The 136,569-nt window shown below is 32.2% G+C and overlaps 6 protein-coding genes and 5 long non-coding RNA genes across 12 annotated transcripts; 4 read left to right on the forward strand and 7 right to left on the reverse strand.

Annotated features, from left to right (window-relative positions):
- Positions 1 to 28,132: 28,132 nt before the first annotated feature.
- LOC126673722 (putative pentatricopeptide repeat-containing protein At1g12700, mitochondrial) lies at positions 28,133 to 30,267 on the forward strand. Of its 2 annotated transcripts, XM_050367964.1 has the most exons (2): positions 28,133 to 28,411; positions 28,697 to 30,267. In XM_050367964.1, exons 1-2 carry the CDS (start codon positions 28,330 to 28,332, stop codon positions 30,079 to 30,081), a joined length of 1,467 nt encoding a protein of 488 aa, XP_050223921.1. In that variant the 5' UTR covers positions 28,133 to 28,329; the 3' UTR covers positions 30,082 to 30,267. The 2 variants fall into 2 exon arrangements, with proteins under 2 accessions (XP_050223921.1, XP_050223920.1); XM_050367963.1 differs by having other exon boundaries at positions 28,133 to 30,267.
- A 29,445-nt stretch (positions 30,268 to 59,712) lies between these two features.
- LOC126671557 (uncharacterized) lies at positions 59,713 to 62,354 on the reverse strand. Its single transcript, XR_007639046.2, has 4 exons — positions 61,900 to 62,354; positions 61,728 to 61,814; positions 61,046 to 61,133; positions 59,713 to 60,099 (listed from the first exon to the last, which is right to left on the reverse strand). It is a non-coding gene; the product is annotated as an uncharacterized LOC126671557 (long non-coding RNA).
- Positions 62,355 to 67,098: 4,744 nt separating this feature from the next.
- LOC130015216 (uncharacterized) lies at positions 67,099 to 69,714 on the reverse strand. Its single transcript, XR_008790279.1, has 4 exons — positions 69,155 to 69,714; positions 68,983 to 69,069; positions 68,301 to 68,388; positions 67,099 to 67,324 (listed from the first exon to the last, which is right to left on the reverse strand). It is a non-coding gene; the product is annotated as an uncharacterized LOC130015216 (long non-coding RNA).
- Positions 69,715 to 71,521: 1,807 nt separating this feature from the next.
- On the forward strand, positions 71,522 to 75,225 carry LOC126671596 (uncharacterized). Its single transcript, XM_050365379.2, has 10 exons — positions 71,522 to 71,629; positions 71,779 to 71,832; positions 72,687 to 72,953; positions 73,091 to 73,332; positions 73,447 to 73,650; positions 73,731 to 73,823; positions 73,918 to 74,019; positions 74,156 to 74,551; positions 74,645 to 74,717; positions 75,013 to 75,225. The coding sequence occupies exons 6-9, from the start codon at positions 73,812 to 73,814 to the stop codon at positions 74,693 to 74,695; spliced, it is 561 nt and encodes a 186-aa protein (XP_050221336.1). The 5' UTR covers positions 71,522 to 71,629; positions 71,779 to 71,832; positions 72,687 to 72,953; positions 73,091 to 73,332; positions 73,447 to 73,650; positions 73,731 to 73,811; the 3' UTR covers positions 74,696 to 74,717; positions 75,013 to 75,225.
- Positions 75,226 to 84,538: 9,313 nt separating this feature from the next.
- On the forward strand, positions 84,539 to 85,693 carry LOC126674700 (uncharacterized). The gene is made up of 2 exons (XM_050369189.2): positions 84,539 to 84,876; positions 85,015 to 85,693. Exons 1-2 carry the CDS (start codon positions 84,839 to 84,841, stop codon positions 85,385 to 85,387), a joined length of 411 nt encoding a protein of 136 aa, XP_050225146.1. The 5' UTR covers positions 84,539 to 84,838; the 3' UTR covers positions 85,388 to 85,693.
- Positions 85,694 to 92,956: 7,263 nt separating this feature from the next.
- LOC126672298 (uncharacterized) lies at positions 92,957 to 94,354 on the reverse strand. The gene has a single exon (XM_050366246.1). It carries the CDS (start codon positions 94,352 to 94,354, stop codon positions 92,957 to 92,959), a length of 1,398 nt encoding a protein of 465 aa, XP_050222203.1.
- A 4,383-nt stretch (positions 94,355 to 98,737) lies between these two features.
- Positions 98,738 to 100,050, reverse strand: LOC130015192 (uncharacterized). Its single transcript, XR_008790244.1, has 2 exons — positions 99,719 to 100,050; positions 98,738 to 99,017 (listed from the first exon to the last, which is right to left on the reverse strand). It is a non-coding gene; the product is annotated as an uncharacterized LOC130015192 (long non-coding RNA).
- Positions 100,051 to 102,273: 2,223 nt separating this feature from the next.
- LOC126672299 (uncharacterized) lies at positions 102,274 to 107,659 on the forward strand. The gene is made up of 8 exons (XM_056105014.1): positions 102,274 to 102,301; positions 102,380 to 102,451; positions 102,565 to 102,713; positions 103,345 to 103,366; positions 104,602 to 104,775; positions 105,163 to 106,203; positions 106,281 to 106,990; positions 107,085 to 107,659. Exons 1-8 carry the CDS (start codon positions 102,274 to 102,276, stop codon positions 107,514 to 107,516), a joined length of 2,628 nt encoding a protein of 875 aa, XP_055960989.1. The 3' UTR covers positions 107,517 to 107,659.
- Positions 107,660 to 107,895: 236 nt separating this feature from the next.
- On the reverse strand, positions 107,896 to 108,806 carry LOC126675405 (uncharacterized). The gene is made up of 2 exons (XR_007639743.2): positions 108,389 to 108,806; positions 107,896 to 108,241 (listed from the first exon to the last, which is right to left on the reverse strand). It is a non-coding gene; the product is annotated as an uncharacterized LOC126675405 (long non-coding RNA).
- A 1,186-nt stretch (positions 108,807 to 109,992) lies between these two features.
- Positions 109,993 to 112,002, reverse strand: LOC126674511 (uncharacterized). Its single transcript, XR_007639552.2, has 3 exons — positions 111,926 to 112,002; positions 110,626 to 110,698; positions 109,993 to 110,222 (listed from the first exon to the last, which is right to left on the reverse strand). It is a non-coding gene; the product is annotated as an uncharacterized LOC126674511 (long non-coding RNA).
- Positions 112,003 to 113,230: 1,228 nt separating this feature from the next.
- LOC126672300 (uncharacterized) lies at positions 113,231 to 115,113 on the reverse strand. Its single transcript, XM_050366248.2, has 3 exons — positions 113,958 to 115,113; positions 113,500 to 113,859; positions 113,231 to 113,392 (listed from the first exon to the last, which is right to left on the reverse strand). Exons 1-3 carry the CDS (start codon positions 114,744 to 114,746, stop codon positions 113,237 to 113,239), a joined length of 1,305 nt encoding a protein of 434 aa, XP_050222205.2. The 5' UTR covers positions 114,747 to 115,113; the 3' UTR covers positions 113,231 to 113,236.
- Positions 115,114 to 136,569: the final 21,456 nt, after the last annotated feature.

Genomic DNA, 136,569 nt, shown 5'->3' on the forward strand with positions numbered 1-136,569 from the left:
GCAAGCTCTCGTTCATACTTTTCCATCAGGTGATCCTTCTGCTGGCGCAGAAAGGAGACGCCTTGAACCACCTAAATAAATAATAGGTAAGTCACGATAGCAGAACAAACAAAGTAGAGTAAGAAATTAAGGAAAGAGATACTTACATGCAGCAAGGAAGCATCAAATTTATCAAAAATGTCATCAACGGGCACCTGCCTCCACGCATCCATATCTCCACTCAACTGAAGAAACTGGGAGTACAGACCAGACACATCCGCGTCATGAATGGACGCAGATCCGAAGTGCTCTTCAATCCAGGCACGGGGATCAGGACACAAATCCAAGTCAAGCTTCCGGCGTTTCGCAGACGCCTGTTTCAATCGGGTAGAAGGCTCAGGCACCTTTCTGGAGGAAGAATCCCCTTTCTTCATAGGAGGTTTGTTCAACGCAGACCGCGTCGCAGGCATTGTCTGAGAGCCCCCAGACGCAGTTGGAGTAGAGGAAGCAAGAGCAGACGCAGAAGGTGTCACACCAGGCAACTCCTCCACAACAATCTTGATGTCATCTAGGTAGTTCATTTCTGAAGACACAGCAAAAGCAGATCAATACACATAACAAAAATTACAACAAAGGAGAGATTAGCATACCCTTTTCAGAAGAACTTAGATCCATAAGTGACGCAGATTCGGTAGGTTCGTGAGAAAGAGATTGGCTACCCGCACTAGGATCTGGGGATCCACCAGAATCGTCCACAAGGGGAGCATACTCAGGAAACAAGCGGGCCAAGTAATTGTTAACAAGGTCAGGAGCACTGAAACATTTGAGGCGCGCAGCACCAATAAGCTGTTCCAGAAGAAGCAGATCCTTCTTCGGAGGTTTAGTAACAGAGATTGGCAAAGGTTTGTCCAACCAAATAAGGGGAAAGGAAGCAAATGCATTTTGATGACCAACACAGAAGAACAAATTTTGCCAACCCTTATTGAGTTTAGGAAGACCAGCAAGCAGACGCTTGCCACGAACAAAAGGAAGATAAAGGTAAAACTCGTTGGCTCGCTGGGAAACATTGAACACTTCGGCCACTAAACCTAAGGTGGGAATTAGACCTTTCTGGTGAACCAGTTCAGCAAACGCACACAGCAACCGGATTGCATTTGGATGAATTTGTCCTAGAGGTATTTTGTGGGTAAGAACGAAACCGTGAAGGAAAGGAGTGAGGGGAAAACGAAGACCACCTCGAAACTGTTCTTTGTAAACAACAATACGATCGGCGTCAGGGCGATAGTTGGCACTAAAGGAAGGATCACAGGAATGCAAGTTGTAATCAAAAGGAATGTCGTATGTCTCGCGTATACCAGTAAGCATACTGTCATCAATCTTAGAGGTAAACTCAATTAAATCCCTACGGTAATCTACAGTGGTCCCAGAAGAAGGAGTGGCAACACTAGAACGGGTGCGAGTCATGATGCGAAGAAAATAAAAATAAAAAGGAGAAAGAAAATACCTGGTAAAAGTGGAGAGGACGATCGCCAAAAAAAGAAAGAAGAAAAGTAGAAATTTGCAAGAAAGAAGGAAGAAAACAGAAACTCGTTGGAATGAAAGAAGTAATGGGAGAGAGAAGAAAGAGAAGCAGTTATAAGGGAAGGTAAAATAGGACACGTGGAGATGGGAGAAAGAATAAGGAACGGAACGGACGGGTATTATTTTGATTTTCAAAATTTTGAAATTTCAAAAAGTGAGCCACGCGGCATGAGGAAAGAATGATTACTTCGTAAATAAGGTTACCCTGCATTTAAATTATCCGGGTAGTGCTTCAAAACAACCATAAATAGTTGCGCTACGGAATAGAGAGGGGAGGGGCTAATGATGGATACACAGTTGACCCCAGTACATATAATCAAATAAGTATAGTAGACAGCAGATACCAAACAGCTGTCATTAGTCAGTAGACGCAGATCCTAACTGATATGATCTTTGGAATCCGGAAAGATTGGGATTGATTTAAATCCCTATTTTCCAGCATGAGTCCGAATTAAACACAATCACAAGAAGATGACCTCGAGTCAATTACTGAGAAAGGATTCTATATAAATAATCCGAAGACCAAAGGTAAACCCTAATTCATTCTCTAAAACTACGTCATTTATCCTTAAACCTTACAAGGTATCTGACTTAGGCATCGGAGTGTGGTCGGACACAGCGTCCGACTCATTCTAACCTGTGTTCGTGATCTCAGGTTGACAAGAGAAGATCCTAAGAGAAGATCCTACCATTCGCAGAACCATCAGATAATAAACGATTAAGTAAACATAAACAATTATGACGTAAATTAATAGTTTCCAATATCGGATCCGTTTGAAACCCTAAACCCAAATGCTATGGACTTACTGGATACAATCGATAATAACTGTTTTTCGATCATATTATCCAAGTGGTCGGGTCACGAGATAGTTCGACCGAGTTACCCGCAACCATCTCTTAATCCCAAGTTGTGGGTGAGATAGTTCGACCGAGTTACCCACTAGACACGGGTCCCAAGATAATTTCACCGAGTTAAATCTTGTGTCCATCACATTTCTTTTTATCCTCATTTTCCTTAACCGATCGATATTCATAATTTATCATTGCAAATAATTGGATACAGACGCCCAGACTCATATCAGTACTGGTGATCACGCAGCCTATTGACGCCCAATAGGTAGCTCGTTTCCCGGATCACATACTGGGTTTAATAAAATTTCATGCAATAAACATACATTTAATAAAAACTATTAAAATAACGAGTACTTTATTAAAACGTTATAAACTTCTATATCAAACATATAAGCCTTAAGCTTTTAGAATAAAGGCTTAACTCATTTAGAGGCCCTTATATTATATCACTTTTGTTCAAAAAGCCTTGTACTTTTTTTTTATTCTTCAGGTCCCTCTACTTACATAATTTTTTATTTTCATGTCCTTTTTTAGTTTTTTCCAGTCCCTCTACTTACAATTGTTTTGTTCCTCCAGTCCCTCAAAAGGACCTGAAAATCGGAATTTTGCCAAGTACAGGGACTTGAAGAACAAAAAAATAGTACAAGGGCTTTTTGAATAAAAATGATATAGTACAAGGGCCTCTAGATGGGTTTAGCCTAGAATAAACAAACATCTTTATTAAACACTTCGTGCTATTTAAAATGATACACATTATTTCAATGGCGTTTCTACGATATGACAATAATTATTTTTACCTCACGATGCTTTTAATAAAATCAACGAACATTATAATTTGATGATATAACAAAATGTAAAATTCTATAATTTAACTTTATTCGTATGCGACCTTTAATAAAATATAACTTATTTTAATCGTTTATAGCATAAAATAGATTATTAATAAAAGATATAACTCATATTTTTAAATTACTTTAATGGAGTTTTAATAACACTAGAATTAGTTTTATAAACCACACCTGTTAAAATATATAAACCACCCTGTATAAAATATCAATTAACAATATATTGAATTTCTGGATAATTCACTTTCCTAAAATACATCATTAAGTCAGCGCATAAAATAAACATAAATCAATTGCTACTGGCTAGGTCTACTATCAGGACTACTACAGCTCTAAGAAGAATAGAACTTTTCATGTCTGAGACTTCCGGAACAATGAATGGAAGCTCGATCACCTCATCACATGTTAGGCCTGAAAGAAAACACTATTGGGGGGGGGGGGGTCAGACAACGATAAATGAGTTCACGATTTGCTAACGGTATTATAATAAAAATAAGGTCGCATTCACGATAAAACATACTTTACTATATATTCAAACAATAAACTTATTATTCCAACATATTTTGATAATGAACGATTAAGTAACATAAACAATTATAACGTAAATTAATAGTTTCAAATATCGGATCCGTTCGAAACCCTGAACCCAAATGCTATGGACTTATTAGACACAATCGACAATAACTGTTTTTCGATCATATCATCAAGTGGTCAGGTCCCGAGATAGTTCGACCGAGTTAACCGCAACCATCTCTTAATCCCAAGTTGTGGGTCCCGAGTGTAATACCCCAAAATATTTAATTATCCAATTGGACCACGTGTCCAGTTTAGATTCGCTGGAGTGGCGAAATCGGAAGGATTTTGATAAAATTTTTGAGATAAATGAATTTTAGTAGGTCGATTTTAAGGAACAAAATTAAGCGGAAACTAAGGTTATATTTCAATTCTAAAATTAGAATTGGAATTAAAAGGAAAAATGTCAAGAAAAGTCCAAAATAAGATATAGGGACCAAAGTGGTAATTTAGCCACTTTGTGTCGAAAATGGAAATTTTAGATTTTGACGGGAAAGTATTAATATTGAGTTTCGTATTATTTATCGGGGATAAATAATACGTATAAGTCATAATAAAAGAAGTTAACGATTTAGCTATGGACTAAATCGTGCGAAATAAAAGTTTGAAAGATAAATTGTAACAAGTAAAGAAAGAATGGATCAAAGTGGGATCTTTACCTTAATATATAAGGTTTTGATTATGAAACATAATCAGAAGAAGAAGAATCGAGAGAAAGCGAGAATCATCGAGAGATACCGTCGTTTCGCCGCCGTTTCTCCGTTCGACGTCCGATTCGAGCGATTCAAGCGGCAATCTCTTCAGAATCGAGAGCTCCATCAATCTCAAGCTTCGTTTCAAGAATTGGTGTCAAAATTGGTATAAAGAGGGCTGTTTTGATTAGGATTGAGTTTAGGTTGAAATTTGACGTTTTCGAGGTTATTATGGCGTTTTTGAAGAAACCGAGATATGGGTATTGACTAGGGAAATGTTTAGCACGTCAGAATGGTGGTAGAACCCCGGAAATCGACTTCTGGGGGGCTGTGCACGTGGTGCACGAAGGTGCACCTAGCAAGGTGCACGAAGGTGCACCTGAAGTGCACGAACGTGCACTCTTCATGGTGCACGAACGTGCACTAGAGGTGCACGAACGTGTACCCCTGAGGTGCACGAACGTGCACTTGGTTGCACGATCGTGCACCCACCGTAGGGCACGCCCGTGCACCCCGACTCATCCCCACGCATATGTGAACTGTATTCGACCTAGGTATTCGACGTTTTTGAGTATTTGACTCTAAAGGACAAGTTTCGGACTTTGAGAATCATTAATCTCGAGATTAGCTCGGCGTTTTAGGTAATTAATAATAATAGAAAACGTCAAGGATGTTAAGCGATTCTCAATTATGAGAAATGGCATTCGCTAAGTCGTTTATACGACTAAAGATATCAAATACGTAAATAAGTATCGAATGAAACTAAACCTTAAAACTTAGAAGTATTATACGTATAAACACTTGATTTACGTCTGACTATTAAACGTTAATTAATATGTAGCAGACGTACGACCGAGCAGTGAGGGCACTAGAGGTTTACTAGTACGAGCATATTACCACATCGATCTTGTTGTAGAGTGGATAGCGGTCACTGTGAGTTGCAATTTACTTTCATGTATTATATATATAAAGTTATTTTAAATAGATATACACTGTTTATACGCATCGCATGTTATATGATTTGATCAAATATTATATGTTTCTATCAAATGTATATACGAGAACTAGTATGCGATCTGAAGAAACTAGCTACCTATTGGGTGTCAATAGGCTGTGTGATCACCAGTATTGAGTCAGTCTAGTGTGTTTGCATTGAGAAATGATTGGATACGTATGATATGAAATTTACGTGGCTGGGCCACCAGCGAGTTGGACTCGCAATTGATATTTACGATTGGGTATATGATTTGATACGAGTGAGTAATCGGCTACGGTGTAGTCCGGAGTCCCCATATCTAGTGGCTGGGCCACCAGCGAGTTGGACTCACGATTGATAATTACGATTGGGTTGAATGATAATGATTTTCGAGAAATGTGTCGCATGCTAGGATATTAGTTTCGTACGGATCAAATACATGTTTATATGTTTCATATTATTGTTTTCTTGAGATGCGATGCTATATTTCTATATTAATACTGTTAGTAAATGTCAACTCACTCAGTATTTCTCCAAATACTGACCCCTCACCTTTGATGTCTTTCAGGTGCTTAGTATGTGGACCTAGCTAGAGGCCAATTTTGAAGTCCAGAAGTCAGTTGTAAATGTATAGTATCCGACTTCTGTGAATGCTGCAGTAGTGGTCCCGTGTGACAGAGTCGTAGCCTAGGCAGCAGTACATTTTGATTGTACATATTACTTGATGTCCTGTTTATATGTTTTTGTAGGCTACGTGTTTTATATGTTGTGCACGGCACCAGATGCTGGTGATATGTTGGATACACTAACTGATGGATATAGTACCACGAGGCCAGTTCGTACAAGGTACGGTAACTAGAGCCCGCGAGGTTTTTGAACAGTTAGTGTAAATATTGGTTTATGTGTTATATATGTATATTTGCTTCCGTTGTTTATTGTGATTTGTTTATTATAAAATAAAAAATTAATTGTGATTTAAGGCTTGCTACGGGTTCCGGAGCTACCACTCTCGTTCCCTAGCGCCGGTTGCGGCTCAATATTTTGAGTCGTGACACCGAGATAGTTGGACCGAGTTACCCACTAGACACGGGTCTCGAGATAGTTCCACCGAGTTAAACCTCGTGTCTATCACATTTCTTTTTATCCTCCTTTTCCTTAACCGATCGATATTCATAATTTATCATTGTAAATCATTGGACACAGACGCCTAGACTCATATTAGTACTGGTGATCACGCAGCCTATTGACGTACAATAGGTAGCTCATATCCCCCGGATCACATACTGGGTTTAATAAAATTTCATGTAATAAATACATTTAATAAAAACTATTAAAGTAACGAGTACTTTATTAAACGTTATAAACTTCTATATCAAACATATAAGCCTTAAACTTTTAGAATAAACAAATATCTTTATTAAACACTTCGTGCTATTTAAAATGATACATATCATTTCGATGGCGTTTCTACGATATGGCAATAATTATTTTTACCTCACGATGCTTTTAATAAAATCAACAAACAGTATAATTTGATGATATAACAAAATGTAAAATTCTATAATTTAACTTTATTCGTATGCAACCTTTAATAAAATATAACTTATTTTAATCGTTTATAGCATAAAGTAGATTATTAATAAAAGATATAACTCATATTTTTAAATTACTTTAATGGAGTTTTAATAACACTAGAATTAGTTTTATAAGTAAATATATAAGTTCTTGAACTAAAGTATTCAATCAACTACATGTAGCTATATATATAAAAATAATAATAACGAAAGTAAATCGCGAACTCACCTCGACCGCTTAATTTAAATTTTAAAAGCGAAATATAATAGCCCGTTGTTAATTCCCCCAAATCTTCTATTTCTCCAATCCAATAGCGCGTAAGATCTATAATATAAATAAGGTTAAACTCATCCTAAGGTCCCTTTACTCTTCACTTTTTTTTCATTGGATCCCTTTACTTCATTTTTTCCTTCTCGAGTCCCTTTACTTTCGTTTTCGTTGTTTATATACCCCTAGACGTATGAGATGTGGAGAGTGTGCTACACTCTCCGTTAAATATTAAACTTCTGTTAAATAATGATATGTCAAAATATAAAAATATAAAAAAATAATATGGCTAAAATACAAGGATCAAATAACACTTTTTTCTATAAAAAAAAACAGAGTCTCTTTTTCTTTCCTCCATTAATGGAGGAAACGCAGGTTTCCTCCAAATGGAGGAACCCTCCAAAGACTTCCTCCATTTGGAGGAAACCTGCTTGTTTCCTCCATAACGGAGGAAACATTTGGAGGAAACAAAACAGGTCTCGTTTCCTCCATATTGGAGGAAACGAGATCTGTTTCCTCCCACGGAGGAAACGAGATTCACCTGCTCGTTTCCTCCATGGAGGAAACGAGCAGGTTTCCTCCATTAATGGAGGAAAAAAAGGCCACCACTTTTCAGTGGTGGCCGGCATAATTTTTTTTTGGTATTGATATTTTTTTAAAAAAATAAATTGAAATTTAATTTAATTAAATAAAATTTATATGAGGATAACGAGACTAAATTTTATTTCGGAAAAAAATCAAATCTCGAGTTAATTATTTTATTAATTTAATTTAAAGTTTGGGTTTGATTTTGTTTTGTATGATAAGTACAAGGGTTTTATTGTATTATAGGCTAAATACAATAGGTTTAATGTAATTTTATTTTATTTTTAAGGTTAAAATGTCATTTTTATTTTTTGCCACTCTCAGTAGCGGAGAGCGTGTTGCACTCTCTGAATTCCATCCATAAAAGGGTGTAATAACAACGAAAACGAAAGTAAAGGGACTCGATAAGGAAAAAATAAAGTAAAGGGACTCAATGAAAAAAAAGTGAAGAGTAGAGGGACCTGAAGATGGGTTTGGCCTATAAATAAACACTAAATTAACATTTTAATTCATAAACTACTTCACTTTCAAAATTCCGCATTTATTTTCAAGCATTCAAGCTTGAATTGATTCTAAATCCTTTTCTTTTACTCTTGCCTTCCTAATAACTCATTTAATCGATTCAACTGATCACTTATCAAATCCTACAATCAACCATTTTAAACTCCTAAATTTTAAATATCTAGACTAAATCTCAAACTTATTTTAAGCTATATCTTTAAATGTATTATATCAATTTTTAATTCACTTTAAACATACTTTAAATGTTACATTCAAGCACTTAGGCTTGAATTTGATTTATACCATAATCCATATAAATTCCCAAATTCTGAAATTATTCTTTAAACCTTCTTTAAAACTATTTTCAGTTTTTTCTTTGCTTAAGAATCAATTTATTTATTTTTTTGAAAATAAAACTGATCTCATTCAGAAAAAATACGAAACAGTTACAGGCGTAAGAAAACGGGGAAGTTAGAAAACCAATCCCGATGACCTGACAAGAAACAAGCATCACGCGCTAACAAATGTGCGGATTGAAGAATCAATGTATTTAAAACTTTGAAAACGCCAAAACCGACGAAACCCATCGGCCGCGAGGGATCAGGGCAGTCGGCTGCCCCTTCTCCGGCCATTCGTTGGCCGAAGGGTCTGCCTCCATGAGCAGACCCCTTAGTCTGCTCATAGGGCCGACAACCTTCCTCGTTGAGCAAGCCATAGAGCAAGCAAATTCTGCTCGTTAGAGCAGATTACTGCTAATCTGCTCTAACGAGCAGCGACTGCTGCTCCCAACAGTAGGCCGAGATCAGGCCATCTCTTGGCTCCTTTAACCCTTCAAATTCAGCAACAATCAGCCCCAAATTATACTTCACACACAACACTTTACTTCCTATGCAAACTCATCTTAAAACCCATGAAAAATTACACTAAAGCTGAGTTTAACACACCCATTTGAACTTGTTCTTAAACAATTTTTAAACCTTAACATTAAGTTATTAAAATCAGCCATTAATTTGAGTAATAACATCAAACACTTTAAATTACCCATGATAAATCAATTTAAACTCTATACAACCACTTAGAGACTAAAGATGAACCTCCAATTTCACTAACTTTCAGACCTTATAAAAACCCTACACAACAAATCAATTTTCAACTTTAGAGGTTTAGCTTCTCACCTCAATTTTTGCTTCCAAGTTGATAATAGATGAAGGGTGTCACTTAATTGAGAGAAACCTTGACGAATTTGAGCTTAAAAATGAAGAAACTCCATCCTCCATGAATCTCCAATGATGAAGAAGAAGAAGAGTTTGATGGTGGTGAGAATGAGAATTAAATTCTCTTGATGTTTCTTTCTCTTATGTCTAGGCTTAATAAAATAGTGTGGGCTTCTCAAATGGGCTCAATTAATCAAATCCTCAAATTTAACCCAATTTAATTAAACTCTTCTTTTTACTTATCTTCAATTTAAAATTCAAAATAATTCATATCATCGATTAATCACGTCGTTATTATGTCGAGCTTCAATCCATTTTTTCAAACGATTATAAATTATACGAAATCCTTTTTAACTAATCCAAAATATCAATTGTTGCCTTATCCTTAAAATTTATTATTTATCCGTATAACTTATTTATCGCACTTAAACCCATATTAAAATCTAATACTCTAATTATTTTTGAATTTTCTTAAAATAAATCCCAATTAACCAAAATTTAAGGATATTATTTTAAATATCCATCTTAAGGTCATAAATTTGATTTAATGGAATTTTCTTAAATTTTCCATTAAATCCCGACATGCTTATCTCGATATTCAAATACGAGATAAATTTTAATTCCGATTAATTTAATCTAATAACATAATCCAACTTTATTAAAATTCATTTCTCGTCAAAATTCTATTTTCCGTCTCATTTACGAAAATTCCTTTATTTTTAGCTCTAATTGGCTAAAATAATATAATTAATCCAATAAATATTTTTACCAAAAACACGAGGTATTAAATACGGGTGAACTTCGAGATCAGGGAGGACATGAAATGACGATTACTTCCCTTTTTCAGATCATCAATAGGAACCTCCCATATGACATTATACTGGGACGGCTGTTCCTCTACGAGTCAGGAGCAGTCATCGACATGAAGAATAGGAGAATAATGATTCTAGTCGAAGGAGGAATAATGACGATCGAAGGAAGTTGAGAAGAGAAAGCCCGCCACTTCTTGTCCATGGCCGAGCTGCTCCATATAGACGAGATACTGGACTATCATATGAGGAATCAACAGCCGAACCGGTCGGAGAGACGAAGCCTTGGGAAATTCACGTCGGAAAAAGCGTAAAAATGGACACTGGTATGAAAGAATCGACAGAAATGGAAATTAAGGAAGCGCTTCAGGAATTCCAAGGAGCTTTTGCCATAGAAGCCTTAGAAATCAAAGGAGTAAATCCAGGAGTAGCATGTCACGAATTGAACGTCAACACAACCATTATAATCCATGGGCGTGCAAAATTTAATACCGTTGGTAAGAAACCGTCCATGAAAATGTTAAGTTAATTATTACTACATGCCAGCTAAGACTTTTGCTTTGCATATTTTGATACAACGGGCACGTGATGTTATTTACCACTAACTGTGCTAAACACTGTTACCACACCGTTATCTTTCTGTTAATATTGATGCAGCAACTTCGTAAGTAAGTTTCTACTGTTTAAGTAGCTTATGTGGAAACTTCATGTCCATATATTTTTTCCTTGCTCTTATCGTCTTTACCCTTGCAGTAAATGCTACTTCCTCCGTCCCAAAACAATAGTCCACTTTTTTTATTTCTTTTGTCCCAAAACAATAGTCCACTTTCCTTGTAAATCACAATTTAAAGTGTTTATTTTCTATATTGCCCTTATTTAAAGTTTATCATTTATTGCTATTAGCCTATAATAACATTTAATAAGGGTATTGATAGGAAAAATAAAGATAAATTTGTGAAAAGTTAGAACATTAATTATATTTCTTAAACTGTGTGAAAAGATGAAAGTGGACTACCAGAGGAAGTATATAAATTACTACAAATATAAAGTACTGCTACTATATGTAATTCATCTCTTTGCCAATACTTATTCTTACAAAATAAGAAGTTAAGAAACTGTGATTAACTGAATCCATAAAAGAACTTTGACTCTATGGCTTCTAATTTGTTTCATGTCTATGAATCCATGAAGTTGCCTCTTTGTCAAAATAGTAACCTAGAAATGGCTTCCCATAGTAAGCCATCTTCATCTTTTTTCACTGCTTTCGCTTTCAACGAACTAGCAAACTACTCTCGGGATGACGGTGAGATTGTAATTGTTTTGAACCCGTTCATAACTGCAGCCATGGCTGTTAAGTTTCATTTGAGTTAATGGCTGTTGCGAGGAAGAATGTCCTTTTTGAAATCAACTACTGTTCGGTATTTGTGTGTTTAGATCGAATGGTTAATTGTTTGTGTTGGGATGAACGGCTTCGATTGCTGATCTTTATAGCAACGATTGAAATTTGTTAGTATAAAATTATTATTTGCACGTGCATGACAAGAAGTGAATGCCTTGCAGAGTGCAAATGAAGTATGTGTGATCTGTATTTTTTTTTTTATCGCTGTGTGATCTGTATTTTGAAGTGCTACAAATGGAGTTAATTTTTTTTTTTTTATATATCTATACTATCTATATCTATATCTATATCTATATCTATAATCTATACTATATATAAAAGCACGGATGGGGGGGACAGGCAAATTTACTGAATAATCCTTTTTAATTTACTACTAAATAAAGGTTTTATAGTCATTAACTAATTAGTTATTTAATTAATCACAATTGTAATTAAAGTCCTAATTAGACTAAGTAGCTAAATTATCTCCAATTTAATTTTTATTATGTAAAAAATAACTAAATTGTCTCCAAGGACAAGCACATTTACCTAATAGCCCTTTTAATTTATAGCTAATTGATCACTTTTTTTTTTGAATTCATCGGATCTCATTAAATTGAATATGAAACAGTTACATTTGTAAGAAACTCGGGATAATTTGAAAATTAAACCCGATGACCTGACATGGAACAGACAACATGCTGCCTGATTCGCAGACCTTACTTACGAAAATAAAAATAAATTACTAACTGTTTCGCGAATTAAGTGCAGTCTTCAATCACTATTCGTTCGAACTTCTCCAAACACCCACAAACTCACAGCATCCGATTCAATTAACACTTGATATAACTCCTTTTAAAAAAGAGACAACAACTCCTTCTAAAAAGGAGACAACAAACCTTTCACATAGAAAGGACAACAAACTTTTCATAAAAAAGACAAAATAATACATTCAAAAAAAAGAAAAACAATAAAAAATGAATAAAACTAGTATAGCTCATAGACGAATCCATTTTGTTACTGAAAGATCTTCAATCTATCGTCGATTCTTGATAATTGAATTGCGCTTCGTGATAAATTTTAATCCGTCAGAAAAATAAAACCCTAGCCGTCTTCTCTTCTCTTTTCTCTCTAATAAACCCTAGCCGCCTAGAAGTTTTTTCTTATTTTTTTCTTCGGCAGCCGTCAATGGCTTAATTTTTCTATTAACGGTAGCCACCCCTTTTGTTTATGTTATTTGAATTTCATAAAATATAATAAATAGCTAATTGATCACTTAAATAAAGGTTTTATAGTAATTGATTAATTATAATAATAAAATATTAATATTAGCTACTCCTAATTTATTTAGAATTTCAATTCAAGTTAAATTACTTCTAAAGTTAAACTACTCCTAATATTAGTATTTATAGTTAATTTAAAATATAATTATATCCGAACCATATTTTGAAAATGCCCTAACTCAATAAAGCTATTAGGGATATAAGACTTTTTTTATTGATTGCAGCATTATAGCATGAGAAAACATACTAAATCTTTGAATGTTAGAACATCATTTTAATTAAAGCTAAATTTGTGAATTTCTTTGCTTGAGAAAAAACAAGTAAATCAGTTAAACAAAAAAAGTGTACTCCACACATCCTAACATAACAACAATAGTAACCTAAATTAGGATTCCTAATGTAATTAGGTATACCCCAAAGACTACTTAAAAATAGTACATCAATCTTATTTAATTTTTATTTTTCTGATAAGTTATGGTCTTCATGGTCATAAGGATGAGATAAGTGAATTTGTTAGCTTTACGGCATATACGTATGATGTTTATATGATTTGTTAATTTCATCAAATCCTTTTGAATTTTAACTCAAGTCTTAGATATCTAAGTCTAAATAATATCTAAACTATAAATAATTTATATAATGTATATTTTTCAATAAAATTAAATATTTTTAATTTATGATTTATGATTTATGATTTTCTTGTTTCATAGAATTCTACTTTTAGAATAATGATTATAAGTAAAATATAAGAATATGATTATAATACATTCAATTGAACTCATAAAATCTTCCTTAATCCAATAGAAAGTTTATTATATTGATTATAAATAAAACACGATAATATAATTATAATTTAATTTAATTCAATTAATATAATAAATTTAATCAAATTCATAAGATATTTCATAATCCGACAAAAACTCTAACTAATTTAAAATTAATAATAATTTTAAAATATATTAATATAATTATAACAAATTGTTAATTAACATAATATTACACTTACTACTACTTTAGTTATCAGTTTAACTAATATAAATCATAACTAATTTAATATTAATTATACATAAAATACAATTATATAATTATAATTAATTTACTTAATTTAAAAAATTACAGTAAATAAATATTATTGACGTCATTATTATGTTTATTTTTTTACGAAAACTAACTAATTCAAAATTAATTTTAAATAAAAAAATTGACAAAATTAAAATAAAATTAATTAATATATAAAATAACGAGTCATATTACGAGCCACGTGCGTAGCACGTAATGCGAAACTAGTTATAATAAATTTACTAATATGTAATTGACGAGTTACGTTACGAGCTACATAATTTGACAAGTCACACTACAAGCCACGTGTGAAACACGTAAAGCAAAACTAGTATATATAAAAGCACGGATGGGGGGGGGGGAACAGGCAAATTTACTAAATAATCCTTTTCAGTTCACTACTAAATAAAGGTTTTATAGTCATTAACTAATTAGTTATTTTTATCCTAATTAGAATAGGTAGCTAAATTATCTCCAATTTAGTTTTTAGTATGTAAAAAATAGCTAAATTATCTCCAAATTAGTAGGAATACCTATCTTTTAGTTTGATTGAACTACAAAATAAAAATACTTTATTTGGTCAATATAATATTATTTAAATTTCTATTTTATTATTTTTAAAAATATTATTAATAAATTTAAATTAATTATTTAATACTAAAAGAAGAATAAATTCAGTATGGAAAAAAATTTAATAACCGAATTATTATATTTATTTTTACAAAAATTCTTAACTAATTAAATATTAATTATAAATTAAAAAATTGATATAATTATAATAAATTTATTAATATGTTCATTGACGAGTTACGTTACGAGCCACGTGCATAGCACGTAATGCTAAACTAGTATATATAAAAGCGTGGATGAGGAGAGGGGACATACATATTTATGCTAATGTCCCTTTTATTTTATAGAATAAAATTATTAATTAAAAAACTATTGAGATAATTATCATAGTTAATTAGAGTTAGATTACTAATTAAAATAAACAACCTATAATACTATGCCAAAATAAATCTCTACATTACTAACTAAAATAAAATACCTTAATATTTAATAGTTGTTATTTTAATTATTATTTCATTTAGAATTCTAATTAAAATAAATTACTTCTAATAAATTATTATTTGATATCTGCTATTTAAATTCTCTATAAATAAGATAAACTACTTCTAATTAAATATTATTTTAATAATTATTTGATATTTGATATTTAAATATAATTTATAATTATAAAAATATTTATTAATTAAATATAAATATAATATTTGACGAGTCACACTACGAGGCACGTGCGAAACACGTATATATATGTGTGTGTGTGTGTGTGTGTGTGTGTGTGTGTGTGTGTGTGTGTGTGTGTGTGTGTGTGTGTGTGTGTGTGTGTGTGTGTGTGTGTGTGTGTGTGTGTGTGTGTGTGTGTGTGTGTGTGTGTGTGTGTGTGTATCTATACTATATATAAAAACACGGATGGGGAAGGGGGGGACAGACAAATTTACTGAATAATTCTTTTCAGTTTATTACTAAATAATGGTTTTATAGTCATTAACTAATTAGTTATTTAATTAATCACTAAACATATATTGTAATTAAAGTCATAATTAGAATAGATAGCTAAATTATCTACAATTTAGTTTTTACTATGTAAAAAATAACTAAATTTTCTCCAAATTGGTAGGAGCATCTATCTTTTAGTTTGATTGAATTACAAAATTAAAATACTGCATTTGGTCAATATATTATTATTTTAATTTCAATCTTATTATTTTTAAAGATATTATTAATAAAATTAAGTTAATTATTTTATTATGGTTATTGTAAATCTAAAAAAAGAATAAATTCATTATAGAAAAAAATTAATAACTGAATATATTATATTTACTTTTACAAAAATTCTTAACTAATTTAATATTGATTATAAATAAAAAAATTGATATAATTATAATAAATTTACTAATATGTACATTGACAAATTACGTTTCGAGCCACGTGCATATCACGTAATGCGAAACTAGTATGTATATCTGCATATATATACAAAGATATTTAAATATAAAAAATTAATAAAATATATATATCTGTTGTACTAAGTTAGATGCGGATGACTTATCTGTTTAAATATTTTGATTTTAAATTAAGCTTTATTTTATTTTGTACATGGATCAGTTTTATTAAGATACATGTCCATTTGTATGAAATTTGAATATTATATTATTGTACAATTTAATCAGCTATTATAAGTATTTAACCTGACTAAATATATAATATATTTATCTATAATTAAAAAGTCAAGAAGTAGTGGTTTTTAAAAACATACTAATTAATTATAAAATTTAAAATATTATTTTATGTAAAGGTAATTATGTTATTAACTGTTAAAAATAATATATTATATATAAAAGTTTCATGTAATAACACAATACATTTTTAGTAGTTAAATAATGTTGAATTTTATTAATAATTAATTACTCACTATTCTAGTACTTTAAGAAATTACCTTTCTGTTACATGTATATTTCCAATAAATTGTACATTGTATATAGAAATCTGATTATTGTTATGTACTTTTAATAAATTTTATACCCTATTTTGTAAAATAAGTAAAATTAATTATACTACAATTCATATTAATAAATAATTATTAACTATTTTAGTTTTACAGTAGTACTAATTTTCTATTGCATCCACAGTTTCTATCAAATTGTATTATGTACTTCTGATAAATTTTATTAAATTACGTTTAATCTGTATTGTACTATAGTTAAATTTTGATTATGTACATTTTGTAAAAACAATATTTAAATTTTATTCCATGTTGTTGTCTGACTTAATGATATATTTACATTTAGACATAATTTTTTCGCAAGGTTTCATACTATTTATATATAAAAGATTATGCATATAGATTATTTTCATCACTAAATATTAGTTGGGTGCAAATTTTGTATTAAATCAATATAATTTTATAAAATTTAGGGTTAATTACATATAAAATCACCACCTTTACATGAAATTGCAGAAATAACACGACCTTTTAAAATGTGGCAATTTAGAGCACCACCTTTCATTTTTTTCAAAAACAACATGAACGCATTTTTAGTGGCGTTTTTGCTGACGTGGCATGACACGTGGCGCTCTCATTGGGTGTCCAAGTCAGCAAAATTTTATCTAAAAACGTACCCATTTTGTTTTTGAAAAAAAAATAAAAGGTGATGCCCTGAATTAACACGTTTTAAAGGTCGTGTTATTTTTTAGAATTCGTGTAAAGGTGGTGATTTTATATGTAATTACCCCTAAAATTTATTACATCAGATAATAACATTGTTTAAACTTTTAATATTTTTAATATAATATAGTAGATCATCGATCACTTTACTTATTAATTTAGACAAGCTTTAATTATTTTGATTAAAGTATATCATAAATAATTTAAGTAATATTCTTATTTTGACTTTATATAATTAACTTCACTGTTTTTTTATCTAACAAAATTCAAAATAATTAATGGTTATACAACAATAATAAAACGTCTATACAATTTATTCCATTATTTCATAAATTTTCTAAGTCTTCAAAGAAACAATTCAAAAATAAAATTAGTTTTAGTTTTAATTATTATAATGACAATACTATTGATCATTAGTATGTTTAATCAATCATCAGAAGACTTTTATTTCTTTTTAGTTTTTTTTTGTATTTTATATTCTATCTTTATTAGCTTTTGCAATATTTATAGATTACGGATTATAAATATGAAAATTAATAATAAATTTTTATTTTTTTATTATATAATTAACACGTTTATCACTTTATTTATTTATTAAATATTCCATTATATTTTTTTGAACCACTTTATAACAAGTGATTAGGATAGAATCAACGCTTCTTTCACATTCAGAAACAGAAACGCCGCATCCAAATTGCTATAGTTTAACTTTATAATAACGCAATCTCATCTATTTAAAAATTTCAGAAATTAGTAAAACAAAACACTCTAAGTCAATTTCATTTGCAACTTTGAAAGTTTTTTAATTGTAGCCGGCTTCTATCAGCAACACCTTATGGAATCCGTTAATCTCTTCAACTCACTGGTAATGGATCTCTTTTGAAAGTAGCATCTAGTTTGAAGTATTTGTGAATATTCTAATGAAAATAAGATGAGCTAAACATGTATATCAGTCGAATGTTTCAAACTTTAATTGTAATTGTAATAAATTTATTTAAAATATTTGTGTTTTCGATATTTGAAAACTATGTAAATAATTACTTTAGTATTTGAGTTGTCTTTAAATAATAACAAATGGTTTTGCCCGAAGCAACGCGAGAGTTTTGTACTAGTTTATGACTATAAAGAAGGTGATTACCACTATTAGATATATTTAATATATTGGTTAGCTATCCTATTAAATATAGTAATTCAAAGAAAATTAAATTAATAAAAAAATGAAGAAATATTGATATCTATAAGTCTAAAGAAGGTGCATTACTTAGAGATAGTAGTAAATTTTAAACGTTTTACATATATTCGTTATCACTTAAATATGTTTTTTTATATTTATTTTATTTTAATATAATTTTATATTTAAATATTCAATAATTTTAATTTGAAATTCTATTTAATTTTTTATACAATAGATAAAGAAAAAATGATTAAATTATAATTTAATCAGTTAATGGTCAAATTCCTTGTAAGCCTAATAAAGAAAGATTAATAGTTATTCCTAATGTTTATAACAGTTAAAAAGAGAAACTGTGATGGTGATATTAGCATTTATAGCTTTAAATTTAAAAGACAAAAATTAATTTCTTCCTTAACGGTAAATTAGCATTTATTTCGAAGATAAACAGTTTTTCTTTTCATTCTACTGTTTTTTTTATTAAAGCCCGTTTGGTTCAGCTGTTTCTTGTAACTGCTAGCTGTTAGCTGTTGCTGGAAGGTGTTAGTTGAGAGCTGATAGCTGATAGACTATACGTGTCTGGTGAGAATTGATTAGCTGTTGTTGTTTATATGCAAAATGACTTTAAATGGTATGACTTTTTATTATTTTTATTAGCTTATAAATATATTTTATTATATAATATTTAATAAAAATAATAACTATTTGTTATAAAAAACAAAATTTATTTTAAACTTATTTAGATATTTTTTTAATAAATTAATGATTTATTTAAAAAAATTATTGAATTATAGTTGTTCTAATATAAATAAAATAATTTTATATAATTTGTAAAGGATTAGAGTATTTAAAAATAATTTAAATAATTTTATATATTAAAAAAAAAATATTTAATTAGTATTTTAAAAACCGGACCGGACCGGACGGTCGGACCGCGAACCGGCCAGTGGTCCGGTCTGAAACTGCAAAAAACCGAATCTTTTGGTTGGACCGAGTTGGACCGATTGAACCGATAAAAAACCGGATGTTGAACCGGATCGGACCTGATTGAACCGGTAAAAAATCGGTGAATCAGAATTTTTTTAAATTTTTTTAAATTCATCAAACCGGTTGAACCAGTCATTAAACCGGTTCAACCGGTTGAACCGGAAACCGATGGCCTCACCGGTTCAGCCACCGGTTCGGTTTTTAAAATACTGTATTTAATAGGGATAATTTTGTCTGAATAATTATATTATATTGTAAATATCTAATCACTATATCATCATAAGCATCTTATTTTATGAATATTTAAAGGGTTAATTACATATAAAATCACCACCTTTATACGAATTTTCAAAAATAACACGACCTTTAAAACGTGTCAATTCAGGACATCACCTTTCATTTCTTTTCAAAAACAACATAGACACGTTTTTAGATAAAATTTTACTGACTTGGACACCCAATGAGAGTGCCACGTGTCATGCCACGTCAGCAAAAATACCACTAAAAATGTGCTCATGTTGTTTTTGAAAAGAAATGAAAGGTGGTGCCCTGAATTGCCACGTTCTAAAGGTCGTGTTATTTTTGCAATTTCGTGTAAAGGTGGTGATTTTATATGTAATTAACCCATATTTAAACTCTATACCATTATAAGGTAAAATATTTACAAACATGCTACCTTATACTTTCTCTTTGTAAGAGTGTTTTTCATATTTCCAAATATATCACTTTATCTCTTTAATTAACAAATATATCATTTTCCTATTTTTCTTCATCTACTCCATCCAAACCCTAATTTATTTTCTCTCTTCTTCATTAATATTACAACCAAATTTCATCTTCAAACCACACCACCACTATACTTCTTCTGTCACCGCCGCTCCCTCCTCACGCCGCCGCTGCCGCCCTCCCTCACGCACTCGCCGCCACCCTCTCTCGTTGCATGCACTCGCCGCCGCCCTCCCTCGCCGCCGCCTGTTAGATCCTCCAAGTTGCCGTTGCCGCTGATCTTCCACGGGACCGCCGCCTGTCAGATCCTCCAAGTTGCCGCTGCCGCCGATCTTCCACGGGACCGACGCCTGTCAGATCCTCCAAGTTGCCGCTGCCGCCGATCTTCCACGGGACCGCCGCCTGTCAGATCCTCCAAGTTGCCGCTGCCGCCGATCTTCCACGGGACCGACGCCTGTCAGATCCTCCAAGTTGCCGCTGCCGCCGATCTTCCACGGGACCGCCGCCTGTCAGATCCTCCAAGTTGCCGCTTCCGCCGATCTTCCACGGGACCGCCGCCTGTCAGATCCTCCAAGTTGCCGCTGCCGCCGATCTTCCACGGGACCGCCGCCTGTCAGATCCTCCAAGTTGCCGCTGCCGCCGATCTTCCACGGGACCGCCGCCTGTCAGATCCTCCAAGTTGCCGCTGCCGCCGATCTTCCACGGGACCGCCGCCACTTGCCATTTCTTCATGTCGTTGCCGCTCGATAGCCTACACAGCGCGACGTTTATCAGATCTGAATTTTCAGATCTGATATTATTCAGATATGAATTTGTTCTTTTTTAATTGTATACAATATGTATTATATACAGATTATATACAAAATTTGGCCTCATCTTCATCTTCTCCATTTTTCAGATTTGATATTCTCATTCTCAGATCTGATTTTTTTTTGAAAAAACGTATATAATTCATATTATATACGAATTATATACGGATTATATACAAAATTTGGCTTCATCTTATTGTATACAAAATTTTATATAAAAACTGTATTCTTGTAATTATTTTTTGAAAAATTGTACTTTTGTAATTATTTTTTGTATAGTTGTTAAAAAAAATGCACGTAGTATCTTTGTAAATATTTTTATTTTTTCCGGTATTTGTAAAAAAATCGCCTTATTTTAATCATAATTTACTTCTTCAAAAAGTATATTAATATTATAATAACACCTAAAAAAATATAATTATAATAACTCCTACAAAGAGTCTATTAATATTAATTATAGATAAAATATAATATTATAATTGTAATAAATTTAATTAATATAACTTTTAACTCATAAGATATTTTTAATTCAATAAAAACTCTAACTAATTAACATTAATTATAATTTTAAAGTATAAAATATGATTATAACAAATTTAAATAATATAATATTACACTTACCGCTAAATTACTTATTAGTATAGTTAATCAATATGATTACTAATCTTATCCAACTTATAAAGATAATTCATACGAATATTTGCTAATTTAATATTAATTGTACCTAAATTACATTAGCATAATAATTATAATAAATTATAAATAAAGGTTATTGGCGTCGATTAAATTAAAATATTGTATTTATTTTTAGTAATTTTTTTACTAATTTAATATTGATTATAAAAAAATTATTTAATTATAATAAATCGAACTAATATATAAATTGGCGAATCTCATTACGAGCAACGTGCATAACACGTAATGCAAAACTAATTATATATAAAAACATGGATGAGGGTAGGGAAGGACATGGGGGCAGCTACATTTACATAATGTCTTTAATACTATTTAAATTTCTACCTAAATATTAGCTAATTTAAACTACTTTCAATACAATTAAAATACTCACCTATTTTATAAAATGTTTTTTTGAAAGGCCATTTTATAGTATTTTATATCATATCTATCACTACAAGTTTTTGAGTTATTAAAATTTTCTTTAATTTTTTTTACAACTCAAACACTTTATAAAATGAAAGAGATTTGGCAATAATATCAAATATCTCTTGATGTTGGCAACAATACAAAAAAATAAATATTTAAAATATGTAAAGTATAGACAATATTAATTAATGTAATTAAGAAAAGCTTATTCTCTAAAACAATCCCCCACCGTTTAGCTCCAATTTGTTTGCACCTTTACGTTATAAAACCACTAAATATACTTAAATTATAGGCTTAATTACATAAAAAAAACCTCCACCTTATAATATTTTTTCGTTTATACCATGACCTAGGAAAAAGTTCATTTGTACCCTTTTTTTGATTTTTTATTTTCAACTCTACCCTAAAGCACTAAATTGAATTTTTTTTATCTAGAAAAAACTTTCCTTCATTTTTTAACTTATTTATATTTTTTCAAATAGAAAAAAGATGATATAACCCTTCTATTTAATTATTTTTAATATTTTCATCCTATAATTAATTAAATTGTCAAAAAATAAAATTTTGGGGTACAATTGAAAACGAAAAATCAAAAAAAGGGCACAAATGAACTTTTTCCTAGGTTAGGGTATAAACGAAAAATTATTTCAAGGTGGGAGTTTTTTAAGTAATAAGGCATAAATTATAACCTATCGATTTTAATTGCACATTCAAACATTAAAATTCACACTTTTTGGTTTCAATTACACCCTTAAGCATCAAATTGACTTTTTTTTAATACTTCAAATTTTAATAAATATTTTGAATGATCCTCATATTTATAATTAAAACAAAAAAAACCATCTTCCTTAAATTTTCAAAAATTAATAATAATTTTTTATTAAATATAAATTGATAAAATATATTAATAAATAAATAATTTAAATATTTTTTTTAGATATAAAACAACTTTTAAATATTTTTTTAAATAGGATCCGGTGAACAAACCCACAAGTGTGAGTGTGTTCTCCAGTGAACAGACCCATGCTAGTAGATCTATTCACTAGATCCGATTTAAAAAAATAAATATTTGTTTAATTTTTTGAGATTTATAAAATAATAATTTATTTAATTTTTTAACATTGAAAAATAATTATTTATTTAATTTTTGGACGAAGATGATGGATTGGTCTCGAGAAAGATGATCGGGCTTTCAATTTTTAATTTAAAAAAAATAAAAATTATTTTTTATTTAGAAAAATTATTGATAATAAATTTTTTTAGCGGGTCGGATAGTGGCGAAAAAATTATTCAAATATCAAAAAATCGTCAATTAATCTTATAGAGCCGGGGCGGTGTGGTTGTGGATATGAATTTTTATAAAAAAAATATATTTATTTATATAAAATTAAAAGTTATTGTTAAGTTTTATAATTTTTTTAAAAAATAGTTTTATTTTTATTTTAAATATCATATTAAATTTTATTTAGAATATATGTTAAAATAGAAAATATTAATTTGAGCTTTTTTAAAATAAAAACGATCAATTTGATGTTTGAGGTTGCAATTGAAAGTGAAAGGTCGTAATTTAGATATATTTGATAATTTTATAATATGTGAGTGCAAACGAATTGGGGTCTAAAGTGTGAGTTGTTTTAAAGAATAAGCCATTTAAAAATAGGGAAAAGGGGCAAATATGTCCTTATCATTTAGGGTATGGAAGAAGTAGGCCATTTTTGAATTTCAAATCTTAATTAAGCCCCCAACATTTTAAAAGCAGATCATATAAGCCCCTTTAGCGTTAACGAAACGCTAGTTTCCGCCTACGTGGAATGTCCATGTCATATTCCACGTGGCCAAAAAGGGACAAAATATGCCCTTATGCTTTAAGGTGGGAGCAAATATGCTCTTATGGTTTAAGGCGAGAGCAAATATGCCTTTATGGTTTAGGATGAGAGCAAATAGACCCTTTGTGTATTTTTGATCTCAATTAAACCACTAAAGTTTCAAAATCAACACATTCAAATTCCTTTGTCTAACATCGTTAACAAAGCACTATGTGTTTGTAATACCCCAAAATATTTAATTGTTTAATTGGACCACATGTCCAGTTTAGAGTCGCAGAAGTGACAATATTGCAAAGTTTTCCGATAAATAAGTTTTAGTAGGTCGGTTTTAGAAAAGATTATTACGGAGAAAATTTATATTATATTTCAATTCTAAAGTTAGAATTGGAATTAAGTGGAAAAATGGCGAGAAAAGTCTAAAATAAGGTATAGGGACCAAAGTGGTAATTTAGCCACTTTGTGTCGAAAATAGAAATATTGGATTTTGACGGGAAAGTGTTAATATCGAGTTTCTTATGATTTATCGGGTAAAAATAATACGTATAAGTCGTAATAAAAGAGGTTATCGATTTAGTTATGGACTAAATCGTATGAAAGAAAAGTTTAAAGGATAAATGATAAGAAACAAAAAGAACAAGGACCAAAGTGAACCTTTAGCCAAGAAATATAAGAAACCAAATTCAAAGGAAGAAGATCAGAGAAGGATCGAGAGAAAACAGAAAGCTATCGCCGATTTCCGTCGTTTCGCCGTCGTTTCTCCGTTTGACGTCCGATTCGAGCGATATAAGCGGCGATTTCTTCAGAATTGAAAGCTCCATCATCTCCGGCCATTAAATTAAGGTAAGAGGTCGGGTTTTGGCATGAAAATGATGAGTTTGTTGGCTGTTTTGATTAGGATTGACTTTAGGTTGAAATTTGACGTTTTTGAGTTTATTATGGCGTTTTTGAAGAAACCGAGATATGGGTATTGACTAGGGAAGTGTTTAGCACGTCAGAATGGGGGTAAAACCCCGGAAGTCAACTTCCGGGGAGCTGTGCACGTGGTGCACGACCGTGCACCACGGGTGCACGAACGTGCACTGGAAGTACACGAACGTGCACCTAGCAAGGTACACGATCGTGTACCTGAAGTACACGAACGTGCACTTTTCATGGTGCACGAATGTGTACTGGAAGTACACGAACGTGCACCAGTGAGGTGCACGAACGTGCACTTGGTTGCACGAACGTGTACCCACCGTAGGGCACGCCCGTGCACCCTGACTCGCCTCCACGCGTATGCAAACTGTAATTGACCTAGATGTTTGACGTTTTGAGTAATTTGACTCTAAAGGACGGGTTTCGGACTTTGAGAATCATTAATCTCGAGATTAGCTCGACGTTTTAGATAAATAATAATAATGGAAAACGTCAAGGACGTTAAGCGATTCTCAATTATGAGATATGGTATTCTCTAAGTCATCTCTACGACTAGAGATATCGAATACGTAAATAAGTATAAGATGAAACCAAACCCTAAAACATAGAAGTATTATAGATATAAAAGTATAAGATTCACGTCTAACTATTAACGATTTATCAGACGTGTCAGCGAGTAGTGGAGTCAGTAGAAGCGGACTAGCGAGAGCGTACTATCAGATCGATCATATCATTTCTTGGATTGCGGTCACTGTGAGTTGTACTTTTACTTTCATGTATTATATATTAAATTTATTTTATGTAAATATATATACTGTTTTCACGCATCGCATTATATATAGTTGATTGAATGTTATATGTTTATTTAATTTCTATATACGAGAACTAGTATGCGATCCGAAGAAACTAGCTACCTATTGGGTGTCAATAGGCTGTGTGATCACCAGTATCGAGTCAGTCTAGTATGTTTGCATTTGAGAAATGACTTGACACAGCTGGGAGCTGATAATGATTATGAAATTTACATGGCTGGGCCACCAGCGAGTTGGACTCGCAATTGACATTTACGATTGGGTATATAATTTGATACGAGAGAGTACTCGGCTACGGTGTAGTCCGGAGTCCCCGTATCTAGTGGCTGGGCCATCAGCGAGTTGGACTCGCGATTGATATTCACGATCGGGTTGAATGATAATGATTATTCGAGAAATGTGTCGCATGTTAGGATATTAGTTTCGTACGGTCAAATACATGTTTATATATTTGATATTATTATTTTCTTGAGATGCGATGCTATGTTTCTATACTAATACTGTTAGTAAATGTCAACTCACTCAGTATTTCCCTAAATACTGACCCCTCACCTTTGATGTCTTTCAGCTAAGTTTGTGGACCTAGCTAGAAGCCAATTTTGAAGTCCAGAAGTCAGCTGTGTATTTATAGTTCTGACTTCTGTGAATGCTGCAGTATTGGTCCTGTGTCGACAGAATAGTAGCCTAGTCAGCAGTTCACTTTGATTGTATATATTAACTGCTGTCATTGTTTTATATGCTTTTTGATAGGCTACGCGCTTTTTATATGATCCACGGCCCCAGATGCCGGTGAGATTTTTGAAACACTAACTGATGTATATAGTACCGCGAGGCCAGTTCGTACAGGGTACGGTAACTAGAGCCCGCGAGGTTTTGAAACAGTTAGTGTATATGTTTGATTATATGATATATATAAATGTGTTGCTTCCGTTGTTTAATGTATTCATTTATTATTTGCGAAAAATTAATTGTGATTTTAGGCTTGCTACGGGTTCCGGAGCTACCACTCCCGTTCCCTAGCGCCGGTTGCGGCTCAATATTTTGGGTCGTGACAGTGTTATTACTCCATGCCTACGTGGAATGTGCATATCATTTAATGTCTCAGATAAAAAAAATAATGTAACTTACTCAATTTTAAAGTTTAAAAATTATAGACCTTTTTAGCCCTTTTTTATATTATACCTTTCCTCTTTGACTTTTCTCCTTTTCTTCTGTTGGTTGTCCATCAAATTTACCACGTTTTTTTATCTCTGTCACATCATTTTACAACCACCCCTATTCGTTGCTTCGAACATAGTTAGATTCAAACTAACAACACCATACGTATATGTTCAAATCCATCTAGGTTCAAACAGACGACAAACATATATGATGTTTATAAGAAAGAACTTGTACACCATTTGGCTGAAATCCCTACATGGAAAAAGTTGGAAAAGATCCTTAAAATTTTATTTAAAAAATAAAATGTTTTTAAACTTAAAAATGAGTTGGACACGTGGAAAATTTTATCTGAGATATTAAATAATATGTACATTCCACGTAGGCATAAAAGTAACATCATAGAGCGTTTCGTTAACGATGTTAGACAAAGGAGTTTGGATGTGCTAAAAATACATAAAGGGCCTATTTGCTCTCACCTTAAACCATATGGGCATATTTGCTCTTGCCTTAAACCATAAAGGCATATTTTCCCTCTTTTAACCACGTGGAATATGACATGTACATTTCACGTAAGTGGAAACCAACATTTCGGTAACGCTGTTAAACAGAGGAGCTTATATGGTTTGCTTTTGAAACATTAAAAGCTTAATTGAGATCTATCTATATCTATACTATATATAAAAGCACAGAGGGAGGAGGTGGGACATGCAAATTTACTGAATAATCTTTTTCAGTTTACTACTAAATAAAAGTATTATAGTCATTAACTAATTAGTTATTTAATTAAACACTATTATAATTAAAGTTCTAATTAGAATAGGTAGCTAAATTATCTCCAATTTAATTTTTAATATGTAAAAAATAACTAAATTGTCTCCAAATTAGAAGGAATACCTATTTTTTTAGTTTGATTGAATTACAAAATTAAAATACTGTATTTGGTCGGTATATTATAATTGAAATTTCTATATTATTATTTTTAAAGATATTATTAATAAAATAAAATTAATTATTTAATTATGGTTATTATAAAACCAAAAGAATAATAAATTCAGTATGGAAAAAAATTTAATAACAGAATATATTATATTACGTTACGAGCCACGTGCATAGCACGTAATGCGAAACTAGTATTTTAAAAAGAGCATACTTGCTCTATACCCTAAAACGATAGGGACATATTTGCCTCTTTTCCCTTAAAAATATAAGTTGTTTTTTTCCAATGAAATTCATAAACTCATGTCTCAAATTTCAATTGTTACGAACCACGTGAAAAAAATCTCCACCATTATTTTCGGCTCCGTCGCTATAAAAATTGGAGCCGCTGCTCAAATGTGAAATCTATATCATCTCTCACCGTCACTCCGACCACCGTCAGACCACCACCTGAGTATTAACAACAATCCGTTTGAGCTGAATGAGGCTCTCTAGAACCCTAAAACCCATTCGCGTACTCGCAGCGGCACCGTTTAATAGCTTTGGGATTTGTCGGAAAATTGGTACGCTTTGTTCCTTATTCCATCTTCATACTTATAGCCGCATTAGAAAAGTTGATGATGCCCTAATTTCATTCAATCACATGCTCGACATGAATCCGTTACCTTCTATAGTTGAATTTAATAAATTGTTATCTGCACTTGTCAAAATGAAACATTTCGAAACTGTGCTTTCTCTGTGTAAGCAATTGGAATTGGCTGGACTTCCATTTAATGTTTACACTATTAACATAGTGATGAATTGCTTCTGCCGTTTGGATCATGTCGATTTCGGATTTTCTATGCTAGGAAAAATCTTCAAATTCGGATTTCGGCTTGATGTGATTATGTTTAATCCGTTGCTAAATGGCCTTTGTTCACAAGGTAAAATTGCTCAAGCTGTTGAATTGTTTGATGATTTAGAAGCAAAGGGTTATCAACTTGATGTTTATACCTATACTTCTATTGCTGATGCCTTATGTAAAATTGGAAAATCCAGTGATGCTATTTTTTTACTTCAAACAATGACAAAAAAAGGCTGTCAACCAAATGTTGTAACCTATAATACAATTATCAACGGTCTCTGCAGGGAGGGTCTTGTTACCGTGGCTAGAGACCTTGTCTTAGAGATGAAGAGCAAAAATATCTTGCCTGATGTTGTAACTTACAGCTCTTTAATTCGTTGTCTTTTCAAGTTAGGCCAATGGAAGAATGCTTTAGCTTTACATAATCAAATATTTGATTGGAAAATCAAACCGGATGTTGTCACCTTCAATGTATTGGTTGATGGTCTTTGTAAACAAGGCATGATTTTAGAGGCTCGTGATATAGTTGAAACAATGACGCAAAAGGAGATAGAGCCGAATGTAGTCACTTATAATTCATTAATAGGTGGATATTGTCAGCAAAATAAATTAAGTGAGGTTCGAAAAGTATTTGACATGATGGTAAGCAAGGGATGCACTCCTAATGCTGTGACCTTCAACATCTTGATTAAAAGAATAAATGATGTAAAACAATTTTTTAGTGAAATAACACCTTCAATTGTTGCTTATAATTCTATGATACATGGCTTATGCCAAGTGGGAAGGCTTTTGGATGGACAAGAGCTCTTTGATAACATGCGCCGTTCAGGCCCTTCTCCGGATATAGCAACTTATGCAAGTTTGATAAATGGCCTTTGCAAACATGGTGATTTTGATTCCGCGGTGGCTCTATTTCATGAAATGGAAAAGAGTATGTTGAAGTCTGATTGTGCTATCTACAGCGGTCTAATTGACAGTTTGTGCAAAGCTGGAAAACTTAAAGATGTTAAGGATCTGTTTTCTAGACTTTCCATTCAAGGATTGCAACATAATGTCCGAACATATACTATACTAATTAATGGGATTTGTAGAGAAGGATTATTAGATGAAGCATACCAGGTCTTCAGAAAAATGACAGAGGATGGATGCTTTCCAGATAGTTGCACATATAATGTGATTATCCAGGGATTTCTCAGGCACAACAATAAAGTGGGAGCAAAACAACTTATCGAAGAAATGCTTGATAAGGGGTTTTGTGCAGATGCCACCACATTATCCTTGGTAGTAGATGTATTGTCCAGTGATGATGGTACAATGAGAAAGCTACAGGGGTTAGGGATGTCAATGGGGCGGGGTAGGGATGAGGAAAGCCATCCCCATCCCCGCTGAAATGGGGAATTCCCATCCCCGTCCCCCTTTTGTGTAGTTGATGTAATCTTTATTTCTAATTTCTTATAAACATATTGCAGAAAACCACATTATGCATAGTGATTTCTTTTTCGTTTTTTCTTAATCAGTGGCAGTGACATTATGTTTGATATAAGAATAATAAGTTTGAATTTCTTTTAATTTTAATATTATTAGTATACTTGGATGATTTATTTTGAAGTTGAGATTATATTTACATTTCATAGTTTGTAATTGCATTAACTTTTTCAGCTGTTGTGCTGTTGGTTTATAGGCTTAACCAAAGTAAAAAAGTTGATGGTACTAGCTAAGATTTGGCACCAATGAGCTTGGGTTTATCTCATGGTCCGTCTAGGTAAACTGAAGTTCAGCCCTAACAAGGCATTCTCATCAAAGCGCTTTGCGATTGCCATAGTTAATATCATAATATGTTTTCTTGTTGGGATCACATCTTTGTGCTATTATATACTGTTTTGAAGTTCCTCTGCTGCCTAGTGTTTCAACTTTCAACTGTTAACTACAAGCCTTACAAGAAATTTATTATTGAATCATGCAAAGTTAACTTGTACCTCTGCTTGATAGTACTTATACTATACATAATCCATATCCTTCTGACCTGCAACCGTTATGCCATTGTTGTGCGATTAATTTTTCTATTAGCTAGTGTAAAAGGTTCTTGACGTTCTGTTGCGGAATTTCATCCTATGGACTAAGTGTGGAGTGTTTTTCAAAAAAGCTAAATATGGAGGATGGGTCTCATATATATGTTTGTTATTTATGTTTCAAGAACATTAAATTGGCTGGTAAACTATTTGAAATTAAATGATTCCAGGCTGTCGGGAATCTTTGAATATACCTTCTCCAGACAAAATGTTATAAATTTTATTTGGCGAAAGGCATCCGAAGGATATGTAGTTTGTTATTACTTCAGTCTGTCATTCCATTTACTTCTATTTATTCGGGGTGACACAATGATTATTCAAGCTATTGGTTTGCTTGGTGATCTTGATAAGGCGCCTAACACATATGCAATGAGTTAGGGATTGGTACGGTTGGCATTTTCCTGAACTTGCCAAGATTGTACAAGACAACATCCAGTATGCCAAAGCGGTGAAGCTGATGGGTAGCCATGATAATTCAGCCAATCTCGATTTCTCTGAGGTATAGATCTTGACTTGGTTATGTCATTTTTGTGGCATGTGTTAACGTGCCCTTAGGGCTATGCCATTTCCTGGCTAGTGGCTCCACCTAAATGATATTTTTATACATATCAAGTAATTGAAGTACACAGTCCTCAGCCATCACTTTATTTAGACATGCAAAATACGCATGTAAAATTATACTTGTGTGTTTAAAATTTCATAGATACTCTCAGAAGAGATTGAGACTGAACTGAAAGAAGCAGCTTTGGTATCCATGGGAACTAAAGTTAGTAAAGTTGATTTGACGAACAGCAGAGAACTTTGCGACCAGGTTTTATCTCTATCTGGATACAGAGCTTAGCTGTATGATTATCTAAAAAGCAGGATGAACAGCATCGCACCGAATTTGACTACTCTCGTTGGAGAGCTTGTTGGTCCTCGTCTAATTGCTCATTGGTGCAGCTTGATAAATCTGGCGAAGCAGCCTGGGAGCACAGTTAAGGAGTCTTGAAGGGAGAGAATTGAGTCGTTCCACTGGATCCACAAAAGACAAACAAATAGAAGCTTATGACAAGGACCGAAAGAAGGAAGCTGGCGGATTGATAACTCCTGTCAAGGTCCATCTTTCTTCTCATTTTTATTTTATTTTCTAGGCTTTCCTAGCATCTTTGCAATATAACTCTTTTACGCTTTTTGCAGACTTATAACCCCTCTACCAATCCTATACTTAAACAAACATCAAACTCCATGGCTGGTAATGGGGATGAATTTGTCCCATAGAAGAGAGACTGATGGTGTAGCAAAGGAGGGTCCAACAACTGGTGAGCGGAAGAAAAGAAAACTGATCATGAAGAGACTGGTGCCATATGGTAGCAAAAAAAACCCGTAAAGCTGGCAAAAATGCTGCGGAAAATGCTGACGCGGGAGAAAAGAAGGCGGTGAAGAAGAAAAAAACGACAATAAAAAGAAGAATAGAGAAAGTGAGGTATAAGAACATGTGGTATGAGGTTTCGGGAATTAGGCAGTAAGTCCATACAGCTCTATTGCGTAATTTTTTTTCTATTTTTTTGTGTAGTTGATGAATCCTTCTTTCTAATTTTTTATAAACATATTGCAGAAAACTACATTAGACCATTTATTTGCATACTAATGATTTCTTTTTTATTTTTTCATAATTAGTGGCAGTGACATTATGTTTGATATAAGAATAATAAGTTTGAATTTCTTTTAATTTTAATATTATTGGTATACTTGGTTGATTTATTTTGAAGTTGAGATTATATTTCCATTTCATAGTTTGTAACTGCGTAAACTTTTTAGCTGCTGTGCTGTTGGTTTATAGGCTTAAACAAAGTAAAACAATTGATGGAACTAGCTAATATATTTATTTCTTAATTAGTGGCATTGTTGATTATGTTTGAGAAACCATATGGGTTCACAGGATTATTTACTGACATTATAGTGTGCTTTTTTCGATTTTTATGCTTTATAATACGTTTGATAGCTTTGTTTTGCTGATAACTTGATAAAAGTATTGAACTTTTCATTAATGGCATAAATAGTAAAAATCTATCTATAATTAGGGGTGTAAACGACCTGAGTCCAAATTAGGCCAAACTCGAGCTCGACTTGATTTTAATAGAAATAAAAATTATTAATAAAAAATAATCAAATTTGAGACACTGGCTTCGCCCTCCTTAAAGTTCTGGGTGAAGGGAAACTATCATAATAAATTATTGCCATAAAAGAAACAACATCATATTCAGTTATACAAACCGACCTCCTCGGACAATACCCGAGGCAAACACAACAGACAAATAAATAAAAACTAACTACTGCAGTTCTAGAGTTTGAAAGTTTTACAACATTATTTAAAACGCTTCCGAGAATTCGAAACATTGAAAGTACTACGCCAAAACGAAAAACCCCTGCAAATGTTTAAATTCATAGGTCACATAAAAATCTGAATGAGTTCATACAAATATATTTAAATTTCAAGTAAAATGAGAGAATATTTGATAAACTTTTTTTTTGATAAATATTTAATATCATTGTTATGTTACCAAATGTAATCCTAAACCTCAAATCGTGATATTCCATAATATCCAAATCCAGCGATCGTGACTTTCGAGAAATCAATCCACTGAGATGCATTACCGATCAATCTCTTAATCCACAATATCAACTCATAATATCAACAAGTCGTGACTCCCGAAAAATTAATATAACGAGTTAATCACCGACTTCACTTTAACCACAAGATGCGACTGCCGAGAAATAAATCCACCGAGTTAGTCACTAGCGCATACTCCAAGAACTTAATCCACCGAGAACTATCACTATCACATATATCCACAAAATATGTGTATATCAAATCAATTCCAGATCGATCAAACCGGTGCGCACGTAGTCCTATCGCCGCCCATTATGAAAGCACGTCCTAACTTCCCATAATTAGGGGAGAGCATAAACCGAATTGTCCGAATTGACCAGACCGAACCGAAATTGAAGTTTTGATTTGGTCAATTTGGCAAAACGGTGTAGTTTGGGTGTAGGTTAGGGGATTATGTGATATTTGAGGAATGGTTCGGAATCTGGGTTCGGTTGACCGATTTAACCGAAATAACGATGCTGCAAAACGACGTCGTTTTACTCAGAATTCACACGTGTGGGAAGCTTCTAGAGGCTGGGGCATGTGTGAGTTCAGATACACAAAACGCAGCGTTTTGTGTTGGTTTATAAACTAATTTTCAGAAATCCTAATCTATTCTCTCAAACTCTCGCCTCTCTCTAAAACTGAAACCCTAAAATTCTCTCAACTCTCTACTCTTGCCTCTCTCAGTCCCTCATCTTATACTCTCAGAGCACCTTTCTTCTTCGCATAAATCCCAAATTAATGGCTACTCCTCTTCTCTGATGCAATGGTTCCTCTGATTTTGTGCTTCCTTTAAGCTACACGGTTGCTGTTTGGTTTTGTTCTGGTTCTGTTCTTTTTTCCTTTCAGTCTCTCTGTCTCTAATGCACGTAAATCTTGTTAACCACCCGTTAATAATGATTAAAGGCAAGTAAAGAGAACTGATGATGGTGAATCGGTGATTGATGAGTTCTTAAAATGTATTTTTTTACTTTGATTTTGTTTATTTGGAACCCTTTACCTTTCTGATTCTTCGGTGGTCTTTTAATCTTGATTCTTTTCACTGATTTTTATTCTTTTCACTTGTATATGTCCTCTTAAATGAATGGATATGTTAATTGGACAAAAGCTTCACTGTGAATCACAATAAAAAAGGTAAATTTGTAGTCCTTTTTATTTTTTATGATTTTATTTTAAAATTATGTTTTGTGATTTAGTACTGAGTTTTACTAACCCTTTGCTTGTTTTGTGAGGAGCTTAAAATGGTGGAAGCTAGTCGGTCTCTCTCTGAGTTTGTGACTCTGTTCTCTTCTCTCTGTGTGCTGTGATTCTGTGATTTGGTGGAAGCTTAAAAGTCCCTATTCATTCATTATCAAATCAGATGGAACCAGATTGTAATACCCCAAACAATTAAGTCGTGCCACGTGTCGGAAAATTCCGATAAATTAAGTTAAGAAGAATTTAATTTAATTATATCGGGAAATTGGAATAATTTTATTAAGTCAAGTAGCGGAATTTAAGGATTTGATTTCGAAAATTAATATAAAATAAATTATAAATCCCGTAACAGAAATTATTTCGCCAAGGTCCGCGAAATGTTTGTAGTATATGTGGTAAAAGTTTCGGGTCAATCGGAGACCTTTTAAAATTTGGACGCGGATACATTTTGGACTAAATTGCAACTTTTGAGAAGTTTCAAGGGCTAAAGTGTAAATTAGCCAATTAAGCCTCGGGAATAGTAGTTAAAAGATTATTGACGAAAATAATAATTTTGGGATAGTATTATTTATTTGGATGTAAATAATACGTACGGAATTGAGTTAAAAAGGATAATTTAACCGTTAGGTTAAATTAGAAAGTTTAAAAGAGAAATGGTTTAAGTTATAGAAATGAAGGATTAAAGTGGTACATTTGCCAATCATATGTATAAGGAAATGAATGATCCAGAAGCGATCAAATCATCATTTTCATTTCTTTCGTTTCATCGCCGCTCTCACCGTTTTCATCGTACGATCTCCGTTTCTCGTTCGTTTTCGACGTTCTATAGCTCGAATCGATCGTATTTCAACGGGTAAGCACGTTGTTTTGCCGTTTATTTTATTTTATTGGATGAGTTTTTGATTTGAAAATTAGGTTACGGCAAAACCGTATCGCGATTACGTATTCGATTCGTTTTATACGTTTTTATTGTGTTTTTGGATAGATTAGGATGCTATATGGATGTTGGATGAGTTCGGGATTGATTTAGCACGTCGGAATGACCGTTTTTAGCGGTCGGAGTCGTGCCCACGAAGGTGCACGACGTGCTCAAGGTTAGAGCACGTCGTGCAGGGGCACGACGTGCCCTAAGGAGGTGCACGATGTGCACCTCCCAAATTTGAAGGTGCACGACGTGCACTAGGGGGGGTGCACGACGTGCACCACCCTTCTCTTGAAGGGGAATGACTCCAAAAACCTAATTTTACGATCACCTAACCCGATATCGACTTCCGGACTCCGAAAATGCAAAATTCGGACGTTAAACGAGTAAAATATGACTAGTTGTTTGGAATGAGATAGTTTATGGATATTAATTGGTTTTATTAAGAAAACCTATATTTTCTATTGAGGATTGAACCGAGAAGTATTAAGACACGAAGGAAGTATGATTCGTTTATCGGAAAAGAGTACGTTAGAAGCACGGCGGTTAAAGAGTGTGGCGTGTCGTGTTTCGAGTCTAGAATCAATCCTAGAATAGGATTCTGATATGAGTTAAATGATTTGAAATTGTTTTAGATCCGGCGAGGCAAGAGGCAACTGGACAAAGAGCTCGGGAAGCTTGACGTTTCTAAGCCCCGAAGTGTTTTTGGATAAGCGTGTTCTGTGAGTACACTTTAATTACTTGCTAATATTCATAAAGTCGTGTATCTTCATATACGGACGACTATATGAATACTTATATGTTTAAAACTATGTTTGAAAAAGTATATGTACGTATGTTTGAAATATTTGTATTATGTTACTTTAAATAACATAATTATATGAAATGAATACGAATACTTAAAGAACCGGGGAAGGGTAAAAGCAATATGTTATGAACTCAACGGTTTGGTAATATACATGTATCGAGTAAGATACGTATATAAGCATATAGTACATCCCTATATGTACTATATACACAAAGATCGAATAATATACGAGTATCGAACCAAATATGCACGAGAAAAGTATAGTACATTAATCCTACATGTACTGTTATTCAATATGTATAAAGAAACATAGTACGTTTCCATACGTACTTTTAATTATAATAAATACCCATATGTGCGTGTGTTATAAATGTATGTTTGTAGATTGTAATGTGCATGTCATGATCCATAAAGGATCAATACAACAGAACGAGAATTGTACTATGGTATATCAAAATATAAGAACTGAGATGCAAAGTTGAACTTGATAAAATTATCCTGAGACCTGTATCTTACCCATTCTCGATAATAATCCTTGGGACTCATATGAAGATAAAATTAAGCATACTATATCGAGAATCAATTTGAGATAAGAGCAATAACTAAGATATGATATAAGACACATCGGTTGGCGTGGCTATCGATGTCAGGTGATCAGGTATACATCGGTTGGCTTTGCTATTGATGTCAGATATGTGAAATACATCGGTTGGCTTTGCTATCGATGTCAGATATGCATAACACATCGGTTGGCTTTGCTATCGATGTCAGACAGGTGAAACACATCGGTTTTCTTTGCTATCGATGTCAGAAAGATAAAGTCAGAGAAATTTAAAGAGAAGAACAAAGACAATTAAAATTATAACAGTAAACAAAACATGTCAACTATGTACGTAGTGTAAACGTACATGAGATATAAGAATGAAGCATAGGTGTCAAGTACGTTTATAACATAAACGCTTAGTTTATGATACGTACATGACCTATGAGAATATGAATGAACATACGAAGTATGTTTGGAAGTAATACCGTATGGAGTATGATCCAAAAAGAATATTTTCTACATAAAGAGGTTTTTAAACGTTTTCATCCTTTATGTAATATTACTTGTAATTATGTGTATTCACTCAGTTTTATGCTGACCCCGTTGTTACTCCAATTTTTACAGGTTGAGTTAAATACGATTTGAAGAATGAAGCTTCCGAAGTTTTAATTCTCGGAAGTAGTACGAGTCATGAGACCAGGTTCTCATTCTGGCAAGTTCGCAGTAGTTTAGAGTGGACATACTCTATTTTGTAAAATGCTTTAACTCTAATGTATATTTCAAACAGGAGTCGTGCGTATTTTGATATTATTGTGATATATAAAATATGATTTAATTTGCGAAAAATTTATAGTATTTTAGGCTTGCAACGGGTTTTGGAGCTACCACTCCCATTCCCTAGCGCCGGTCGCGGCTTAATAATTTGGGTCGTGACAATGTTGGTATCAGAGCAATGGTTTAGTATTCCTAGGCCATTGTTCTTTTGTGATTGGAGTTTAGGGAAGAGTCAGTCAGTACCTAGGCACTACTGCGGATTATAGGGATTTCCAGTCATGTCTTTTGAACGTTATCATCGATTTCATCGGTTTTTCAAACATTTTATAAAAATGTCCTCCCTTATGTGTGCTAATAGGAGCCGAGTTAGATGTGCGCGCGAGCACAATACATGTTTGTGTTTACTCGAATAAGCAGTACGCTTTTGAGTACCTATAGTCTGTGAAGAGTTATATACTCTCGAGACTCATATTATAAGAATTTCATTAATAATGATGATGAGATTGAAATGATCAGCTGTTATATGATTGATAAGATGAGTTGTGTATTGTTTTGCAAAACGCGATCACTCAGGAGAGTGATATGCTCACAGGTACATAAACCTGTAATTAGTAATACGATATATGAAACGTATGCGTATCTATGATTGATTGCTGTGAATAGAATTGTGCCTTATGATTGAATGCCGTTGGTTTTTGTTGAATCCATATAGGCAACATGATTACAAGATTTAAGATACGCAATTTAGCCAAAGAAAATCTAAGGGACACTGATTTTCTTTGGATTTGATCAACATAGAATGTTTATAGACATGCGTAGCATAGGAATGGAACACGTATGTATGACTATATGTTCTTAATGTTCCACTAAGTCTACAAAGAGCGGAATACTCTCAAAACTATCAAGTTTGTGACGTGGCCAAGTTAGGCCAAAAGGAACTTGTTTGTGATGATTTGTTTATGTTATGTTTTAAGGGACACATCGAGGGTTCTATACGAATAGAATGGCTGAGCAAAGAGCTACACAAGCGCGTGCAGTCGCACAACTTGTAAACGAGGCCCGCGAGGAGGCCAGAGGTAATACGAGCGAATATGACCCGGCCCAATCGGCAGATAGGGGTCGTGGAAAGGACAGAGATCAAGAGGAACCTGGAGTAGGCCAAGCCGGGAACGTGCAGGCACCAGGAGTGCCGCAACCACCTAATGTCGAAGTCAATCGACTGGCCGCAGAAGTAACTGATATGCGGAATTGTATGTTAATGATGGGGCAGTTGATACGACGACAGTATCAACGCGAAGAGAGAAATACGGATAGAGATTTGTTATTGGCTTATACGAAGTTAAACTCAAAGAAGTTTGACGGATCAAGTGATGCACCCGATTTCCTAGAAGAAGTTGAGCAGAATGCTCGTAGACTCCAAGCAGATGAAAGGCAAACAATAATATTGACGGAGATGTCATTGAAAGGTTCAGCCATAGATTGGTTTCGACAAGTAATCAGACCGATAATGGGTCAAATAACATGGGCAGAGTTTGTGACCCGATTTAAAGAATTCTTCCTACCATTTGTTGTGGTTGAAGGCAATAGAGACAAGTTATTATCGTTATCTCGAGGAGATGGATCAGTTCACGATTATGTCGCTGAGTTTAATCGACTGAGCAGATTTGCTCCAGATTTAATGATGGATAGGGTCCAAGTTAATACAAGATTTGTGAATGGATTAGGATCTCAATTTATAGGATTATTGAGTCATACTAATAAAGAATTTGTTCAGCTTGTGGATAGTGCGAAACAAATGGAACGGGCACTTATCCATTTTGACGAAATCTCTGATCCTTCACGCTCAAATCAGACAAGAAGTGAACGTTTGAATTACGGACATCAAACGTCTAGTCAAGTTAGAGAAGAAATTGAACGACGACATGGCCGGACTCATAAAAAGGGCAGGCAAGGAAAAGCAGCCAAAAGGGCTAGAACCATTAATCTAAAGTCTGAGCAAGGAAGTTCAAGCTTTACAAACCCCATATGTCCACAATATGGCAGAAGACACTTAGGTGTCTGTCAGGCTGCAAGAGATGTATGCTTTAAGTGTGGACAACAAGGTCACTACGAGAGCGAATGCCCACTTTCCATATAACGGAGTACAACGAATCATGTGAAATGCCTAACAGTTTTGTCTCTACAATGATGTTTGGTTAAATACTACAAGATAGACCACATAGTAGTTGTGGAAGTTGTGGAATCCAAATACAAAAAGCTCACTAATGATTGGACCTCTTGAGCTAATCTAGTACAGAGGAGAACGTTTAGGACGTGAGTTTAGCACGACGCCTGAAACAGACGAATAGGGTTACATCTTTTCGTATGTAATAGGTATGTTTAGTTTGTGAATGATAGAGCGTTAATCACTATAAATAAAAAGTTTGTACAGAGTCTTATGTCGATAGAAACTTACGTAAATTTCATTTTGTGAAAAGAAATGTATTTGATGAAATGAAATGTTTTGAAAAGACATAATTATGCCCGGACACGAATCATAAAGACATCGCATTGACACGAATAGAAATGCATCACTACATTAATTTTGCATTCACTAGTAGGACATGCATCATATACATTGTGTGTCTGAAAGAAAAGAAAAGTGTCTTTGCAACTCTTGTGATGAGAGAAGTCATCACACCAGCGCACAATTATGACATGATTTGAAAATAAAAAGTATCGTGATTTTAAACGAATGAGTTTTCAAACGTAAGTATGCTCAGACAATGACTCTGTACCTAGAGGCATAGAACAAGACTGATCATCTTGTTAGGCCTACATAAGAATATACGTGTATAGAATAACGAATAGTGTATCGTGAAGTGAGATGTATCGATATTTGAATTGCAAATCTTTAAAGCAGTCTCGTATGCAGAATACAAGTACAATGGCGTTACTTTACACGTTTGCAAAGTGATAGCGACCACGTATAATAAGCTAAAAGCTAGTGTACCTCTAGAATGAGAAAATCGAACATAGAAGTTACATACGTCAGGGGATATGAACCCTACGAACAAACAAACCTTGTTCAAAAAGGTCGAATAAAGAGAATTGATTCATAATGATTATGAATCAAGCAATAGTAAGAAGGTAAGGATTGTTAGCATAGGAAGCTATTCGATAAGTATATCGAGATACTGTCACCGAAGAATAGTAATAGATAAGAAACCGTATGAACCTAACTGCAAAGTCAACAGTTAGTGAATGATTAGTCAGAGTATCGCAGCGGAAGTGTGGAAGAAAAAGAATGATAGGTTATGAACAAGGATTTGTTAAGGCAGATATTATCGTAAACGGTCGACGAAAGAGAATTGATTCATAATAAATATGAATCCAGTACTAAGTAGTAAAAGAAAGAATTTATATATAATTAGTGGAATAACGAGACAAGAGAAGATGGTGGGTAATGAGACTACGTAGATAGTGAAACACGTATAATTTGAGTGTCCATATCACTCAATAAGGAATGATGATAGGAGTAAACGATGTTGAAAAACAAGATCAAGTCGTGACAACGACCAAATAAGGAAGAATAATGGATTGTCTAAACGAGGGAGCCTGGTGACGGAGATTATCGTCCCTAATGATAAAGTATATATGTGAGTACAACTGAACTCACTATCGAGGAAGATCAAAAAGGTAAACTATTATAGCAGTTTGTAAGAATACGATTGAACAAAGTAATAAGGAAGGTATATGAAAATTCGAGGATGAATTTTTATAAGGGGGGAAGAATGTAATACCCCAAATAACTAAGTCGTGCCACGTGTCGGAAAATTACGATAAATTAAGTTAAGAAGAATTTAATTTAATTATATCGGGAAATTGGAATAATTTTATTAAGTCAAGTAGCGCGAATTTAAGGATTTGACTTCGAACATTAATATAAAATAAATTATAAATCCCGCAACAAAAATTATTTCGCCAAGGTCCGCGAAATGTTTTATAGTATATGTGGTAAAAGTTTCGGGTCAATCGGAGACCTTTTAAAATTTGGACGCGGATACATTTTGGACTAAATTGCAACTTTTGAGAAGTTTCAAGGGCCAAAGTGTAAATTAGCCAATTTAGCCTCGGGAATAGTAGTTAAAAGATTATTGACGAAAATAATAATTTTGGGATAGTATTATTTATTTGGATGTAAATAATACGTACAGAATTGAGTTAAAAAGGATAATTTAACCGTTAGGTTAAATTAGAAAGTTTAAAAGAGAAATGGTTTAAGTTAAAGAAATGAAGGATTAAAGTGATACATTTGCCAATCATATGTATAAGGAAATGAATGATCCAGAAGCGATTAGATCATCATTTTCATTTCTTTCGTTTCATCGCCGCTCTCACCGTTTTCATCGAACGATCTCCGTCTCTCGTTCGTTTTCGACATTCTATAGCTCGAATCGATCGTATTTCAACAGGTAATCACGGTAAGCACGTTGTTTTGCCATTTATTTGATTTTATTGGATGATTTTTTGATTTGAAAATTAGGTTATGGCGAAACCGTATCGCGATTACGTATTCGATTCGTTTTATACGTTTTTATTGTGTTTTTGGATAGATTAGGATGCTATATGGATGTTGGATGAGTTCGGGATTGATATAGCACGTCTGAATGGCCGTTTTTAGCGGTCGGAGTCGTGCCCACGAAGGTGCACGACGTGCTCAAGGTTAGAGCACGTCGTGCAGGGGCACGACGTGCCTAAGGAGGTGCACGACGTGCACCTCCCAAATTTGAAGGTGCACGACGTGAACCACCCTTCTCTTGAAGGGGAATGACTCCAAAAACCTAATTTTACGATCCCCTAACCCGATATCGACTTCCGGACTCCGAAAATGCAAAATTCGGACTTTAAACGAGTAAAATATGACTAGTTGTTTGGAATGAGATAGTTTATGGATATTAATTGGTTTTATTAAGAAAACCTATATTTTTTATTGAGGATTGAACCGAGAAGTATTAAGACACGAAGGAAGTATGATTCGTTTATCGGAAAAGAGTACGTTTGAAGCACGACGGTTAAAGAGTGTGGCGTGTCGTGTTTCGAGTCTAGAATCAATCCTAGAATAGGATTCTGATATGAGTTAAATGATTTGAAATTGTTTTAGATCCGGCGAGGCAAGAGGCAACTGGACAAAGAGCTCGGGAAGCTTGACGTTTCTAAGCCCCGAAGTGTTTTTGGATAAGCGTGTTCTGTGAGTACACTTTAATTACTTGCTAATATTCATAAAGTCGTGTATCTTCATATACGGACGACTATATGAATACTTATATGTTTAAAAGTATGTTTGAAAAAGTATATGTACGTATGTTTGAAATATTTGTATTATGTTACTTTAAATAACATAATTATATGAAATGAATACGAATACTTAAAGAACCGGGGAAGGGTAAAAGCAATATGTTATGAACTCAACGGTTTGGTAATATACATGTATCGAGTAAGATACGCATATAAGCATATAGTACATCCCTATATGTACTATATACACAAAGATCGAATAATATACGAGTATTGAACCAAATATGCACGAGAAAAGTATAGTACATTCCTACATGTACTGTTATTCAATATGTATAAAGAAACATAGTACGTTTCCATACGTACTTTTAATTATAATAACTACCCATATGAGCGTGTGTTATAAATGTATGTTTGTAGATTGTGATGTGCATGTGATGGTCCATAAAGGATCAATACAACAGAACGAGAATTGTACTATGGTATAGCAAAATATAAGAACTGAGATGCAAAGTTGAACTTGATAAAATTATCCCGAGACCTGTATCTCACCCATTCTCGATAATAGTTCTTGGGACTCATATGAAGATAAAATTAAGCATACTATATCGAGAATCAATTTGAGATAAGAGCAATAACTAAGATATGATATAAGACACATTGGTTGGCGTGGCTAGGGGTGAGCATTAAACGGTCAAAACCGAATAACCGAACCGAACCGAACCGAATTAATCAAACCGAAATATAATTTGAAAATATGGTTCGGTTACGGTCCGAATTTTTAAAATTTTGACTATTCGGTTCGGTTTACGGTTTTTATAAAAAAATAACCGTAATAACCGAACCGACTGTATTTAAAAATTACGTTATTTTAAACTTTCATATACTCACATTTATATATTAAACTTGTTTAATTTTATAGTTTTATAAAAAAATATGATAAATATAGATTTAATTTAAAGCACATGTACTCTCTAAGTTAAATTTTTCCATTTTTTTTATTTATTTTTTAAAAAACTGTTTTTTTTTCTTTCTAAAAACCATACAAAAAATATTACGGTTTTCGACCGAACCGAACCGAACCGAACCGTAATTTCGGTTTGGTTAATACGGTTTTGATATAATTTGGTTAATACGGTTCGGTGACCGAAATTTTTAAAAAACCGAACGGTTTTGAATTTTTGGGCGGTTCGATGACCGAACCGACCGTTGCTCACCCCTAGGCGTGGCTATCGATGTCAGGTGATCAGGAATACATCGTTTGGCTTTGCTATCGATGTCAGATATGTGAAATACATCGGTTGGCTTTGCTATCGATGTCAGATATGCATAACACATCGGTTGGCTTTGCTATCGATGTCAGGCAGGTGAAACACATCGGTTTGCTTTGCTATCGATGTCAGAAAGATAAAGTCAGAGAAATTTAAAGAGAAGAACAAAGACAATTAAAATTATAACAATAAACAAAACATGTCAACTATGTACGTAGTGTAAACGTACATGAGATATAAGAATGAAGCATAGGTGTCAAGTACGTTTATAACATAAACGCTTAGTTTATGATACGTACATGACCTATGAGAATATGAATGAACATACGAAGTATGTTTGGAAGTAATACCGTATGGAGTATGATCCAAAAAGAATATTTTCTACATAAAGAGGTTTTTAAACGTTTTCATCCTTTATGTAATATTACTTGTAATTATCTGTATTCACTCAGTTTATACTGACCCCGTTGTTACTCCAATTTTTACAGGTAGAGTTAAATACGCTTTGAAGAACGAAGCTTCCGAAGTTTTAATTCTCGGAAGTAGTACGAGTCATGAGACCAGGTTCTCATTCTAGCAAGTTCGCAGTAGTTTAGAGTGGACAAACTCTATTTTGTAAAATGCTTTAACTCTGATGTATATTTCAAACAGGAGTCGTGCGTATTTTGATATTATTGTGGTATATAAAATATGATTTAATTTGCAAAAAATTTATAGTAGTTTTAGGCTTGCTACGGGTTTTGGAGCTACCACTCCCATTCCCTAGCGCCGGTCGCGGCTCAATAATTTGAGCCGTGACACAGATGCAATGGTAAGTGTTCGTTAATGCTTTTCATTCTGTTATTTTTTTTCATTATTCGTATTTATTTGTTTTATGCTTTCTGTTTTGCCTTTGCAAATGTAAACTGACATTTTTCTTTGTTCAATTTGCAGCTGCCAACAAATGATGCAGTTGGGATTGGGGGCAATATTGCTCCCTGTCTTGATGCTCCTGTTAACCCAGATGTAGTTGTTGATGGGCCAACACAGCAGCAATTGCAAGGCCCTCAACCTCAACCTGAGGCAGCTAATGCCAGAAAGAGGAAGCCAATGCATAAAAGGTCTGTTGTCTGGGAATATTATGAGAGTGTGAATGATGATATGCGCAGAGTGGTAAGTGCTAAATGTTTATATTGTGCTAGAGTGTATGAATGTCACAGTAAACGTAATAACACGTCAACTCTTAGAGCACATATGCTTGCTTGTTTGAAAAGTCCCAATTAGGGGTGTGCAGTCGGTTCAAACCGAACCAAACCGAACCGAATTTTGGCCTTTTTAAAAAACCGAACCGAACCGAAATTTTAGGGAAAGAAAAATTCAAACCGAATAAAACCGAACCAGTCGGTTATTTCGGTTCGGTTTACATAGAAATCTGTCTGAATTTTTTTAACTCAAAACCGAGCCGACCAACAAAAATTTCTTTGAAATCTCAAACTGAACCGAACCGAATTTGTCGGTTCGGTTCGGTTTTTCGGTTTTGGTTCGGTTTTGCACACCCCTAGTCCCAATAGTAAACACACTAGACAAGCCTTATTAACTATGCCTAATGTTCAACATGTTAATGATGGGAACTTGGTTAATGGTGGGGTCTGGAAGTTTAGTCAAGAAATTGTTAGAGAGTCTTTAGCTTTCATGATTGATACAAGACAAATGAACCGACCTCAATAAGAGGCACTTCACAACCGAGTGTAAACAGATAACCGAACAGAGATAAGAATATTCTATACCGAGAAAGACACAACCCGACCAAACAACCAAATAAGTCCAAAGTAAGCCAATTCAGATAAAACAACCGAAACCATGGCAAAGCCATCCTCGAATAAAACCGATCAAGACACCCAACTGATCACATCTCGGATTTACCGAAGATAACCAATATGATATCAGAAGACAGCTGAACAGAAAGTACCCTGACATTCTCTGCTATCCCTGCACAGACAAAGAGAAGTATGTTAGACATATCGGCCCAAACAAAGAGAAACAAAGGAACAATATAAAAGGCCTAGAAAAAGTAGTTAAAAAGGTTAATTCTCTTTTTCTCTCAACTCTTAACTCCTTTCACTTCTTATTCTTTCTCTCACTAAAACCCCTATTGACTTGACCGTCAGAGTGGTTTGCCGGAATACACTTCCGGCACCCTTTTAACGGTTGTGTTGTGCTTTCAATTACGAATTTGAAGACACCGCCGGACTGGAGACTCGCCCTCAATCCACAAGTTATCACTTACATGACCCGTTATTTATTTTAAATATTAATGAAATTATTAATTAATATATTTTAACTATAAAGAAATTATTTAAAGTTATATCTATTTAAATTGAAATTATTTTATTAATTTTTATTTTTAAATATGTTCAAACCTTTAGGTCATGACTAATATATATATTAAGAATAATTGTGTAGTTTAGATGGATTTTTTTATTTAGTGTATTGGCTTGGTTTTTGTTTGTTTTAATTAACTCTTTTGTTAATCTTATTTGAATTTTGTTAAATAATTTTAAATTTTAAAAAAGTTAGGTTTGATTATTACTGGAAATATTCAAGAGTTATAATTAAGTGATAGAAATTACTATTAATTGTTAATCAAGTGAAATTAATTAATAATTTTTGTAGGGACATGTTACATGTATCAATTAATTACTTGTCTTGTATCCCTCACCCTCACTTCCTCCACAAATCTTGACCTATGCACTAAACTAGAAAAGCTTACCTTCGTATAATGACTTTTCTTATGGACTAAAAAAATCTAAAAACAAACTAAAGCAAAGAAAATACCATAAAACTGCAATTACACTATGCATGTCTAAACCCATTCGGAGTCTCTTTTGAATTTTGTCTTTTAACCAAATAATCATCATCTCTGAAGGCAATTCTTCTATTCATGCAATAGCTGCAACCATCTGCCAATTTGTTTGCAATTCTTCGTATAATGAAGCCAATTTGTTTACAGTTTTTCGTATAATAAATTAATGTGCTAATTACTGCTTTATAATACTCATAGTTTAGTTAGAAGTTACTGCCCTTTCTAAAATAATATCCAAACTCGAACACTGTTGTGGCTGTTGTGTACTTAGTTTGAATTAAATCAAAAATAATTTTTTAATTTTCAAATAAAATTAGCTAAATTTATAAGAATCTAAAATATCTCGAACCGAACTTAATTAAATTATTCGGTTTGGTATATTTTTTTGGTTCGATTTTTACCAAAATTTTACTAATAATTAAATTTCAAAACCGAATATAACCGAATTTATCAATTATGTTCAATTATTTGCTAGGTAGCAGGGAAACGGAAGCGATATGAAACGGACACGGAGAAACGAAAGATTTCAAAATGAAGGACACGAAACATAGGGGAAACGTATAAATAACAAAAATGTAGGGATATATTTATAAAAATATTATTTAAATATTTATGATAATTAATAAAATAATTCATTTTAATATACTAAATATTTAAAATTTTATAAATATATAAAAAAATATAATATATTTTAACACAAATAAGTATATTTGATGTATTATAGGCAATGCGAATGTAAAATTTATGGGTAACTAGTTAGATTTTTTTATTTGTGGGTAATATTTGGCTTAAAAAAATCTCACCTTGCATTTTTTTTTCGTTTATACCCTGATCTTATAAAAACACCATTTGTACCCAATTTTGAGTTTTTATGTTTCATCTCTACCCAAAAACATTATATTGTACTCTTTTCATTTGAAAAAAGAATTTAAAACAATCCTTTATTTTTAACTTATATACTAATTAGATATTAATCTATAATATATATAAAAGCACGGATGGGGGGGACAGGCACATTTACCTTATAGCCCTTTTAAATTATCATTAAATTGAGGTTTTATAGTAATTGATTAATTAATTATTAAATATTAATATTAACTATTCCTAATTTATTCGTAATAAGAAAAAAAATTCCTAACTTATCTAGAATAGTGACCGAGTTAAACTACTCTAAATATATAATTTTCATTGGTTTGTTAGTTTACGTGCTAAAGTTATATACAAATTCCATTATGAGTTGATCAATTTATGGAGTCCAGATAACAAATCACTTTCAACACTCTTTAAATCTATAATAGGAGTTAATTTAGAATTTGTATTGTAATCTAAATTAACAAATTCTATAATAGTTATTTTATAATATATCATATATGATTTTCTTAAAAGCTATTTTATAGTATTTGGTTGCATAAAATATTTCCTATTTCAATAAAAATCAAATTTATTAAATATAACATTACACTTAGTAATATTTTAATTATTAATATTAAAACTCTAACTAATTTAATACTAAGTGTAATGTTAATTTATTTATTTATCAAATAATGACTTTTTATAATAAATTTTAATAAATATATAAATTAAAAATAAGTAATATTAACGTTAATTAATTTCAAAACTAAAAAAATTGAGAAATTATTTTTGTTTATAATAAAAAATTATGGCTAATTTAAATTTAACAATAAATATTGATATAATTATAATGCATTAAATTAATATATAAATTGATGAGTTACATTATAAGTCACGAGTCATCTTACGAGCCACGTGCGTAGCACGTAATGCGAAACTAGTATTATTAATAGTGCAAAAATACCATCTTATTCAAAAAATTAAAAATAATAATAATTTTTTTTAATTTTTTTAAAAAATGTTTCCGATTTTTTTATAATTTTTTTAAAAAATATTTCCGACAAAAAAAATTAAAAATAATAATAATTTTTTTTAATTTTTTATTATTTTATCAAATTAAAAAAATTAATTAATTATTTGGATGTATTTGATTATTATTTAAGTTTAAGGATTTATTTGTATATTTTAAAATAGAAAAAAGTATGTTTTAAACTTTTTTTTCAAATAAAAAAAGTATAATTTAATGCTTTTGGGTAGGAATGAAACATAAAAATTCAAAATTGAGTACAAATGGTGTTTTTATAAAATCATTGTATAAACGAAGAAAAAATGTAAGGCGGATTTTTTTTAAGGAATTAAGCCTTTTTTAAATTACCAATTGCTTAATGAAACCTATTAGCAAATTTTGCCCCTCCTCCTTTTCCCCACATATAAGATAGTTATAGATAATATAGATAGGTGAGCCACTCTTCTTTGGGCCATGTAATTAAGTATAGAGGAAATTACACCATTTACCAAAAAAATTGAAAATAATTACAAAACTACATGTTAACTTTTTCCATTTACAAAAATATTAATAATATTTACAACAGTACAAAAAAAATAAAAAAAAATATCAAACATACGGTGTATACTGTGGGTATAATGTCAGTATACTAATAAACTAACATTATATCAACATTATACCAAAATTATACCGACATTATACATACTGAGATTTTATTAATATTAAATGAAAATTTACCAAAATTACATCAAATCGTATACTAAAATTTAAATTAATAATATACCAAAATTATACCAACAGTATACCAAAAGTGTACACATCAAAATATACTGAAATTTTATTATTACATCAACATTACACCACATCGCATACTAAATATTAACCTAACAATATACTAAAAGTATACCAACAATATACAAATTCTCTAATTCATTACCAACTATAGTGAAAAGTACATATAAAAAAAATATACATGTTATCAACTAGAAAAAATATATAAAAATTTATAATCGATATACCGAAAATATACTGAAATTATACCAATAATAAACCAAATATTATTTTTAAATTATCTGATTTATAGTTTAAGTATTCTAAAATTATACCATAATTATACCGACATTATACAAATCGTATTTTTGTAATTAATTTTCATTTTTTGGTACTTTTGTAATTAATTTTAAATCAGTCGTATTTTTGTAAATAAAAAAAATTTACTGGTACTTTTGTAAATATTTTTAAAATTTTAGGTAATTTTATCATCGTCCCTTAAGTATATGTGGGTTTCATTCCACCCCACCAAATGAGGCCCAGTTGACTCTTAATAGTCATTGGGCTTGATTTTTAATTTAGTAAAGGAGGAAATGACACTCCTTACGCCTTTTTCTTTCTTTATTGTTAAAATACTCCCCCAAGATTTGTTTCGGCAAGCGTGCGTCATTTAATTTTTTAATTTTCAAAATTACGCTTTTTTCTGAACACAGAATACAGCTCCACTTTTTTGTTTACTATTCGTGAAATGTTACTTTCTTACTGTACTATGCATACACCTTCTTAGATTCATTGTTTCTTGTTACTTTAATTTTGTCCTATTCAAACTAAATTATGTCAAATCAATATTTCTATTTTATTTTTCTCTGTGCTAATCTTTTTATTTATTGCAAATGTTTATAACTTTTACTTATTATATTTATCAATTAATATTATCATTTATTGTATTCATTTTCTCATTATATGCATTTTTGTTTGTTAATAATTCTTTCTAATCTTCTTTATTTTGATCTCTATTTTTCATTTTATTTTACAAAATTAATTTTTATATTTTTTATTAATTTATTATTTTATTATTATTTTATTAACATGATATATATTATAGTGACATTAACAAAAAAACAAAAAGAGTAATAAAAGATAGGAAAATTTATGTTTTAAAATTTAAACTTAATTGATATGTTTATTTTGTTATCAAACATATAGATAAATATTTATATATTTGAATTATGTCAAAATTTTGTTTTTTTCTTTAAATTTTACGTTTATGAATGTTTTCTTTTTTAAAATTAAATACAATAAAGACATGATTTTTTAAAATATATTAATAGTCACTAACTAACTACTAAAAGCATCTTCAATAGACTTTTTAAAATTAACAAACTCTTTAATTTAAAGAGTTTTATCAATAAATTAAAGTTTAATAGACTCTTTAAAATTTAAATTTAAAGAAGAGAGCGAAAATGGCTCTCTAGTCTCTACATATGAAGAGCCATTTTCACTCTTTACTTCATTTTCAAAAAAACAAACTTTCAAATTTTAAAATATGTTGGTTATTTTTCATTTAAAATGTAGTATTTTATATTTTTGAATTTAAAAACAGAATAAATAAATTAATATTATTAATATTTTCTATTTTTAATATTATTTATAAAAATAAAAATAAAATAAAGAGTTAATATTGAAGAGTCTATTGGAGTAAATTTAAATATATTACTCTTTATATTAAAGATACTTTTTATTTCACTAAATATGCTCTTTAAAATAAAAAGAATCATAAGAGATGCTCTAATAAACTATGTAAAAATAACTACATAAATAGACTAAATTAGTATCCAACAAGTTTTATCATGAATGATTGCTTTTTGGTAGTTCTTTTGTTGCTCGTTGGTTACTCGTTGGTTAATCGTTAATTGATTATTGGTTGCTTATTGTATGAAATATTGTTTACTCTATTTTATTGATTACTATTACTAAGTAACAATGTAAACAAATTTGGAGCATAAATTATCTTTATAATTTTTATACTCTTAAAATAAATCAAAATTAAATGAGGCATAAACCTACACAATGTTGATTCTAAAATTACATTTGCATCCATCTTTTTTAATTTATTATTATATAACACACTTATATTCATATATAAAAAGGTCATGCTAAATAAATTATCACAAATTTAATATTAATACGCAAGGTAAATTCGCTATATTCTTGACATTCTTAACTGCAACTTTCTAATAATTAACATCATTAGTTAAACACTTAAAATAGTATAACCTAACTATTAGCGTTAGAAGAAACAAATAAAGAGAGGTATACAAAGATATAAAATATTTTATTCCCTATATTTAAATGATACTTATGATTAAATAATTTTGCTATATGAATTATTGAAAAAAAAATATAGTTATAATAATTTATGGAAAATAAAACGACACGAGCAACCGAAAAACTATCAAAAAGAAACCAAAGAGCAACAAATTAAAAGATAAATAATCATGTCAACGATAATTATTTTTTTTAAAGATCAAAGATAATATAATTCAATTTTTATGCTCCCGTTGCACACATATAGAATAAAAATAAATAGTACATATTTTAAAAATATTATATATTTTTTATTTGATTAAGGATATTAATAAAATAAATGATGTTTAAAAATAAATAAGCTATGTTTTTGATAAGTATATTATTAGATAAGAGGTGTCAATATATGATGACTTTATAAGATAATAAAATATTAATAAAGAGAAAATTAAAAAAAAAGTGACAAATATATTAATATGAAAGACAAAAGTTCAATTTTAAATGTCTTACCATATCACTAAATTTGTTATATATAACTTAAAAATTAAATATTTTCACTCTAATAACAACAATACCAAAAATAATTAAATTTAAAAATATTTTTATAAAAATTAACTTGTTTTATATTTTGAAATTGTTATATTTCATATTTGAAAATTTAATTTTTAATTTTAAAAAATTAATTTTGAGTAGTTGATGTTTAAAAATAGAGAGAAAAGAAAGAATAAAAGAGAGGGCTGGTTATTGATTTGACCAAATGAATAATTAAAAATATTATATATTTGTATTAATAAAACAGTAAGCATTTAATAGAAACACTATATATATTGGTTTGATAAAAGTGAATTGGACAAAACAGATTCAGTGAGTAATGATTAATAAAGAAAAGAAAATTAAAATAGCAACAGGTTGATAAAAAGAGGTACGGATGAAGACATATTTTTTAAAAAGGAGTAAATGTGCTAATGTTTTAGTAGAAGAATATTTTTAAAAAGACCAAACCTAATTCAAGCATTTATGAACAAAGCCCTTAGTAAAGTCCATAAATTAATATTCGGTTGAATTAAATCGGGAATTTTTGGTTTAAATTTTAATTAATATTTAATATTTTAAAAATAATAATTAACTAACTCAAAAAAAATATAAAAATATATATTAAGAATATCAATTCTTTTTTAAGTTGCAATTTTTTATTTATTTATAATTCTATAAAATTTATTTGTATATTCGCAATTTAAGTTTAAATTTAATTTCATTAACATTGTTTAATAATTTCATTTAAAAAGCTATTCTGTAATATTTGAACTACACGGACCTTGATTCCGTCAAGCGGGTACGTAGGCATTTTGGATCTCATCCGAAACCAAGTCCACTTTTCTTTAAAAATATTTTTATCCAAAATACATTTCGTTTAAATTCAATTCATATTTTCAAATTTCAAAATCAAAAATATCTTTTCAAATTTCAGTCGAACTACGCGGACTTTGATCCCGTCAAACGGGTCCGTAGGCTTTTTAGATTAAATCTGAAATCAAGTCCACTTTTTTTTTAAAATCTTATTTGCCCGTTTTATTTAAATCTTACTTTTATTCAAACATTTTTAATTCAATTAATTATTTATTTTTTAAAAATATTAAAACTAAGATCGATTTCATTCATCTCATAAAAACTTTTTTCTTTCAAATTAATCTTTTTAACTTTTAAAAACTAAAATTTATATTTTTAAAGTCCAATCGAACTACGTGCACTTAGATCTCTTTTCACGGGTACATAAGTGTTCGGAATTCTAATTTCCGGTTCAAGTCCAACTTTTCAAAACCTTTTATTTGTATTATCATTCTTTTTGTTTCATTTTTAAGCGCCTTATCGTTATTTTATACATATTATTTACATATAAAGTTTCATAATTTTCATGATTGATTCGTATATCCTATTTCTCTAAAACAAATAAAATAAGGCAGTATTACGCATTCTATTTTCTGTTTAAAAATAAAAAAAAATAAAACTTGTATACACAATAGTACCTTGGATAAAGTACTTTAATAATAACAAATTCAATAATTAATTTATTTATAAAATTAATTTATGTGTTAATTGTCTATTACTCATACATTAAGGGGGTAAATTACTACTTAATTATTTATTCGGGTTGAGCTTATTTCTTAATCTCACAAGCACCTGAAGAATTTTTATTGGGTTTTCTTAAAATATTATTACAATTGTTATGATCATAAATAAACCAAGATGTAGTGAAGAAACAAAAAGGAAATACAGTCGAACCTTTAATAATTAATACACATGGTGAATCGAAAATTTATAAATTATTAGAATTATTAATTTATTGAATTTATATAAAAAAAATTTACAAAAGATATTTTAAAGCATCTACATTAATAGACCTAATATTTATATTATATTATAAAAAAAACTAATTAATTACACTTTACAATCACTCAATTTAAATTATATTCAATTTAAGAAATATCAATTGATATCAAACTAGAAAATAATTATTAAGAAGTTGTATTTATAAAGTAAAATAATTTTTAATATTTTTTATATTAGAGATACTTTACTTATTTTAATTTGTTTATCTAATAACTTGTTTTAAAATTTCTCAAAAGAATAAAAAAGTCATTATTTGATGGTATTTTAACTTTCACTTTATGAATTAAGGTCAGTATTGCCTCAAATAAATCATCAATTGTTTTATACTTTTATTAAAAAAATATCTCTAATAATTAATATTCATATAGATATATTTTAAATCTTATTAATTATTAAATAATAGAATTATTAATTATCCGACGTGGAATGAAGTTAGTTTTCTTAATTTTCTATTAATTATTAGAATTATTAATTTATAAAATATTAACTATTAAAAAGTCGACTGTAGAGAGAGATATAGATGCTAAAATGATTGAACTTTGAAGCGGCAAAGATTCACCGATAAGAAGAGGCAGCAGTTTCATCGGAGAAGGGCTCCCTTAACCGCCACGAGTAACTAAATTTTTGGTATTGTTACTGTAGCAATCATCTATGTCCAATGCACTTCTTCCTTCGTCATCAACAATTATGTTATGCCCATGAGATCAAAAACGGCTATTTTTAATTCTGGTTCGTCTTCTTCTACTAACTGTACATATCTCTTTAACATTTTTTTGTAGCTCTTATGGATACTCTTGCATGCAATCTTCCATTTTTCATATATTTAATTTGAATTTTTTAATCAAATTCTATAAATTTTGTTCTTCCTAACTTTTTGAAAGAAAATGAGTTTCATCTCCTTACTTTTATACTCCATTTTTGCTAATTGAATCAAAACCAATTAAACGGTACAAGCGTTAATTCAATTAGCCAGATTCTAGTTTTTCAAATTCTCTCATGAATTGCTACAATTTTGTTTTTGTTCATGTATTATCCCATCTCCATTTCTCATGGTCATAGTGCAAATAATGATCCCCATAAAATTTCCAAGTAAAGATTTTTCTTCTCAATTTCTTATTTTGATTATAAGTGTTCCTTCGTATCGTCGGCGGTTAATAAATTTGAGGCCATGCTTCAGGTACTGTTTTATTATTTTTATTATAATTTTTCTTTATTTCTTAGATTTTGAATTACTGTTTGATTGATTACTTTATAATGCAATTTTGAACTGAATGTTTGATTAATTACTATGTAAGCTTGATTAATCATAATTTTGGATTATTAAGTGGTAACCGCTGTTGATCAAAGTGGTAACCGCTACTAGTCTTTGTAACATGCCGCTTCACCGCTGCCATCCCCACCGTTATCTATTTTTTAAAATCATTATCTTTTTTCCCTTCAACCTAAAACCATCGTAAAATCACACTCAATAAACTAAGAAAATATATTTTTCTATTTGTGTAAGTTCTTTTCATATATAGTAACTCAAGAATTTGATTATCCTTTCTAATTCTGAAACTTTTTTAATGATATGGTTGTTTCTGCCTATAACTGAACCATTCATTACTTTAATTTATATCTATATCTATATCTATATCTATATCTATCTATACTATATATAAAAGCACGGATGGGGGGGGACAGGCAAATTTACTAAATAATCCTTTTCAGTTTACTAATAAATAAAGGTTTTATAGTCATTAACTAATTAGTTATTTAATTAATCACTATTGTAATCAAAATCCTAATTAGAATAGGTAGCTAAATTATCTCCAATTTAGTTTTTAGTATGTAAAAAATAACCAAATTGTCTCCAAATTAGTAGGAATACCTATCCTTTAGTTTGATTGAACTACAAAATCAAAATATTATATTTGGTCAATATATTATTATTTAAATTTCTATCTTAAATTTTTTAAAGATATTATTAATAAAATTAAATTAATTATTTAATTATGGTTATTATAAAACTAAAAAAAAATTCAGTATGAAAAAAAATTAATAACCGAATATATTAAATTTACTTTTACAAAAATTCTCATTATAAATAAAAAAATTGATATAATTATAATAAATTTACTAACATGTTCATTGACGAGTTACGTTACGAGTCACGTGCATAGCACGTAATGCGAAACTAGTTATATATAAAAGCACGGATGGGGGGCATGCAAAATTACTCAATAATCTTATTTCGTTTACTACTAAATAAAGGTTTTATAGTCATTAACTAATTAATTATTTAATTAATAACTATTGTAATTAAAGTTTTAATTAGAATAGATAGCTAAATTATCTCCAATTTAGTTTTTAGTAATTAAAGTCCTAATTAGAATAGGTAGTTAAATTATCTCCAATTTAGTTTTTAGTATGTAAAAAATAACGAAATTGTCTCCAAATTAGTAGGAATACCTATCTTTTAGTTTGATTAAACTACAAATTAAAATACTGTATTTGGTCAATATAATATTATTTAAATTTCTATCTTATTATTTTAAAAAAATAACATGAAAACCACAATAATGACTCTCGATTTCACATAATGCAATATTAATTAATTTGTTTACTTGATTACAATTTTTCTTTCATAAAATACCAACTTCTATTATACTTTTCAACCAACACCACCTTCCTCCCAAGCCAACATGTGTCCACCAAATCACATATATTTTTCAACCGAAGGGGTCCACAGTTGAGATATGATTCACAGGACTGATGAAACAAAAAGAAAAGAGGGGCCCTTGGTTTCAATTATAGTCGTCAGCATTATGATTTAGAGTACGTCGCATTATGACTTAAGAGTGCCCCATCAATTTTTAAATATCCACTTGCCTGCATTCTCCTTATCAGTTATCACTTTAGGTCCTTTTTCTTTATTTGCGTTATTAGCAAAAATTGGTACACATTCTTTACATCTTATTTTAAAAATGGTACCACAAACTTTAATTTCTATGATTTTTGTATTTTTGTATTATTGTTTATATTTTTATTTTATATTAGTGTTTTTATTTTGTACATTTCCGATACATTTTTGATTCATTTTTTATACATATTTTATTCATCTCTGATACATGTTTGATATATATTCGACCGTTCAAACACTTTTTCTTGTGTTTTATACATATTTGATACGTTTCAAATATATTAGATAATTATTGATTTATAATTTTTAAAGAAAATAGTTAAACGACGCGTATGTAGGTTAATTTCTCTTTTTCAAAATCTTGAATTGAGACAGCCAATGATGGAACAATTCCGTGTTGTTGAGTTTTTGAATTTTTTTGTTGCATGGAAGAAGTGTAAATAGTTTTACAATGCCATCAGATAAGACTTGGAGGAAATTAGGTGATTCTGCCACCAAATAAATCTTCTATGGAGATATTATGGCTATGGAGAATGTGTGGAAAATATAAATAAATGCATTAGTTAGAGAAGAAGTGGAGACATTTTGGGTCTAGAAAATTAGATGTAGTAAAATTAAAGTATAATTAACCAATTTAATTGTTATTTTTTATTTTAGTCTATTTAATTGATTCAATTGTCTAATTTGATCGGTTCGTGTTATATTTATACATCTATGATGTATAATTTATACATGATAGATACATTTTTTAATGTACTTTATAGATACATCGTTGATACATAAATTATACACGATTGATACATTTCAATACATCTTAGATATATTAGATGATTATTGATTTATTATTTAAAAATAAATAGTTAAACGACGTACATATAGGTTTTTTTTGCCAAACGCGTAGGTATTTTAAAATTTACCTTAATAGATACATCGTTGATAAATAATTTATACATGATAAATATATTTTTTAAATATACTTAACATATGCATAATTTATGTATGATAGATACATCGCTGATACATTGTTATTTATCAAAAAAAAAATTAAACATGATAATATATTTTTTAAATGTACTAATAGATACATCGCTGATACATAATTTATACATGAGATATACATTTTTAAAATATATTTAAATAGATACATCGTTGATACATATATACTTTTTAAATATTCGTAATAGATACATCCGTGATACATAATTTCTATGTGATATATATTATTATAAGTTAGGCCCGTGTATCAATAAAATTGAAAAATTATCAAACATATAATTTAATATATCACCGATACATATATGATACATATTTAATACATCGCTGATACATTTCTGATTTGTCAAGTTCTATAGTTTCAAGGACTGACATCGTTGGAGTATTATTTATAGCGTGGATACATATCTGATATATTCAAATAAATCATCGTCAAATTCTATAAAAAAATATATATATAAACATGATAGACACATTTTTTAAATGTATTTAATAGATACATCGCTGATACATAATTTATACACGATAGATATATTTTTAAATGTATTTAAATAGATACATGATAGATACATTTTTATTAAATTTATACATTTTTATTAAATTTACACACTATATATTTTTTACATATATTTGTTTGATACATCATTGATACATAATTATTTATTGTAGTTAATTAAAATAATTTTCTAATTTTTGTAAATCTTACTTTGAATAATTTTGTGGATTTTTTTATATTTATAAATATACAGGAATAATAAAATACGATATATAATCAAAATATATTTTTAAAAGATAAATAAAAAACTGTCAATTTTATTTTTTTGGAGAATGTATCAATGATATCTCGGAGATGTATCAGATGATATTATAAAACTGTGTCTATAATTTGTTGATGCTTGCGTGCTATTGGCTGGCGCTCTGACACGCAAATCACATGTGCTAGCTGTTTTTATTCCTTTTTATTAAGATAATGTCATGTTTGCCATGTGTCACCTTTTTAATGGAATGGTGTTTGTTGTAAACTTTTGTGCTTTTGTGGTAGGAATGATAAATAATGGAGTTAGGTAACAATGTATGAAATGTTGAGCAATTTTTGTGGTATTTTTGTGATATTCTCTATTATTTTTGAAGATATTATTAATAAAATTAAGTTAATTATTTAATTATGGTTATTATAAAATTAAAAGAAGAATAAATTCAGTATGGAAAAAAAATTTAACAACTGAACATATTATATTTACTTTTATAAAAATTCTTAACTAATTTAATATTAATTAATAAATAAAAAAATTGATATAATTATAACACATTTAGTAATATGTTCATTGGCGAGTTACGTTACGAGCCACGTGCATAGCACGTAATGCGAAACTAGTATTTTAAAAAATAACTTTAATTATGACTGTGTTTTTTAATATTTATGATTGATTATCCATGTCACGACCCAAAATCGAGGGCCGTAACCGGCGCTAGGGAATGGGAATTGTAGTTCCGAATCCCGTAGCAAGCCTGAAATTCACTATAAATTTTTTCGCAAAATAACAATTATACATTTTTGAAAATCGGCAATATAACGTTTGAAAACTGTGCTACTGGCACCTGTTAAAAACACAAACCACCCTATTTAAAATACCATGTAATCATATACAAAATTGTTGGATAAACCATTTTCCAAAAAATACATCTTTATGCCAGAGCACATGAAAAACATAAACTGTCTACTATCGACTAAGTCTACTACCATAACTACTGCAGCTCTAAGAAAAGTAGAAACTTTCACAACTGAGACTTCCAGAACAATGGATGGAAGCTCGACCACATCGCCATATAACAAACCTGAAAGGAAACACTATTGGGGGGTCAGCTTAAGCTGAGTGAGATATACTTTACTAACGGTATTACCACAAAAATAACATCGCAATTGAAATTCATTTATTTAAACAAATATAATATTATCACATTACAAACAAGGATTCGATCCGATGGAAACCTTAATCTTAAACTCCTAACTTTTCCTAACATGCATTGTATTCATATCAAATCATTTTGATCCAAGTGGTACGGTCCCGAGATAGTTCAACCGAGTTACTCGTTACCACGTGGCATAGTCCCGAGATAGTTCAACCGAGTTACTTATGCCACTATTTAATCCCAAGGTGTGAGTCCCGAGATAGTTCAACCGAGTTACTCACTAGATACGGGTCCCGAGATAGTTCGACCGAGTTACCTCGTATCTACCAAAATTATAATCCTCCTTTCCGATACCCAAACATATTCCATTTCATAATCATAAATATGATCAACATTTAATGAGCTCATATCAAACATTTCTATATACACGTATCTAGACTCTTATAGACACCGGTGATCACACGGCCTATTGACGCCCAATAGGTAGCTTGTTCCTTCGGATCACATATCATTTTCAAGCATAGAACAAATAGCAACAAAACGATATACAAAATTTCAAACATAGAACAAACAACAATAAAACACTACACAATTTGATCCAACACAAAATATGTAATTCATTCCCAAATATATAATAAATGAATTCACAATTTAATTACCAAACATAAACTATTAGTGTATATATATATATATATATATATACTCATCTATAAATGTATAATAATCCATACTCCGTGTATCTCACGGTAGAATAACCATTTAGTTCATACAATCTCAAATCACAACAAATCATTATATAATGCGATGTGTTTTTATAACTTATAAATAAAATATTTAATAATATACTTATAGCGTAATAATACGCAAAAGTAAAGTATACTCACAAAATTCGCCATCCAATAAGCACGACATTAAAATGATAGCCGAACCCCGTTAAGCTAACTCCGACGATTACGTGCTGCGTCGATGCGTCTGTCAAGAATACAAACTAAATGCGTTTAATTCATAAACGTAAACCATCTATTATAGTCCTAAATTTCAAACTTAGGTCGGCGTATTTTACTCCTACTATATTCTCTAACTTGATCATAATCTTGCCAACTCAACAACTTTACTTTAAACCGATAATGTATTTAACATTTTAAATACGTATCTCTAAACTCCAACCCTTAAATCTTGATATCTCGATGGTTTATTAAAACTAAACATCATTTTTCTATCCATTCCATATAACCATTTCTTTAGTTCAAGCATTGATTTATAAACTATTTTGCGTCAAAATCGTTTCCTAGTTTCATAACATAGCGCTTAACGAAAGTCGACATGTTCATGCTACGGGGGAAGGGTGGCTCAGCCCTCTCCCCTACCACCGTGCCCTCCCAAGAAAGGGGAGGGACTGATTGATCAGCCCTTAGATGATAGATATTTATTTCATCAATCCAACGCCATAAAAATCATTCAAAACCATTATTTACACATCAAATAATCATGATTTTAATCAAACCATTACTTCACCACGAACAGCTCATAAACCCTCAATTTCAGAGACAAAAACTTCATTTTTACCTTGAATTGAAGCTGTATATCAGTAGGTCTTCCTCCCCTCTTTCCGTCGCCGCGAAAATCACTCAATTCCGATGTCTAACGAAGAATCTACAAGCAATACAATCCATTACCCATTCATGAACATAGAACAGCCCCTAATTCCGAAAACCTAACCAAAAATTGTCATCCTTACCTTTAATTGATAGGTTAGATCAGTAGATAATCTTCTCCTCGTTCCGACGCCGCGAAAATCACGTGAATCCGATGTCAAACGAATAAACCCCAAGCCTTAGAAATTTTGAGAACTTTGAAGAAGATGATGGGTTCATCTTCTTTCTCTTTGCTGGAAATCAGTTCTTGAAGGCTTAATATTCATAAGCTAATGGGCTTATAAAGCTTGGCAAAGTGCTCTCTTTAGTCCTTAAGATTGCCACCTCCATTCGCTTTGATTCCTAACATTTCTTTCGTCCAATTTAGCCCAAAAATCACTCAATCGTTAAATCTCGATAAATTTTCGTATTATTTATGTCCAAATAAATAATACTCTTCCGCCCACTTATTATTTAAATTCCGCTAATCGATTTTGTCAAATTTTGGCTAAAACGCTCACTTTTCCAATTTAAGCGAAAACGACTATTTTCGTCACTTTTCCGTCCTTATTTTAATTTGACAAATATCGATATCCAAGTAATCGATATTATTATCTTAAATACCAATTTCCGTCAATAATTTATTTAAATTATATTTTTCGGACAATAAAATTTTATTTTCCAATTTCTTATGGACTTAATCTTATTTTTAATTCCAACTTTTCCTTAATCCCGTTTAATTATTTTAGATGTTACAAATATTGAAATTCCTTCTTTAGATTTCAATATCGACCTATCCTCGTCCTTAATTACGCAATTCCTTCGCTAACTCCCTTTTCTAGTCGCTATGACTACTAATTTAAATTGTGTTGCTCACTTCGGCAACGTCAAACGTACGGGGTATTACATTCTTCCCCCCTTATAAAAATTCGTCCTCGAATTTTCCAATACTTTAAGTACCTTCCTAGGTAAACTTCCTACCATCTTCTTATACGTTTTTCTTCGTGATTTCTGTCACGCGTAGATTTGTCGCTTCTCCGCGGTACTTCAGTCGTCGTATCTCTTTTGTATCGTACTTGATACAACTTTTAAGCGTCCTTATATTTTCCTTTATTTATTAATCAAAATCTTAATTTGATTAATTTAGAACAATTTAATTGAATAACTTAATGTTTTAAGTTATTTTTAACTTATCCAAAATTGCTCTTCTGGTCAACTTTGACCCTTAAAATTTCTTTTGTCGAGTAGCTTGTTTGTTAAACAAAGTTGGCAGTCTTATAGTCCTCAGTGCTATCTTCAACTTTCGTTTGAACATCGAGTTCAAATAATCCTCGACTATGTCGAAGACTTGCGCTGAAATTCCTTCCATGAGGTAGTTTTGGAGCTGCACTTGCAGGTCTTATAGTCATTGTTCAAATCGATGAACCAAGCGTTTAAAATGTCTTAAGCTGAATTTAATTCAGCATTCCCATATTTTATTATCTCGTCCATAACTTTCGTTAAGACTCGACCTACTTCCGAGATTTCCTTGACTTTCAAGAACGTTCTCAAAGTTGACACCATCTCAATACCTTTATCTTTCCCTTAATTTCGTGTTTTTCACTCACTCTTGGGGTTTAAATACAACCAATTTAATTTAACAATGCATTGATTGAATTATCCAAATTCAACCTATGCAATACAATCTATTTATATCCATTAATTTCGATTAGTAATATTCGACTTTTGAGGTCCAAACACAGTTCAAAACGTGGTCTCGTTTGGGCAATTTAGAAACTGCGTCCTTTGGTTATAGTTAACTTCAAGTTATTTTCTTTCAACGACTCTTCTAACATTTATATTTAATATTCACTTATACTCTTCTTGTAGAGTATAAGGTTGATTCTTCACTTTATCTCGAAGTTCATTCTCCTTTTACCTTACTTCAACGAGGTTTCGCATCCCCACTAACTTTTGTACCCAAAAATTGCCTTTTGGTAGCATCGATGCCTACCTTGCAATTGTCTATTCATGTATACTTTTTGATAATCTTTGTTTCCTTTTCGCATCACATAACCTTGAAGTTTATCGAAGTCTAACGTCATCTTTCTTGTTGTTTTCCATCTTACTCGTATCCAATTATGTACATATTTATAAATGACATTCTTATCGATGTCCTATGGTATATAGGAATACATTTCCCTTTATACCAATCACTCTCTTCATGGCCTTCTGGTGTTGAATTTTATGAAGTTGAATGCCTGCTAGGCATTACTTACTTTATGTCGTGTCCTTCTTCACCTTCCGAATCTTTGACGTCAATTACTTATATTAGACTGGTGACGTCTTCACCATCGTTTAATAGAATTTTTTTTCCTCCTTTTAATGTATTTCTCGATCCTCGTATACACCTCATTCTAGTGTTTTTGATCTTATCTCTTGATCTAAGGTCGATAAATTATCCTTCAAATTTTGTCGATGCGAAATACTCTCGGTTAAGTGTAAATCTTTATATCAAACTCTTACTGATACTCGAATTATCAACAAGGTTAACTTTATACTTATATCAAATCCACCCACCTAATTCTTTTTATGAACAACATTACCGAATCTAATTTTCTCTTATGTCTTCACTTTAATCCTCATGTAATGAATTTTTCTAATAGCCTATCATCCCACATTTTACTTCCTTTCTTCGTTTTCTCTAATCGAGTATTAAGCATTAAACGCATATTATCCAATTCTTCTCAATACCACTCATATCCCGCATTCTTTTTGGGTCATTACATTTTATTCTTTTTATTATACGCTTCTTACTTTCACTCCGTCTTACCCTTGTGTATGTACAATCATAGGTGTCTTATCGACACCTCTTACTACTCATCTCGATCGACTCAATAACGTTTTATTATTATTTAGGCTCAATTCTTTTATTGGGGTGAATTTTATCACATACGTTCATATTTTTATTATTGTCGCAGGGTTTTACATCGGAGTTCTCTTACAAAACAAAACAAATTTCCAATCATCTTTGATTGGTTTGGCCGGCCATTTCAAACTTTTCATTTAATTTCAAATTGCTTTGAAAACTCTAGTACAATTGTGGCTCAGAGTGATGACAGCTCTCATCACTAAAGAGTTGCTCGATAAAATCACGTTTTCTTTCATCGTTGTACAAATATGATGCATGACCTATATTTTGAAAAAAACATTTTTCGTACAAAAACTGTATGCATTGCTAACGTGATTATGATTGGCCATATGCAATGTCTGAGCACAATTGCACTGTTAAAAACATAAGATCTTCATATCATTTGCAAAACCGTAAGTCCCTCCAGACTACACACTCTGCGACATTATTGGCTTTTATTATTATTTATTGGAGTTTATTATGATTTTGATATTGAAAGTTTTGTCGTCTGCTAACACTTGCCTAAGTGTTTCACAGCCAAAACTATTCCCCTCCAACACTTCAAATCAAACATCCCACTCTATATCTTCTAATATCCATTTATCTTTATGATTCATCTTTTCGATCACATACTTATATCTTGTGGCCCTTAGGCATACATATCGACTCTTCACAATGAACTTTGTTCTCTAATCACTTACCATCCTTCTCACTAAATAAAACGTAATATTAGGAATTACGTTTGACGATATATATATTTTATGTGTTTTATGTATTTTTCGTTCAATTGTTATACTATAAATTGTGCATAGGATAAAGCCTAATAAACATAGTTTATCATAATCTATTTCTATAGGCAATGCCTACACGAGATACTATTTATCATATGCACGCCATGTCGATCAAACACAATTATGATCAATCATATACCAAAAACAAGGCAATTAACCATATAAAATATGCAACGCACGGTTTATACTATTGACGTGAATACGTGAATCAAATCAATCACATATTAAAGTAAAACAATGCAAACATTTCAATCACATAAAAACGTATGGCACACAACATAGAAATCATTTCGTATATGGGGTGCCTGATTGGACTTACCCCTCTCTCGGGTCACAATGCCACGTTCGCGTTCTCTAGCGCGTCTAGCACTGCCTCTATTTCTATGAACCAATTTAGGGTCATGCCAAATACTAAGAGCAGCACTCCTAAATATAAGAAATATCGATCTCTCACGTCGGAAGAAAAAGGGTGGAAGGAAACCATTGTTCCACTCGAATTCCTAGCTATCTAACAAGCTACGGCAGATAAGGATCCAAAATATTTCGACTCGTAGTCATATGCCTCCACAAAGCCGGGTCCTAATCCCTTAATGTACCTAAGGTTGACTTCATCACTATCTCTGTTAAGCTCAGGCATTGCGTTTACCATACGCATAATGCAGTAGTATATGCCTCAATCATAAGTGTACCCCTAGAAAAGGTTCTATCTGTGCTTGGATACTGTTTGTTCTCGCCTCGGCCTGATTCTCTTTTCAAATTATCTCATTTCTCATGTCACGGTACCTAAATATCTTAGCCCAAAATTGACTATTTCCAAATACTTCAATATCGGGATTCTCTAATGGACCCTCCTTAGATGGGTCTTCTTCATTTTCCTTACTAATTTTCATCCTAGGCGAGATGGTTCTACCCCGAGCTGTAAAAATCTATCACTATCTAACATGTACTCGTTCCCATGGCTCTTAGGTGATCCTGTGACGTTAGTGTGAAAACCATTTTGATGAATTCCTGATCATTTTCCAATATCTACATAAAATTTCACTTGAATAAATAGGAGGCACTTCCTCCTCTTCTGATACAGCATGTAGCTGAGCTCCATTTTACCCAAATATGAACAGAAACAATTCTTAACCATGAGATACTGTCCAAACCACCCTTCCACAATATCCAATAATTTAATATATGATATGCACTATCTAACTTAAAGCTTGACTAACTACCTAAGCATATCACATTCATTTAAACACTTAGCAATCTCATACTCACACGTTCTAATCGGCAATGGATAGCTTATTACATTAAACAAACTCAAGCAAACACATATAGGCAATAAGGCTCGACTCTATACGCTGCAGTAGTTCCTAGGTACTTAAGGTCAAACAGACACTTTTCATAGACTGGCTACCACTGGACCAACTGCTTTGATACCAACTTTGTCACGACCCAAAATCGAGGGCCGTAACCGGCGCTAGGGAATGGGAATTGTAGTTCCGAATCCCGTAGCAAGCCTGAAATTCACTATAAATTTTTTCGCAAAATAACAATTATACATTTTTGAAAATCGGCAATATAACGTTTGAAAAATGTGCTACTGGCACCTGTTAAAAACACAAACCACCCTATTTAAAATACCATGTAATCATATACAAAATTGCTGGATAAACCATTTTCCAAAAAATACATCTTTATGCCAGAGCACATGAAAAACATAAACTGTCTACTATCGACTAAGTCTACTACCATAACTACTGCAGCTCTAAGAAGAGTAGAAACTTTCACAACTGAGACTTCCAGAACAATGGATGGAAGCTCGACCACATCGCCATATAACAAACCTGAAAGGAAACACTATTGGGGGGTCAGCTTAAGCTGAGTGAGATATACTTTACTAACGGTATTACCACAAAAATAACATCGCAATTGAAATTCATTTATTTAAACAAATATAATATTATCACATTACAAACAAGGATTCGATCCGATGGAAACCTTAATCTTAAACTCCTAACTTTTCCTAACATGCATTGTATTCATATCAAATCATTTTGATCCAAGTGGTACGGTCCCGAGATAGTTCAACCGAGTTACTCGTTACCACGTGGCATAGTCCCGAGATAGTTCAACCGAGTTACTTATGCCACTACTTAATCCCAAGGTGTGAGTCCCGAGATAGTTCAACCGAGTTACTCACTAGATACGGGTCCCGAGATAGTTCGACCGAGTTACCTCGTATCTACCAAAATTATAATCCTCCTTTCCGATACCCAAACATATTCCATTTCATAATCATAAATATGATCAACATTTAATGAGCTCATATCAAACATTTCTATATACACGTATCTAGACTCTTATAGACACCGGTGATCACACGGCCTATTGACGCCCAATAGGTAGCTTGTTCCTTCGGATCACATATCATTTTCAAGCATAGAACAAATAGCAACAAAACGATATACAAAATTTCAAACATAGAACAAACAACAATAAAACACTACACAATTTGATCCAACACAAAATATGTAATTCATTCCCAAATATATAATAAATGAATTCACAATTTAATTACCAAACATAAACTATTAGTGTATATATATATATATATATATATATATATATATATATATATATATATATATATACTCATCTATAAATGTATAATAATCCATACTCCGTGTATCTCACGGTAGAATAACCATTTAGTTCATACAATCTCAAATCACAACAAATCATTATATAATGCGATGTGTTTTTATAACTTATAAATAAAATATTTAATAATATACTTATAGCGTAATAATACGCAAAAGTAAAGTATACTCACAAAATTCGCCATCCAATAAGCACGACATTAAAATGATAGCCGAACCCCGTTAAGCTAACTCCGACGATTACGTGCTGCATCGATGCGTCTGTCAAGAATACAAACTAAATGCGTTTAATTCATAAACGTAAACCATCTATTATAGTCCTAAATTTCAAACTTAGGTCGGCGTATTTTACTCCTACTATATTCTCTAACTTGATCATAATCTTGCCAACTCAACAACTTTACTTTAAACCGATAATGTATTTAACATTTTAAATACGTATCTCTAAACTTCAACCCTTAAACCTTGATATCTCGATGGTTTATTAAAACTAAACATCATTTTTCTATCCATTCCATATAACCATTTCTTTAGTTCAAGCATTGATTTATAAACTATTTTGCGTCAAAATCGTTTCCTAGTTTCATAACATAGCGCTTAACGAAAGTCGACATGTTCATGCTACGGGGGAAGGGTGGCTCAGCCCTCTCCCCTACCACCGTGCCCTCCCAAGAAAGGGGAGGGACTGATTGATCAGCCCTTAGATGATAGATATTTATTTCATCAATCCAACGCCATAAAAATCATTCAAAACCATTATTTACACATCAAATAATCATGATTTTAATCAAACCATTACTTCACCACGAACAGCTCATAAACCCTCAATTTCAGAGACAAAAACTTCATTTTTACCTTGAATTGAAGCTGTATATCAGTAGGTCTTCCTCCCCTCTTTCCGTCGCCGCGAAAATCACTCAATTCCGATGTCTAACGAAGAATCTACAAGTAATACAATCCATTACCCATTCATGAACATAGAACAGCCCCTAATTCCGAAAACCTAACCAAAAATTGTCATCCTTACCTTTAATTGATAGGTTAGATCAGTAGATAATCTTCTCCTCGTTCCGACGCCGCGAAAATCACGTGAATCCGATGTCAAACGAATAAACCCCAAGCCTTAGAAATTTTGAGAACTTTGAAGAAGATGATGGGTTCATCTTCTTTCTCTTTGCTGGAAATCAGTTCTTGAAGGCTTAATATTCATAAGCTAATGGGCTTATAAAGCTTGGCAAAGTGCTCTCTTTAGTCCTTAAGATTGCCACCTCCATTCGCTTTGATTCCTAACATTTCTTTCGTCCAATTTAGCCCAAAAATCACTCAATCGTTAAATCTCGATAAATTTTCGTATTATTTATGTCCAAATAAATAATACTCTTCCGCCCACTTATTATTTAAATTCCGCTAATCGATTTTGTCAAATTTTGGCTAAAACGCTCACTTTTCCAATTTAAGCGAAAACGACTATTTTCGTCACTTTTCCGTCCTTATTTTAATTTGACAAATATCGATATCCAAGTAATCGATATTATTATCTTAAATACCAATTTCCGTCAATAATTTATTTAAATTATATTTTTCGGACAATAAAATTTTATTTTCCAATTTCTTATGGACTTAATCTTATTTTTAATTCCAACTTTTCCTTAATCCCGTTTAATTATTTTAGATGTTACAAATATTGAAATTCCTTCTTTAGATTTCAATATCGACCTATCCTCGTCCTTAATTACGTAATTCCTTCGCTAACTCCCTTTTCTAGTCGCTATGACTACTAATTTAAATTGTGTTGCTCACTTCGGCAACGTCAAACGTACGGGGTATTACAATCCATAAAAAAAACACAAACAAAAGTTAAAGTAATCTCAGCTTGATGGTTTTTTAATTACTGTCAATAAATTTGTTGTTTCTTCAACAATTGCAAATGATTTTAGTTATCAACAAGGAGAGCTAAAAGGATTGATAGATGTAAGGTGCATATTTTTAATCCTTCAATGATCCTACATAATATTAAGAATGTGTCTTTTAGTTTTTTATAATATCTTACGTGATTTTTATGGATATTTCAGAACTATAAAAATGCGATTGAAGACAATATTCAATATATCTTCATCATCAATTCCCCTTTATGGGTGTATATAAATATGTCTATATATTTAAAAATAATAGGCTTAATGTCTTAAAAAAAACCCGACCTTTCATCCCCTTTTCAATCCTAACATGACGTTGAGAATTTATCAATTTTATCCCATTTTGCATTTTCTCATTTCAATTGCACCCTAAAGCATAAAATTGATCTTTATTTATTTGATAAAAGTTAAAAAGGATTCTTAAAAAATGGTCAATTTAATATAAAAAGTTAATCTAATGTAAAAAAGATCAATTTAGAATTTTTTTTTCAAATAAAAAAAGTTCAATTTTATGCTTTAGGGTACAATTGAAATGAAAAAAAATACAAAATAGAGTAAAATTGACTGATTTGCAACGTCAGGGTAGGATTAAAAAGGGAATGAAAGGTCAGGGTGTTTTAAGAAATTAAGCCAAAATAATATTAATTTATAAAATATAATGGTTAATATTTTCTTTGTTTGTGTTTTTTTTTGAGACATATATTTCTAAATGAGAGGCCTCCCAAACACTTTTTACTCTCCATCGTCAATTGGTAGAACTCCTCTACTATCTGCTATGCGTACCACAAAAATCAAGTAGATTTCGGGAAGACTGATCCAGTATCAGGTATGCTTATTTTAAAATGTTTTTTATTATTTTTCAAAATATATTGAGAGAATTCTTTCTAGATGGACCCTTCATCTATGTTTACAACATGTTACATTTACACTTATAAGGTACAACTTTTATTATGCCAATGGTTATTACTGGTAAGTATTTTTTTTAATATTTTATTTTATTTTTGGGAAAAACTGAAAACTATTTAAATTAAGAAAAATATTCTCAAACATACGCGTGTCTCTTATTTCTTGGAAGCAACACTTTTAAAATACAATTTTTTTTGGTACAAGGAGAGAGGCAAAAGCCTAAAACAAACTAACAAAAGATATTACGATCATACGTAATTCCTTGAACATCATGCACTAACCAGGAAGAAAGGCTATCTGGGGGCTTATCATGCCAATCAATACCGAGAACATTCACTACACCAAATATAGTCTTTAATGGCATTTAATTAGTGGCACTTATATTAATACCGGTGAAAGTATACAGCGGGTCAAGAAATTTAAACTAATTGTGGCATTTATATTAATTGACACTAAAAATGACATATTTGCTGGCAATTATAATAAATGACATAATAAAATATTTTAATGCCGTAAATAGTGTATTATTTCTTTAAAGATATTTTTATGTTCCCTCCATATTTTTGGTAGCGCGTTTTCCTTCCCCCCTAATTAGCCAAGTCTTTTCAGTTTCCTAAAACTCTTAAAAATAAGTATCAATTCCTCTTCACTCTTCAGAGACAAACAAAAACATTCAAATCTAGGTTAAATTTTTCCCCTTTTCAATCTGTAGTGCCGCTTTATTTCTCTCTATCAATATAGCACTTTTGTTCTTTATGATTATATCATATGATATCTAATTTTGTTTGACAATTGATTAATTGATTGTGGGTTATTTGCTTTGTGTTTTTAGGTTCAAACCAAGACTACTGGTAATTCGTTTTGAGTCTGCAACTTCCTTTTCAAGGTAATAATCTATATTTAATGTTTAATTAATACTGTAATACAAGAAAATTATGTATTTTAATTGATCATTATACATATATCGTTACATAATTTTATAGTTTTGATTGATCACTTTGTTTCATTCTATACTTATTTCTCTTACTCTTTTTTTTTTAATATTTTCACCATTTTGCCTCACTGTTTTTGTTTTTAGTTGGTTTGTTTAGCTCAATTTAGCCATTGATTAAGCTGTGCTTCTTTTTTTTATTGACCTAGATTAGATTTAAGTTTATTGTTTAGGGTTTGCGTTTGTTTTAGTTCAATCTCATGTTTCTGATGAATAAAAAATAGAAAAAGAGACAGATTTGGTTCTCTAATATTAATGACTCAAATGGTTTTTTTTTTGAATTGATTCAAGGTCTAATTATTATTGGATGTTAAGTTCTATTAACTAATCAATTCAGAATGACAAAATGGAACCATTAGATTGAAAAGATTAATGTTTCAAATTAAGTGCAGAAATTCAACACTTTGATGATTTCATTCAGCTAAGAGATGTAGTTTAGCTTTGTAGCTGCCTTCTAGGTCTGAGTTTTGTTTGGCAAACTTCTAGGTCTGAGTTTATAAGCTAGATATGAGGTTTCTAATATCAGTAGATTGGTATATGATGTGGAAAATAAGGTTTCTAATATCAGTAGATTAGTATATGATGTTTATGTCTAAAGATGAGGAGCTTAATGAGATTTTTCACGTTAATGAGAAACTTTGTTCGCTAACTATAAGTTTAACAAAAATGCTTTGCAGATTAATTTTTTATGTTGTTCATTTTTTGGATTATTTCATATTACTAATTTTTATGAGTTCATATATATGCAGCAATGTCAAGGAAACGTTTACATAGAGTACGTGTTTCAAATCAAGAGGATATACAACCAACTACGAACCAAACGTTTGAGTATCAAAACATATCACCAGGTGATGTACTCCATACTCAAACTACTGCTCAAAATAATCCCAACGGTCGAGCAGCAGCCCTTGCCAATCTTTCCGATCGTCAACGTTCTGCCCATGCCCCTAGCCATAATCATTCCAATCATGAGAGTGATTTCAACTATGAAGACGAGACTCAAGATAATGCAGCAGGTCCTAAATTATTTATATATGCATATCTAAATAATTAATGTTGGAAAAGTTAACAGGTTTTAATATTTCATTCTTTTGGTTTTTAACGATATGTTGTATGCATAACCAAGACTCATATATTTTATCTGTTTATTAAGATTCTTCCCAACATAAAAAAGTGCGAGGACCTACTCTACTAGCCGACATTTGGAACATGCCTGAAGGGGAACGCATCCTTGTGAAATTTAACAATCGATGGCAAGCGATTAAAAGGGAAGGTCGGGTGCTTGTTAGCTTTTTAGGCACTATGGCTAGAAACCCTCTAATAATACCACTTCATATTTCTGATTGGAGAAACTTTACTCAGACTTAGAAAGAAAACTTTTTAATCCTAGTGAAGGTAATGCATTCATGTCTGATAGTCGTTTTATTATATTTAAGTACTTATACAATAAATTTTCTTGTATCATTGTATTCTTAACTATCATAACAGAATGAATTAATATTTTTGTAGAAAAAGTTCATAATTCCCAAGGATGGGGAAAAATGGGTGCTGAAATCATTGGGAAAGAAATGGAAGGATTATAAATGTGAACTTAAATCTGAAAACTTTGAAAAATATAGAAATATAGATGAGCTTATAAATAATAGACCTGAGCGTATACCAAATGATCAATGGACGATCCTCGCTTCTTATTGGTTTTCAGATAAAACAAAGGTAAAATGTTTACTTTTAAAATAATTTTGATATTTTTTCCATTAGTTGTCATAAATATTAACAGTGTATTGTACCAACAGAAACGAAGCGATACGAATAAAAGAAGTCGTTCAAAGCAAAAGTTGCCGCATACAGGAGGATCTAAAAGTATCGCACGTCTAATGGATGAAATGGTAGAGTAACCTTAAGAAATTATGCTTGCTTTTGCAGCGTAATTCAGAACGTCTACATATTTAATAGAATTTCAATTTAAATGTGATTTTGCAGGCTGAAAATGGGGAAGAGCCCTCTAGAGCAAAAGCTTTTATAGCAACACATAGAAAACGTAAAGATGGACGACCAATTGATATAGACTCCATGGAGAGAGTTGTAAGTATCTATTCTTTTTAATTAGTATATAATTTCATATTATATCATTTTATTAGGTCTTCTTTTGCTTTGATTGTTTTCATAATATATGTTTCTCTCTTCGCTTTTTTTTTCCTTATAATTTTATTTTGCCTAGGAGAAAATGACTGAAATGTTAGATGAATTGCCAAACTCTATTGAGCAATCCCGTGGTAATGGTGCTTGGGAGGATGATATTTATTCTAAGGTTATGGGACCTGAGCCGTATGGCCGAGTTCGTGGGTTAGGATTAGGTCCTACCCCTAAAAGTTTATGGGGGTATATTCATCAATCAGAAATGCCTGAAGAAAACAATACACCAACTAATGAAAAAGTACATCGTTTAGAAGAAGAGCTCAAAGCAATGGAACAACGTCATGTAGATGAGATATCAACTATGAAGGAAAGTCAAGTACGATTAGAGTCTCAAATTTCTCTGTTGTTATCATCTTTTGGAATGAGGGTTCCTCAACAGCCTATGACTTTTAGATCTAATGAAATTCTTAATGAACAGGTATTCTAAACTTATGTCATGAATTTCTTTTTCTCATCCGACCAAAATTATGATATCATTTTTGTTTTATTGTTTCATTGTCTTTTGGTATAGGTTCAAAGTACCAGTGAAACTCATCGGCCAATGCATCGGTCAATTGCTTAATGCTTTGTTTCTACTTTTGGAGGTAATTGAATGCCTAATTTACAAAAGATAATTGTGTTTATGTTTGTTTTACATTTTGATATTAAAAGCATTCACTTCTATTTACATATATGTTCATAATACTGCGATTTTTTTCTTTGTTGCTTCTTTTGAATTTTATGATCTTCACTTGGTGGTGGGCTTATATTTTATTTGCGTAATTCACCTGATACATTTGGCTTATAATTATTCATGTCGTCATATTCAATTTATGCCTTGTCGTATTGTACAAGAACTGTTTTTTTAATGTACTTATTATACCTTTTTCTCCTTTCCAGGTTACCTACTGTGAATTGATTTGAGGAAAATACATGAGAGTTCACTAAAAGAAAGACTAGTGTTTTTAGTTTAGCTTTTTTTAATTGTTCAAGTTCTATATTGATATTATAGTATTGGTTCATTGTTAGTCTTTTTTTTTTGAAATACTGGTTATGAATATTTTGTAATTTTTATTCAAAAATGCCTATATAAAATATTAATTTAGATGTTAATTTATTTATTTATTTATCGTTTTTTAAAAATAAGTTGTATTTTCTAGTGATTACAGTGGCGGTTTTAATTTTAATTATGAATATTTTAACAATCAAAAATTGTAATATTTATGTTCTTTTGTGGCATTTTCAAATGCCACAACAAGTTATGGTTACCGTTAATTTCAAATGTTAATGGCAATTTCAAATGCCACTAAAAGTATTTTGAGTTATTCAGTATGAAATCAAACCTTGCTTTACTGTCATTAACTAATGCCATTAAATAATGCCACTATAACATCCAACATTTAGCGGTATTTGTATATATCTATACCGGCACACCAGATAAATGCCGCTATAACTTTTACCGACACTGGCTCTAGCGGCATTTATGAAAATGCTGGTAAAAAATTTAGCGGCATTTATAAATGCCGCTATAATACATAAAAAACGCCATCAAAAATCATGTATGTTGTAGTGATTATCCGGCATCAAGGAGGCTAAGTGATCCGCTGCAAAATTAGCCTCTCTATAAATATGAGAAATGACAACCACCCAATTTCTGGCTAAGAGACCACGAATCGCCGCAACGAGATTGGAATACCCTGCAGCATTTGAACCAGAATTAATCTTTTCCACAACCTGCTTATTATCCACCTCGACCATCACTTTCTTCGCTCCTAGCTTCCAGCCAAGAAGAAGCCCAAAATAAACCCCTCTGAACTCAGCTCCCAGAACTGAGTCCTTTCCCACACACATGGAAAAGCTGCCCAGCCAACCACCAGACGCATCACGCGCCAAACCACCTGCTTTCGCTACATGAGACGACAGATTATAGGCTCCATCCGTATTTATCTTAATCCAGCCTAGGTTAGGACAAGACCAGAAAATAGAAGAGGATCTATAGCAATTAACCCCGACCTGAAACTCTTTCTGCCTGTTATTCGCAACATTGATATAATGCAGCATATTCTCAACTTCTTTAACCATCATCGCTAGAGGCAGCCTGTTTTCAGCAAAAATAAAATTATTCCTCCACTTCCAACAAACCCAAAGAACCACACCAAACACAATAGGCCAGTCACCGTTACCATTTCCGCTAAAGAGCCCCAACAGATTACTGTCCAGCCAAACATCATAGTTCATGTTATAGAAATCATCTCTTCTATCAGGAGAAAGGAATTTATTCCAAAGTAAAGAGGAAAAATCACAATCTCTAAGAGCATGAGCACAAGTCTCAACATTAGACAAACATCTGCTACACACCTTATTATTCGTGAGGTGTCTGATATATCGTTGATCATTAGTCAGAATTTTCTCAAGCTTAACTAACCATAAAAAATAACGAATCTTCTCTGGACCAGGCCACTTCCACACAGCCTTCCAATGCTCCTCTTCATTACTGGCCTCAACAGGACATGTAAGTCCATACGCAGATTTCGTTGAAAAAAGCCCCGAGCTCGATAAACCCCAATACAAAAAGTCCTCTCCATTTTTAGGGTGAGGAGGAATAACATCTGCAATTTTCATCAAATAACCATGCGGGAGAAAAGCAGCAAATTTAGCCCAATCCCAACCTCCATTGCTATCCACGAAATAGTTAACAGTAAGTTGCACAATATCAGGAGGAATGACTGCCACAACGATATCCACGAGATTAATATTATCGTTTAACCAAGGATCAATCCAAAAACGGATCTTAGAGCCGTCACAAAGAGCCCATCTAACGCCTTCACGAATCTTGCTCCAAACTTTGCTAATGCTTCGCCATAAGTGAGAAGCACCAACAGTATTCGGTAACTGCACAACCCCATTATCACTCATTTTATATTTCGCTCTCAAAATATTCACCCAGTAGAGGTCTGGATTGGCAATTAAGTTCCACCCAATTTTCATGAGCATAGCTTCATTCATCGCCCCAATTTTCCTATGACCTAAACCACCACAATTCTTAGGCGAATTAACTGAAGACCACTTCACAAGACTGATCTTTTTGTTATCGCTAGACGAACCCCATAGAAAGCTTCTGCAATTCTTTTCAATGAGAGCGCAAGATTCTTTTGCCAAGCAAGTGGTTTGCATAGAATATATAGGTACAGCCGAAATAACCGACTTTATAAGCATAGACCGACCCGCAAGAGATAGAGACTTCGCATTCCAATTAGACAGCCTCTTGTTTATCCTTTCCATGACACCTCTAGAGTGTTTTTTAGAGTATCTACCATGGATAAGGGGGACACCCAAATAAGTACCCAAGTCCTCTGTCACTTGAATACCCATTTTCTGCGCCAAAGAATACTTGGTAGAGTTAGGAACATTACCTGAGAAATAAACTTTATTCTTTTCTTTATTAATTTTCTGGCCGGACGACGAGCAGAAAATGTCCATAATAGAAGAGATAACGTCAACTTGAGCAGAAGATGCCTCCCCAAATAATAATAAATCATCCGCGAAAAAGAGATGCGATAATCCCGGACATTGACGGCCCATATACAGGGGTTTCCACTGTTTTCTTATACAAGCTTGACGGATCATTTGTGCTAACCTCTCAACACAAAGCACAAAGAGGTAAGGCGAGATGGGATCACCTTGCCGTATACCACACGACGGAGTAAAAGCATCGAGAAGACTGCCATTCCAAAGAATGTTCATAGAAGATGTAGAAACACAAGACATGATAACCTTAGAAATAAAAGTGGGAATGCCTATATCACTTAAGGTCTCATTGAGAAAGTCCCAAGAAATACGATCGTATGCCTTCTCAAGATCGATCTTGATAACCATAAAACCCTTCCGACCCTTCTTCTTCCTCATAGAATGTAAAGCTTCTTGAGCTAGGATAATATTGTCCGTAATGTGATGACCTTCAACAAAGCTCGTTTGCATAGGACCAATGATATGGGGCATAATACGCTTGAAACGATTCGCAATAATCTTCGTGATAATCTTATAAACCACGTTACAAAGACTGATCGGTCTGAAGTTTTTCAGCAAATCCGGGTTCTCACTTTTCGGGATAAGCGTAATAAGGGTGCGATTGAGTTCAGCAGGAAATTCTTGGCCATTGAAAATACCTATGATAAACTCGCAGATTTTCGGACCTACAGTAGTCCATTGATTCTGAAAAAAGAGAGCATGGAGGCCATCTATCCCAGGCGCCCGCAGTGGATGCATATCAAAGAGAGCCTTTCTTATCTCCTCACTCGTGATATTAGCTGCCAAAGCTGCCCTAGTAGAGGCATCGAGAACAGGAAACATATTATGACAAGGAAGAGGAGTGAAAATGTCAGAACTTTTGGTAAATAACTTAGAGAAGTACTGCACCGTCATAGCTTTGAGGGATTCTTGGTCCTCAATTCTTCTGCCGGTATCATCTTTAAGAACCCAAATTTTATTATGTCTCCTCCGAGACGCAACCCGTCTGTGGAAGAACTTTGTATTACGATCGCCGTCCAAAACCCAATCACAACGAGCTTTTTGCAACCAAAGAATTTCCTCCTGGAGAAGAGTATCATCTAATTCCTTCTGGAGCTGTTTCTCAAGATCAACTAGCCTCTGATTATCATAAACTTCTCTAGCGCGCTGAATACCTCCTAATCGAGCTAAGAGATTTTTCTTGCGAACAAAAATATTGCCAAACTCAGAGTGGTTCCAATCTTTCATTTTCGCCGAAATATCAGAGATAGAATCAACAACCGACCCAGAATGTCTCCAGTTATCCATGATGAGTTTATCGAAACCCTTACTACCCACCCACGACGCCAAAAAACGAAAAGGCTTACTAGACGTATTCTCAATCTGATTCCCACCAAACTGAATAAAAATAGGGTTGTGATCAGATTGGATACGGGGAAGGTGAAGAACATACTGCATAGGAAATAAATTTACCCAAGCTTCGTTGCTAATAAACCTGTCAAGGCGTTTAATGAGTGAGCCTCTCCTCCAAGTGAAAGGAGATCCTCGAAAGCCAAGGTCCAACAAATTAAAGGCATCAACCCATTTTCTGAAAAAGGGGCAGTGGCCAATTCTACCACACGTACCTCCTCTTCTCTCAGAATCAAGCAGCGCAGCATTAAAATCACCACCGATAAGCCAGGGCTCCGTAGTCCCAGCCGCTAAACGATTGACGTCATCCCAAAACAATCTTCTCAAACTCGCATTCGGATTAGCATACACGATGGTAAGCAAAAAAGCATTCATACCCGCCCCCACTCTAACATGAATGAAGTGCTTATTATTTTCAATAACTGAAACAGTAATATGGTCTTTCCATAAAATCCAAATTCCCCCGGAGAAACCGGTAGCTTCAACTCTATGAGAAAAAGAGAAGCCGCTACCTTTAATAAACTCATCCGCCTTAACACCACTAACGCGAGGCTCCAAAATACCAAAAATATCAAAATTATGCTGCTTACAAAAATTCTTGAACACTCTAAGAAAGGGCTTAGACCCAGCACCTTGCACGTTCCAAATAACTAATTTATTCTTATCAATCATCATAAAAAGAAATAAACAAGAGGAAGCTGCAAACCAACATCAGACATTTTGGGAATCCATCCCATGCATAGCCACATCAAGACTCTTATAATCGCCTGAATCCGAACAGTCCACATACATAGCATCAATCGGAGAAATTAGGTCATCTTCCTCCAATTGGGTGCGATCAATATTCTTCTCACTATCACAGATCCTCGTGTTGAATTTGTCTGGAGGTTCTGGATTCAAGTACATCTGAGTGTCAGTACCCAAATTATTCAGTCTACTGTCGTTATCAATAACAGTATTAGAAGGCCCTTTCGGATGGGTATCAAAAGTAACGGTCACTGCAGAATGATTTTTACTATCTAAGGATGTATGGGCTTTAGTCACTAAAAACTTCTTATTGGAATTCTGGCCCACCACATTAGAAACTTCAGTAAGGGCTTCTCTTGGCTTCTTCGATAAAATTTCCTTAGGGACAAATTGGACATTTCCTGCATGCGACTTGGTCTTTGGCGTGGCTTCCTTATTCCTTCCCTTCCCTATCAGATTTGACACAATCTTGCTCACATCTTCTACCACTAAAATAGGGTCAACAGTATCAACAGCAACTATGTCGTTGTCTTCCGAATTCAGCGCCTTAAATCTGTTTTGTGGAGAGATATTTTCCTTAGTAACAATAGGTCCTTGATTTTTGCGATTATTACCATAATTTCCTCCAGGTTTCCCTTTCTTCCCTACCATCATCCAGGGACCAAAACTAGGGTTTTCTTTTTCATTTTCTTTGCCAGAGCTTGCACAGGGCTCACCGGTATTGGACAAGTTAACATTCACAGAAGTGCTATCTTTTACTATTCTATGTGGGCAGGATTCCTTAACATGGCCAAAACGACCGCAATCAAAACAAATACGAGGGAGACATTCATACTCCACAAATTGTACCCTATCATCAAGGCGAAAATGCGAAACTAGAGGTTTCTTCAGATCCAACTCTACTGCAATACGAGCAAATTTCCCTCTTTCCGCTGTTTCCGTACAATAATCAATCTTGATCACTCTGCCAACAACCGATCCGATGTATCGAAGGACCTTCTTATTATAATAATGAATCGGCATGCGTGGTAATCTTATCCAGGCATTAATAAAACGAATTTCATCATTAGAACAATCAAAATGGGGAAACCATTCCTGAACTGAAAGGTAATGTCCAAGCATCACCCAAGGCCCTCCCGTTATAACCAATTCCATATCATAGCCGTTTTTAAACTTGACCAGAAAATAATCATTGTCAATATCAATAACATCAAAGGCGTCAGTAAAACTCCACATTGATTCCAATCTATTACATAGATTGCGATACCCAATAGACCTCCCAAGGAGTTTCACCACTACCGTAGCCTTCCATGGTTTGGACAGTTCTTCTATAATCCTCTCAGAAAACGTAATTGCAGACCTGCCATCCTCTCTGGTAACCTCCACATCTTGGTCCTCAACTTCAAAATCATCTGTTAATCCTTCAAGAGTATCCCTTCTATCCTTCTCAGATTGCACCAGCTTATCCCTAAAAGACATCCCCATAGGAGATGCTTCTTCTCCTTTTCCATCTCGGAATTTTGCCTTCTTCGTAGATCTATCATCGTCAGCTGGTTCGCGAGTTTCCTTCAGAGAGTTCTCAGTCTCCATATTTTTTCCTAACTATTAGTATGATTATTAATTTGGAGACTATTAAGTTTTTTCCTTTTAAAATACAATTAACTGCATGTACACGTGATTGGCAAAACATATTTGCAAAACACGTAACCCGAGTCCACATGTCCTTTCTTCTTTTCTTCTCAGTTTGTATCTTCTCCTCAACTGCATGAAAACCATCTTCCTCTCACAAAATTTGCAACAAACTTTATAAACTCAAAATTTTCTTATCTCAGCCGAACTTTTCTCTAGCGAATCCACTTCTTAATTTTTTTATGAAAGCGGTAGAATCATGTCTCTCCACTTCTCACGGCTCGCCACTACTTATTTCGCCGCTGTTTTTACACTTCTGCCGCTGCTCACGATTTGCCACTTCTGCCATTGCGACGGGCGATAATAATCTTACCATTTGATTCCAATTTGCTCTGATGAGCCATAGTACAAGGTCACCTTGAAAAGAGAACGCTGCTAAAACCGATGCATGGTGACCATCTTTTTGAAGCTCCTGCTTTTTTACTCCCAATAAATTTGTCTCAACTTTTGAAAAAAAAATCGATTTGGCGTTCACCAGAATATGGATGCCACCTTGGGCTTGGCTTGCTGGTGCATGCATGGCTGCGTCACTGATCAATATTGTTTGTTCTTCACTATTATTGCAATTTTATAAGAAACCTATGTGAGAGATTAAATTGATGGTTAATTTTTTTGTATTGTGGCAAACTTAACTATTTGTAACAGTGGAAGGGGGCATCTCTATATGCACTATTGCATGTAATAATATAGATCAGTTTGATTATTGAGTTGCAAGACAGTTATTTGGTTTAAATGAGAATAGTTGATAGTTAATTTATGTATACTTTATGTATATTTTATATATACCATAATTATATAATTTATGTATACTTTATGTATATTTTATATATACCGCAATTATATAATTTAAGTATGCTTTTTATATAATTTAGGCTAAACCCATGTAGAGGCCCTTGTACTATATCATTTTTGTTCAAATAGTCCTTGTACTATTTTTTTGTTCTTCAGGTCCCTGTACTTGACAAAATTCTGATTTTCAGGTCCTTTTGAAGGACTGGAGGAACAAAAAAATTGTAAGTAGAGGGACTGGAAAAAACTAAAAAAGGACCTAAAAATCAAAAATTATGTAAGTAAAGGGACTTGAAGAACAAAAAAATAGTACAGGGGCTTTTTGAACAAAAATGATATAGTACAAGGGCCTCTAGATGGGTTTAGCCTATAATTTATCTATACTTTTGGTATACTTACGGTATATTGTATTTATACTTTTTATATATCGTAATTATATAATTTTTTTATACTTTATGTATATTGTAATTATGAAATTTCTGTTTACTTTCTGTATACTTTATATATACCGTAATTATGTATTTCTTGTATATTTTCTGTATATTTTATAAATACTATAATTATTAATTTATGTATATTTTATATATACCGTAATCATATAATTTTTGTATGCTTTCTGTATAGTTTATGTATACCGTAATCATATCATTTATATATATTTTGTGTATATTTTATATATACCGTAATTATATAATTTTTGTATGCTTTATATATAATTTATATATACAGTAATTATATACTTTATGTATACCATAATTATGTAATTTTTATATTTTATGCATACCGTAATTATGTAATTTATATATACTTTATGTATACCGCAATTATATAAAATTTGTATTATTTATATATACTATAATTATGTAATTGCTGTATATTTTACGTATTTTTATGTATGATGTAATGATGTAAAAATGAACACTTGTAAAAAATACAAGAACTAACAACTCCATAATAAAAAATAATTTATTTTTCATAAACATTGAACATTTTTTTAACATGGTAAACAAATATTCAAAACTAAATTAAATATAATATTTCTAACAGACAAATAATTTAGATAACATTTCAAGCTTTAGTAAATTTTTTCTCTTTATGTATACACCAATTAGAGCTGAAACCAAACTAAAGAAAATATAGCTTTCATTGTCTTACAATCACAAGAGGAGGAAAGTAAAATAATACCAAAAGTTAATTAAAAAACTTTAACACTTAAGAGGAAAGTAAAATGCAAGGTAACAAACAATGGTGATGTTGTACAACCTAAATGAACAAAAGAAAATGATAAAAAAAAGGGTGCTCCATGAAAATCCAATTGATTGGAATGATTCGATGCTGGAAGATACAAATGTTATTGATGCTTCCCACTTCAAAAACTGGTCAAAATTGTAATTTCCATGAATTAGCGTCGAAGATCAAAACAAAAAAAATCAGTAATATCTATGCTTGCAGAATACGTAAATATTAAAAAAAAAACATAAATAGCTTTAAAATAATATATTGCCAACTTTTTTCATTGAATCAAGTTTTTTAAGTTGAAGATTACAAATGTATGCATCGAGATTAAAAATCAGTAATATCTATGCTTGCAGAATACGTAAATAGAAAAAAAAATACATGGTTCATCTTCAACAATTCAACCTATTTTTTTCATAATTAAATCAAAAAGTAGTAGTTTAAAGGAGATTAAAAAATAAAAGAGGGTATGAAAAATTATGACAAGATAAATAAAAGTCAAGAAATAGAAATAGAAATAATTAGAAAAAATGATTATCAGAAGAAGATAAGGAGCAGTATGTTTTATGTGCAAAAATTGCAAGCCCATCACGTGTTCTGGCAATTAATAAAAGCTAAACACGTGTTTAAGAAAGACCAAATTTTTTGTTGCAATTTATAAGACCATCACGTAATACTGTGATTATTATTGCTAATCACGTGTCCCATATAATTTTCTCTTTATTTTTCGTGCTACCGTTCGTTTAGTAAATTATTCAAATTTGGAATAATTTAATTTGTTAAACGAATGTATATTTGGATGGCTTTTATAGTAGCCACAAAGTCCACATTGCTTTATTTATTTTAAAAAATGGCTCATTTTCTTCGTAAGATGGTCATTCTTATTTTTATTTATATATTGTTATTTTTAGGAAGAAAAAAAATCTCACAAGAACCTATTGACCAAATATAATTGAATTTTTCGGGTTTGTCTGGAGCTGGTTACCGAAATAAACTTATAGTTTTAAATTCTACGATTTCTTTAGAATAGAAACAGAGTGAAAGAAAAATGAATCTAAAATAACACAAAGCAATTATTCTGGAGCAAGATCTCTGGTTTTTACACTATTACTCCTCTTAAATTAATCATATACGTAATTAATCAAAGCATCCTTTCTATTTTCTTTAAACTTTAGGATTTTGGATTAGTTTTTGAGTGAGAGATTGGTTAATGAGAGTTTTGAAGAAATAGATTCGGCGGTGATGGTCATGGTTGTTGTTTCGATGGTGGTAGGAGAAAAGAGGAGGTGGGCGACACCAAAAGTTTCCGATCTCACTGATTTTGTTAATTTTTGAAGAAAAAATAGCGATGGTGGTTAGTTGCGAGGTGACGGTGGTTTATTACCGGTAGAATTTAATTAACCAATTCTACCAACAATTAATTTTGTTTTCTTATTTGTAAATTGGTTCATTGATTTTTAGAATTTTTAATGATTTGAGGGTTTTCGTAAATTTCATTATAGTTATCTTCTTTTGTAATCTCAGGATATGCAGATTCAGTCAGATGATTTTGAGGAACCGCAAGAATATGGTGGAAATAATTTTTCAGTCAAGCTGGCTAAAGAAACAAGCACCAATTTGCCAAATAGACCGAATCCTAAAAGACCACAACACACAAAGAAGCATCTCCAAATTTGAAGAATGCAGAGACTCCATTAAAGCTAAAGCAACCAAAAATCTCCCCAAAAAATGCCCTCGTTGCATAGCAGACGGCAACGAACTCCTCAGATTCTACTACACAAGCTTCACATGTTCACTAGGGCTAAATGGGTCATCCAATCTATGCAATACAATTCCGCATTGTAACCGATGCAGAATTATCAAAATGGGTTTAAAGAATCATCTACAAAAATTGTGAGTGAAAATGGGATTTTGACCACAGCAACGAGTGGTAAAGCTCATGACAAGGCTGAAATTGTAGAGGAGGGCAAAACTGGAAATATTAATGATAAAAGATCAACGTTGGTATGCAGAGTAATAGCAGGCAGGGTGAAGAAGGGTATGGAAGGTAATTTGGATGAGTTTGAGTATGACTCAGTAGCGGGTGTGGTAGGATTGTACTCTAATTTGGATGAACTGTATCTTTTTAATCATAAGAGCATCTCCAATGTAATGCTAAAATGAAGTGTTAATATCATAATATAATACCCCAATTATTTTTTAAGTAGTTACGTCGTGCCACGTGTCGAGATTTCCGATAAATTAAATTAAGGAGAATTTAGTTTAATTATATCGGGAATTTAGAATAATTTTTATTAAGCGGTTTTACGAGAATTAAGGAAATAATTTCGGAAATTAACATAAAATAAATTATAAATTCCGTGACGGAAATTATTTCGCCAAAGTCCGCGAAATATTTTATAGTATTTATGCTAAAAGTTTCGAGTCAATCGGAGACCGTTTAAAATTTGGACGCGGATAGGTTTTGGACTAAATTGAAACTTTTAAAAAGTTTTAAGGACCAAAATGCAAATTAGCCGGATTATATATAATTTCCTTCAAGTGAAGGATTCGCCAGAAGCTTCATCAAACTCTTTCTTTCTCTTTCGTTCTCACCGTTCGTTCTCGACGGTTCGTCGCTCGATCTCCGTTTCTCGTCCGTTTTCGACGTTTAATAACTCGAATCTGTCACGACCCAATTTTATGAATCGTGACCGGCACTAGGGTATGGGTATGGTCGTACTAAAACCCGTAGCAAGCCTTGCGGAAAATAAATAAACATTTAAACCTGCAGAAAACTGCTCGGGGGCAACCGAGACTCCAACCTAAGTCTAGCAATTTATATTACAGTTCTAATATAAATAACTTAAATATCTGAAATGCTCAACAGCATGCCTTATATATAACAGTAATGTAATCCAGAGTAAACTTGCCAATAATAAATAATCGATCAAATCGATAATCCCAAAGTGTAATATCAATTGTAATATTAATAACTAGTTCTACTGCGGTCTAAGAGTTCGAAAACAGTAACTAGTTAAATAACATAAAAACATCCGAAGAATCAAAAGAATCGGAGTGGACCAACTTTCAAATCATAAACCTGGAAAATTTGGGAAAACAACGGGGTCAGATATACTGAGATGAGTTCGCAATACTATTTACATTTATTAAGTTTAAAACCCTTAAATCAAAACATTTTTATACTAATATAATATGATTATGGAATAACAGTATTGAAATGATCCCAGCGTAAGTATGACATAGCATATTGAAAAATAAACCCAGAGTGGACGGGAACAAATCCTCGTCAAATTACCAGCGTAAGCAAGACCATAGTCTGCCGATCCCAGAGTATATACCGGTGCACACAGTCTCGATACAAGCCTATCGAGTAGCTCGTTTCAATCCAGATCCATAATCCGTAAAAACAGTTCAAAAGCATTTATAATATTAAAATATGATGCGGTACTTAATAAAGCGGTAAATAGCACTACAAACTCACTGCTTGCTTATCCACGTGAAACTTCGGCAAACACCTAACCCTGGTTCGACTCCGAAGCGCGAGTAGTCGAAGAGTCTAAAAATAAATCATACGTTAAAATCGCTACAACCCTTAACTCTAAGAATACTAGACACCACGTAGGACTAGCACAATTAATAAGCCAGAATAAATCACAGAGAAACACAATCTCACTTAAATTGTAATGCCGTAATTAAATCAAGCCTATTGAGTTCATATTTAAAATTCATCCAAAATATTAATTAAATAATATTTAATTAATAAATAAAATCCTTTCATTAAATAGTGAGGTACCCGAGTTTTTTTAAAACTACCAAGTTAATCCCACATGTCGGGCGATCCAAGTCTAACCCGACAAAAATATAAACCATAGTTTATAATTTCAAAATAGTACTTATTGATAAAATAATAACTAAATATTAAAAACGAAACTCAATACTTTATATAAAATAACCAATAATCAAAATTAATCATTTACCTAAAATAAGATAAGAAAAATAATTTAAGAGCTAAATCGTAATTAGCCAATTTGGCACGCTAAGCCAATGTTTAAATTAAACAATAATTACCCAAGTAATTATATAAGTTTAGGCTATAAAATAATTGTCGTTTTCAGAGTATAATTATTTATACCAAACCAATAATTTAAAATTGACAATTATCCAAGTAATTATTCATTTAAAGGATTATAATATAAGTTATCGTTCAAAATATATAAAAAACAATTTAAATTATAATCGATACTAATATTATTATTTTTTTAGATTTAAAATAAAATTAACAATATGTAATTTAGAAATCAAACAATAATTGAAAGTCCAATTTCAAAATCGATTAATTAATCAATTTAGTAATTTTTGGATTTAACATAGATAAAATCATTAAGAATGAGATTAACAACTTAATGAAGTCTATTTATCAAAACCAAACTTGCATGAATTTCGTAAATCAAGAATCCCATGCAACACTATCCATATAATACTAATCATTTGAACAACAATAAACATAATCATTATAACCATATATTAAGACTGACCAATTAAAAATAGAGAACATGAACAGCTATGTACATGTTCATTCTGCCAAAACTTAATCACGAACATCACTCAGTAATGTGATTTATGGCAACGAAATAATCAATTTCTAAACTCAATCAACAAGAAAATATTATTTAATTGACATTAAAAAATCAAGAGAATGAGTCAAAGGATTCACTTAAAGAACCAGAACAAGAATAACTGCCACCAGAGTTTCAGAAGACAAACTGAAACGAAGCAAGAATAAACCAAAGAATTTTTCTCAACCAAACGATTCAGTTAATCAAACAATTTCACATCAATGAATCACCTTATAAACAACATAAAGACTCCTGCAAATCAAGAAACCATCGGCAGCAATTACCCAAAACCAAACCGCAGTTAAAGCATTAAATCGGTGAACCGTACGGCACTTAAACGGAGAGATTTACGTACCGAATTTGAAAATCAACACGCTCAATGATTAGAGGTTGATTAAGAGTAGATAAACGGAGAGATAAACCTCATATCGATGCTAACATAATGAAGAACACGAGTCACAAAGCGGCGAGAACAATATCTAATGAAAATAGAAAAGTGACATGAAAAGCTTACCGAAACAACGTGATCTTGCAAAAGAAAGGAATGGGTCTGATCTCAGAATGTTTTTTGAGAGTGGGAGACGGCTAGGGTTTGAATAGAAAGTCGGCGTAATAAGTTTGGTTTTATAAATAAAAGAAGATCTTATTATATATGAAAAGGGGAGCAGAATAGCTGCTGGTTAGAGCAAATGTTTTTTTTTTGATGGAAAGACAATAATCTTGCACAGCAAGGAAAAACAAACTAACTACTACTAGAGCTACTAACTAAATCTTCATTCCACAAATGGTACCACTGTTGAGGAATTTCTTCCAACCAAACATTTCCATCAGATTCCTCAGCATCTGCAGCCAATTTATGAGCTAGACCATTAGCTTTCCTAGGCAGGAACTTCCACTTGATACCTTCAAAACCTCTCGCCAAGTCCCTAATTTCTCCCAAGATTAAGCCAAGCTCATTGAGGTATTCAACATCATTCTTTAGGGCTGCAATTAGTTGAGAGCTGTCTGATTCCACCTCCAATCTGCTAAGAGAGCAGTCCTTTGCTACCTGCAACCCCCATAAGACTGCGTGGGCTTCTCCTTCAATGATTTGAGAACCAGCAGACCTGGTCTTGTTGCCCACAACCATAATATCTCCATTTTGGTCTCTGCAAACCATACCCAAGCCCCATCTGCCATCACTCGCTGTTCCTGCATCAACATTAAGCTTTATCCAATTCGGCTCCGGTCTGCTCCAGGACTTTCGATCTGCGTTCTTTTTATTGTCATTGTCGTTGTTGGCTTCCAAGAATTCAATATGCGTTTTATTGCCCAGGTTTAGCAGATAACTGAATGGAACATCATTCTTGTTAAAACACAATTGATTTCTTGCGTACCAAATGGTCCAGCAAAGAACCCAAAACAGATCTATCTCATTCGAGTTCCAGTTCCTACTGTACTGCTCTGCCCAACTTACAAAATCCGTTTGGGGGAATCTAAGAGTATCCATTCCAAGGGAGCAACCGAACCAGAACCCTCTCACCCAATCACAATCTTTGAGGACATGGTCGATTGTTTCTTTTTTTCCACATCTACTGCATAAACCATCACTGATTTTTGTCCTGTGAAAAAGAGCACTTTTCGTGGGCAGGCTATTATTAAGAACCCTCCACGCGAAATGTTTTATCTTCGGGGGAATTCCCATCTTCCAAATGTTTTTCCAGCCCTGAGAATTATTAACCGATCCTCCACTTGAACTACTAGCTGACCACCTGCTGTTCATCTCTAAATGGTACGCTCCTCTCACCGAAAAGAAGCCTGTGGTTGAGTAGTGCCAAATGATCCTGTCATTGTTTCTTGATAACCGGATGGGCATAGTCTTGATGTAATCAGCATCGTTTGGAACACAAAGATCATCCACCAGCTGCGAATTCCACTCTCCTGAGATATTATCAATGATGTTGCAAATTGTCAAGTCTTCACAATCATGAGGCTGATTGGGGTGAGCCATAAATCTGCCTTCACGAGGCAGCCAAGGATCGGAAAAAATAAGAATTTTTCTACCATCTCCAATTCGCCATCGAACTCCACGCTTTAGCAGGGGAATATCACTATGAATACTTTTCCAGGTGAAGCTAGCTCCCGGGCTCAACTTTGAATCAAGAAATGAATTTCTAGGGAAGTATCTCGCTTTGAGAACACGGGCAGCTATGGAATTCTCGTCATGAAGGATACGCCAACCTTGTTTGGCCAACATAGCTGAATTAAAAACAGAGATATTCCTAAAACCAAGACCTCCACTTTGCTTTGATCTGCACATTTTCTCCCAACCCACCCAGTGCATACCTTTCCCTTCAGAACCATTTTTCCACCAGAAATTAGACATGAGGCTTTGAATTTCCTGACAGACATTTGCAGGGATCCGGAATACACCCATAGTGTAAGTCGGAATGGCTTGAATAACGGACTTTAGCAAAACCTCTTTAGCTGCTTTAGAAAGCAATTTCTCTTTCCACCCGTGAAGCTTCTTCCAAACTCGTTCCAAAAGAATATTAAAAATTTCTTTTTTAGATCTTCCTACAAACGTTGGTAGGCCAAGATATCTATCGTGATGCACCACTGTCTTTGCTTTAACTTGATTCGCGATTCTCCTGCCCACATCTGGTGCTATATTTCGACTAAAAGAAACAGCAGATTTCTCGAAGTTAATCACTTGTCCCGATGCCATCTCGTAGCACTTAATGATTTTTTGGACTTCCTTCGCCTCAGCCTCAGAAGCTCTAGTGAAAATGATAGAATCGTCTGCAAAGAATAGATGTGAAATAATCGGTGCGTTCCTAGCTACTTGAATACCGTGGATTTTTTTCAAATGGACAGCTTGATAGAGTAAACCCGAGAAAGCTTCGGCACATAAGATAAATAAAAACGGAGATAATGGATCGCCCTGCCGAAGACCCTATTCGGAAAGAAGCTGCTTTGAGGAACACCATTTAGCATAACTGAGTAAGACACTGTGGATATGCATTTTAGAATCAAATCAGTTAGCTCAACTGGAAATCCCATCTTTCTCATGACCGACATAATAAAGCCCCACTCCACTCGATCAAAAGCTTTACTCATATCCAACTTCATCGCCATGTACCCTTTCTTGCCTTTTCGCTTCTTATGCATAGAATGGAAGCATTCAAAGGCCACTAGAATATTATCTGTAATAAGTCTATCTTTGACGAAGGCACTTTGGGTATCCGAGATAACATCTGGAAGCACTGATCTCAGTCTGTTTGCGATGACCTTCGAAATCAGCTTGTAAAGGACGTTGCAGAGGCTGATGGGTCGGTAGTCCTTCATTGTCTCCGGATTTTTATTCTTTGGGATAAGGACAATGTGAGTGTGATTAAGATTATTCGGGAAAGGTTTTCCATTCAAGATTTCCAGCACAAAATTGCTAATGTCAGAACCAATAATGTGCCAGAAATGTTGATAGAATAATGGAGACATACCATCTGGGCCTGGAGCTTTATGAGGGTGCATCTGATTCAGCGCTTGATCAACCTCCGTTCTTGAATATCTACGGCACAGAAGGTCTACTTTTTCAGGTTGCAGCTTCGTCTGGATACCAGCAATGGCGTCATTAAAATTGGTGGGATTCATTGACGTGAAAAGCTGTTGAAAGTAGTCATTGGCAGCCGTACTCAAATCCTCTTCGTTCTCACACCATACACCTTCTGAATTAAACAAGCCAGCAATATGATTTCTGACCCTTCTCTGTGAAGCTTTGTGATGGAAATAAGCGGTATTCCTGTCTCCTTCCTTTAGCCAAAGCGCTTTTGATCTCTGCATCCATAACGTCTCTTCATTTCGGTACAGCTCCTCTAGCTCTTTCTCTACCTTTCTAATATGCTGAAACTGAGTTTGGTTCGCTGCGAACTGTTGAAGGTCAAAGAGCTGGGTTCTCTTTTTTTTGATTTTTCTTGCCACATTGCCCACCACGTTTGTATTCCAAGTCTGTAAATTCTGCATACAAGCGCTTATTTTCCCTATCGTCCCCTCCACTCCCAAAGCATCAATATTGGACCACGAGTTCCTAACAACTTCCTCACAATCATCACGTCTAACCCACATGGACTCAAATCTGGCTAGTCTGCTCTTTATCCTGCGATTACTTCTCCTACAATCATTCGAATCTAGCAAAATAGGAGCATGATCTGATGCTTCTCTAAGAAGAGTAAGCACAGAGGTATTAGGGAACGCCCGAGTCCATTCTAAATTCCCCAGGACTCTGTCTAGCCTTTCAAATATCGGATCTCTGTCACCGTTACCTCGACTCCAAGTAAATTTGCTCCCTTTGAATCCCAAATCAATTAGCTTACAATCCTTCATGGAATTCCTAAATTGAAGCATTTTCCGTTCTTCTCTGACCCTTCCACCAACTCTTTCACGCTGCCACATTATCTCATTAAAATCTCCTCCTACTATCCAAGCATCGTGGATTTCGCTATTTAGTTTTGCCAACAAGTCCCAAGACTTCTCTTTTTCTGCTTCATTCGGAAATCCATAGAATCCTGTGAACCACCATCCGTTGTCTCCTCTATGCTGCTTTATATCCAAATCAATGAAATTTGGAGATGAAGCTCTCAAGTTTACCGTTAAAAAATCTTTCCAAGCCACTGCCAATCCTCCCTTACTACCTTCACTATCAACCACAAAACAATCGTAACCCCAATTATGAAAGATGCTATGTATCCTTGCTTTATCTGATTTAGTTTCGGATAGGAAAACTACATCAGGGGAATGACGTTGTACTAAACAACGTAGGGTGTTAACTGTCCGTCGATTTCCCAGACCGCGGCAGTTCCAGAATATGTGTTTCATTGCTCCCAGCGGACTCGGACTTCATCCGAGTCGGCCGATATTAAAAGATTTGCTAGATTGAGGGAGTCTTTTTGCTTTTTAGTTAAGATACCCGAGTCAATCTCCATGCCCACCACTTCGTCTCTAGGGTTTTTTGCTCCAGCTCTCTTGCTACTTGATACCCCAGAACTCCTATCTTCCTCACTTTTCTGTCTTGCTGCTCTCTTCCAGGTATTTTTTCCTTGATTTTTTGCCGTAACACTTTTTTCATGCTCCTCACGAGTTAGGTTGATAGCCAAAGCAGCTAACTCCCTTTCTTGTGTAATAGATAAGCATTCATTCTCATGAACAGTGCCATGCATCAATTGTTGGCTATTAATACTAGGTAGTATCTCCCCTTTATTTTGGACAACTTGCTCTTTTCCTTTTGTATTATTCGTTGGCTGCTCCTCTCCTTGACTACCTATGACATTTGATTTGGGATCAGAATTGTTGACTTGTTCTTCCCTTTCTTTATGCCTTTCATTATCTCCACCGTTTTCTTGGCTTATTTCTGCTACTCTTTCTTTACCTGCTCCTTCATTACCAAAGTGCAGCTTTTTATTAATTTCTTTTATCAGTGAGTCCTCCTTTTCCTTATCAATCTTTTGGCTCCGGCTAATACTTTTTAGAGGGGAAGCCCTCAACTCTTCTCCGTACTGGTATAAGGACTTGTCAAGCACTTCACCACCTTCTTCACAGTCTATATCTTGATGCCCTAGCCTCCCACAAACATAACAGAAACTGCCAAGTCTTTCATATTGCACCTCAAGCCATTTTTTCTGATTAGCATTCAGTCTCACCGTAACTCCACGTTTTAAAGGTTTCTCGATGTCAATATCGACTCTAACCCTAATATATCTGCTCCAACCACCCAATCTATCTTCATCTACCTCTATCAAGGTTCCCAATCTTCCTCCAATTGTGCTAGCCATAGATTTGGTCATTCTTCCGATAGGAACGTTCAGAATTCTGATCCAGAAAGGAACCTTATCAAATACTATATTGTCTGGAGACTCCTCCATATCCACATCCTTCAGTACTAGTAGAGAATTATCAAAGGTCCAGGGGCTACCTTTAATTACTCGTTCTTTATCTCTCATGTTATAAAACTGGAACACGAAGACATTATTCGGCCATTGTTTAATTCCGAAACCCTTATTTAGTTTCCAGATGGAATTAAACGTACGTCGCATCGCCTCTACGTTTATTACTTTTGTCACCAGTTTCCCAGTTAACCCAAGACGGGCTTGTGCTGTGAATTCAGACTCAATTTCATCCTCCAGAATTATCTCTTCTTCTTCTTCTTCCGTTAGAATAACTTTTTTACTACTCTCCCCAACGTTCATCAGAACTGTACTCCTCTTCCCTGCCATAAGCCAGACAACTAGACCACAAAGGGGACAGATTACTTGCACGAGCAAGACGAGACGATCCTATCGTAAACTCTAGGTTACAGAGGAAACCTAGTTACGAAGGAGACTTCAGACTCTCACTTAGATGGCTATAATGCAATCTTTAAGTTTAGTAGGGAAAAAAAGAGACGATGATATCACGTTTATTTGTAATTTAGTGGTGGTTAGAGCAAACGTTGCTCAAAAAGCATGGACAAAATAAACAAGTGCATGGGCCATATTTTAAAGGCTCATGGCCTATACAACATAATAATATTGTACCATCAAATTTTCATTATTATATTTTAATAATTATTCTTTATATAAGAATATTAAAAATATTAAACTAATTAACTAAGGCGTATTATAAATTGATAAGACACATTTTTTTTTAAGTATACGTCGCAAATTTAAATTATACGCATGCATGCAAAAGTTTAATATTTAGAGTTAGAGTTTTATCTTCCTTAAAAAAAATCCATCTGAATGAAAATTAATTTAAATATAAAATTTTACTGAAAGCTCGACGGAAAAAAAACCTAAATTTTTTTACGGGATGTTACAGAATCGATTGTATTTCGAAGGACAATCACGGTAAGCAAGTCATTTCTCCGTTTATTTGGGTATAATTGATGGAAAAACGGATTGAAAATTAGGTTACGGCGAAACCGTATCGCGATTACGTATTCGATTCGTTTTACAAGTTTTTATTGTGTTTTTGGATGGATTTAGATGTCGTTTTCGTTGCGGATACGTTCGGAAGTGTCTCAAGCATGTCGGAATGAGTTTTTGAGCGGTTTTATGCCGATTTGGGCCTGCTGTCCTCGTCTGCACGACGCGCTAAAGCTTGGAGCGACGTGCCAAAGCCTAGCACGACGTGCCAAGCCCGTTTTGAAGCTTTTTGATGATCCCCTAACCCAATATCGACTTCCGGACTCCGAAAATGCGAGATTCGGACGTCAAACGAGTAAAATATGACTAGTTGATTGGAATGAGATAGTTTATGGATATCAATTGGTTTCATTAAGAAAACCTATATTCTCTATTGAGAATTAAATTGAAAAGTGTTAAGAAACGAAAGAAGAATGATTCGTTTATCGAAAAAGATTACATTTGAAGCACGACGACTTATGTATTGTGTCTTGTCGTGTCTCGAGTCTAGAGTCAATCTTAGAATAGGATTCTGATGGTGAGTCAAATGTTTTGAAATTGTTTTAGATCCAGCGAGGCAATAAGCAGCTGGACCAGGAGCTCGGGAAACTTGACGTTTCTAAGCCCCGACGTATTTTTGGATAAGCGTTTTCTGTGAGTTTATACGATTTGCTTTTAAACTATTTATTTAAGCAATTATTTTATATTGCTTTATATTTGAACTGCATGTTTTATATGCGAAACTTTTATATGAATTGCGCATACGCTTGATTTGAAACCAGTAGCGATCCGATGGAACGTGCTACCTATTGAGCGGCAATAGGACTGTGTGATCACCAGTTTTGATTTGATACAGCTATGAGCTGATTATGACTATGAAATTTGAGATTTGAGGTATAGTTCGATACGAGCGAGTACTCGGCTACGGTGGCACGGAGTCCCCGTATCTAGTGGGTTGGACCCACCAGTGAGTTGGACTCACAACTTGATATTAATGATTGGGTTGTTTGATTGATGATTAGTATATTTGAGGATTAGGGTTTCAATCGGATCTTGTACTTGGCTGCATGAGGTTTGAATGTTATTGCATTGTTTTTATGATTTATAAGAATACTTATTAGTAAATGTATGAACTCACTCAGTATATTCCCATATACTGACCCCTCACAGTCTTTCTTTCAAGTCAAAGTGTTTTGCAAGACGGACTTCCTTTTCTTGTTCCGGAAGTCTACAATAGTGAAAGACTATGTCGAGGAACGTTTTCTTTGTAGAGCTGCAGTAGTCGGTAGATGTCCGTATATAATGTGAAATTTTAATTCAAACGGTTGAAAGGGCAACTCTGATTTAATATAAAATTATATATATCTTATTTGTTTATAAAGATCGTATTTTAACCGTTTGATTTCCTTAACCAATTGTCATGAGTGGAATTGGTTGAGATTATGATTAGAGACAGGGCAGGGCTGGACATGAGATGTCGCTCAGTAAGACCCTAGTCTATAAGAATGATTTGTAATGGTTTTCAGAAAGCAATAAAGATAATTTGATATTTATAATGGTAAAATTTAAAAAGGTTTTTTGAAAATGTTTTATATAAAATAATATATTTAATTCGCGAAAAATTCATAGTGAATTTAGGCTTGCTACGGGTTCCGGAGCTACCACTCCCGTTCCCTAGCGCCGGTCTCGACTCAATAATTTGGGTCGTAACACATAATTCAGCATTTAATCTTAAAGCTATCTTGCCTTGCTTTGTTGTGATCTATTAAAAAAAAATTATTAATCTCCAAGTATAAATATTTGTTTTTCTATAAATTTGGTAAATCTCCAAGTATTTGGTAATCATTTAGTAAATTTTTAGTAACCTATTAACAAACGTAAAGCCATAATATCCCGATTTAAATTATTTTTTAAAATTATAAAATATTAAATTTATGATTTATATCGGTTTACTATATATAAGTTTACCAACAGTTGACTATCAGTTTATTTAAACATAATTTACTATTGTTTATTTTTTAAAATTTATAAATTATTATACTTACGGTTTATATCGGTTTACTAAATATAAATTTACCAACGGTTGACTATCAGTTTACTTAAAAACAATTTACTATTGTTTATTTTTTTAAAAATTATAAAATATTAAACTTATGTTTATATCGGTTTACTAAATATAAGTTTACAAACGGTTGACTATCAGTTTACTTAAAAACAATTTACTATCGTTATTTTTTTTTAAATTATAAAATATTAAACTTTTGTTTATATCGGTTTACTAAATATAAGTTTACCAACGGTTGACTATCAGTTAACTTAAAAAGCAATTTACTATTGTTTATTTTTTAAAAAATTATAAAATATTAAACTTATGGTTTATATCGATTTTACTAAATATAAATTTATCAACGGTTGACTATCAGTTTACTTAAAAATCAATTTACTATTGTTTATTTAAAAAAATATAAATTATTAAATTTATGGTTTATATCGGTTTACTAAATATAAGTTTACCAACATAAGTTTACAAACGGTTGACTATCAGTTTACTTAAAAAACAATTTACTATTGTTTATTTTTTTAAAAATTATAAAATATTAAATTTATGATTTATATCGGTTCACTAAATATAAGTTTACCACCAGTTGACTATCAGTTTACTTAAACACAATTTACTATTATTTATTTTTTAAAAATTAAAAATTATTGAACTTATGGTTTATATCGGTACTAAATATAAATTTACCAATTGTTGACTATCAGTTTACTTATGAAACAATTTACTATTGCTTATTTTAAAAAAAATTAAAATTTAAACTTATGGTTTATATCGGTTTACTAAATATAAGTTTACCAACAGTTGACTATTAGTTTACTAAATATAAGTTTACCAACAATTGACTATCACTTTACTAAATATAAGTTTACTATTAGTTTAATTTTATTTACTAAAAAATAAGTTTCTACCGGTTCATTTTCAATTTACTAAAAAAATTCTTTTTATATATGTAAGTTTATATATTTAAAAAATAAAACCGGTTTGCTAAATGTGTACTATTGGTTTACAACATGAGACCTTATTTATTTAATTTGTCTCCATATTAGCAAAGGAAGCTAATGATATTTTTGGTTTCAAATCATTTCAGATAAAGAAATTTTGCAACAAATATGATGTATGTCCATTTAATCCGTTTAACTGAGAAAAAATAATACAATTATAAAAGCTTACATCATTTTTTAGTTGTGATATTAAAAGGGACAAAAATTCCACTTAAATTCCTAGTAATGACATAGAAATGATTGATCACATCCACATGTCTAAAATCACACATTATAACTATAACTTTGAAGAAGAAATACTTCTTTTCTTCCACAACCATTTCATGGAACTGATACAGAATTTTCAAAAAAATAACACATCAAATGCAAGCCAATTTTCACTCTAATAATTGTCAATCAACCAAAGAAAGAAGCTCAATAACAAAATAATCTGCTAGAAGCTTTCCAACTTCTTCATCATCCAATTCAACATATACAAAGATAGACTTCCCCTTGAACAGTTTAACAGATTTTTGAAATATTGGAAAAACTCTCTGAATCATTTAAAGTAGCAAACAAAAGCATCTATTTCTTAATTGGACTCTCAAAAACTGAAGGGGCGTTTTCTCTTGTAAAAAATGTCACAATTGAATGACAAAATTAATGATTTGCAAATTAATCATAAAACCATGGATATATTGTTTCACGCTATTTGTAAAAATGCATTAATATCTATACAACAATATGCTTTCATTACTACTCGCAACAATGCATATAGAGATTTGAAATGGCACAACGAACACTAAATAGCACCCAAATAGCTTCCAGAAGGCCTCAACATGTGTTCATCCTTAGTGTTCCCACCTGGTACATCAACAAGAAATGACCCAATTACCATTGTCCCTGGTCTTCCATCAATGACCTTTGGATGGACAATAATGAAGGATGAGTAGTTCTGCAAATTTGAGGACATCAAAGCATGAGAATAAGAGTCTCAATCAACCAACTTATTTAAAAAGAGTCAAAAAGAGAGATTAAAATGAACATCACAACTTTACCATCAAATATAGCATTCAGTTGCAATGTACCAATATAAAATAATGGGCAATGAAAGAAATTTGCCAACTTATGGTTATGGGCACCTATACTCTATTGAGATAATAGTGAGCCTTATGCAGTTATTCTGCAAGTCATAAAGCATTTAGATGCCAAAAAAACCTTGAATTTGTTTGAAACACAAGCTGCAACCGCAACCGAGTAATAGCATGATATTCAGATAAATTATAAAACATAATATGTACATTTTAAGTCACATTCAATAATTAACGTTTATACACACTATCTTCACTTGAAGTCTACTATCGGTTCACTCAAAATCCACTATCAGTTACTTAAAATCTCATTCAATAATTAAACGGTATAGTCATAAGCAACAAAGTTACCTAAGGACAAATCGGAGCTAATTGATACTCATTTAAAGTTAAATTTCAGGTATAGAAGTATAAATACAAACTTGAATGAAATGGCAGTGAAGACACTTCTGGACATCAATGTTGAAGCGCGGAAATGCTTTCATAAAGTCCAAAATTTTAAACACATTGATTGCATAAATCCGAAACTTGAGTTAATAAATTGCAAAAATGGTGAGATAAATACCTGTTTGCATAAATGTTTGTGGCTGGGTTTAAGTGACCACCTGAGATGTTAGACTGTCATGGCTACTCCCATAAAGAGTCCAAAAAATCATAAGCCATTGCTATATTATCCAGCCCTGTTGGGCATAGAGCTTCATTTGTTGTAAACTTACCTACAAAATTCAGGGGTACAAATTCAATTACTTTTTGTACTGAGTTCAAATGAATCAAAAGAAATGCCATTACAAAAGATTGAGTTTGGGGAGGTTAGAAGGATGTATAATGAAGTCATGTACATAGCCTAAGTTATCAATTAATTGTGGATAATGTAGTAACAACTAACACGTTTTATGATAAATTAGGAAACCAATTAAAGTAAAACTCAGGCAATTCAAAGCAGCCAGCAGATAAAGGTAATATTACAGTAGATGAAGTTGAGCATCTAGTAAGAGTTTCATAAGTCACAAGATCTCATCTATAATTTTCAGTTTACTCCTAAAGACAAATCAAAAAACCATTACAAAATCTCTCATTCTCCTTTATGTTCTTAGTACGTTACATTAATCCAATCATTAGCATAGATCATTATGAGGTATCGATTAAGGATTATAAGTTATAACATACATTCAAAAATGTTAAACACTGTAGTTTCATAAATCACAAGAGATCATCATTTTCCTTGATTACAATGATGAATGACGCACTAAACTAAGCCAAGAAACACAGATCTAATCTAACATATCAATCAGTTAACTTTCAGTTTACCATTAGTGTACTAAAAGATTAGTCAGTTGATTTTCCATAACATCGATTGTAACATTTTCGACACCAAATCATAGTTACTTAACAGAAAATGAATAGCATGTTAACCTCTATTGACAATCCAAGTAAAAGCAAACACACACATAAAACCAAATTCAAAGCACCCGCCCAAAACGACGACGAAGCCAGGCAAACCTATCGTCAACGACATTGAATCGTCACCATCATCAATTGCGATCAGAATCCAAAGAAATTCCCCAATTATAATGAGCGAAGACGACGGAAAAAAGAGAAGAATAGAGGTGGAATCCTTAGGATGGCTAACAGAATCCTCAATTTTACCTAAAAAACACAAAGCCATTGAAGGAGTAGGTCCTTCTTTAATCCTCGAACTCAAAGCTCAGCTCTACAAATCTCAGGAATAATCCAAATCCTCCAAACACTCCGCCGCCCCCACTTCTGACGCCACCTACCACCGCGCCAAGAAAAAGATCACCCCCGCCGATACCTTCTCCGCCAAAAACTCCGGCATCGAATCCCGCGCTCTTAAGTAGCTTTATTTTGAATCTCACCGATACACTTTCCAAATGAGCTTTAGAATCTCTTAATAAAAAGATTAGCAGTAAGAAACAAACAAAAAAGATGAAAGTGCTGGGCCTAATTTCCTCTATTTTTTAGAGGAATTTAGGCCCAGCATTGTAGGAGTCCAAAATAATGTCAATTATCTGTATCTGTCCCACCATTCCACTCACAAAAATATGGTGCACTTTAAGTTTCTTTTATTTTATATTTTTACTGTTTAGTAACTTGAAAAATACGGTATAAACACTCTCTCATAATCTCTCCACTTCTCCCTCATGTTCATATAGCTCACGAACTCTAACAATATCAGCAGCTTCAGCACCTAATTGATTTTGTTGATGATGACACTACCACATAAGTCACTTTCAGCAACACTAGGTAAGTGTGTCTCTAACGCCGAATCAAATCTGATTTCTCGGAGCAGCAGTAGTTTCGAGTGTCCAGCGATGGTGCTGATGGTGTTGATGGAGTGAAAGGTAGAGGTGCAGCTGGCGTGACGGGAGTAGAAGGTGTAGGCGCAACCGGAATGACGAGAGTAACAGGTGGAGTAGACGAATGAGGTGCAATTCATGCTAAGAAAGTCACTATTATGCCTAAGAATATTCAATTGGCTCGTAGGATTTGATGCAAGATGGCTTAGATTTTGGGGTATAGGCTGCTAGGATTTAGGTGTTGTTTAGTTTAGGTTTGTTGATTCACAAGTTGCAGTTTATGTGTTTGTTAAAATGCCTGTGTTGAAAAGCTTTGTAATTTGGTACTTGAAAAGTCTTACCGAGTTCACAACTTTTACATCCACATGCTAATCATTAATTATTTTATAATTATTTTAATAAAAAATATTTTCAATTTCCAGGTTGCCCTTAAAGAAGATACAAAAAAATGGGAGATTTGGCTATTTCTGGCCGCAAAGTTTCATGATTGTCACTTTAGGACTTGTTGTTCAAACTTCAAAACATATAGTTCGAAAATGATCATTGCGGCTGAGAAATGATATAAAACTTCAAGAAAGAAGGAAAATTGTCTCGTTTAAAACAACAAGGAAGCTTCTCAACATGCACCGGCTTCTCACGTTGCAACCTTTTAGTGGTGTTTCATTTTATTTGAGTTTTATTATTCGCCGCCCCTTTTTACTTAACACTGTCCCTACAAAAAGACATTTTCGCCCTTCTAGTAAAACTAAAATCAAAAAATTATCTCAATTCATTCGAACAAATACGTAAAAAGTCGATTAAAATGACGGGCAACGATTATAACTCGTCGGGTAATGATTATCGACGTTCGGAAACAAATTTTTCCGACTTTTCCGAGATTAAAAATATTTTTTTTTTCTAAATTCTAGGGGGACGTCCCGGAGAGACATCCCTCCACAAAAAGGGACGTGGAGCGACTTCCCATATTCCCCCCTTTGCCGGTTATATTTTAAAAAAAATAAATTTTATAAATTATTAAACGTAATTATTTATGTTAAATATAATTTTATAAATTGTTAAACATAATTGATTACAGCAATCGGTTTTTTTTCAGAACATGGGTTTGATACTGATGTTGTAGCAATTAGTTGGGCTAAGAATATTGCTATAGGGACTGAGTTTGAGTTAGTCATTTCGTCTCATAAGAACGGGAGAAAACGAAAGCTTTTGAGATGTACTCGGGGTGAACGTTACAAAGGTTCGGTAACAGATTCTGATTCAGCCGTACGAAAAAATATTAAGTTATACTACTAATTTTCAGTAAATATTAAATCGATTAAGTTTTCAAAATAATTAAAATTAAAAAAAAGATTATATATTTTTTTTTCAAGAAACCCGGCTGCGACGTTTCCGGTCGCAGCCGGAAACAACCCCTTGAAGCCACGTAGAATATGGTTTTAGTTTGAAAGGGTTGAGAGATTTTAGTTTTATATAGAAATAGGAAAAAGGGTAAAAAAGTAAAGTGTAGAAAAGGGCGGTATTTAGTAATCTAGTTTTATTTCAATGTGTCATCTATACTATATATAAAAGTACGGATGGGGGGGGACAGGCAAATTTACCTAATAACCCTTTTTAAATTATAGCTAATTGATCACTTAAATAAAGGTTTTATAGTAATTTATAAGTCTTTTAATCTAAAGCATTAAATAATAATTAAAAATATATTATTATTAGAGTCCTAATTGAAATATTATTATTTAATATGTTAACTAATATCAATCTCTCTTTATCTAAAATATTGCCCGAAGTTGGGTTTTATATATATCCAAAATATAGATTTTATTATTCAGATAATTGTGTTATTTTGATATTTTTTATTTCTTTTTCTGTTTAGGACGCCAATTATGGAGTATTAAGTATTTTAATTACTAATAAATTAGTGCTAAGTTTATGATATTTAAACTGACAATGATAGAGAAATTTTTAGGTAAACTCGGTCTACCACGTCATCCTTAAACCAAACCTATCACATTATGACACGTCATTAAAATAATGGCAATCTTGTAATATTACTATTCAAAGGTGTAAATAAGTAAAAAACAAATTTACAAGATTGCCATCATTCTAATGACGTGTCATAATGTGATAGGTTAGTTTACGGATGATGTGGTAGACCAAGTCTACATAAGAATTTCTCGACAATGATATTAGTAAAAGATAAATACAGAAAATATGCTTACAAGTAGTGTGATTACTGCACATATAAATTAGAAAGAGTACTCCGGTGGACAGTATTGTTATAGGCACACACGTATTGGCTAGGAAGTATATATCCGTACAATTTTATTTTTTATTAGATCTAATTTCCGCAATTAATACTAATCTAATCAATTTAGTATCATAATCATTAATTTTTAGACTCTTAAAAATAAAAATCTGATTATGAATATTATTATAACAATAGAAATTAAATTTAGGGTGGCGATATTTCCAGATCAACAATTTATACGGTCAGAGCAACTTTTAAATATTGGACACTATTGTCCCTCTATTAATTAGCATTTATTTCTTTCTTTTGACTATTCTTTTAATTCTTAAATTAGCCTTATTTGAATAGAACACTTAACCTTGAATATTTTTTTAATATTAATATTTCTTTTTTCAATTGAAACCACATGTAATATCCCGTAATTTTAAATTATTTTTTTTATATAATTTTTACATTCCTTCAAACTTTAGGTAATTTATTATTATTATTATATATTTTTATTAAATTTTATTTTAGTCGTTCGTTGATTCGATCGTGTTTCGATTCGTGTTTAGTATATATTATTAAATTTAAAAAGAAAAAAAAAGAAAAAGTAAAAGGCAAAAGAAAAAGAGAAATTAATGAATTATGAAACATGCATAAAAAGCCCATCACGTTTGTTTTTCTTTTATGATGCATGATAAGCCCATTTTCTTTTGAGCAATTTACATGATTCCCCTAAATGGTCCCCCTTCTATTGTTTTTCCCTCAACTTTTCTATTTAAGCAATAATCCCTCAAAATAATAGGAAAGTTTGCAAGAATCCCTCAATACCCCAAAATCAGTTACAAATAAAAAATAAAGGACATTTATAACCTCAAGCTAATAACGTGTATAATATAGGAAAGACTTTCTTTCCAAACAAACATCAAACACAATCTTCATCTTCAACCTCAATCAAATCTGCCATTGTTAATGAATTTATAAAGAAAAATTATACGCATCTTAACTCCATTACCGAGCTGATCTCTGTTCAATTTTCGTCCATTGATAGCTTCGCAGTCAAGATCAAACAAGGTTAGTAATAATCGTTTCCTTTAAGTCAAGTTGATCTCTGTGATTTATATAAAAATCGAGCTGCTCTTCTATCCATTTTTCTGCCATTGATAGCTTCAAGATCAAGCTCAAACCATGTTAGTTATCAGTAATATAAGAAATAAAGAAAATCTGTATAATAACACATTACAAAAATATATAGTAAATTCAGTTAAATATAAGTTTAATAAGTTTATAGTAAGGATTTCAAATTAAAAGAGAATCTAATTCGATTTCAACAGACAAAATTTTGATTTATTAAGGTTAGATTACATGATTATGAAATTATATGATTTCAAGTGCATTACATTATTAACTGTAACTGTTTTGAATAATGATTTTTTTCATTATGTTTATGTGAAAAAACAGATATGCATAGTATTTTGATATTTGTTCACTACAATGGAGAATGGAATCAAAACATGGAGTATGTAAATTTTGAACCAATGGGAATATTGGTTAAAGAAGACAGTGACTACAACAGTTTATTGGAAATTCTGTCAAAGCAACTCAATATCAACCTTATGTCAACTTCCCTGGAAATTAAGTATCAAGTCAAAAACAATTATCCACCAATGAAAATAACAGACAATGGAAATTTGTCATTCTACTTGGAGCTGAAAAAGAATGCAACAGATTGCATGATGTACCCGTTATGCATTTCATTCATATCGTCTGGAAATGAAGTGGCATTCTTTGACTCAACTTTCAATGTATCAAATGCGGATGTGCAGTCAGGACAACAATCAGCAAATGCATCAAGATCAACATATGAGGTAGGCTCAACAAGTGAAAAAAGGAAAGAACAGATGTCCGATGTGATAAACTATGCTAGATTTTTGAACAATGAGTTCACACATGATGAAGATGAAGTGGAAAGTAACTTCAAAGATGATAATTTAATAACAGACACAAAACATAGAGAAATCAAAGAAGGACAGTCATACAAGAACAAAGATGTTTTGAAATCAGTTTTGAGCTCTTATGCAATCAACAACCATTTTCAATACAAGGTACGGAGATCATGTGAAAGGCAATATTTCTTGAGTTGTTTGGATACAAATTGCACATGGAAACTTAATGCTTCAAGAAAAGGAACATCACAGATTTTTATCATTCGAAAACTTATTATTAACCACAATTGCTCAATGGTTGTGAGAACTAGTGATCTAAGGCAGGCAACATCGAGTGTAATTGGTGAATACATTAAATCCAAGTACACCAACCTCAAAACTGTATACAAACCGGCTGATATTTTGAGAGACATGAGAGATGATCATGGAATAAAAATGAGCTACTCTAAAGCCTACAGATCGAAAGTAGTAGCTCAAGAAATGGTAAGAGGAAAACCTTATGACTCTTTTTCATTAATACCAAGCTACTTGTACATGCTAGTGGTTGCAAATCCGGGTTCATTTGTCAAGTTGGAAGTAAAAGATGACAATAGCTTCCTTTATGTTTTCATGGCATTGAATGCATCTATAAAGGATGGGAGTTCTGCATTCCGGTAATTGCTGTTGATGGCACTTTCCTTACTTCAGCCTATGGAGGTATGCTTTTAACAGCATGTGCACAAGATGGAAATGGTAAGATATTTCCTCTAGCTTTTTCAGTAGTGGATTCTGAAAACGATGACTCCTGGGAGTGGTTTATGAGGAGAATTAGAGATGCATTTAAGATGCGAAGTGACATGTGTATAGTCTCTGATCGACATGAAAGCATAAAAAATGCAGCCATTGCAGTTTTTCCAGAAGCTTCCCATGTATTGTGCACATTTCATTTATTCAACAATGTTAAAAGAAACTTCAAGAAGTCATCAAAACCACTACGAGAAGCATTTTATGGGGCAGCAAAAGCCTACACAACTGAGGCATTTGACTACTACATGAAGCAACTTGACGGTATGTGCAGAGGCTTAAAGACTTACCTAGAAGCTGTTAAGTATAAAAAATGGGCACGAGCACATTGCGAAAATAACAGGCACAAAGTCATGACAACTAATATTGCGGAATCAATGAATTCAAGAATAAAGGCAGGTAAGGATCTCCCAATCACTACACTACTTGAGTACCTACGAAAAATGGTGCAAGAATGGAGCTACGCGAATAGGCATTTGGCACGATCAACTTTCACAAACCTATCAAAAAGAGCAGAAGATATATTGAATGACAATTACATTCAGTCATTGAAATTAGTGGTATGATTTAATTATATAAAATTTAATAAGTACAGTTCACATATAGTTAACATATGGTTCATATATGGTTACTGACATTTAACTAAAAATGCAGGTTTCAAATTCAAATGACAATGTGAAGACAGTCTATGATCATAAAACAAAGTTCATTGTCGACCTTAAAGAAAGAACGTGCACATGTAGGAGATTCGACATTGATGAAATTCCTTGCCCACATGCAATGGCAATACTCAAAGAATTCAATCAAGATCCTTACAAATTTTGTTCGCATTATTTCACAAAAGAAACAATACTGAAGACATATGAAGAAACAGTATATCCAGTGGTAGATGAAAGTTTGTGGAATGTCCCAGAAGAAGTGGCACAAAAGATTGTTAATACACCACAAGGAAGAACAAAGTCGGGAAGGCCTAGGAAGAAAAGAATTAGATCTGCCGAGGAAACTACAAATCATAACAAGTGCAGCAGATGTGAAAAAAAAGGACACAATGTGAAGACATGCAGGAATATGCCTAAGAAAAAATGATCCAATTTATTAAAGTTCACTTCAGGTTGATATAAGGTTGTTTTGAGGTTCAAATACATTTCAATTAAAAAGACATATTGAAGTTTTAAAGTAATATAAATTTCAATTTCTTTATATATAAAATGTCCTATATATTAATGCAATCCACAATATATGTAATAAATTTAAAAAGACTTGTTGATTTGTTTTTTTTTTAAGTTGACATAAGGTTAATATTAAGTTCACATATAGTCCTTAAGTATGAGTTGTACAGAGTTATGTTCAAATATGGCTTATATTAGGTATAAAAAAAATTGTAACTTTTAATTAATATTTAAAAGCTACACAAAGAAACAAATAAATGTTTAATTGTATAGTAGACTAAAAATAAAATAAAAGAGAGAAAAATGGTGCCAACTAGAATTAAAAATATAAATTCTGTTTACAATATAAAAAACAAAAGACAAATAATAACATCCAAAGTACGATAGTACGATAATATTCAGATATATTTCCGATACAAAACAAAATAAAATCCTAAAAGGAAAAATGCCTAAGAAGCCACCCTCTTGATTTTCAAAGGAGCTTCATTTTCACTAAGAACTGAAGATTCGTACTTCCAACGACCATAAAAATATAATGACGAAGCATAACGAGCACGGTGTTCTTCGGCACTAAAATCTTGCCCCATAACTTTTCCATCAACAAAAAACTCAGCAGCGGCAAACATATGAACTCCACAATCACTGCAAGAAGTAAGATAAAAATGTTAAAGAGGTATAATAGATAAGAATGACATAAGGTTCACATACAGTTCACATCAAGTTCATATTCTGCCACCATAACTTTAAAAAAAACAACTAAATAAAAATGGTAAAAAATATAAGACTTACGTATCAGTTTGAATGGGTAAGTTCTGCACAATCTCGATTCTGAATGGGTCAGTTATACTCTTTCCCTCATAAGGACCGCTGGTAGTGTCTATGTCATCTCGAGATTCAAAAAATTTGACATCTTCAAGGAAGAGCGGAAGCAACACACTATAGCAGTTAACGATCTCAATTGCAGATGAGTCACTTCGAACTGACCTCAACGAATTGTAGACATATATGCATCGTTCCTTGAAGTTCAGCCGAGCCAATATCCAATGTCAATCTTTACCGCAGTTGATCGGGAAAAGAACATCATCAACATCAGCCCACTTGGTGTTGCAACGCATATGACCACCGTAAATGTACTCAGCCGCTGTATTTTTCGAAGAAACAAGTGACATATCTTGCTTTTTCAAGTATAAAGCGTATATGGCTTGAATACGTCGATCGAAAAAATTGTCAGTAGTTGTGCATCTTCTGTTTGCACCACGTCCGTTTTTAATTTTTTTCCTCAGATAATAAAGCAAAATATCAACATGCTGCAAAAAAATAAAAAATAACGATAAGTTGATATGTAGTCAACTTATGGTTATTGCAGCTATCATGAGTAATTAAAATGATAAATAAATAAAATAATAAAAAGAAAAAATAAGAAAGAAGATACTAACAGAACACGCGATAGGCTGTCCAATGTGAAAAAGATTGTAAAACCAACTTTTTGAGTCAATGTCAGCAACGCCAAGACAAAAACGGGGACGCAATATGTCAGTCTTTGAATCGTATATTTTCTTCCTAAAAACAAAAAGAAGACAAATTAAAAAATCTAAGTGAAACAAAATAATTCTAAACATAAAATGAGTTAGCATACGAACCTGGAGCTTTTAGGATTGCCTTCTGCCAGCCATTTCCGAACAATATCTTGTTTAGTGACATCACTAAAAAAATGCAATTACCATCAAATGGACAAAGACAGACGCTGCCATTACTCGGCTTCGGCATAATGCAGCCTGAAGAAGAACCAAACTCGTTCAAAAATGGTGACTTCATTAAAAAACTAGGTTTTACAATCCTTTTAGAAGGAACTGGAGTCACAACATCAGGGTTAATAGAATCAGTACCGAAGTTTGCTTCTATATAGTCAATCTACAAAAAGTAAAAAAAACACATTTTTAGTAACCTGATATGAACTCAATAATAACCTAATATAAACCATCACATATAAAGTTAAACAGTTAATAAAAATTAAAGAAAACAATACCTCCTTAGATTTTAATTTAGCAATGGATTCATATGCCTTTTTTTCAGCCTCATCACACATTTCTTCTGTCAAAGTGCATGTTGGAGATATTGAAATCGCCTTACTTTCACGCGGAACCTAATAAATTGAAATTAAAAAGGTAAATAAAATTAACAAAATTTAATTTATAAATATTAAATATACTGTCACGACCCAATTTCAAGAATCGTGACCGGCGCTAGGGTATGGGTATGGTTGTACCAAAACCCGTAGCAAGCCTTGTGGAAATCAATTAAACATTTAAACCTGCAGAAACTGCTCGGGGGCAACCGAGACTCCAACCTAAGTCTAGCAATTTATTTTACGGTTCTAATATAAATAACTTAAATATCTTGAATATTCCACAGCATGCCTTAAATATAATAATATCGTAATCCAGAGTAATTATGCCAAATATAAATAATCGAATATATCGACAAATCCAAAGTGAAATATCAAATGAAATAAATAACTAGTTCTACTGCGGTCTAAGAGTTCGAAAACAGAAACTAGTTTAATAACATGAAAACCTCCGAGGAATCAAAAGAATCGGAGTGGACCAGCTTTCAAATCATAAACCTGGAAAATTTGGGAAAACAACGGGGTCAGATATACTGAGATGAGTTCGCAATACTATTTACATTTATTAAGTTTAAAACCCTTAAATCAAAACATTTTTATACTAATATAATATGATTATGGAAAACAGTATTGAAATGATCCCAGCGTAAGTATGACATAGCATACCGATAAACCCAGAGTGGACAGGAACAAATCCTCGTCATATAAATATACCAGCGTAAGCAAGACTTTAGTCTGCCGTTTCCCAGAGTACTTACCGGTGCACACAGTCTCGATACAAGCCTATCGAGTAGCTCGTTTCAATCCAGATCCATAATCCGTAAAATCAGTTCACAAACATTTATAATATTAAAATACGATGCGGTACTTAATAAAGCGGTAAATAGCACTACAAACTCACTGCTTGCTTATCCACGTGATCTTGGCAAACAGCTAACCCTGGTTCGACTCCGGAGCGCGAGTAGTCGAAGAGTCTAAAAATAAATCATACGTTAAAATCGCTCCAACCCCTAACTCTAAGAATACTAGACACCACGTAGGACTAGCACAATTAATCAGATAATTAAATAACACACAGAGAAACACAATTCTCAACTAAATTATAATGCCGTAATTAATTCAAGACTATTGAGTTCGTACTTAAATACAATCCGAAAATATTATTAAAATAATACTTAATTGATAAATAAAACCAATTCCTCAAATAGTGGGGTAGCCGAGTTTCTTAAAACTACCAAGCTAATTCCACATGTCGGGCGACCCAAGTCTAACCCGACCCAACCATAAAACCAGAGTTATAAACCACAGTTTATAATTTAATATTTACAAAAAAAATATTAATCAATATCCAAATAGAACTCAATAGCTTGAAACCCAAGTAATTAAATAATACCGGCAAATATCTCAAATAATTAAATAACAAAATAAAGTAAAAATATAAATTTAATCACAAAGGCATTCTAAGCCAAAAATATCAAATTATCAATTAAATAATAATTAATAATAATTATTAATTTAATTTTTAAATAACTCGAATATTATTTTTAGGTCTTAAAAATAATATAATTAGATTGACAAATTTTCAAATTAAATAAAGTCTCCAAATTTTCACTTAAAGTAGTCAATTATAAAATCATATATAATCCATAATAAATTTAATATTAGTTTAAATTTAAAAATATTAAATCTCAAAATAATTCCAAACTATAAATAATAATATTATTTAAATCGCTTGTTAATAAGTCGAAACCAATTTCGTAAATTGAAATTAAAAACCGATCAAAACAGTTAAAATATAAGCTTAGGAATCAAAAGATTTAAGGCACAATAACTCAATAACCAAATCTGATATTTAGCCAAAAACCATTTAAATGGGCCAATCAAGTGATGACACATAATCATCTTTTTAATTGAGCAACACCACCATCCTTCATGAACAGTAACCATGAATAAGGAAATTTGCAGAAACTGAATACAAGCTCCTTTCTCAAAACCAACCTCACAATTTCTTAACCAAACAACACATAATCTAACATTCAAAAAGTTAAAACCCTCACATGATGGAATCATAAACATATTAAGGTAACAAAATCAAAGCTTAAGAACCTAAAGAATTCGGCAGAAACAATGTCACAATTAGAACCAAATAGCACGTGAAAAACGATGAAACGGCATCGATTATTACAGGTTCGTTTACGTACCGTTTGACAAACGAAAGGTGTAGAAACGTAGATGCGTGAGTCTACTTTCACGGGAAACAAACGGAATTGATTTCGACCTCCGGACGGCTGCCAAACGAATCAAATTTCAGAAGGATCGATTTAGAACTCAAAAAACAGAATTTCTTAAAAACGGTAAAACGACAGCGATTGATACGAGAAATATAGCGTACCGTTTTACGAAACGAAAATTGGGATTTGTAGATACGTGAGTCTTCTATCACTGGAAGGAAACAGAACTTATTTTGGTTCTGAAACGAGAGAGATATCAGTTATGAACGGAGATGTCGATTTTGATATTAAAACAGAATTTAAGCTTGAAAACTTATTGAACTTCAGAGCAAGATTGGAGAAAGGTTTCAAGACGATTTTGAGAGGAAAAAGAGGCTAGGGTTTGTTGGATATGTGGTGAACACTTTTGATTTTCAAAACGTTTTGAAATACCGAGAGAATCGCTGAGAATCAGGGGCAAAACTGCCTCCCCCTAACTGCCCGTAGTAGGTCTCGAACGAGACACTGCAGTCTCGTTCGAGACTGAGCCAAAACGGCTCTGTCTCGTACGAGACAGGCACAGTCTCGTACGAGACTGTGCAAGAGAACAACTCAGGTCTCTTATGAGACCTGGGTTAATCTCTTGATTCAACCATAAATCGAACCACAACCGAACCATAAAGAACCGGACCACTAACCGAACCATAAATCGAACCAAAAATCGAAAACGCCCTAAATTAATTTTTTGAAAACCCATCCTAATATATAAAATTTTTACGGGGTATTACATATACCTTAGCAGTCGAAGCAATCACAGCATCAGCTTCCATATTCTTCTCATTTGGAACATTATCAGTAATGTCAGTCCAATCACCAGCCTTCTCGTCAACCAAATCTGCATCTTCCATTTTTTTAGAACCATCCTCCTCACCTACATCTTCACTTTTTTCATCACTTTCTTCTCCATCAGAAGGCTCCCCTACCTCTTCCATTTTTACATTACTTTCTTCTTCATCAGAAGACTCCCCTTCTCTATTTTCTTTTACAGAATAAGACTTAGGATCGATTTCATCAGTATGCGTGACCTTTTGAGCATCAACGGAATCTTCAACTCCTCCTTCGGTTCCTATAGAACTATTTTTCTTCGCGGGAAGATCAGCATTTTTCTCCTTTTCAACACTTTTTATCTGCAAACTATCACATTCTTTCTTTTTCTTACTCAGAGTCTGTTACATATATGAAGTTCATATTAAGTTCATATTCAGTTACAAAAACATAATATGAAATACAATAAATTATATTTTACTGAACCTTTAAAAGTATGGCAGAATCTTCAGAATCAGTGTTTTCTGTTTCAATAGAAACTTCAGGTTCAATAGAAGATGATTTAGAATCATCCTCATGTTCACTGCCATCTCGAGAAGATGAGGCGTCTACATTGGAATCATCAACTTTGTCCTGTAATTAGAGCAAAGCAGTACATATTAATAAAAAATGTAAACTACTATAATAACATAAAACAGTAACATTAAATGATAAAAGTACTAAAAATCAAAACACGTTACCTTTTTTGAATCAACAATATCAGTAAGCATCGCATTTAACGAATTTACAACTGTCAAAACTTCGGAAAATTTGCAAGTGAAAACACGTTTAAACTCCAATATGTCAGCCTGCATGGTCTTCTGACCAACCATCAAAACTTGAAGCTTCTTTTCCATTTTACGTAAATCCAAAGTTTGCGTTATTGATTCAGAAGCATTCGATATATCAAACGCCGGACAATAACCGTCTTCATTCCCACCTACTTGGCTAACATTAGAATCATTCACTGCCTTACCCTTACCCTTATTCTTTTTGAAAAAGTCACCTAAAGGAAGGGCATTCTTTTCTGCAGGGGTTGGAACAATAGACCGAAAAAACACCTACACATAGACCAAATGTGAACCCAATGTAAACCATACATGAAAAAAAGCAAATGATAAATTCAATTTAAAAATCATAAAATTAAAAATCTGCAAACCTGATCAGATGCAAATTCAACAAAGAGTTCTCTGTCGACAGGAATGTATTTTGGATGAAAAAATGCTTGCCATCTCAAAATACGCGGGATAGCAGTTTTGTTCACAAGTTGAACAAAAGTTTTTTTGGCTGCCGGGCAGCACTCATAGAACCAGCATTGCAATACATATGGAAAACCATTTAGGCGATAGTGGTAAGCATTGTCTTCAGCCTTAAGACATCCCGGAGTAAGAACAGCTTTTGTGGCCAGGGAATCAAACGTGCACTTGAATACATCAACACCCCACGGATAGTCATTAAAATCGGCAGAATCAACGACATCAAAGTCTTTCAAAGGGATACGAGCAGTATTTGGTGAAGCAAGCAAGAAATTGTGCAAAAAATGCATAAATGCGAGCTTAAAACCGTCCTCCTCCGAATCCCAACGCCTAGATAAAAACAAATCCTGAAGGGTTTGTTTAGAAACCGATTGCAGCCCGCTGAAGTACTTGTCATAAAGGCCATTTGCAACTTTTGGATAGCCATATTTACTGCTGTCACCTTGGCAGTTTAAACCAGACACCAGCGCAAATTCTTCAATGCCAAATTTCAGCCGACACCCGCCGACTTCAAACCATAATTCAGATTTGTTCAATTGTACGACCTCCCTTAGTAACAAACAGTGGATAATCTGATTTTGCATTGTGATCTCTGGAATGTCAATGAGGTACCCGAAGCAACATTGTCTGAACATTTCCAATTCACCGGCATTAAGAGTCGATTTGATTTCGGAAATGATATCATACGACATGCGCGTATCGACCTTGGAGTGAGAATGAACTTCTCGACTAAGTTTAAACTGCCATAGCTGTACATAAATGAAAAGCGAAAAATGTCATAATTCAAAAAAACTCAATGTCAACTAGATATGAACCATCATTACACAAAAAAAATTAAAAAAACAAACAAACATGCAAAAACAGTTACAATCATAATGAAAAATAGGTTGATAAAATTTAAAATAAAAAACCTAATTCTGGAAAATAACAAATACATAACAATTCTTCTCGACTAAGTTTAAACTGCTATAGATGTACATAAATGAAAGCGAAAAATGTCATAATTCATAAAAACTCAATGTCAACTAGATATGAACCAATATTACACAAAAAAAATGAAATGAAAATAAAAACAAAAAAATTGAAAAAAAAACAAACAAACCTGCAAAAACAGCTACAAATCATAATGAAAAACAGGTTGATAAAACTTAAAACCAAAAACCTAAACCTGGAAAATAACAAATACATAAAAAACAGAATACATAACAATTGTTTGTTTAATAACTACTAAGTTCATAATTAAAAAACATTATACACAAGATCAAGTATAAACCCTAAATAAATATAACTTAATTGAAAATCTATTGAGTATAAAATAAATGTTAAGAAAACCTATAATAGACTAAATGTGAACCCTAAGTAAGTTAGAAAAGTATGAAATCACACCTTAGGAGCAATTTTCTTTGATTCATTGATGGAAATGCCTTTGTGCTTCTTCGGTGACCGGATTAAATCATCTGCATGTCTCTTCTTTAAAGAGGTAGGAGATGGACGAACTGAAGCTTCTTCAGTTGATTTTTTTTAACAGTTTTTTGAGGTTTCTTTGCAACGGTCTTCTTCCTCATTTCGCTAGGTTTGATTTCAGGTTGAGAATCAGACCCACCGCGTGTGGTAACCATATAAACAGGTCGGAAAAAAAAGAATGGAGGAAGTTAAGGAATAATGGAGGAAGTTAGGAGATAATGGAGGAGAAGAAGCTAATTGTTAGCAAGGTGGGAGTCTGAGATCGTGGTGATGTCGTGCTGAGTAATTATCAGAAGAAGGGATTTAAATTGTATTAATGGAAATAACCGTTGTGTAGGAGATGATAGAAAAAATGATTCAGTGTATTACACACACAATAAGCAAAATACATCAGGGATAAAATAGGAATAAAAAATGCAAAAAGGTAGGCATGAAAGAAACGTTTAAAATTTGAGGGATTTTTGTAAGAAAATAAAAGATGGGTTATTAACATAATATTTTGAGATTTTGAGGGATTGTATGTCATTTTCTCTTTTCTTTTTATCATCAAACAAGCCCAACACTTTGGTATTATATGAATAAGTAATATTCATGCAAACATGATTGCAGCATATGAATTGTTAAAACCTGATATATAACGTGATGTGTCACAATTCTTCTTTTCTTAAACCTAAATTTTCAATTCTCTTCTAAATAATTTAGCCGCCATTCTACATGTTTTCCGAGATCATAATCTTTATCCCAACTCCCTTTGAATCCAAGCGTCGGTAAGTATTCTCATCGCTTTCTTCGTTTAAAGTTCGATATCGTCGCGTGCCGTTGTTAACTCGTAACTTCATTATTCTAGTATCAATCTGAGTCTTTCTTCAACGATCCATTTGTGTTCATCATTTCCTATCATCGCTACGTTTCGGAATCAATAACGGTACGTAAAATCTCTTCGTTCTTACGCCGTTTCGATGCGCCGTGTTATTTCAGTTTTGCTGTCATTACTTCATTGTCTGTATTACTTGAGTTGTGCTTGCCTAATCATGCGTTGTTGCCGAATGGTGCTGCCCTATATTATTCTATAAGCTGACATGGGTGTTGTAACGTTTTGATATTTTGAGCTATTACTGTTCCGTTGTGTGATGCCGTCATCGGATTCAGTCGGTTCTAAATTTCTCGTTTTAATGTGGCTTGTTCATCCGTTTATACAGTGATTAGTATTCATGATTGTTACAGTGGTTATTTTGTTGCAATCTTGTTAGTATAAAGATTGTTCCTTGAAAGCTTAATTCCATGGTTTCTTTTTGATAATTTACGTGGGTTATGGTTCTTGGGGAGAAGATGAGGATGTGTCCATAGTGGATTGGTAGTTTTGATTTCTCTTTTGGCTAAAGGTCCTTTTGGGCCATTGTTTTAATTGTTTTAAACCTAATTAATCCCTTTAGTTGCTTGATATTTTAGATAATAACTTGAACTAGGTTTGATTTTAAATAAAAAATTTGAAAACGATAAATAATTTATAAATTAGATTAATATAATTACTCGGGTAATTATATTTAATTTTAATTAAAATGTCAAATTGGCAAATTTACGATTTAGCCCCTAAAGTTTTTTTATATATAAAAAAAACTTATTCAAACTTTTATTTGATTTATAATTTAGTAAATTAAAAATGAGTAATTAAATTTGATTTCGAAAATTAAATTGGCTAAAGTACAGTTTAGTCCCTAAACTTTTATAAACTTAAAATGGTTAAGTTTTGGATGTAACTTAGGTTACTTGAGTTTCATGTTATTGAATTCTATTTTAAAAATAGGATAATTATTTTATCAAGTATTTTAATTTATAAACTCGGGTTTATAAATTTAATAAACTTTTGAACCGGGTTAGACTTTGGTCGCCCATCAAGTGGGAAGAAGATTGGTAGTTTTTAATAACTCGGCTGACTCACTGATATAGATTTTAACTTGGGTTAAATTAAATTATTTAATAAATTACTCAAATTGTAATTTAATATATATAACTTATATGGTTTGATTTCTATAACTTGGGTTATAGTTTTAATACGTTTTAATCTTATGTGTTTGATTATACGTTGGCGTGTTGTTGTGTGTGCTAGTCCTATGTGTTGTCTAGTACTCTTTAGAGTTAGGGTCTGATGTTAATTATGATTTTAATATCTTGTCTAGACTCGTCGACTGTTCGTACTTCAGAGGCGAACCAGAGTTAGATTGCTTGTCAGGTTTCACGAGGAATAGCAAGCAGTGAGTTTATATCTCTATTTACCTCTTTATTAAGCAAATATTATATTTTGTATATGTATATGTATAAACAGCTTTCGAACTGTTTTTCTGCATTGTGGACTTGATTTGGAACGTGCTACTCGATGGGCATCATCGGGACTGCGTGCGCACCGGTAATGATTATGGTATTGAGGTAGGTTTGAGATACGTCTCACCTTAGTGAGGGCACCGGTGGAAGATACGTCTCCTGGGCTCACTATTTATTAAGTGATAGTCGGGGATCGGTTATTGAGATACGTCTCACCGACACGACAATGGATTTAGAATTGTGGTTTATGGTTTCATTGATAATCCATAATGAACAAATATTTTATTAAACGTCTTAAATGTTTTTCAACTTAATAAATGTAAATGGTTATATAAACTCTACTCAGTAAATCTGACCCCGTTGTTTTCCTAAATTTTCCAGGTTTATAATTTAAGCGTTTGGTTGATCTCCGTTCTTCATTCGCGGAGGTTCTTTATTTTATTTTCAGAATAAAAGAGTCAAACTGTTAAACTCTTAGACCGCAGTAGTAGTATCAGATTATTTATGTTTTAGTCTAATATTATATTTTTAGACTGTTGTTTGTTGGTAATTACTTTATCACTTTTGGCATGATTACATGGTTTATGGTATTTATATTATATTGCCACACTATTGGAGTTATAATTTGAGATAAGCATACTTTGAATATATGTTGCTTATTGTACTGCTAGACTAGGCTGAAGTCTCGGTTGCCCCCGAGCATATGGTTTTCTGCAGGTACGTTGTTTTAACTGTTTAAGTTGGTTATCTGCAAGGCTTGCTACGGGTTTTGGTACAACCATACCCATACCCTAGCGCCGGTCACAATTCATGAAATTGGGTCGTGACAAACTTGGTATCAGAGCCTGGTTTCAAACCAAGGCCTTTTGCATCTTATGTATTTATTGTTTTGGCATGATAAGTGGTCGTTGTGTCTTAGGAACTACTGCGGAATTAGGATTCGTGTCTTGTCTTTTGTAACGTCATCTTTTGTTTTCAAACTTTCTGCCTACACATATAGGATGGTGTCGAGTCAATCGTGACATATTTGATCTTCTGCTAAGATTTTATGTGATAATTGTTATTTCACTTAAGTGATCCTTTTAATTGCTTTTGTTTCTCTGGAAATCTTATGATTGGTAATTTGCCCAAATTCATACTTGGCTATGACGTTGTTTGTCTTATCATGTTGATATGGCATTTCATTGAGTAATAAACTTTGATTTTATGCCTTTAATGGTTTTATAAGGCTGGGTTATTTGGTGAATAGTTTTGGCTTTGGCCGAGAACAAAAAAAAATATTTCGTTAGGGTTTGACTTTGTTTAAGGTATAAATGATTTTGATAGTAAAACCGTTTATCACGTTTTGTGACTTTACGTTGCTGATTTCATATTGGTTTAGAAATTCTTTAATAAAGAATTATTTTAGTCTAACTGGTGTTTTGGACATAAGAGTCAGATGAGTAGTCCGAGCATGATAACCTAAAAGGTGATTTTCATTACGTTGCCACTAAAATAATTTTTCTCGTATTTCAAATTTACTTTGACTCCAAAAGAGTTTTTTTTTACATAAAATTATTTTGTAAGGTGATACCATTTTAAAGATTTAAAATACTTTTGGAATTTTATTGTTTTGTGGTTTATCGAGACTTTGGTGTTGTTGGTCTTAATTGCTTGATTGTTATTTTTATTTCGAAGTATGTGTTTTGAATAGGTTAATTAAATTTTTCAGATGTCTCACTTGGGTGATGACTTCATGTTACTACTTTGGTGTTGTCGAGTTCCCTAGTTGAAAAGATCGAGGTTTTGTTGTAAATTGCATTTTTCTGGATTTAAAAATGCGTTGTATACGTTTTACAAATGGTTATCGCGGGCTTGACTTGGGTCACCCAAATTAGAAGTTGAGCTTGGAAGTAGTAATTTACTCGGCTAACTCAGTGGTTTATAATTTGAGGCGTTTATTAAATTTAACCATTATTTTGATAAAGAGGTTTCTGGAAAATAATTTTTAAACTGTGGGACTCGACACGAACTCGAAATTTATTTGTTAGTTATATTTCAAATGAATTTTGAAGTGCACTCTTATAAGATGATATAATTACAAATTTATTTTGATACGAAAATTCAAGCTTGTTGTAGTATGTCTTGATTTCGGTCTTTTAAATAAGTTGGGCTGATTTTGCTGAATGTCATATTTGGTTGAACTATTTTGATTGTTTTTATTGTGTCACTTCGTTTGGAGTAATACGTGAGATGAATTAATTCACGTGGTCATGGATGACTTACCTTGTTGTATGGTCTTAATTTGTGAGTAAGGCCTTTGTCTTCATTTTTAGTATCGATGGATTTGGTGTTTTATTTGTGAGTCAAAATCCTTTGGGTTTCGATATCGAAGAAGCGTAGGAATTTTTTTTTCTTGTAACGGTTGGTGGTTTCTGATTATACTGAAAAAGGATATTAAAAATCCTGACTCGAGATGATAAATTGGTGTATTTAATACGCTGGTGTTTTCATTAAGTTGATTCGGTGTGATACGAGAACTGGTGGTAAGTTTTGTAAAAATGTATGTAATCTGTTGTTTTCTCTTAATTAAGTTTCAGTTTATTTGGAGTTTATATTGGATATTACTTTATGCTTATGAGTTTTAGTGGAGATATTGTTTTGATTTGTTTCGGTGGTATCGTATGATTAGGTAGATTGTAAGTATGGAATTGAAGGAATATTTTAGGGTTGCGTGCGAGAATTTAGTTGTGCTAAGTGATATATATAGTTATATGTAGATTAGAAAACTTTCGTGGAAAATTTACGATTTTGATTAGAGGATTGTTAGATTAAGGGATTTGGTTATGCTCCATTTATGTTATTTACACTGGAATTTTAAAAGTAAGCGGTTTATTCAAAAGTTTCGGTATATTGATATAAAGGTGTTTCTGTAAACAAGAGATATTATTACTAAATTTTAGGAAAGAAAAGAATTCTGTCAAATCTGATTCAAAAGGAATAATTAATTTTTTCGGTTGAACGATTCTTCATATCGTGTTTTTATTTGAGAGTAAGACTTAAGAGCGACTTAAATTCTGGATATTTTGAAACTTTAATGTGAATTTTGAATACGGAGGATTTTTTCCACAATTTGATTATTTACGAGAAAAGGATAAATTATTTAGCAAGTTTGATTTACCGATCACATAAGTTTTATCAGTTGAAAGATTTCACAAGTTGCAAACTTATTTAAAAGTAAGGGGAATCTGCGAATTTAAAAATGCAAATATTTTGAAAATTTTCAGGGGTTTACAAAACTTATGGTTTTCCAACAGTAAAAGTACTTCGATTTTGATATATAAAAAGAAGGTTTAAAATGTGAAGTCTTTTAAAAGAGGTGGAAAATTTCAAATATAAAATGTTTTGCGTATTTGAAAATTTTATACTTTCATAGGCTGGATTAGAGCATAACTAACAATTCAATCGGATAAATTGGTCGTAGTGATTTCTTGTTGTATACGAGGTTATAGTCAATCGATGGAAATTTTTTTGGGAATTTAGATTTGATTTGGGTATATGAACTAGTTGATTTGAAAAAAAATCTGATGATTGTGTTTGGTGAGTTTCGACAACCAAGTTGGTTGATCGACACTGTAGATTGAGGGTTTAATGAGAGTTTTGATATCGTTTTGTTCGAATATTAAAAATCTTTTTGTATGAAAAAAAAGTTAAGTTTGTGAGACATAGTTAGGATGTAAGTTGATGATTAGATACGTAGATTATTATGACCTATTTTATTTTTGAATGATTGGAGGAATAACTAGAATTGAGATTTTGTTGCTAATTTGGAGATTCTGTTATCATGAGTTAAGTTTACGTATTCTTTTGAATGACGGTAAGAGTTTTGTGTTTATGATTCATGAAGTTAATGGTATTATCAAAATTGGTGTTAATCGTTGGACCAAATGATTCAAATAGTGGTTGTTTTTGGCCAAAATATTATTTGGTTGTTGTGGAGTATTGTTATCGATTGCTTTGGGTGCCGAGCTCGTTATAAGTGGATAAGTAAGTTGGTGTTGTAGATTGCAATATTTTATCAGCTTGTATTTTCAAGACACTGTATGAAACGATAGAGTTTGGAATTGTAAGAACTATAGTTGAGCTTAGGGCTTGTTCTTGCACTTTGATAATGTGAAGTTAGTAATCATATAGATTTAAGTTAGTTTTGGAAGCCAACTTGTTAAAGAGTATTTGTGGCTCTCAATTGGATAATTGTTGATTATTCACATTATGATGATAGAGTGATCGTTGGGGCACTAAGTTGTTAGAATCAGAATTTTGCGCATAAGTGTGTTGTGACCGTTTAAACTGCGAGTCAATTTTAGATTTAAAAATTCGAGGTCGAGTTTTTCATAGGTTGGGGAGAATGTAATACCCCATATGTTTTCGGCGTGTTTCGTCTTGTGTTGACGTTCCCGAGTAGAAATTTTGTTTGGAGTTATCACTGCGAGAGATTCGAGGTTTCGTTATAGATTATTTTAAGTTTTTTAGTCAAAACTTTAGTGGGAGAGTTTGTTTTCCCTTGTTGATGTCATCTAGATATGGTGCTATCGTTTATGTCAAGTGAAAGTTAGTGTTATTACTTTTCGTGACCATTTGAGATTGTTTAGTGTATGAGTTGTAATATTAAGTTATTGTTCGAGGAACAACCTGTTGAGTTTTAATTACGTAAGCGCTTAAGTTGTTAAGCACGGAATTACTATGTTGTGGTTTGTGGTGCCATTTTTAGCATGTTTGTTATTTTGGATTTTATCGAACACTCTAGATGCGCGTTTTTAATTGTTGACTAGTTAAGTAATGTTGAGTTCCGTTACTTTTCAAATTTCATGATTGTTTTATCAAATGAATTTTCAGATTTTAAACATTGATTATATTGGGGTTTCTTTGGTTCGATTTGACTTGGGTCGCCCAACACGTGATTTAAGCTTGGAAGTTTTGGTTGACTCAGCTAAGTACCATTTTATTTTCTCTTAAGTTGTTTTACCAAATGGTTTGAAAAGGTTTCCGGATTATATTTTCAAATGGAACTCGATAAGGCTCAACTGTTATATGGTTTTGGTTTTATTGGTTACTTGGTTGAGGAATGTCCTTAAGAGACAGAGTTCGTTATGCATAATTATTATTATTGTTGTCCTTGATTACCTTGGGTATTTGGTTCGTGAGTTTTACGTTAGTCGTTTTGCGTTCTAAATTCGAGGACGAATTTTTAATAAGTTTGGGAGAATGTAATATCCCGTAATTTTAAATTATTTTTTTTATATAATTTTTACATTCCTTCAAGCTTTAGGTAATTTATTATTATTATTATTATATATTTTTATTAAATTTTATTTTAGTCGTTCGTTGATTCGATCGTGTTTCGATTCGTGTTTAGTATATATTATTAAATTTAAAAAGAAAAAAAAAAGTAAAAGGCAAAAGAAAAAGAGAAATTAATGAATTATGAAACATGCATAAAAAGCCCATCACGTTGGTTTTTCTTTTATGATGCATGATAAGCCCTTTTTTTTTATCATCAAACAAGCCCAACACTTTGGTATTATATGAATAAGTAATATTCATGCAAACATGATTGCAGCATATGAATTGTTAAAACCTGATACATAACGTGTTGTGTCACAATTCTTCTTTTCTTAAACCTAAATTTTAAATTCTCTTCTAAATAATCTAGCCGCCATTCTACAAGTTTTCCGAGATCATAATCTTTATCCCAACTCCCTTTGAATCCAAGCGTCGGTAAGTATTCTCATCGCTTTCTTCGTTTAAAGTTCGATATCATCGCGTGCCGTTGTTAACTCGTAACTTCATTATTCTAGTATCAATCTGAGTCTTTCTTCAACGATCCATTTGTGTTCATCATTTCCTATCATCGCTACGTTTCAGAATCAATAACGGTACGTAAAATCTCTTCGTTCTTACGCCGTTTCGATGCGCCGTGTTATTTCAGTTTTGCTGTCATTACTTCATTGTCTGTATTACTTGAGTTGTGCTTGCCTAATCATGCGTTGTTGCCGAATGGTTGCTGCCCTATATTATTCTATAAGCTGCCATGGGTGTTGTAACGTTTTGATATTTTGAGCTATTACTGTTCCGTTGTGTGATGCCGTCATCGGATTCAGTCGGTTCTAAATTCCTCGTTTTGATGTGGCTTGTTCATCCGTTTATACAGTGATTAGTATTCATGATTGTTACAGTGGTTATTTTGTTGCAATCTTGTTAGTATAAAGATTGTTCCTTGAAAGCTTAATTCCATGGTTTCTTTTTGATAATTTACGTGGGTTATGGTTCTTGGGGAGAAGATGAGGATGTGTCCATAGTGGATTGGTAGTTTTGATATCTCTTTTGGCTAAAGGTCTTTTTGGGCCATTGTTTTAATTGTTTTAAACCTAATTAATCCCTTTAGTTGCTTGATATTTTAGATAATAACTTGAACTAGGTTTGATTTTAAATAAAAAAATTGAAAACGATAAATAATTTATAAATTAGATTAATATAATTACTCGGGTAATTATATTTAATTTTAATTAAAATGTCAAATTGGCAAATTTACGATTTAGCCCCTAAAGTTTTTTTATATAAAAAAAAACTTATTCAAACTTTTATTTGATTTATAATTTAGTAAATTAAAAATGAGTAATTAAATTTGATTTCGAAAATTAAATTGGCTAAAGTACAGTTTAGTCCCTAAACTTTTATAAACTTAAAATGGTTAAGTTTTGGATGTAACTTAGGTTACTTGAGTTTCATGTTATTGAATTCTATTTTAAAAATAGGATAATTATTTTATCAAGTATTTTAATTTATAAACTCGGGTTTATAAATTTAATAAACTTTTGAACCAGGTTAGACTTTGGTCGCCCATTAAGTGGGAAGAAGATTGGTAGTTTTTAATAACTCGGCTGACTCACTGATATAGATTTTAACTTGGGTTAAATTAAATTATTTAATAAATTACTCAAATTGTAATTTAATATATATAACTTATATGGTTTGATTTCTATAACTTGGGTTATAGTTTTAATACGTTTTAATCTTATGTGTTTGATTATACGTTGGCGTGTTGTTGTGTGTGCTAGTCCTATGTGTTGTCTAGTACTCTTTAGAGTTAGGGTCTGATGTTAATTATGATTTTAATATCTTGTCTAGACTCGTCGACTGTTCGTACTTCAGAGGCGAACCAGAGTTAGATTGCTTGTCAGGTTTCACGAGGAATAGCAAGCAGTGAGTTTATATCTCTATTTACCTCTTTATTAAGCGAATATTATATTTTGTATATGTATATGTATAAACAGCTTTCGAACTGTTTTTCTGCATTGTGGACTTGATTTGGAACGTGCTACTCGATGGGCATCATCGGGACTGCGTGCGCACCGGTAATGATTATGGTATTGAGGTAGGTTTGAGATACGTCTCACCTTAGTGAGGGCACCGGTGGAAGATACGTCTCCTGGGCTCACTATTTATTAAGTGATAGTCGGGGATCGGTTATTGAGATACGTCTCACCGACACGACAATGGATTTAGAATTGTGGTTTAGGGTTTCATTGATAATCCATAATGAACAAATATTTTATTAAACGTCTTAAATGTTTTTCAACTTAATAAATGTAAATGGTTATATAAACTCTACTCAGTAAATCTGACCCCGTTGTTTTCCCAAATTTTCCAGGTTTATAATTTAAGCGTTTGGTTGATCTCCGTTTCTTCATTCGCGGAGTTTCTTTATTTTATTTTCAGAATAAAAGAGTCAAACTGTTAAACTCTTAGACCGCAGTAGTAGTATCAGATTATTTATGTTTTAGTCTAATATTATATTTTTAGACTGTTGTTTGTTGGTAATTACTTTATCGCTTTTGGCATGATTACATAGTTTATGGTATTTATATTATATTGCCACACTATTGGAGTTATAATTTGAGATAAGCATACTTTGAATATATGTTGCTTATTGTACTGCTAGACTAGGCTGAAGTCTCGGTTGCCCCCGAGCATGTGGTTTTCTTCAGGTACGTTGTTTTAACTGTTTAAGTTGGTTATCCGCAAGGCTTGCTGCGGGTTTTGGTACAACCATACCCATACCCTAGCGCCGGTCACGATTCATGAAATTGGGTCGTGACACCACACCTTTTAATAAACCTGTAAATTAACTTTCCGACAGCATATTTTTGGACTTTTTATGGCTTTGATAATAAAATGATGAATAAAAACGCAATATCACAATTAATATATATCACATGCACTCAACATTGTTAGACAAATGCAAGATATATCACTGTCAATGTAAATTTCACATGCACTTGATTTTGCCACTACAATAGAAAGTTTTCTTAACATCACAATTTATTATTTAATTTGAACAAATTAATCTGAGTAATAATCGGCATAGAAAAACGTCAATATTAGACACCCATAAGAAAAAATTATGTGAGAAGATGTATTGCATTTTTTAGAAATAATCATTACCTGACTAATAGTGCTGTTAAGAAAATTAATTTTGCAGGTTTATCAAAAAAATTAGTTCGATTAAGGAGAAAGAAATCGATATAGAATAAGTATTCAGATTTAATTTAAGTGTTTTATTTATTATCAAATAAGGCTAATTTAGGAATTAAAAGAATAGTTAAAAACAATGAATGCCTAATTAATATAGGATAATAATGTCCAATATTTCAAAGTTGCTCTGGCCCTATAAATAGTTGATCTGGAAATATCGCCATCCTTAAATTTAAACTAAAACTAATTATTAAAATTAGAATACTAATTAAAATAATTGTATAGAGCATAAACACAAATACAATTATCCTAATTCATGATAAATACAATTATGATAATTTGACGAATCACACTATGAGCCACGTGTGAAACACGTAGGCATATTTACGCTAATGTCCTTATTACTATTTTAAATTTTTATTTAATATAAACTCTTGATATAATTAAAATAAATAATGATAATAGAATAACTATAATACACAAACTCTTGATTAATTCAAGTTGAAGATTTTTGTTTACGTTTCATTAACATAATAAAAATGTACAAACAATCAAATTTCAAGTTGGCAAATTCTCTCATTCCTATTTTTTTTCTTCATACGTTTTGATAACATAGAATTATACAAACAGTCAATTTTCTTATTCAAACTTTTACCTCAAATTTGATATAATTAAATCAGATAATGATGCTAGAATAACTGTAGAATTTAAAAATCCTTGATTATCTATAATTATCTATAATTAAGTAATATAAATAACATAATATATACAAATTCTATCAAATCATTTACTTTGTGTTAGGTCCATAGCTTTTGTTTACTTTTGGGCTTTATATTCGTTACATATAAATAATTAATATGGAATACTATATTTTATAAATCCTAATATTATTTACTTTGTATTAGTCAACAATATAAACTCTTAATTGAATTAGATATACGACCACATATCATATCATAATTGGATTAGGAATTCCATTATATCATAAATATGCTCTAATCAAAACTCTCAAAACTCTAAAAAAAATAACACTACTAGAAAACTGCATTTTAGCAACGGATTTTTCCGTCGCTAAAGGCTGAAATCCGTCGGTAAATTAAGTTTTCCGTTGGTAAAGGCAAAAATCCGTCGTTAAATTAAAAAAATTTCGTCGGTAATTCTTTGTTTTCTAGTAGTGTAAAAAAAAATTCAATTTCTTATAAAATAGCTATTTTATATCCTTACGCTACATAAATCAAACTTATATATTTTTTGTGATTATTAATTCATCATAAAATTAAAAACACATGGCTATGGGGGACCAAGTGAAAATAAAAAAAATGAGTATTAAATAAACAAAAGACGTTTTTTAATTACACTTCCAATATAATAATTTATCCCTTAAAATATATAAAACCTTTATTAGTTTAAACTATTATTAATTAAAAATTATACAATTATTGACATGTCACATTACGAGCCACGTGCGTAGCACGTAAAATATTACTAGTTATTTCAAATGGTGAGTAAAAGAATATTTGAGATTCAATTGGAATTGCGTACTGCAATTGATACATACATATCCATTAATAAATTTATTCAATTTTTTTATTTTTAATTCTTTGTGGTTTATTACCAATTTACTTTTAGTTTATATTCATGTAGCAAGTTTGTAATAGTTTATTATTTCAAAGTAAACCTAGGGTAAACTTCTGATAAATATTAATAGTAAACTATTTTTTAAAAAATAAATTAAAAATGAACCAATAATATACTAATAGTAAATTTATGTTTTAGTAAACTGAAATAAAATTAATAATGAACAAATAGTAGTAAATTTATAGTAGACTGAAAGTAAACCGATAGTAAATTAATATTAAATTTATAGTTAATTCCGTACATGTTTATAATACTGATAATAACGATAGTAAGCCGACAGTAAACAAATAGTAAATTTATTTTTTAACAATAAAAAAATGAACATATAGTAAACCGTTAGTAAAATTGTTTTTTAAGTAAACTGATAGTAAACTAATAGTAAATTTGTCTTCTAGTAAACTTGTAGTAAAATAACATATCTTTTAATAAAATGTTAGTAAACGGTTAGTAAACTAACTAATCTTTTAATAAATCGATAGTAAATTTGTTTTTTTAAGTAAACTGATATTAAACTAATAATAAACTTGTTTTTTAGTAAGCTAAAAATAAACAAATTGAAGTTAATCTTGTACATATATATAATACTAATAGTAAACCGACATTAAATTAATATTAAACTTATTTTTTAATAATCCAAAAATAAACCGATGATAAACCGTTAATAATTTAATATACTGATAGTAAACTATTAGTAAACTAAGTTATCTTTTAGTAAATATATAATAAACAATTAGTATACTAACTTATCGTTTAACAAGTCGATAGTAAACCGTTAGTAAATTTGTTTTTTTAAGTGAACCGATAGTAAACTAATACTAAATTTATATTTTTATTTTTATTTTTAATATTCATATATACTTAATAGAAAATAAATTATTTGAAATTTATATTAATTATACATTTAGAATATGAATTTATTATTTAATATAATTATTAAAATAGTAAACTTTTTTAAGTAAACTGATAGTAAATTTTAATAAGCTTATTTTTTAGAAAACTGAAAGAAACCTGAGAATAAATCGATAGAGAACCCACAAGAGTTTATTTTGTCAAATTACACATATAGTAAACCAGTGGTGAATATTTTTCTAAGTACATGGATATCTAAGACTGGAATAACACTACTTAAATTGAGTAAAAGGGAGATTTAATCTTTCACATAGAAAAAGATAAAGTTAGATTACTTTCAAGTCCAAATGTAAACTAAAGTACCCATAATCTTCTACACAAAAACATAGTAGATGCCTCTAATTACTAACTTCTGAGAAAAATGAAACCATAAGCTTCACGTAACAAAAGTTATCACTTGTTCTTCTAAAAATGATGAAACCATTTGTTTCATGATGTACCTTGCATCTCCTGAAATTTAAGTCAATATGTTATTCAATATAGTATCAAAATTGGTCCAACAATTTAAAATAAACAACAATATTGATGCCAATTTATTGTCTTGATGTTATGGCAGATAAAAAAAACAGCAAGAAAATTAACTTACAGATAACCAACATTACTATGAAAATGACCACTTAAATAAACTGAAAGTAGTAAGAACTAAAGAATGTACAAGAAGAATGAAACTTTTGGTGTCAAACTATGTTAGAAGTTTACAATAAACAATAAATGAAGTTTCTTGAACAATTGAAATTGAAAAAAAAGGGTTAATGTTAAAAAAATTCACGAACTTTACATGTTTTCTCATTTTAATGACGCAGTTTAAATTTTCTTATTTTCATGCACGAACTACCACTTTTTCTCAAATTCATGCACGGTGCTGAAGTGACACTCATTCATTGGTGTAAAATGACCTCCAACTAAGCGAATTACACCAATGAAGCCGTGACACCTCAGCACCGTGCATGAATTTGAGAAAAGGTGTTAGTTCGTGCATGAAAATGAAAAAATTTAAACTGCGTGATTAAAATGAGAAAACGTATAAAGTTGGTGAATTTTTTATGACAATAACCCAAAAAAAGGCCTAACCCCTTAAAACCCCCCGATTTTTTAGCCCCTTTTCAATTCTATCCTGACATTAAAAACTTGTTAATTGTATTTTATTTTGCATTTTTTTTCGTTTCAATTGTACCTTAGCATTAAATTGACCTTTTTAATTAATTTTTTTTTTCAAAATGAGCTTTTTTGTATTAAATTAATCTTTTTGTATTAAATTGACCTTATTTGAATAATTTTTGTTGAACTTTTGTCCTATAAAAAAAGGTCAATTTAATATTTAAGAGTACAATTGAAACGAAAAAAATATAAAATAGGGTACAATTGACAAGTTTTTAATGTTAGGGTAGAATTGAAAAAAATTAAAAATCGTAAATTATTAAGGGGTTAGGCAAAAAAAAAAAGGAGTTACCTTAACATAACCACTACCACCAGATTATACAAAAGGCCATCAACCCATGTTCGTTACTCAACACCCTTGACCCTTCATGTTAAAAAATAAAACACCTTTATATGTTGCATTTCTTTTTCAGCCATTTTTTAATCGAATCGGATTTTGTACCTACATGTCATTCATGTCAATGTCCAGTTAATAAAATTAGCTGACACGGCACATTTCAAATCACTAACCAAATCTAACCAAATTAAAGAATAAATCAAACAAAACCAAATCCAACTAAATCAAATCAATTTAAAAATTATTTTTTAAAACTCATAAATATTTTAAAAAATTAATATAATTCATTTTATTTAATAAAATGATGGGTAAGTAATTCATTTAATTTTTTTATTAAATAGATAAAAATTGTAAAAGTAGATATTCAAAAATCACTAACAATTTTTTCTCCAAATCTATTCCGAAATTTAATTAATATATTTTTTTATTATAAAACGAATGGAACATATTTTTTTCCTAATGTTTTTTTATTACCGCTATTTTTTAATTACTGCTATTCAAAAATCTGGGCTGTTCTTCCCATGGAAGAATGGTCTTTCCATGGAAGAACAGACGCGATCTGTTCTTCCTATGTAAAAACAGATCTCGGTCTGATCTTCCATGGAAGAACAGGTCGAAGAAGACGACTGCCAGAAAAATTCCAGCAGTCGGTTTGATTTTTTTTACGGGCGGAAAATCGTTGTTTCGGGATAGATTTAGGGAGAAAATTAGCAGTAATTAATTTTTTTTATTAATGTTAGTTGATTTAATTTATATTTTTTATTTAACTAATTAAAATTTATATAGAAATTAATTATAATTAGATTTAAATAAATTTATTAGTTGGCGTGAATTTTAATCAGAATAAAATAAAATATTGAAATAATTAATATTTATTTTAATTAAATATAATTTTAATAAATTTATTTTAAAAAAATAAATAAATTGATTTGATTTAGTTGGATTTGGTTTTATTCTTTGATTTGGTTAGGTTTGGGTTAGTGGTCTGAAATGTGTCATGTCAGCTAGTTTTGCTAAGTTGGCATTGACATGGATCACATGTAGGCACAAAATTCGGTTCGATTCAAAAATGGCTGAAAAAAATGCAACATATAAGGTTTGGCTGTAATTGATAATTTTTAAAGATTTGACTAAAATTGACACAAAACGTATAGGTTTGGTATTTTTTGGCGATTAAGTCAGTACCCATTCATTAGCATTTTGCGTCACAAACCCAAGTTTACCATCATATAGCGAGAAAAATTGACAATTGCATAAGTTAAGCATAAATAATCCCAAGATTTTCTATTTAGATAATTACCCTTCTCTTATTTATTTTTTTGCAAAATTAACTTTCATAACTTAAGAGAAATACTATCAGAAAATGAATAGAAGAACTGAAACTATATTGAATGAATCTTGAAGACAAGATTAAAGCATTGAAATTAAACCTAACCTCTATTTATATACAACAAGTGAATAACCGTTTCTATGCAGCTGTAAATGAGCTGGAGGATTGATGAGCTGTAACTGGCTAACTTGGAGTGGAGAAGCAGAGTTGGAGCAAGGCATATGCATGATGCAGTGGTGATTCACATACTTTGTTACCCCCCCCCCCCCCTCTCAAGCTAGACATATGTATTCAATATGTGTAGCTTGATAAGGAAGCAAATTGTAACAAACCCTGTACTAACCAGAGTTTGCACCATATCTTCCACACCATAAATCAAAGTTGGAGCAAGGCTGTAATACCCCAAAATATTTTAAGATAATTACGTCGTGCCACGTGTCAAGATTTTTGATAAATTAAATTAAGGAGAATTTAATTTAATTATATCGGGAATTTAGAATAACTTTTATTAAGAGTATTAGCGAGATTTAAGGATATAACTTTAAAAATTAATATAAAATATATTATAAATCCCGTGACGGAAATTATTTCGCCAAAGTCCGCGAAATAATTTATAGTATTAGTGGTAAAAGTTTCGAGTCAATCGGAGACCGTTTAAATTTTGGACGCGGATAAGTTATGGGCTAAATTGCAACATTTGAAAAGTTTCAAGGACCAAGTTGCAAATTGACCAATACATATATTAAAAGCCTCATCTCCTTCGTGAGGAAGGATCAGAACCAAAAACCTATCTCATTTTCCTTTACCTTCGACGATTCACCGTTTCCGTCGCTCGATCGCCGTTCTTGATCCGTTTTGCGAGTTTTTCGTCTCGATTTCTTCGTATCGTGGTGGGGAACAAGGTAAGCTTGTCGTTTCGGTATTTGGTTTAGTGATTTTGGTGATATATCGAGTAAACGATAGGTTTTTATAGTATCGAATCGTTTAATCGTTTTAAACTCGTTTTCTATCGTTTTCGCGTGTTTCCGACTAGCTTGACTGATGTTTTGATGAATCTAATGGCTCAGGAATGTTTTAGCACGTCGGGAGGGCTGTTTTCAGCGGTCTGGGTCGTGCCCACGAAGGTGCACGACGTGCACAACATCAGTGCACGTCGTGCAGGGGCACGACGTGCACCAGTGAGGTGCACGACGTGCACCCAAGGTGCACGACGTGCACAAGGGGGTGCACGACGTGCACCACCCCTCCTTTGAAGGGGAATGACCCTAAAAACCTAATTTGATGATTCCCCATCCCGATATCGACTCCCGGACTCCGAAAATGCGAGATTCGGACGTAAAACGAGTAAATTATGACTAGTTGTTTGGGATAAGTTAGTTTATGGATATCAATTGGTTTCATCAAGGAAACCTATATTCTCTATTGAGAATCAAATTGAGAAGTAGTAAGAAATGAGAGAAGAATGATTCGTTTATCGGAAAAGATTACGTTTGAAGCACGACGGCTTATGTTTTGTGTCTTGTCGTGTCTCGAGTCTAGAGTCAATCTTAGAGTAGGATTCTGATGTGAGTCAAATGTTTTGAAATTGTTTTAGATCCAGCGAGGCAAGAAGGAGCTGGACCAGGAGCTCGGGAAGCTTGACGTTTCTAAAGCCCCGACGTATTTTTGGATAAGCGTTTTCTGTGAGTTTATACGATTTGCTTTTAAAGTATTTATTTAAGCAAATATTTTATATTGTTTTATGTTTGTTTTGCATGATTGCGATACGAATTCTTTTTATGAATTGCATATGTTTGATTTGAAACCAGTATTGATCCGATGGAACGTGCTACCTATTGGGCGACAATAGGACTGTGTGATCACCAGTTTTGATATGCCTCAGCTGGGAGCTGATGATAAATATGAAATTTACGATTGGGTTATGATTTCGATACGAGAGTGAACTCGGCTACGGTGTAGCCTGGAAGTCCCCGTATCTAGTGGCTGGGCCACCAGCGAGTTGGACTCGCAACTGATATTTATGATTGGGTTGATCGATTGATTATTAGTATGTTTGAGGATTAAGGTTTCAATCGGATCCTGTACTTGGCGGCATATGATTGATTACGATTTTATGTTTTATTTGAATACTTATTAGTAAATGTATGAACTCACTCAGTATATCCCAATATACTGACCCCTCACAGATTTCCTTTCAGGATAAAGACGCTTTGAAGCAACGGACTTCTATCCTACTTCCAGAAGTCTGTATTTTTTAGTATGTAAAGAAACAGTACTTTACTCTTAGAGCTGCAGTAGATAAGTATTTTGCAAGTCAGCTTGTATGTGTAGCTTTCTGTAAATATAACTTTAACGTTTTAAAGTTTTAAACGTTTTACGCTCGCTGCGTTATTTATATTGTGACTACCAGAGGATATATGTGCCTGTCATGTGTGCTTCTGCATGATACGTGTTTATTTATGTCATGCATGACGTTTATGTTTCGCGAAAAATTATTTTACGTTTTTAGGCTTGCTACGGGTTTCGGAGCAACCACTCCCATTCCCTAGCGCCGGTCTCGGCCCTGAGATTGGGTCGTGACAAAGGCATATTCAGCAGGTGAAGATAATGCATTTCAATGAAAAATACATCCAAAAGGCAGTAATCTTCCCATTAAAATGTGCAGCAAAACATAACTTCCGGCAGCCTTAAAAGAAGAACCTTAGTGCAAGTGCAACTCCAATAACCAAATCTATAACCATTGCTTGATAATAAATGTAGCTTTCATTGATATATTTCATCAAGCACTTAAGGAGCATTACACAGCAGTGATTGATCTAAGTATCACCAATGAAAGAAAAGAACCAATGTGGCAAAATTGATGAACAACAATAGCACCACCAGTAGAAATAGATGTTATCTTTTCCAATGTTGCAATCATGTACAATCATGCACCATCACATGTCTTGACTTGATGACTAACAAGAACTGCTAATAGACATAGTAAAGCAAAAACAAGAAGCAAGTTCCCTTGTACTGGCAGAGTAAGCATTACTTAATGTAAGTGCACACCAAATCTTTGACTAGTTTCATAAACTATCCCACTCCTAAAATAAAGATCCAATGAAACTCTTCACCGAGCATTCTGAACCATTGCACTGGCCTCAACATCAATCCAGCAATCCAATACAATCATCACTCAAATGAATATTATTCTCATTGAGGACTTCTATCAAACACAATATGTGCATTGTTGATAAATGCATTTGCCTTAGAAAATGGAAGAACTAATCCACTCACATGTATATCCAAGCAAATCTCAGCAACATCACAATCAAATAAGCACAACAGACAAAGAACCGAGAACATGAGAAAGATTTATTTAAGAATCAGAAACTCATAATATGAATAATAGGAAATCAAAGAATCTAAAGATAAGAGTATGGATATAGAAATCGATCTAATAATCGATAAGAGATTAACGAACTTGAAATGTGAATTAACTCAAGAATATAGGGAATTTGATGAGAAAATCAGAAGAAGAAAAGACAATTGAAAAATGTGAACATGAAGGATTAAACTTCAAATCTGGATTTTCAAACTAATAACAATGAATTTAAGACTGAAATCATACAAACAACGATAAAAAAAACTTTGATTGAAGGAGAAATTGAAGAACTTGCTACTGAAATTGTAATCTGAGATCGAATGATTTATGAATCACAAACTGAACAAACATTAATCAAAGAAAAATTGATGAGAAAGAACTTGAAATCAAGAGTAATCGTGAACTGAGTAATCGAATAGGAACCTGAAATTGAAGCTTTGAAGCTGAAAATCATTGATAGCGATGATAAGAACCTGAAATCTGAAACTGATATAAAATCACAGATAGCGATGAACGAGAAATTAGAGTCACCGATAGCGATGCTCAACAACAAACTGAATCTGAAATCAATATGGACTGCTGGGACTGGACATCCAGTTCAGTACAACGGAGAAGAAACGATAAAACTAAAACGCGGCGGCAACACCGGCAGCAACGCCTGATCCCGGGCTCGGACCCGCTCTGATACCATATCAGAAAATGAATAGAAGAACTGAAAATATATTGAATGAATCTTGAAGATTACAAGATTAAAGCATTGAAACTAAAGCTAACCTCTATTTATATACAACAAGTGAATAACCGTTTCTGTACAGCTGTAAATGAGCTGGAGGATTGATGAGCTGTAACTGGCTAACTTGGAGCGGAGAAGCAGAGTTGGAGCAAGGCATAGGCATGATGCAGTAGTGATTCATATACTCTGTTACGATTTTAACTGATTAAGGTAACAGTCAGCTCATGATCCAAGATTCTCCTAAAATTGCTCTCAAATTTTAATTGAACGCATATCTTACCTAATTAGCAAAATCTTTGAATCCAAGAAATCAAAGATATTCGAATCTTCAAACAAGAAAGATTACAGAGTTGAAGCAAAAAAGAGAGATAAAACAGAATTGATCAAATGAATTCAATTGTTATTCGGCGATTCATATTCAAATCATGAAGAACGAAGCTAATCGGATCTAATAAACTGAAATTAGGTAAGTTTATAATTGAAATTGTAATTTATAGTATAAAAACAGTTGTGATCGGCGATGAAATTGTATTGAATTATATAATATTGAACACTGAAATTTATTTATGTTTTTGAAATTATTAACATTTTTTATTAATGAGCACCGTCAAATTTTGAGGTTAACCAATGATATACTATCGGTACTGAGTAGAAATAGGTTATGATGCATACTAGTTTGTCTAATATGGGTATGTGATGTATAATAAATGTTTGCAAATGTTTCATACAGAAATGACGACATTGAA

The sequence above is a fragment of the Mercurialis annua genome, linkage group LG3 (assembly GCF_937616625.2).
Source record: "Mercurialis annua linkage group LG3, ddMerAnnu1.2, whole genome shotgun sequence".
Taxonomy (NCBI): Eukaryota; Viridiplantae; Streptophyta; class Magnoliopsida; order Malpighiales; family Euphorbiaceae; genus Mercurialis; species Mercurialis annua.

Excerpts from the sequence above, each read along its gene's own strand:
- LOC126673722 (XM_050367963.1), top strand. The coding sequence starts at position 28,330 with ATGAGGCTCTCTAGAACCCTAAAACCCATTCGCGTACTCGCAGCGGCA.
- LOC126671596 (XM_050365379.2), top strand. Across the intron at positions 74,020-74,155 it reads TAGACTCCATGGAGAGAGTT|GAGAAAATGACTGAAATGTT; the intron begins GTAAGTATCTAT and ends TATTTTGCCTAG. Across the intron at positions 74,552-74,644 it reads ATGAAATTCTTAATGAACAG|GTTCAAAGTACCAGTGAAAC; the intron begins GTATTCTAAACT and ends CTTTTGGTATAG.
- LOC126674700 (XM_050369189.2), top strand. The coding sequence starts at position 84,839 with ATGGTGGTTAGTTGCGAGGTGACGGTGGTTTATTACCG. Across the intron at positions 84,877-85,014 it reads GTGACGGTGGTTTATTACCG|GATATGCAGATTCAGTCAGA; the intron begins GTAGAATTTAAT and ends TTGTAATCTCAG.
- LOC126672298 (XM_050366246.1), bottom strand. The coding sequence starts at position 94,354 with ATGGCAGGGAAGAGGAGTACAGTTCTGATGAACGTTGGGGAGAGTAGT.
- LOC126672299 (XM_056105014.1), top strand. The coding sequence starts at position 102,274 with ATGACGGGCAACGATTATAACTCGTCGG. Across the intron at positions 102,302-102,379 it reads CAACGATTATAACTCGTCGG|GGGGACGTCCCGGAGAGACA; the intron begins GTAATGATTATC and ends TCTAAATTCTAG. Across the intron at positions 102,714-103,344 it reads GTGAACGTTACAAAGGTTCG|GACGCCAATTATGGAGTATT; the intron begins GTAACAGATTCT and ends TTTTCTGTTTAG.
- LOC126672300 (XM_050366248.2), bottom strand. The coding sequence starts at position 114,746 with ATGTCGTATGATATCATTTCCGAAATCAAATCGACTCTTAATGCCGGT. Across the intron at positions 113,860-113,957 it reads TTGAATTTGCATCTGATCAG|GTGTTTTTTCGGTCTATTGT; the intron begins GTTTGCAGATTT and ends GTCTATGTGTAG. Across the intron at positions 113,393-113,499 it reads ATATTGTTGATTCAAAAAAG|GACAAAGTTGATGATTCCAA; the intron begins GTAACGTGTTTT and ends CTCTAATTACAG.